Source organism: Amblyomma maculatum, chromosome 1 (genome assembly GCF_055883805.1).
Source record: "Amblyomma maculatum isolate TAMU_Amacu chromosome 1, ASM5588380v1, whole genome shotgun sequence".
Lineage (NCBI taxonomy): Eukaryota > Metazoa > Arthropoda > Arachnida > Ixodida > Ixodidae > Amblyomma > Amblyomma maculatum.
In genome coordinates this window covers 394,583,300-394,696,570 of record NC_139344.1, presented here as the reverse complement: position 1 = coordinate 394,696,570, position 113,271 = coordinate 394,583,300, and the positions used below count along the sequence as shown (strand labels likewise).

The following is a 113,271-nucleotide window of genomic DNA, read 5'->3' as shown; positions in this document are numbered from 1 at the left end:
TTTTTTCCTTTTTCCTACAGCCACAATAACAACGGCATTAAAGCCACTAAGTGATATTTGTTTTTCTGTTCATATTCTGGAGCCTGAACTATATAAAGCCTCGGAACGTAGACATGCTTGAAGACCGCGGCCTATTTCTGCATTTTTTATCTGGTTGCTTCTTCGTTTCGATTTAATGTCTGCCATACGGATACCTACGGAAGGTTAAATCGCTATAGACGCTTATTCCGAGCTGGTACAGCAATCAACTCTCTGTTTCCACCTAACTTGACTAAAATTAACCCTTGGACTTCGTGTCTGACGCATAATAGGACTCAAAACATAACGCTCAAATCTTATTTTGTAACTGCACTCCACGAATTATCAAGATCAGCCACTATAGTTCGTTTACCATTGCTGAAAATGTAATAGCGCAAACATATTTAACAAAGCGAGGAACGAACAACACTGGCGCATGTGCTGTGTTTGCCTGTGTTTGCCTGTTTTTGCGTTGTTCCCTTTTCAGCAATCAAGATAATCAGACTAGTGCTACTGATAAGCTTCACGAATGCGCGACGGGCATTAGGTATAGGAATCGCAGATCAGACCGGATCGCGCGATGGATAACATGTGAACACGGAAGGTGTAGCCAAACCGGAAGGCAGCCAGCCGCTTCAGGGATGGTGTGCGCGTCAGTATAATAGCCGCGGTGATTTGTACGGCAGTTCCGATCGGGCCATTTCCCGCAGGCGATTCATCTCGGCTCATCAGGAGAGGAGCTCGCTCCGCTTATGGTCGCTTGGCACGACAGCTCCGAAGTGGTTAAGATTCTGCGTTCGCATTGCGCGAACTTATGAGAACCGATGAGAATTCCGGACGCGTAATGACGTCTCGATTGTGTTACATTCCTAAATGCGCTCGGAGATGGCATAGGCCGACGTTATTTCCATATTGAGAGCGCTCAGGTTATAGCTTGAATAATAATTTGCTTTATGGTCTTCATTTTATTGATTCTTGATGCCATCGTATTTGAGCCCCGCCGGGGTGGCGCGGTGGTTACGGCGCTCGATTACCATTCCTAAGGTTGTGGGATCGAACCCCGCCTCGGCGGCCGCTTTTCGATGCAAGCGAAAAGCAAGGCGTCCGTGTACTGCGCGATGTCAGTGCACGTTAAAGAACCCCAGGTGGTCGAAATTCGGCGTCTCTCAAAGCCTGAGTTGCTTTGGGACGTTAAACCCCCCAAACCAACTAACCATCGTATTTGAGGCAAACTGAAGAAACTCAGGGTATGCATGGCTACGAGCATTGTAACGCGAATGGCCCAGCTTTGGAAAAGCTAGAGCATCGTGAGTTCGCTGTCGGGAACGAGCGTCTACGGCAGTGTGTGTGTTCTTGAAACCAAACCGCTCATATTCCGAGCAACTGTTTGCTGAGCAGGTTGTCCAGAAACGGTTTGGTGAATACCTCGATTTCAGCCTCTGTCAACATATTGCTGTTCTAGCTCGACAATTTCGTCGCCTCACCTCTGCCACAGTAGCACGAACTCCGGAGCCAAAATCTAAGCCAAATGCGGAGAGCCAAAATTCGAGAGGCAAGGTCGATTCATGGTCTTCTCGAATTGCATGGTCTTCTCGTTTACGTCGCTTTGTTATTGCTTCCATGGCACGTAAGGCAGGATTGTTTGGTGGGGCGGAAAGTGTTCGCTTCCGATATCGAGCTCGCCGTATCTGCTTGGAAATGGTTTGGTTTGGGTTATAGGGTTTAATGCCCCAAAAGGACTTATGAGACGCCGTAGTGGAGGGCTCCGGAAATTTAGACCGCTTAGGGTTCTTTAACGTGCATTGACGTCGCACAGTAGACGGGCACGTAGGTTTTCGCATCCATCGAAAAGTGGCCCCCGCGGCCGGGATTCGATCCCGCATCTTCGGGCCCAGTAGTAGAGAGCCCTAACTATACTGCATCACTACGCCGGGACCCAGCTTGGAATTGTAGAGTCCTGCTTCCTTTGTGACATTTCAGCATTGGAAATTAGAGGCGCTGCAGGATGGTGACTTGGGCAAATACCTTGTGTCGTCTTTTTGTTTTGTTGGCGTTGTTGCTGAAGTGTTAGCGTCGTCTTCTGTGCTTGCTGACACGCTAATTGGTGCATATGGAATGCTGTCACGCATGGCGCCATTTAATGTTGTTGTTGTTGTTGTGGCTGTAGGAAGAAGGAAAAGAAAATGCACGGGCCTGCTACTGGCTCTGTAGCTGAGCCACCTCCGCTGCCTCGTGCAGATAGAGGAGAATATAGAGAAGAAAAGGAAGAGGGAAAGAAAGACGCGCGCCGCAACAACAGCCGTCGTCCACCACCAGCGGTGGCGTGTGCAATGACGGCCTAGAACAGATAAAAAATTCGGCGCCAGGCTACCCCCGCCGCAAGCGGCGGTGACCCACCTGTACCAACCCCATCAGGGGAGAGCACTATCCCCGCAGTCTTCATCGAGCCGCACAGCAACCAGCATGCTATGCAGCGTATTGACACGGATGAATTGCGAGCAGCTGAAGTAAAAAACGTACTGTTGCCGTCGTGTGCGAGCATGAAATGTTTGCAATAAAGGCATTGCATATTGCATAGTGGGGCTCGTAGATTTTATAATCAATCGGGTACTGATCAGGTCCCTTGGCTTCTAAATGTACCTCCATCTTCACTCCCTCCTGTTTTCCAAGCTCTGCAGCCGGCCATGGTCTCCCTTCAAACTTTCGCGGCTTGAGCAGCATCCACCGTCAGCCTCTGAGCTGTACAGCATACTTGGCTTCCATTTTTGCGCTCTGATGCTCTATGTGAAGGCCGTAGCGTTTAACCGCCTTGACCACATTTTAACCTTCGAATGCGGCTGCATAACCACGCTTATTCATCTTTTGACCCAACTAGCTCAATTTCATGGCCGCCACGGTAACATTCCTGGCTCCAAACGTTTGTAGGTGCGGAACTAAAGGTAAGGAGGCGATGAACATTTACGAATTTAGAGCACGCGTTGCGCAAGAAGTTGCTAGGTTAGCACACGCAGCGCGAGAGTCTGACAAGATGGCCGAGTTGCCTAACTATCCAAAGACGAAGCTGGTCTTCTGGCGCCGGCGCTGGGCAGAATATTGTTTGGGTCTACTGTGTGGTATCTTTCTGCTGACTGCTACTCGGGTAGAAAAATGCGTTTGTTTCGGGAAAAGCTCCGCTTCATGCTCAGGCCAAGTTCACCGCGGTTTCTGGACGACTTTCTGTTGTATCGGATGGGAATGGGAACTAAAATCATGTCGCACTTCGCGTCACTGGCTGTGATGAGCAAAAGTGGCCACGCGTCAGTCTCAAGCATGACCCAGAGTTGCCGAAAATGGCATGCATTGTTCAACTTGTTTAATCTCGTCACAGTGAGACAGGGAACACCCACCAAAGGTCGGAGTTAAAGGGCGTTTCGGCTTATGGAAGATTTTTTGTGAAGCCGAAGAATAACACACAAACCTTTTATTGGCGTTCCGTCTTTGTTTTTTGTTTTTATCTTGAAACAGCAGCCCGAACAAGCAAGATATCGTCACACCTTCAATTTCATCTCTACAATTTTTCAATTTCTTGTCAGAAGTACCGGGACTCTCCTAGCTATTTAATCCCTATATACCGCGCGCTGCAGTTCTCTATCTTCCTTCTCAGAAATTAAGTCCGCTCGGCGGCAGCTTTTCGATGGAGGCGAAAAGCAAGGCGCCCGTGTGCTCTGCGATGTCAATGCACGTTAAAGAACTCCAGGTGGTCGAAATTTCCGGAGTCCTCCACTACGGCGTCTCTCATAGCCTGAGTCGCTTTGGGACGTTAAACCCCCCAAACCAAACCAACCAAAAGTCCGCTATTTCATCGTCAGTGTGCTGTGCGATGAAATTACACCGCAGCCCTCCACTACGGCTCCTCTTTATTTCCACTTTCACTCCCCCTTCCTTCCTACACTTACGGTGTGGTTCAGGTGTCCACAGCAACAAGTGTGGCAGCTACTGTGTCTTTCCTTTCCTGTGAACAAATTAATGTTTCACTTAGTGCGGAAAACCGTAACTTGGAAGCAATTATTACATCGCCTAGCCAACGATTCCGGGCCACGTCACAAAATCCATTATTGTCTTATATGGGCCCTAGGTGTTAAATAAAGATTATTATTATTTTTTTATTTGTGCTGCAGCACGAAGACCACATGGTTGTTCCTGCGCACATTAAATAAAGATTGATTATTATTATTATTATTATTATTATTATTATTATTATTATTATTATTATTATTATTATTATTATTATTATTATTATTATTATTATTATTATTATTATTATTATTATTATTATTATTATTATTATTATTATTATTATCATCGCAGTAGTGGTGGAGACGCGACTGTTCCCTTTGTAACGTCCGGGCACAATAAGTCTACAGTAGAAAAAGCAGGGCAATCCCAAAGTAAATGAGATATGCCGCCGCAGGTTAGAGTCGTACAGTGGGGGCACGTAATCATTTTCTCCGTATACTGACCCCAGAGGGCCATAATACGTGGCGTGTAAGCCGCATGGGCGATGAGCTTAATCAAAAATACTTCTTGACTTCGGGTGAGGTGGGTTCTTCTCGTAAAAGGTGGGTCTGGTGTGGCCACCTGCATGCGATGCTGACGGAGGCTACGAAGACTGGTCCGAGTATAGTGCATAAGGGCAAGAGAAGGGGTGAGTTGCCCGCCCAAGGTCGAATAAGGATGAAGCAAGGGGGGTGGGGAAGTAAATGTGAACCCTACCGCCTGAACTACTGTTCCCTTCTAGAAACTGATGCTAACACACATGCAAGGGTGGAAGAACGGGCTAGTTGGTAATTCATCTTGGAAATCAAACTAGCGCACTTCAAAACAAAGACACAGGAAGAGAACGACAACACAGCGCTGACTTCAACTGGTTTTTATTAGAGAGTGACACAATATATATGTACGAAAAGTGGGCGTGAAAGAATTGATAACTGCTGAGTTTGCACGTGGCGTAAAACACCGAACGCAAAGTTAAAAGGCGCACGATAACAATATAGGTCAAAGCAAGGCAGAACGCCAGGGCTATAAAAAATAAAGAAGCGAAAAACGGGGAGGCATGTAGGTAAAAACAGTTAAAGATGTTATCGCTCTTAATGCCCCTTTTGTGTTTTTTATCGCTCTTAATGCACCTATTGGCTTTTATCGCTCTTAATGCCCCTTTTGGCCTTTTTTCGATTTTAGTTTATGTATCTTCGGATCGTGCCATCTTTAACTGTTTTTACCTACATGCCTCCCCGTTTTTCGCTTCTTTATTTTTTATAGCCCTGCCGTTCTGCCTTGCTTTGACCTATATTGTTATCGTGCGCCTTTTAACTTTGCGTTCGGTGTTTTACGCCACGTGCAAACTCAGCAGTTATCAATTCTTTCACGCCCACTTTTCGTACATATATATTGTGTCACTCTCTAATAAAAACCAGTTGAAGTCAGCGCTGTGTTGTCGTTCTCTTCCTGTGTCTTTGTTTTGAAGTGCGCTAGTTTGATTTCCAAGCTAACACACAGATGATATTTGCCAAATATGGCTCGCTTAGTGGCCTGGTTAGAGCAATGTGATTTGAGTGACGACCTAAGCAATGAAGATTATGTCTACTCACCTTTATCCCCATCCATGGCCATGAGCCTTCCCATTCAATAAAGGACATTCAATCAATCAATCTACACCAGAACCACTACTACACCGTGGCCAAAACTGCAATTGATCTTTCTCTCTCTCTCTCTCCTTCTTTGTCTTTCTTCTCTATTTTCTCCTCTTTCCGTACGAGGCAGCGGTGGTGGCTCACCTACAGAGCCGTAGCAGGCCCGTGCATTTTCTTTTCCTTCTTCCTACAGTCGCAACAACTGCAGCTCAGTGGCGCCATCTAGCACTAAGCTTCACGAGCTGCTGCAACGCTCGCTCTAGGCTTGGTTTAAGAACGGTTTCGAATTGTGTTGCGAGGTGTACTGTAACGCACCGTGTCGAACTAAGACGTCTTGCAAGATAGCACGTTTCAGCGAGAACTTTCAAAATTTCATAAGACTAAGACGCTCGAAGAGAAAAAAAAAGTAAAGTATTTTAAAATAACATAAACTACTTATTTACAAAAAAAAAATCCTTCATTTCCCGGCTCGCTGTGCAACATTTTGTTAGTAAAAAATTTTAGAGCCCACAGTATAGAGGTTGATGCCAATGGCGAGTTCTTGGTAGCGGCAAAACGATGCCATATAAGAACTCCTGAACTGGAGAAGTTAAGAAATGGCTGTCCCCCCAACACTTTTCTAGAGAGGGAAAGGCCTTTCCTCCCAAAGCCTTTAGCAGCTTCCATTCCAATGCGCAGAGGTAGGGTCGTAGCCAATGAAGTCTATCTATTCCAATTTGCAGCTACACGTAAGACATTTCGTTTCAGTAACCTGCCCTGGTCATCTCCCCACAGAAATAATTGATTTCATTTCATGAGCATGTCTGGCAGAATGTGTAAACGTTTTCAATGAAGTCGATCACTCATAAGTGCGTCTTTATAAACATGATCATTGATATTTATGATTTGCACGCACCCATTAACAAGTGCGCTCCTGAAAACTTGAAACTAAGAAACTACTTTTATATTTCATAAAAACCTGAGTAAAGCAGTAGCCCCGCCGTGGTGGTGAATTGGTTGGATGTGGGATCGAATCCCGACCACGGCGGCCACTTTTCGACGGAGGCAAAATCAAGACGCCTGCGTGCTGTGCGATGTCTGTGCACATTAAAGAATCCCAGGTGGTCGAAATTTCCGGAGTCATCTACTACACTACGGAGTCTTTCATTGCCCCAGTAGCTTTGGGACGTTAAACCACGTAAAAAAAATCAACATAGGTAAACCAGTAAATATATAAAATAATCCTGTAGGTCCCCCCCCCCCTCTTCCTTCCCGACTCAGGAGTAGTTTCAGAGGTCCTGCTGCAATATCAATTTTAAAAACTAAGCAAAAAATCCAAAACGATCGATAGGATTCATGCGGCGTATTCCCGTGATCGTTAGTTAACTTTCTGTAGCAATTATACATGTTCACGTTATAGCCTGTGCATCGAAATGAAAAAAAAAAAAAAAAAAACGTTATTGTTCGTTTCGGAATCGGTTTAGTTTGGCCTGTGGGGTTGGTTTAAGGTCCCAAAGCGACTCAGGCTATGAGAGACGGCATAGCCTCTAGGACTCTGGAAATTCGACCGCCTGGTGTTCTTTAACGTGCACCGACATTGCACAGCATACGGGTGCCCTACTTCTCGCCTCCATCTAAAAGCGGCAGCTGCGGCCGGGATTCCATCTCGCACCCTCAGGCACAGCATTATAGAGCGCTCTAACTCGTGCACCGCCGCGGCAAGGCGTTTCGGAATCATTCAGTCTGCCGAGGCAATTTTCATTTAGGAAATACATCAACATAAAATCGAAACAAAAAAAAAATACAAGGGTTCAACGCTGCTGAACCAAATATTGAGCGAAAGCATTAGCTGCTGGTGACCGAGCGTTCTTCTTCTCTTTTTCTTCTCCCTCAGCCCACATATACCGTATGAACGTGCCTTAGTGGCCTATAAGGGTAACGTGAATGCCAGGGTCCTGGCAGGCTGATTCTGACATAACCGTCCCGTGTGAAACGAGAGCCCCAAGTTGGCAGCTCCTGCCAGCCCACATATTAAGCCCCGCTTTATATGTGGGCTGGCAGTACGGATAGTACGGATGATTGCCGCAATCGATAAACTGCTGTCAAGATCGTATCTGGTTACGAAGACGGTATGACAATCGACCTCACACAGCGTAAACACGGTGAATGCTTGAAAGTCGACCAGGTTTTTCATCGGGCCGATCATCTAGCGCCTCAACGATAGCGAGCGGCTGGTCGCGATTCCTTGCTTAACATCGCAGTGTGCAGAGCCATTGACACGTCAAGCTTGTAACGTACGACATGTGCCTTTGAGACGTGATTTATGTTATTTATATGCAGTTCCGAAAGCATTTCTGGGTGAGTAGGAACGTCTGCTACAATGTGATCGGCACGGCTATGAGAAGTCGTGCTTTTAAGCTTTTAAGCTTAAAAGAAGAAGAAGTGTCTTCCTGCTAAGGTGGCTTCATCGCTCCTCTGAAAATTCTTGCCGTCCTTGTAAGCACCTGTCCTGTCTCCAGAGAAGTGGATCTTCTATTTCCGAGGAAGCTCCAGACTTCCTCTCCGCGTCAGGTTGCGAGACCTCCGGTGCATGCTACTCATGCATGATTGCAGCTCAGGTCGGCACGGAGGCTAGGATAGTGCTGCCGCTGCCACGCTGGCAGAGTAGCTTCGCCGGAGTTGCTCGCTGCAACTCCTGCCTTGCCGTCGACACCTCAACCTGACCATCGGCCTCAGGTCCAGCTTGGTGCTCCCGGTTCTTCAGCACCAGCGCCCATTCAGCCTTCCCAAAATGGACAACAGGCCGTAAGTGAACTGTTCTCTGGGCGGAGCACGGCTATGGCCGCTCAGCTAACACGACGAGATGCACATCTAACAGTGCGACCTGAGGAGACAAGCTCTCCAATGGACCTATCGGCTCCACCATCCGTATCAACGAGCACCCGTGCCCCTCACAAGCATCCTTCGGAAGATAATCAACCGAATTCGTCCTCGGCAAGTGGTGGCTATCAAGGAAAGCGCTCCTGTTTAACTATCGAAAACCAGGTTGCACCTACACCGGGATCGTCATCTTATAAGGTGGCGATTAAATCTCTAGCCAACAAAAGCCTCACCGATATACCAAACAGGATCATCCAGGCCAACTTGGACGCGCGTGTCTCGTAACCAGAGGTTTTCGGGGCTTCACGGCAAGGAAGAAGTCAAACACTATAGCTGTGTGGCTCCCGACACTTACTGCGGTGGAACGTGTCCAAGCGCTTAGTTATATTTCAGTCACAAGTGAGATCTCAGTGCCTGTGCAAGTGTATCTAGTTGAAGGCTCCGACTTGCAGCGTTGCGTTGTTTACAACGTCGACATAAACGAAGATCAAACCACCCTTCAACGTGAGCTGTACTGCCCAACGCACCGAGTCATACAGGCCAGACACATAGGAAAGGGGCGTTCCTGCATGATCACCTTGCAAGGCCCTCCGACACTCCCAGCCTGTCTGTACTACAACGGCTGCATATTAAGGCCACGGCCGTATAAACCGAGTGTGGTTTACTGTTATAACTGTTTTCGGGCAGGGCACATGCGCAAATCTTTCCCCTTTGCTACTGCCGATGAAGGTGCGTCTGAAGGAAAAGTTACGTACCGATGCGGCCTCTGCAAATCGGACGACCACGAGATAACATCTCCAAGTTGTCCGATAAAGCAAAAGGCAACGCAGAAGGCTCGTCTTCGGAACACTAAGCGTTGGCCAATAGAGGACATGACACCGGTGCAGACATCCAATCGCTTTGCAGCTCTTCAGTATGATGATGACGAGTGGCCAGAGCTTCCTGAGCCCGCTTCGAATGCACCTCCAGCTAAGACAAAGTCTCATGATACGGTGCTCAAGAAACGCCGTCGACAACAGCCAATACAGCAGCGTACTGATCTACCAGACGACGATATGGCTGTAGTGGATGAGCAAATCAATCGCCTCTTAGCAGAAGTCTCTAAGCTCCGACAACACCGCGAAATGCTTGCTCGACGTCGGCGAGCTGCAGAAGTAACCGCCAAATCTAGTAATTGTTCAACGCAACCACCTTCATCCCGCGCAACAGGGCCATTTGCTGCCTCTTCCCAGAGTACCACAACGCCCAATGATAACTCTGCCACATCGCTTCTCCGCTATATGGTCAACCAGTTGTCCAACCTGACATCCGTGATACTACAGCGCTTGGACTAGCAAACAAAAATGGCGAAATCCGGTCGTCCTGGTGTACTACAGTGGAACTGTAGAGGCATTTCCACGAAGGTGGCCGAGCTCAAGACCCGACTGCGATTCAACAAGCTTCGGGTGTGGGCTATGTTACTTCAGGAAACGAACGCCTTGCCATCTATTCCTGGCTTCAGCGGCTACGTGTCTCCTTCAATGACCGACCGTCGCGTGCAGACTGCTTCTCCCCCGGGAAAGGCGGCGATATATGTTGAAACGCGTATTCCTCATGTACGCCTTTCTCTCGAAAACTGGTGCACATCATACCAAGAGGTAGTAGCAGTTGCTGCGAAATTTCTGAAAGGAACCGTTGTTCTTGTTTCTTATTACGTTCGACCAGCTGGAGGCGCCTCTTCCCGTATTAATCTTGGCTGGTTATTAAGTGTTCGTCGGCAATACCCCGGGTGTCCAATTTTAGTCGGAGGCGACTTTAACGCCCCTCACCCAGATTGGGGGTATCCGACTGTAAGCCCTCGTGGTAGGCGTGTGCGGGACGCCTTCACTGATGCCCTGTTTGTTCTCCTTAATCACCCTGGGACAGCAACACGGCCTGTGCGTCACATACGTAGTGCTGCCTATGCTCCAGACTTGACGTGGTGGTTGGGCGCAGGAACTCCCTCATGGCACATGGAGCCGGACTGCTGGGGAAGTGATCACCACCCTATCCTCATCGGTCTCCATCCCTCCCGTCTCCGCCCTTTACGCCGCAAATGTTCTGTGATAAACTGGGACAGCTTTCGCTCATGTCTCGACAGTATGTCTTCAGATTCGCCGTCACTCCTTGTTGACCGTATACAGAGAGCACTAAACAGCGCTACGACTACTACCTGGATTGATGTAGGTCGACCGGCACCAGATCTCGGCCTGCTTAACTTGTGGGCAGCCCGCCGTCAAGCTGAGCTGGCTGCTACGCGAGACCCTACTTCGGGGCAGGCACGTACACGACTGAATTACCTTACCGCGAAGGCTCGGAGATATGAACGCGATCTCTCGCGACGCCAGTGGCATGCATGGTGTGAACAATTTTCTGATAAATCATCGAAAGCCTCACTCTGGCGAACGTTTCGTGCAATGGAACACGGTCGTCGTTCTACTGACGCAGCAGCAACAGCATGCTTTGCGGCTAATCTGTCGCCGGGTGATTTCGCCAAAGAAGCTGCTCGAAAATTTTTCCCAAAATACGATATACTGCCTCCTTCAGCTGTAAACCTTAATTTGGCAGGTATCCCTGCAGACGCATGGAAACTACCATCTGCTGCCGACGCTGATGGAATTGCGAGCCCCTTTTCGATGTGCGAGCTGCTGGCTGCAATTGACGATGCGAAACGGAAAACAGCGCCCGGCCTGGACAAAATTCAGTATGAGGTGTACAAGAACCTCAGTACTGCTGCACTTCCTCAACTACTAGACACCATAAACAAAGTGTGCTTTGATGGTGTCGTACCCGAGAGCTGGAAAACCGCTGTCGTGATCCCTATTCCCAAACCTGGGAAGCCTCCAACGAACCTCGCCAACTTACGACCAATCTCCTTAACATCAACGCTTTGCAAGCTCGCAGAGAAAATGCTAGCCACACGACTTTCTTGGTGGCTTGAACAGCACGGTTTTTATCACCCTGCTCAAATTGGATTTCGTCCATACATAGGTACAGAGGACGGGTTGGCTGTCTTGGCATCAGCAGTTCTATCATCTACCCGCAGCCGCAATGTACGTACCATATTAGCAATGGATCTTGAAAAGGCATATGACAACATCAATCATGCTGCAATCCTGAATGCCATTGACATGCTTCATCTCCCTCCGAGAGTACGCACTTTTGTCGCATCATTTTGGACGGAAGAAAATTTGCAATACGCCTCAGTGGTGACACTGTTGGTTCATTCGTTTCACTACGTGGCGTGCCCCAGGGATCAGTATTGTCTCCGACGTTGTTCAATATTACTTTCATCCCATTGGCGTGGCGCTTACATGATATCCCTGAAATCAAGTTTTTGCAGTACGCAGATGATATCACGGTGTGGAGCACTCACCACGATCTTCTCACTCAAGAGGCCGCCCTTCAGTCAGCATTAGACGTAACCTCTGATTACGCATCCTCCATTGGCCTTCAACTTTCTGTGTGTAAAACTTCATACACGTCAGTCGCCAACCGCTGGGGACGCCGTAAACTTGCCTCAAATCCAATTCGTCTCTCTCTATCAGGCACCCCAATACAAGAAAGTTCGAGCCTGAAAATTCTGGGCTTAACAATTCACCAATCAGGATCAGCGACTGCTTGGCTCTCTCAGGCAAAAAAAGCAAGCACTTCAAACTATAAGTTTAATAAGAAGAATTGCACCTAAAACGGGTGGCGCTGGCTCGTCTGTTGCACGCCAGTTAGTGAGGGCGGTTCTGCAGCCCCGTATTGTTTATCAGGCCCAGTTCCAGCATCTTACAAGGGCACAATGGGATCGCCTTGAAACCGTAAATCGAGAAGCTATGAGGACCATAACATGCCTCCCACCAATCACACCGGTCGTAGCGTTAGAGGAGAATGCGCAGCTCAACACCATCGATGAACTGGTGCAGCAGCGTCGTGATGCTCGCAGACTCAAGGCCCTTTGTCACATTCCACGCAAGCACTGAGGGCGTATGCAACGTCACACATTATTCTTCAGCCACCTGCGCCAGTTCTCCCTCCCTGGAAATTTATACAGTTAGGAGACAACAAGCCAACTGACATCCGCAGACCGACGTCTGCCAACTCTGCATCGTTGCTACGCCAGAGATTTGAAGAGCAAGATACTAACCTGCCTCAAGATTCCAGAGTAGTGTACGTAGATGGAAGCCTGCAAGGCTGTGAAGCCAAAACGGCAATCTACTGTCCACGGAGACCTAGCCTGAATCAGACAATTACGTTTCAGCTTTCGGAACCACTTACATCTTTCTGCGCTGAGCTTGTGGCAGTTCAGGAGGCACTCTGCTCCGTGACTTCTATAACCATACTCCCTACAGCCTACGTTGTCATCCGCACTGACGCACTTCAAGCAGTACGTCTGCTCCGACGTGTCAGCCGCTGCCCTAAAATTTGCCAGGACATCCACCAGCTTGCGGCGCGCATCCCACAATCAATACGCATTGAGTGGGTCCCACGGGATCTGCTGCCTTCCCAAAGTCAAGCTGATTTTGCAACCCGCCTGGTGAACCAAGACGCATCAATCCCACGCCTTCTCGAAGTCGACGACGCTACCCTCCTTTTGTCAAGAAAGGAGCACCTCCGGCGCCGCACACGTGCACTTATCCCTCCGTGTGCGATATCCCTTCCCCGTGGTCTCACCCGTGCAGAGGAGGTTGCGCTTAGGAGGATCCGGGTCGGTGCTGCCCTTACACCAGCTGTAACTCGGACGTGGTCATACTTCCAACACTTATATCCTCGCCCAGGATGCCCGATCTGTAACAACGAAGATGTCGAGGCCGACATCCACCACTTGCTGTGGGACTACCCAGCACTCAAGCCAACACGAATCCGGCACCTGGGCATAGCTGGCCTTTCAGCAACCAATCTTGCCTCATACGTCACTTGGACGCAGGGACCTCATCATCGCTCACTTCTGGACTTCATAAAATCGGCCAACCTTTTTCCATTCATTTAATCATTTATTCATCCTTCATCTCATAACCTACTGATGCCTGAGGCAATAAATATCGACTAAAAAAAAAAAAGAGCAGCTTACCCACAGAAGACGGCTAAAGAACACGTCCTTTCATTTCTTGTTTTTGAGTAATCACGACTGCGTGCGTAATGACTGGATTTAACACACTTATGTTATGCGGGAAACAAAAGTAGTGAAGCCGTCACCGTAATATTTAGCATTTCAGAAAGTACACTCTAGGGCCTAATCGACCCTGTAGCCGCTTCCATATCATCATTCAGTTCTCTTACAAACATTACCGAACGATACCTCGTACCGTTTGTTGCTTTCTACAACGGTATGTGTGGAGCACGGAGTTTGGCGAGATTGCAGCCGACAATCAAATTCGCGTTCCAGAAGAAAGGTGTCGCTGCATGCATGCACCCGCGGGGTGCTTTTTGTCCTCGATGTCGATCCTTCTCAGGGTGACACCGCCGCGGTGCACAGGGCACCGCGCCGGTTTTGGGGCGCACCCGGTGCGCGGTGGTCGAGGATGCTATCAGTAGTCTAGGTGGTGTTGCTCTAGCGCGCCACGCCGACCGCTTTTGTGTCACGTGCGGTGTGACGCCACGCGCTGCGCCGTGGCTGCGACCGCGCTACGCCGACCGCTTGAGTTGGTAGCGCAGCTGTCACCCTAGTGTCACGTGGGGTGTGACGTCACAGTGTCACGTGGGTGTGGTCGCGCTACGCTGAAGGCTCGAAACCTAGAGTAGTATTGCTTTCGCAATAAAAATGTAACCTACCAGAGGCTGCGAGGTTTCAGACTGGTGCTGCAAGGGCAACTGCCTGATTTGGCAGGCTCATTCCAACTCGACCATGTCATGTGGTCATCGATCATAACTCGTATCAGTGCCCGGCCATGTCGGCTACCACCTTACAGAAGTCGTGCACGTGATTTTGTGAGCCTGCAAGTTTCGAACAGTCAACGCCGAAGACGCCAGACGATTCTTCCCGACATGGCAGCACTAATGATTCTGCGTTAAAAATCTTCAAGAGGCATGCTCATAATTTTTAAAGGCTGCAATTTTTCAAAAGTCGGCGCCGCCGGACGATTTATTTCAATATTAGGGTGCTAATTCTCTCAATTTAGCTCAGATTGGCTTTCGCCCTCATTTGGGCACTGAAGATGGGTTGGAACACCTTTCAAGTATGGTACTATATGGAGGACGATCCCGCAAAATCCGGACCATTTTAACAATGGACGTCCACAAGGCCTACGACAATGTCAGCCACTCAGCGATTCTAGCCATTCTACGCTGGCTACGTTTCCCACCCAGAGTATTTAACTTTGTAAGATCATTCTTAGAAGACCGTTCTATTTCCATAAGGATTGGTAAAGAACGTGTTAGACACTTCAGCGTAAAGAGGGGTGTGCCTCAAGGATCTGTGCTGGCACCAATACTATATTTAACATGGCGCTTCTACCTTTGGCCTGGCAACTAGCAACCATTCCGGACATATTTTATCTGATGTATGCAGACGACGTCACAGTATGGTCACTACACACGGATCTAAGCCGCCAAGAATTAGGCCTTCAGACTGCTCTTCACAAGACATCTGTGTGGTGCACGAAAATTGGCCTGGCCCTCTCAATAGAAAAGACAAACTTTATGTCTATCACAAACCGATGGGGTAGACGCAGGCTCTTACAAGCACCATTACAGCTGTCATTGAACGGGCATCTGCTCACTACCACTTTGTCGATGCGAGTCCTTGGTGTCGAACTGGACAGTTCTGGTTCAGCAGCGCCATGTGTCCTATCTGCACGACAGAAAGCCGCTAGTACACTACACCTATTTCGGCGCATAGCCCAGAAAACAGGCGGCGCTTGCAGCAACATGGCTCGGACGTTAGTGCGTTCTGAGTTACAGCCTCGTCTTGTCTATCAAGCCCAATTTCAACGTCTCACATCAAGATATTGGGACCGCTTGGAAGCAGTCAATAGAGAGGCAATGCGAGCTATCACTGGCCTCCCTCGCCTGACATCCATTCCCACTCTCCAAGCGGAGGCCCAGCTGAACACCATTGATGAGCTCGTCGAGCAGCGTCGTGCAGCGCGCTACCTGAAGCGCGAAGCTATTCCTGCAGCGTCTGCATTAGCGCATTATTTTGATTCGTCTTGTACGCTGCTTGAAGCAACGCCTTCGGAACCTCCATGGAATCGGCCACAGAACAACCGTCCGCTACGAGAAAAGCGCCGAGTTCAACATTCGGTGCAAGAAGCCGAGCTAGATCATTACACAGACACTACAGGGGCACTTCAAGCTTATGTAAACGCAAGCACTGACTATGAGATTTTAAATACTACCCTCTTTTGTCCATTGCTTCCTGTAATACGCCCCATATGTTCATATAGAACAGAAGCAACGCACCTTCCTTCTCTAATAGCAGAGCTCGTTGCCATTCGCGATGGTTTGTCGACATTAGCAGACAGCCTATATGCTGCACCCCGACCATTCTGATCTTGCATACAGAATCAAGCCAAGCAGTCCGAGCATTACGGAGTATAGCTAATACCTTCGACATCACCAATGATATCTGCAGAATTGTGCAAACATATCCTGGCCCTGTGCGTGTGGTGTGGGCTCCCCACACTGTGCTCCGTCTCACAGAAACTGATGATGCATCCTGTTCCCAGAAAGTGACATATCCTCTGCCTCTGTTAAAGTTCTCCGCAGGAGATGCCGTAGTGCCTGCAAAAGAATTTCTTCGCCGCTCCACGCGTGCTTTCATTCCACCGTGTGGATCAAACCTTCCCGGCGATTTATTTGCCGTGAGGAGGTGGCGCTGAGAAGAATCCGCGTGGGTGCTGCGTTAACGCCTGCTGTAAAATCTTCCTGGACCACCCAGACTGATCCCATGAACTGCCCTTTCTTCCCAGCCCCTGCTATGGAGGCCACACTAGACCACTTCTTAACAACTTGGCCTGGTCTTCGCGTGGCCCGCAAAACACACCTTAGAAGCCACTCTTACCACCTACCAGACCGCCCGACACAGGGGTATGGACACATGGCCCACACCACCGAGAGCTGTTGGCATTCATTGCTGCCACAGGCCTGTATCAATATATTTAAACCCTTATGCCGAAGGGGGAACTTGCGCAATTAAAAAAAAAATCTGTCAATTAAATTGTCATCTAAAGACCCGCGGCTCGTAGATATCAGGAACTCTCTCTTTTTTGCGCAAAACGACACTCAGCGTATGCGGCGTTCTACGGCATATATACTCTTCGGCCAGCAACGCTTTTAAAAATGTAGGGGTTTATATAGGGCTTATTATGTGATGTTAAGAAGATAGTGAGAGACCGGAAAGCGTGGCGTGACATGGTCCATAGGGTCACGAAGAGTCGGACACGACTGAACGCCTGAACTGAACTGATATAGGGCTTAATGTCCCCTGCAGCGACTCCGGCTATGAGGGACGCCACAGTGAAGAATTCTCGAAATTTGTACCACCTGACGTCCTTTACGCGAATTACGTCACACAGTACACCAACGCCTTGCTTTTTTCCTTCTATCGAAAAGTAGTCGCCGGAGCCAAGATAACACCCACGTCCTCGGGATTAGCAGTCGCGCGCATGTAACTATTACGCCATCGCGGTGGGCCGTTTCAGGAAAAAAATTGCCTCATTTATAAAAGGAAGTTTTGAGTGCTGGAAAGCACATTTTGAGCTAAAGTGCCGAAGCTCCAAAGCAAAACACCCTCGCAAACAAATTTACGCAGAACGAACTGTTGTAGCGTGTTTTCCAGCGAACACGTCATCGTATAGAGAAACAGCAGCAGGATTAAAAAAAAAAATGATGGATAGTTTCGGAATCAGCACAAAACGAGCACAAAATGGCAGACTGCCAGACAGGATTTGTGGAAGAAGAGGATTGAAATAAACCTCGAAAATTCGAGTTCATCATTCTTTAATTATTCATGGGAATAGAAGATTCTGGTAGTCGGTAGAGGAAATACGTATCGTAGTTCCAGAATCTTGCACTAGCATATCCCTCACGGGAAATCTAGCCGCCGTGATATATGCGCCGGTCGCGAGGAGTACAATGGCAGGGCCGCGAACAGATGCTCTCGCCAAGGTATCTGCAGCCTCATTTGAATGGAGTAAATTTTCGTTGCTTTTCTTCTTGACATAGGTTCTTTTTGGTGATTTGAAGACGTGGCAAATTGCACCACAGGTGCGCCCGATCAGAGACGACGAATTATGGATAACGACACTTGATGTGTTACAAAGAGATTAACTGAAGTTTATATATAGAAAGCTTGGCCATATTTACAGCAAGGTTAGGCAAAACAGACATGGATCTGGCTAGCTCGGCCTAGCCGAAGATGTACGCATCAAGCCATAGCTCAGAACCCCGGACTGGTCCGCGGGCTTGATTTTAAGCTCTCGGTGTCCAGCCGGCATTTCAATTACGTCCAATCGACACGAACTTCATCATGAATGGTTCGTGGCCGCGTGCAACGTACTACTCCCCCTTGACTTTAACAGAACTAAACCCTCTCTCCCCAAAACCTGCGCACCAAGAAGTTCATTAAAAAGATTACAAAATGGCGAAAGGTAGAGAGAGTTAAGCCAATGTGACTGGACCGCCGAATCGTGCAACTTCAGCAGTGTGAATGAAACCCCTTCCACACAACGAAAGAAAAAATCGCAAAACCCAAAAAGGTCACATGCTGCCCACATCCTACTGTACACCTTGCCGCGTTCTCGCGTTAAGATCATCAAAGCAAATGAGCATGCGTCGTTTCCCACGGCAGACTGCCGCCGTCTCGCAGCCCCGCTAGCTTGCAAAGCCCGTGACCTCTGGATTAGCAGCAGCGCGAAGAAAAGACGCTCGGTCAATCGGTCCTTCCGCGACGCCTTCCTTTTTGTTCAACGTTCCCCACCACTGTTCCACCAACGCCGAATGGCACCCATCTTTCTGGACGCGGCGTGTCTGTGAACGGACGTTTCAACTGCGACGGCGGTGTCGTGTCGCGGCTCGTATGGAAAGCATACGGTCGGTACGCACAAAGCAGCTTAACCTCCCCCTTTGGGGACTCATTGACTGTCAGCAGCCTGGTGGCACTCGTCACTCTAATGGCTTTCCTTGCTTCATCCGGTGATTCGCGGCGTCTTCTTGTCTGCACGCATCAATTCATGCTACAAGCAAAACTACCACGAGGCGCTGAGTGCATAGCCGCTAATCCGGCGGCGCCTAGCGATACCTTACAAATGAATTCCTGCATGTCCAGACACCCAGACAAATCGTAATAAATATTCACATGGTGATGCGAAGGAGTATTGCGGTGCCTGTGATTCCCGAATAGAGAGCTAACGAGCCCACCATAATTACGGGAGAAGAAACAGAGTCGTAAAGACTACGCAAGGCCAGGTCTCTGCTAATAAGTCGACCGACTGCACAAAACTGTATTCAAACCCGGCGTTCTGTCATTTAGGTGTCCAGGCTGACGAGGAAAGATCAACTAGAGGCACGAGGAATATATTAACCTTGGAAACGTTTGGACTGCTAAGCCCTGTAATTTGGATGACTATAGGTAGAATCGGTACATTTAATGCAAAGGAGAAATCGTAATATTGTGTTCAATGTATAGGCCGTAAGTCCGTATATTTGCAAAAAAAAAAAAGGAAACTTCAGCAAAAGCAACCACCGGTGTCGTGAGAATTCTGAGGCGTCCGATACACTGGCTGCATTGGCAGGCGCAAATATTGTGTACACCTGGCAAAGTTGCATCCTCCGCTCGTCTGTGTCTTGAGAGCCACAGAGGGTTCCGCTTACATGTGAAGCCGTGTCAGTTTCCCCGTTTCGATAGGTCGCGACACTTTATCGAAAACGCAGAAAATGATGCTGCGATGCAGCGCAGTCAGAACAACTGATAGTGCATTGCTTGTGGCGGGACGAGAGAGGTTGAATGACGAAAGGAATCTTACACAACACCAAAACACAGCCATAATGAGGCAGACGCCAACCCGGGCCGAATGGCCAGTTTAGTTGGTTCAAGTATAACAACTTCGGAGTCACAGCATCTAAGAAGAAAAAAAAAAACAACCTGCTGAACTCGCAGGCATATCGTAGTGGTGCGTACTCGCCGTGGTAGCAAAGTGAAAGGACGGATTCATCAAGCCACGGGGTAAAAAAAAAAAAAATGCCGAGGTTTATCTTGGTTAAACGTAGTTATACGAACGTAGCACGTATTTTCTTCTCGACTAGCTACATACGGTGAAACTAATTCACTTGAAGGAAATTCACAGGACCTCCAAAAAAGTTTGTGAAAGTTCGTTTAAATGAAATACGTGCGTGTAAGCTTTTTTCCATTAGCTGCAAGAAACATCGAGTGTTCAAATCATATCCCAACCCACTGATGTGTCATTGCGCTCATTTCCAAGTGAAGAATGCAATAACCTTTCGTGGTACTTTTGAACTTATGACTGCAGTGGTCTTGAGCACAGTCACTGTGTGCAGGCTCCCTTGAACCTTGCTGGCAAAACGGCTTGATGGGCAACAAAAGCTTTCATTTTCTCCAACCAGATCATTGCTTCAGTAGATCATGGTTAGCCAGCATGCATACGTACGACTTTCTCAGAGCTAAAAGGCCTAGTAGGGCCGAAGCGCTACTATCGATGGTTACGATAAAGCCAATTAATCGTCCAAAGCCAGCTATGGATTCGTCTGGCTACAAGCTTGTTTATATGGCAATTTCAGTTTAAAACTAAACGACGGGCCACTTTTCGTCAAGCGGTAATGAAACTTGGCTCTCAACATAAAAATGCGCAACAAAAAATGCTGCTTGTGCTTGTTTAAGTTCTCAGTATGACGTACGAGACAAAGGATGACGCCGCGGAAAATGTCCGTCGAACTGAAATGAGCAATAACCGAATTTCGTTAAAATGAAGGGCGTTTGCATAGCACTGAATGGAGCTTCGGTGGGGGGATTTAATAAAGTTCGTACAACTAAATACTTCTTGTAAATTACGTTCGTTGAAGCGGTATTCTACTCTGGTAAGCCGGCTTCACGCAGCTGGCCTGGCGCCTGCACTAAAGCTTTGTTGCGCTGTGCAAGACTGAGCAACGTGGTACCACGACGAGCAAGGTCGGCGAGCATGCGCAGCTGCGCCTGTCCACGGCGCGCCAAGTGACATGACGTCATACATACACCCACTCCGCCAGCTGCAAAAGTCGATTTTGCAGTTAGGTGACCTTCGGAGTTGTAATGCGAATAGTACAGCTATGCTCTAAATATATAAGGAAAGCTAACTATAGTCACCTTGGATGCATCGGTAACACGATGTACTGCAGACCGCGGGCGTGGCCCGTTCTTCAATGTTGCTGGAAGGGGGTGGCGAGAATTTCCAGAGTCGTAGGGGGCTTCAAACCACATGTCGCTCAAGAGAACACTCGCGCCCTGACTCTCAATGGCACGGCATCGGTGGCTTGGTCGCAACATCGTTCGGGACGGGATTTCGTTCCGCGTCGCAAACGGTAGTGGGTTTACATAATATTTAAACACCTTGCGGCAGTGAGGAAACCAAGACATTATATAGTACAACGTGTCCCAGCTAAAAATGATGAAGTTTAAAGAGAAATTAAATATAGGCGTTCTTGCGAATTGTAATTCAATAGATGTTAGGATTTATGTAAAATAGCGACCGCTATTTTCTGCAAACGTTATCAATTATATAAAGGCTTTCCTAACTGACCTGATGACCACATATTGTGCTAGGAGAAGTGAGATCTGATAAGCTAAAGACACGATTCGATCGTCTCCTCTCTACTCTTCAACATATTAATAATAGGGGTAGCTAAAACTTTATAAAATCCAGTATACATGGAATTTACACTATAAGCTGTTGACATATTCATCTAGGTCAGCAAGGATTCCCTTGCACAAAAAAAAAGGTTCTATTCTAAAGCCCCATAGCAGGATGTTAGCCTTAGATGCGCACCCGAAACAGTAGAAAAAAGATCCACGATGTTCGCTCCAGAAGTACAGCTAGGCAAACTACCGAAGCAGTCAAAAAGCTCTTCCCGGCGTTTTGGCAACCAACATTGGCCTACCATATTTGGTCTTCCCAACGAAGGCTGCAGAGGACAGCCCGAGCGTGAGCACTTAAACTTGCCTAAGACCGGCCGACGCACAGGCCACAGACGTATACAGCCGACTAACATGGCGATGGGAAGCATTTTCGGTCCACAGTCATGGGTGCATACCGATGTTGGCCTAGCAATGCAGCATTGTCAGCTATCCGCAATGCACATGCTATGCATTTGGATAAAGAGTAACCACAGAGCTCACCACACTATCAAGATAATCAAATCAAACTACCCAGCAAACCACGAAGCTGACTACACGCAATGACAGACACAAGAAAATAATGCGGGGTGAAGACACCCCGAGACTTGGACAAGTGCTGATACTTGGCAGGGTAGCAAGCGGCCTGCCTCTGCCATATAACCAAATAAAAAAGAAATTGCAAAAAAAAACACACACAATAATCCGAGGAGCGTACGAAATTTCCCTTGGACTCCCACAATGCGCCTGACCTAGGCTAGCAGCCACCAAAACGTTCGAAGAGATACGCGAAGTTTTATTTTGGCATTCAGAAACCCCAAGGCAGAAACTGCAGCCAAACTGCCCTGGTAAACAATATTAGATGCAAAATCACGGTAGCACGTACGAATACTTACGGATACATGCACAAAAAAGGCATGCGGCAGAAGATAGCCAAGAGTATGCCATGCGAGGAAAAAGCTTGATGACCCAAACGCTTTGTGCTTCTGCAACACACAGACGCTGTTGCAGTATTGAGCGACAAGGATTACAGCCAAATTAACACCACCCTCATCAAACACTGAAAATTGGCAACAGAAGCAAGCTTTCCATGGCTACACCGATGAAAAAAAAAAAAAAAAATCAATCGCCAGGGTGGTGGCAGCCTTGTTCAGAAGAGCTGGGAAGTTGTGGAAACGCAAATCGCGTAGACCCCAGGCTACGAGGGGCTCGAGGGAAACAAAGCGGCGGACGGACAACGAGACCAGCTTTAGGCATGATGACTATGCGCGTGTTTGTGTGCCTTTTCTGTGCATTGTCGTCTATTCAGCTGCGTATTTTATCATGTCTGAAGACCAACTAGCTCAACGTTATTGAAACCAGCTACACCATGTTACGGCGAACTCTTGTAAACTTTATTAACGTGATAGCGTTTAGGGCCCCGTGTCGCAGAAAAGCCGTTGTCAGCGTTGTGGTTGTAAAGCGGAAATCATAAGAAAGTAAAGGAACTATAACAGTTTTGCGGAAACGCGGAGTCGCACACGGTTATTTTGCAGCGCCAGGTGAGCACGCAACCACTCCGCCACAGAATTGTTTTTTTTTTTACTTCCATCCGAAAAATGGTGAACCTAATGTATGCATTTCCTTATGACTGTCATCTATTGTTTAGGTGCGTCATTAGAAAGAAACTAATTACGGAAGTAATGGCTAAGCGAGTAGGATAGGACATTTCGGCTTTGCTTGCCTGCGATGCGGCACTCACTAGGAATTTCCTTCGATCGCATAGCGCTGCCGCAACAGATGGCACAAACCGCCACCCGATTCAAAGCCTTATACATATATATCCATCGTCTTCAAAGCACTAAGGTTTAAGGACAGCGAACAGGGCCCGATAACGCTATTGCTTTGAAAGGCGAAGCTTAAGCGTCCTCCAGTCTTTTCTTACCAGCTCCAAATATCTATTACAAAAATCAAGAGAGCCCAAACGAGGGCATGACGCTATAGCGTTTCACACACACAGATGATATTGTAACGAGTAGAAGGCAGCAAACAATGAACAGATCAGTTCCACATGCTACACTAGCTTCGTCCTCTTTTTCCTCGGTTCAGAGAGGCACGCGGCATTATACCCCCCATCTTCGAAAGCGACGACTCGACGCTGGGAGTGTCCTCAAACTAGATGCACACAGGAGAAGCAGGGAACACAAAGCTGCACACGCGCAAAAGACCACTGTCTCTCATAATACGCTTTCATCCTCACTACGTGAACAATTTCAGCACTTGATGGTGGTGGTGGTGAAAACGTTTATTGTATATTTGGAGGTTTCTTTGACGCGGAGTCTTAAGGGCCTCGGCCTTACAATACTGGGTGGAGACCCTTGTCAGGGACCCCATTGGCGGTTGCCGCCGCCCGCGCACGCCGTGTTAAGGCCCATTGGCCCTGTAGGTCGCAGCATCCGAATAGGGTCGCCTCCCAGTCCTCCCGGAAATGGTTAGGGATGGGGGGAAGGGATGGGTTTCGTTGGCAGGCCCATACCATGTGGTAGGTGTCAGCCACCTCCCCTCAGTACTGGCACTGTCCAGTGAATTGGGAGTCAAAATGTTGAAGTACTGCCGGGCACAACAGCATCGTGTTAGTGAAGAGGCGCAGGAGCAGCCTCTCGTTCGCTTTTCCTAACCCTTTGCAGGGGTTAGGGTATTTGCGATGCGAGTTTTGATAAAAAATTACAATATCTTTGAATTCTAGATCAACGCTAGATCTCGCAATGGCTTGGCTCGGCTAAAACGTCACACGTGATTCTTGCAAATTAATTATCGCACCGTTAGCCTGTAAGAAGTCCAAGCCGAGTAAGACGTCACGCGAACAGTGGGGAAGAACAACAAAGTCGCCAACATAAACAAATCCGTCAATTTCAACTCTCGCAACGCATCTTCCAGCCGGGGTAATAAGATGCCCCCCAGCCGTGCGAATCTCATAAACTCATCCACTCGGTTAAAACTTTCCTCAGTTTCTTGGCTAGCCCACTGCTCATAACTGAATAGTCCGCTCCCGTGTCAACTAACGCAGTAATGAGAAAATTGTGACGAAAGTGAAAGCGCACAACAAGACGAGGACAGTGAAGAAGACGTGAGACACACGAGCGCTATCAACAAAATTGTATTTTGGGAGTCTTGTTGTGCGCTTTAACTTTCGTCATGTATCACAAACACGACCAAACAACCATTTTGTTGAGAAAATCGTCGATAGAAACCGGCATATCCGAAGCGGCGCACTCTGGTTCATTGTTACATGACCCCGTCTGATAGCCGTTATGTTGTAAGAAGCGTGATCGAGGATGTTCGGCGTTCGCTCGTCAGCAGCCTCACCTCCGCAGGTCGCTGTTCCGTTTTCCCGGCGGCTCAGGGAGCAGGGGCGCGGCAAGTGGCCAGTGCGGTATGTAGAGGGGCGTGGACTCGGGAAACGATAACGGGTGTGGGACATCTGGGGGATCCGTATGCGCCGATAGGTACTCCTTAATTTCGCGTGGTCGTTCACCACTCCGAGGACACCGTGCACGCGGATGAAAGCCACGAAGTCCAGCGCAGGCGGTACGGACAGAACCTCAGCATGTGACCGGCCTCATCACAGTGGTAACAAAGGGGCGGGCCGCCGGTCAGGGGCACGCCAGACGTCAGTCTTTCGAAACCGTGCCTCGGCTAGGACAGGAAGACGACGTGGGCTTGGATCAAGCGTAAGGGTGTCCACTCTGAGAGTCGTACCCACTATGGTGCTGGTTTGGATGAGGCACAGTGATGTTCGCCCTTTGAGAATCGCACAGGCCATGCTACTGAAGCACATATGCGTACGTAGGCACACTCGGTTGTGGTGGCTGCACAGCAGGCACAGACGGCTCCGGGACGACTTGCCTAACTTTTTCACGAACGTCCTCCGCGAGTGACAGAAGCCTCGGTGACGACGTTAGACCATGTAGCTGAATGTGTCTCAGCTCTTCTCTGACCGGGCCTTAAGGCATCATCAGAACCGTTGAAGCCGAAGCATAGACGGCCGGTGACATGGCGGACACGTCACGGTTATAGTACTGTGCAATGTGTTGAAGTGTTTGTTTCATCCTGGTGGCCTCAGCTAGAAACTCTGACGTAGTGCCAGATGGATTGCGCACGAGCCCAGCAAATAGTTCTTCTTTCACCCCGCGCATTAGGTGGCGTGCGTTCTTCTCCTCAGACATATTTGGATCAGCACGCCTAAAAAGGAGGATCATGTCCTCAGTACATTCCCACACTTTCATTCGGGGCTTGGCAGCGAGATCGCAGTGCCGACTCCGCACGCTCCCTTCGGTCGTTGGCGGTGCTGGCGACGAAAGAGGTCCCATGATGGCAGCATCATTCCCTGGTTCACAAACCACGTCCGCACCGAATCTTCGAGAGCAAAGAACACGTGCATTATGCAGCTTCATTTGCTCATCCCAGCCATTATAGTTGGCGACCCGTTCTAATCGGTCCAGGCAGTCCTCAGCGTCCTCATAAAGCTCGCCATGGAAGGACGGTGGCGTTCGAGACTGGAGGACGACGAACTGGGGTGAAGACTCTCCGTTAGCCACAAGGTTCGTGTTCGATCTCTGCATGATGGTCACAGGCGTCCAGGACAAAGGCCAAAACTCTGGCGACTGACCTCGGAGGCGGCGGCTAGAACTGCGGTGGACCGGTGTCAATTTGTGGTGACTATCGGTAGCCCTTGAGGGGTGGAACTCAGCAAAAGGGGAATCGAACCGCGCACCTTCACCAGAAAATGTAACGAGTAGAAGGCAGCAAACATTGAACGAATCAGTTCCACACACTACACCACCTTCGTCCTCTTTTTCCTCGGTTCAGGGAGGCACGCGGCAGTATTTTCAAGTTCTCTTTCTTTATTTTTTATTCTTAACTTTTTATTTTCTTTTATACACGAATACTTCGAATCAGCCAACATTGGCTTCCCATTCAGAGCAGTTTGACACCTTTGAAAGCATTTTCATTTTTTTCAATTTCAAGTAACTGAACAATTATACATTCTAAATTTTCTTAGCTAGCATCATCGCATTGGCTTTTCATTCTGAGCATTTTGACACCTTTGAGCCCCTTTTGAATTTTTTCATTTTTTTTTCAATTAATTGTTCATTTTCACACTAAATCTTTAGTTAGCATAATCAAACAATGGCTTTTCATTCTGAGCATTTTGACACCTTTGAAGGCCCTTTGTTCAATTTTTATTTGCTTCAATTCGGCAATTGATCATGCACACTGCATTTTATTAATTAGCATCGTCGAGCATTGGCTTTTCATTCTAAGCATTATAACACATTTGAACCACCCCTTTCCCAATTGTTTTCTTTTTTTTATTTCTTTAATTCATCATTTAATTACTCAGAGTTCACTAATTCGTCATCGCCTACCATATACCAATCAATCATCAATCAGCAGAACCACAAATTAACGTACGATATTTTTGACGCAGCCCCCGATTATTTCTACCGTGGTGCCAGCTACTGTACTACACCGACGGCTTTTCGATCGAACAAGCTGTATAAGCTATCGCTTATAATTAATAAGGGAACGGCTCGATCGAGGTGCTCGTAGAAAAGGAAAGGCTATTCCTCCTCACACAAACTAACACAACCGGAAGCTATCCATTGGCTACTATAGGGAACCAAAGCTGTAGTTTGCTCCGCGACGCCAGCGCTCGGTTTCCAGCGGAGCGGAGAGGAACTACAAAACCTACGCGCATCCGCACCCGCGCTGCGCGCGGCTGTCTGCGGAGTCTGCGCAGCCCGCTCGCTCGGGAGCGCGTGCTGCAGGCCGTCGCACGTGCACGCGGAGCGGGAGAAGGAGAACGTCTGTGCGCGCAAAGCCGGCGCTCTTTGCCAGTGGTGTTTCTTATTTTTGCTTTTTTCTGTGCCCCGGCTGACATAGAGGCTGGCTCGAGGCATGCTTTTTATCAGTGCTTTCGAAAGTGAGAAATTATGAATAATTGATCGCCGCGGACATTGTTTTCAAAGAGCGCTTGTTGGCAGGCTCAGACAAAAAAAAAACATGAACGCGAATTCGGTACTCGAAGGCAGAGGCAAGCGATAGATATTTTGAAGGACTTGAGGCGGCACCTCTTCATGTCTCTTCCATGTTGTTCAGAGACTGAAGGGTCCAGCCTTCTCGTTGAGAATTGATACGCGTGTATACAGCGACGAGCGCTCCGGGCGCTGGTTGGGAGCTTCCTTTCCATTTGTGACTGCTCACTTGAAAGGGGCCTATTCAACTCTTTGGGGACAGACGTTTTAGGCGATGCTGCCGGCGCCGTGGTGCCTGCTTTCGGCGCGTTTAGGACGCGTTCCCTACAAAGGCACAAAGCATGCCGCCTTACCCTTTGGTTCCTGCTGACAGCGGTCAGGGGGAGTTCGCTGCTGTGGCGCTGCCATTCGAAATCAATTATTTATCTACCTTTAACGATGAGAGGTTTCTTAACGACCTGGATCACTGACGAGAAGCCGAGGCATGCCATTTTTTCGGCAGTTTTCTCTCTCCGCCAGACGAAGAGCGAGGAAATGCCTGACGACTTTTTATGCAGGCGGGGACATCTCTCCAAGTAAACCTTTGTCTTAATTCCACAGCTACGCTGTGCAATCCCTAGTTCAGTTATCTTCTCTAGCGAATGCGCAGTTTTGAGCTCCCAAGCAGGATCGCGTATGAGGATAGAACGATTAACGTATGTGTTTTCCCTCTATAAGCGCCGAGTGATGCCATTAATGACATATCTGTTTCTTGAGGCCGACTTGGTTCCGCGATGGCTGCTGCGGCACCGCCAGTTACAGAGGTGCGAGATACGAGCGGTACGAGATACCTAAAAAAAGCCGACAACCATTCCGTTACTGCTTCCACACAAGTTTTGCGAAAAAGCGCGCCGTCACTTTTTCATTCGTTTTTTTTCCCCTTTGTTGGAGCGCGACGGCGGCCAGAACGCGTCCGGAGGAGGAGAGAAACAACGAGCGCACGCGTGCAAACATGTGCAGAAAAGCAGCGCGGAGCAGACGACAGCATGCTTTTCGATGCGGCGGGGAGCAGACGACGCGGCCGCGTTGCGCGGAGGTTTTGACGGGGTCACCATGGAGGGCGCTGACGCACAGAGCGGCGCAGCGCCCCCTGGCCCAGGTTTTCTCCCCTATACTCGAGCAGGCAATCACCGCCGACTAATTATAATTACTTTTCATATTTTTAAATGATCAGGTGCGAATAGGAAAGTTGTCAAGGGCCAAAAGATGATGCGAATCAGGTGCTTACGACAACGCAGCCATAGCGCAAGAAATATATGCACAAAGATAGCCCACGAAGATTAAAAACACCACGCGACAGCGTACTGCCTGTAAAGCTACGTGAGCGCGAGTGCGCCATGTTTACAACGCTCTCATAGATGACTTTTATGATAAAGCGTTGAAAGATTCGTGTCTTCTGCGGTACTCACAGCAGAGGTTCGCTAACGCCGGGGGCTGCCGCTGACACGCCTCAAAAGCGCGCTGTAAGCAGCCGCTGACGCACTTATCTCGAAACCGGCAGCAAAGCTAAGTCGAAGCGCTCTCGCGCGTCCTGAGCAGGGGCCCGCGCAAGGAGCGAATCTGAGAGCTCGATTTATCAAGCCGTGAATGGAAGCGCGGCGGCCGCAATACATACGGGCGCACGTAGCGCATTGTCACGTGCATCGCGGGTTTTCATTTGGTTACCTCGCCACAAGCACCTCAGTTGGACCAATAGACCTTTCCATAGAGGAGCCTTCTGGGTGGGTGGGTGGGTGGGTGGATGGATGGATGGATGGACGGACGGACGGACGGACGGACGGATGGACGGACGGATGGACGGACGGATGGACGGATGGACGGACGGATGGATGGATGGATGGATGGATGGATGGATGGATGGATGGATGGATGGATGGATGGATGGATGGATGGATGGATGGAATATAGGAGCGTCCCCTTTGAAACGGGGTGGTAGCAGTAGCTATCATGTTCATTTTTCTCCCTATATCTTAATTGTTGGTTTAGGTTGATTAACTATATCATCATTCTATTTATTAAATTTTTGTTTCTACATTACTAACATTATGTCACTGCTCTGCTTTTAAGCAGAGTGGAAGTCCTCCGCCTGCTGCTGCTGCTAAACGAGCTGCCAGAGCAGAGGCCCAGCGCCGTCGCCGCCAGTATCCAGAGCAGTAAGCGAGGCTGAAGCAGCTCATCGCCGCCGTCGAGAAGACCCTGCAGTTTTAGAGCGCAGCTCTTTGGCGTCCGTTCCTGGGTTTCGCGTCGGCGTCGGCCTCGTAACCAGCTCCGCCCCCTTTCATCCCCCCAGCGCTAGCAGCGACCGACTGATACCGCTGGATGCCGCTGACGCCGCTAGAGAGTCAAGATAACGTGACTGCATAGAACACCGTCGCCGCCATGCAGAAAGAGGAGGGGAGGGTCCCCCCCCCCCCCCCTGTTCCTGTGTGGCGGATAGGGTGCTCTTCAGTTGCCGACGCGCCAGTTATTTCACGTAGGCCCCGGCACGTTGACGAATACGTACCACCTTCCCACGGCTAGACCTGGTTCTTGGCACTGCGGAAGCGAGGGTATCATATTGTTTGCGTCGGCATCGGCGGCGTTGTCCCTGAAACCAACTCCGCAGCTGGGGTTGACTCACTATCGGAGTCAGCAGCATCAGTCAGTCGCTGTTATCTCTTCCCTCCTCCCTTTATCGCGTTGTCCGCTTGCTGCGCGCGCTTCTGCCCCCATCGTTTGCCGCTGGGTGTACACGCCGCCCCCCTTCCCAGCGCCGGCTCCAATGCAACCCCTGTGCGGTGGCAATCAGCCAGATCGGTGGCGGCGGATCTGTATATGTGCACCGCCCGAGCCGAAATTGCCGCTGCCGTTCGCCACTGAGAAATTATCTGCCAGTTCTTTCCGAGCCATGAGCGAGACGACCGGTGGAAGTCCTCCGCCTGCTGCTGCTAAACGAGCTGCCAGAGCAGAGGCCCAGCGCCGTCGCCGCCAGAATCCAGAGCAGTAAGCGAGGCTGAAGCAGCTCATCGCCGCCATCGAGAAGACCCTGCCGTTCGCACCGCCGAAGCGGAGGCTCATCGCCACCGTCGAGAGCAACCAGGTGTTAGCGAGGCTGAAGCAGAAGCTCATCGCCGCCGCCGAGAAGGGAGTCTTTGTTAAAGGAATACGTGTGGAAAATAAAAAAAAAATCTGTAATAGCGCATACATGTGTTGCTCGATTTCTTTGCCTCAATCTATCGAAAAGGTGAAACAGCTTATTTGCTGCGCTCAAATTTCGCATTAGGAAGTAACGTAATCGTCAGTATTTTTTTTTGCTAGCTTCCACCGCCGGTTTATTCACCCGGCCACTGGCATCACAGGAACAGTGACTGCGCCTGCATCAACTTCCTGATTGATACCATTACATTCGAGTATAATATGGTCAATTGTTTCACTGGAGTTACCACATACAGCACATGAGTCATCTTCATTGTTAAATTTCTTTTTGTAGCTGCGTGTTCTAAGGCACCCTGATCTAGCTTCAAAAAGTAGAGCACTGCCTCGTGAGTTTCCACAAATTGCAGCGCCGTGCCATCCCCTGGCGGATCCGCGTAAAGCATGATGGGAGAACGGAGCGATAGTATAGTGCCTAGTATATTCTAGGCACTATAGCGATAGCCTCCCACGTCTTCACTCTTCAGCGCTGAGCATAGGCTATGGCTACTATGGCTGAGCTACATCCCACCAGACCATCTTTATTGGAATGCTCCGTCGCTTCTGCGCATGCGCCAGCTGAAAGAAGTGAGGAGGAATAACTTGCCGGACGTGACGTAAAACTTGATTTATGTTTTGTTTGTAAAATGTCTGCCGCTTCTCGTCGCCGTTTCTAGCGATAGGCCGACAGATGGTCGCCATGTGTCGCCGGCTCCGAATCCGTGATCGCTCGCAAGCCGGACTTGACTGTGGCGATGGTGGCGGACGGGTTTCTTGGCATCGTAGTTTGAATATCGTAGCCGAGTGGCCGTGTGTGGCCGTGTTCCCAGGTGTTCCTTTCCACTTGTTATAATACTCCTTGAGCTTCAGCCTCGCGTACTGCTGTTCGTCAAGCGGCATGCTGTGATAGCACCGTCTCCGACCTGTGGACTCTGCGACGCTAGTTCTGCAATGCGTGTCAGCCCGCCCTTGTCGATGATACATGCCTGCGGTATGTTGCAAGTAACTGGTGTATTCAGCATTCCATATACTTACTTGCATTTCCCGAAATTTATACGAGTCACTGCCTTTGGATCATCCGAAAGTACGTATACAATCGGACTGAGGTGTACAGCGCAAGTTACGCAACACATGGGATGCGAAAAAACATGGAATCTCGCTGTCATTTTTATCGTTGTCCTCGACTTCGACACCACTATTTAGTAGCAGTGGTAAACTTTAATCACCTGGAAATACCAGTATAAAAAGGCCGGTTGGAGACAAAATTGCCTCTCTATCCTGGATTTCAAGAGGTCGGTTAGTGTATCCGCAGGGCAATTGTTTTGCCATTTTCGTTGCCTTTATCGGATGTACAAACACGGAATTCGGTGTCCAATTGATGCAGGCAGCTTGGCACAGCTAATCTATTATGAAGCTCCGGTGCGGTAGCCAGCCCGGGACTAACCGGGAAATAGAACCTCAACCGGGAAGGCCAGCTATTCATCACAGCTCTCAAGAGACTTGCTGCCGGCCTACTGGACTAGTCATGCAACCGTGGAATCCAGGCATATTTTCAAGTAAACTTCTGTACTTAGGTGTGCCAGGAGGTAGACCGCCCGCGTAAAGAAAAAATGCTCTCGACATCTCCCGACGCAGTCCTGCCTCTAGTTTTGCTCCTAAAGTTAAAGGCTCGAAGCGCAAGCTGTGAAAGTTCTGGTATTTTTGCACATTATTTATCTTCCAGCTGCTCTAGCTCTAGACAGTTCTTGTATCTAATTCCTGTATTTTTATTTTTTTGTCTCAGAAAACATCCCACGACGTCCTATTCGATCGATGTTATTTCTACCTGCCCTGTTGTGCTTATCATTGTAGACAAGCATGTAGACTAGTGTTAAAACAATAAATAAACAGTGCTGCGTTCGTGATTCCATCTTTGTCCAGTCATTGCCCTTGCGACTAGTTGCAGCATGCACCAAAAACAAAGTTTGCCAAGTAATTATTTCCTCTGCCTTAGGGAAAAAAGGCCAGCTGTGAAAGCTGCAAAGATATGGACTGATATCCCTTCATATTTTTTCACACAATCATGCTAATGATGTGTTGCATCTTCAAAGATCTAAGCAGTCTGCTTGCCAGCGCAAGACAGAACATTGCGGACTGCATATTAGTTGTGTAGTGTCAAAATGCACACATGCATCTCGATTTCAGGTCATACAATACCCTCGGGTGGTCACAAAATACTCCATATGTCATGATAGCCAACTGCAGCTATGGGATAAAAAAGGTATATGGACATAAATCATTGCAAGAGTAACAAAACTGTGTAAATTTGCACTGTTAAAAATATTAAACACTACACAGCGAAAGTAGTTTTGCTAGAACCATTGCTGTGACTGACATGGCAAACAGTGCTTGTTGCCTTTAGTGATGTGTTGAGCACAAGGCCTGCATGGAGATTTTAATCCTGTCCGTTAGGCGGAGTTATGTCCTGTTTTTGTTGTGTTGTCATGCATGCAGGCCAAGGTAATGCCATATGGTCCTTGGTTCCAACGCTGCAATTCTGAAAAAGTGACTGCCAACACAGGTCCGATGTACACCGTCCTACTGCTGACCGTGTATATTCCTAAGTGATGTCCAAGTCGGGCAGACACTAATCGACGCAGCTCACAAAGCAACATTCCTGCCAAGGTAGTTGCTTACCATAAAAACCACATGCCATAGCTGCCATTCATGGCAGCCCAGAAGTAATGAAGTGCTGACGAAACATATTTCAGATGTTCAGTGAGTTTACACAAGAGGGAGTTGTTAATATGGTTAATTAGTCACCAGTGAAATTTACACTGTATTTATTTTGTTAAACAAAGCTCCTCTTGTGGAGTAAAACAAGCTAAATTTAGCCACAGGCACAAAGTAGGCAAATGGCAATACATATTGAAATACTTATTGTGAATTGTGTTTTATTGTCGGATTCCTTTGAAGGGACACTAAGGAGTATGGAAAGCAGTTTTCCTGTATCGCTAAGATACAGTGTTCTAATCTTAAAGAGACCACACGAGTCGCTTTGGGATGTTAAACCCTACAAACCATTAAAGAGACCACTTAAAATGAAAGCAGAGGTTTTAAAAGGATGGAAAGACCAAGAAACAGAACAAAGATGCTGCCATTACCGGCCAATTTTGCAAGTAAAATGCATGCTTCCACACAGAAGTTTTGGTGCAGATTACTGCAAGATATATTGTGTCGTGAGCCACTCTAATGTGGCAGTGACACGTCCTTTTCAGCAAGGTCATCATGAATCGACTCATGGGAAGGCTTCCAATTTAAATTTTCTCACCAATAAATACTATATGCCACAATTGCTGCCGGACAACACAGCCATAATGAGAGAAATAATCAAACATTTACTGAGACCAATGACTCAATGGAGTTGTCCTCAGTGTCACTTTAAAAGGGTGAACTGAAGCATTCAAGCAAAGTATGCACTGATGCATGTGAGAAAATATTCTGAGGTAACACAATCTTTGCTCCAACAGAAGACTCGCAACTTCACCACAAAGAGGGAAAACAGCTGCCCAGGTACACTGGTACAGCACATACAGGAATCGCAATAATTAGCAGACATGCATTTCAATTCACAGAATGTCACGAAATGTGGTCGCTAGGTTAAATGTAATAGCATTAAATGTGCAAGCATATTTTGCAGATTGCCGAGATTTATTTGTTGCTTCAATTATTTATTTCATATATACGGCAACACCTTTGGTCAACAAAAAAAAGGGCGGGTAGGTGCCAGGAAAGGGGTCAGATTAGATGTGCTAGGTTTTTCTCCTGGAGGAGCAAGGAGAGAATCATTCTCCTGTAACCAGTTGACGGTGGATTCATCCAAATGTGAAGGTCCGATGTTCGACGACCCAAAAGTTACCTAAACGGGCATCTCTGCCAGCCGTCGACCAGAGCATATGCAACAGAGGTCGTCATGTGTAGCCTAAGCACGTACATCTGCACGAAAGAAGGAAAAAAAAAAAGAGCTCACGTTTTGGGTATCACATCAAAAATATGTGTAAGCCCACTCAGCAACAAAAAATGACATACACTGTGCATGCATACAACTCATGAATATGTCAGCGCAACTTAACAGTGTTGGCCGTTTATGTCATATCGTAATTATGGTGCAGTGAGGCTTGCTGATGAATTAAACAGGCTCTGCTCATCACAAACCTCTCAGCAGCACCTTCCCACAATCAGTGTCCTGACCTTTCAATAAGACAGCTTTCTCCTCCTCGCATTGCTAGAATGCATCAGAACGTTCTTGCTCACAGCATATAAATACGATCAATATGATAAAGCTTACCATGAATGTCATTACGGTTTCTTCCCCTCCCCCCTTATCATCTGCCTGGACTGTATGCACAGCTCTCTTGACCTATCCACATCCAAATGAGAACAACTTAAGGGAATAGTGAGGGCAAAATGAACTTGGTCTATACCAATAAATTACTGTGTTCTAATAATGAAACACAGGCTTTTTCTATGGTAGAAGTTTTATAGATTACAAAAGTATGGAAACTAAAATACAGCTAAGCCACCAATGGCCACTTTTGTAAGTAAACCGCGGTGACATTACTTAATGTTTACTCCGGCAGATCTCCAATGCACGACTACACAGCCGTTCACTACCCTTTGATGATAAGTGTGTTTTGCAGCATGAGCTGCATCTCGTAAGGATTAAGGGGGGTCTCCTGGAGAAATTTGTGATGCCTTCATGACATTTTCTGAATTGTGACCTTGTGGTCTGTGCATGTACAACAGTATGGTATATGCGCAGAAATAAAAATTGCCTGCAAGCAAATTTCTGGTCTGAAGCCCTGAGGCACTAAAGCCACTCTCTTGTCGTCGGAGTGTGACGCCACGCACCATGTGATGGGTGCATAATAAAAAGCATATAAATGGCACACGGCTACGATTGTGATTTGAACCCATGGCAAGCTACAGAGGTCAGATTCACTGGGCGCTGCATTAAACAACTAAGCTATAGCTTCTTTTTTCTTCTTTATTGCATGAATTGGTACAAATACATCAGTAAAAGATCGTGGTTGCCATGCCCCTTGGCTGACAACCGTGTCTAATGGACCTTCAGTGAACTAAGCTATAGCTTCACCTTGACATCGCACACATTATACAGCCACTTTCTCATGCTACGCATCACTGTCTTCATCAACTTCCACTTGTGCACAGTTTAGTCACAAAGCAAGACCATGCAGACACAAAACATTTCAACATGTGGTCACTGAAAAAAAAAAATCGTCTAATGCTCATTTCATATGCCTTAGAGAAACCCTCCAAGGTTAAGCAGACTTGCAATAAAAAGTGATTACTCATTGCCATCCAACCGATGGCAGCCCTATTGCTACAAGAAAAGATATGCAGCTTTTTCAACCAAAGAGGTTTTGATAAAGCTGCATAACTTTCCTTTGCAGCCTTATCGCTGTGCTTTGGTGGCTGCTTATGAGTAATTACTCCCATATTCCACTAGTTTTGTAGGTCAGAGGGGAAGGGGGTAGTTTGGTAACGCTGGGGGCTTCCATCGGCTGAGTCCGTAACTCTGTCTTCTTGGGCAGCCATGCTGTGCTACAGGCCACAATTTTTCAGACTGTTCTACGCCATTTCTGTGAGAGCAAAGCTTACTGCCTTCTTGTTGTTGTTTTATTCGTGCTGCGAATGGGTTTTACTCTACAAGTAGTTCTTTTGGTCATGATACCACAGGTGCAAATCAAATGTTGCATTTTGATTGTTTTCGGAGTAATAAATGCACCTCTTGCTGGCAAAAAAATATCAACCTACCTGGAAGAACCCACATAACAATTTTTTTTAGATGAGTAGGATGAAGCTGTCTGCAGTGTCCCTTTAGGGAAGCAGCAGTGCAAAACTTAAATAACTGGAAGTATGTAAAAGCTGAGAAGCTATTCTATATCTAATCGATAACTTAGACAAAAAAATTGAGTTGCTGCACATTAGTCCCATAGGCATCTGTACTTCAGTGAACCTCCGAAGTTTACTACTTTCCTTTTTTTTTTTTTTTCTTTTCTCTCTCTCTCTCTCTCTCTCTCTCTCTCTTTTTTTTTACATACTGCCCATCGAAATTTCTCAGCTGTGTACAGCCCAGCCAAGGAACTGAGTGAAGGCATTCCTTTCATTACAATTTCTCAGGAAATGCAACTGTGGGTGTGTTTTCTGTAATTCTGTCTGCTTTCTTACTAAACATATGAAATTTCTAATAGTACTTAGCTATACAACAAGGGGAAGTTTGCTGCTGGAGAAGAGTAAAAATACTGGCATATTTCTGTAGATCTTTCCCTGTGATGACAATAGTAACAGAATATCTGTTTTGCAGATATATTTATATTTTCTCTAAGCTGGGGACGGTGGCGGCATTGCTATGAACAAAATATTTTTCTTAGCTGTGATAGATATGACCAGCCTTATTTAACTAATACCTATTTTTAAATTAGTAACTGAATGCTTTAAACTATAGCTGTAATGAAACGTTATTCGTCTTACTTAAATCACCTTCAGGGGCTCCCCCACGCACTAACATTAGAGGAGAGGAGAGGTGTCAAAACTTGGGAATTCACGAAGTGCTTGCAAAAGTATGGACGGAGGTCTGGTTCCACCTGGAGCGGGCATGTCGCCTCTTTAGCGAGCAGTTCTCGGAGCTCTGGTGTCGGCCGCCTGTTTTTTTTTTTTTTTTTGTGATGGGTGGTAGACTTTGTTTTGTTGTGATTTCATTTAAATATCTAGGTTTGGGGGCATGACATTGATGGTATAAGTAGGATGCAACTTAAAGAAAACAGCAGTTGCTAACAATGACCAATGAATGTTTCCGGGCATGTGTGTTACTCCACTGAACGGTAAACAATCAGTTTTTGATGTGTAAGTACACCAAACAAGCAAGAAGCATTGATAGTATTCTTAAGCTGGTAATTTTGTCTGATGGTTAGCTTCTTATTTAGGTAACCAGAAAGACCTTAAACAGACTATTTTCTGTGACGAAGAAATTGTGCATGGCAGTTACTGCAGACTTAAGTTGTATCCGAGACTATAGAGGGGAAGCAGTTGTTATATTTATTTTTGTTGATGTGTCGCATAGGACAAGCAATATTTATGACTCCGACATTGATGAGAAATTGCAAATGAACACTTTACACAAGAGCAGAGGTCGTACTTATGAGAAAAAAAAAAAAAAAAAAACTAAAGAACAAGGACTACATAAAATGTGTTGAGAAACTATATGGCATTTCAGGTTACTAGCAAACCTAAGAATGCTGCAAAACATGTGCACCTTTGCACCATGATATAACAGATCAACATAAAGCTATGCACATGCAGCCTTTTATGCAATGCACACAGAAATTCCCAGTGCTCCTGCTGCTATTGGAATAAACGGTAGAATTTCACCCCTGGTGGGCACTTCACGCAGGTGCATTGAGCATCCAATGATGCAATATTGTATGCGTGACATTGCGAAATCCTTACAACTGCAAACATACTGCCTTATGCCACCGTGAAACAGCAAGGCATAGGCTTCCGCTGGGGATCACATAGCGTCGCTTCCATCTTGTGGCATTATTGTTATACTTGCACCGTGGCTCTGTCGCTTTGAAGTTAGGATTGTTATTGTATTTGCCGTACTTTTTTTCATGAGAAAGTCATAGTTTCATCCACCATAAGCCAGCTAAAGACAATGTGTCCCTTTGCATACATGCTCGTCTCCCAGCGCTATTAATAAAATTCTCAGTAGTGTGCAAAAAAAAAAAAAAAAAAAAAAAACATTCGTTAAGGAGCTGACTTAGAAAAACAAGGGGGCTGTACATAATACCCCTTAGGTTGAGTGTTGGGCATCACTGCATCACTGACCTTCATTTTAATGGTGGGCTCGTTACTGCCCGCTATCTAGGCAGCAGGCAGTTACATCATCTTTTACTGTCAAGTTTCAAAGATATCCAGAGCAACATTTCTATTTTGAAAATTTACATTTTAAAATGTCCTGCCGTGTTTCTTACCCCTAAAGCTAGGTATACTTTTTTTATCTGGACGCGGAGTGTTCGACTGCCACAAAGAAAATATAGTTGAAAAAAGTCTGCAGACTGTCCTTCAGATGTGAAGCATTTGCTACATTGTACAGAAAATGCTTTGGACTTCTGCACACTATGCCATTTGATACACAACATGCAATGCTGCCAAAGGCAGTATGCCTGTGTACCGACTGCATTAGTGCCTGAGAAATAGTTTGTCCTACATCCAAGTCCGAAGTGCAGACATGGATCGTCCAACTGAGCTATGGAGACATCTATCTTAACACTGAGCATATTCATCAGTGCAACCCTTGACTACAGCAACGGATGCAGAATTACCAGCATTACCGTACCTGTCATGTGGAATGTGATGAAACAGCAAAGCAGTGTGAGAACCTCCTTATAGTGCCAATGGCATCAAGACTACCAGAACAGAAGCTGTCATTAAGTTACTGGCCAGACAACAGAAAGGAAATCAGCAGCTCTTTATGTAGCCAACAGCCACTGTGACTAAACAATGTTGAGGAGAATGTTTTCTCTTCTTAGTTCGTAGTTCTGGTAAGTGGAGAATAAGGTGTGCATTTTTTTTTCTTTACCTGACAGACTATTTGAGAGAAAATAAAACAATGTCCTCATTTCCTACTCGGATTTGCATGGTTAATGACATTTACAGAAGAAAAAAAGACCGCCATAGGTATTTTTCCCTTATCCTACTCACCGAAAATGAGGTTCAGTCATTTATTCATCTTAATAAGCTTTGGCGGGTCGCGATGGTTAGGTACATACATCGCCACTAACTTTTCAGATGCTTTAAACTGAAGGAGGAGTCAAGAAAATGTGCAATAAGGAACTGTGAAATCAAAGTGACACAGGCCTACGCGAATGGTATATGATAATAACACGAGCCCTTTCAAAGCAGTTATTTTCATAGCTGCAGATAAATCAGGTCATAATGTACAGCACTGCAGTGTTCTAAAAGGTGAGAGAATTGTTATTCTGAATCTATGGAGCAATGACCTGTAGTAGATGATTTTGGTGCACGAAATGCTGTTTTAAATACAAGAAAGGTTATACACATATATTTCATGCAGAACTTTACAACGAACAAAACATTTTAGAAATGTTGCAAACAAGGTCACTGAGCATTATCGGCAGGTGGCCAGCTTCCTCAGTACGCGAGGCCGAAGCTCAAGGAGTAAGTGGAAAGGAACACGTACGGCCACACGGCTACGATATTCAAACTAGGATGCCAAGAAACCCGTCCGCCACCATCGCCACAGCCATGTCCGGCTTGCGAGCGATCACGGAGCCGGCGACACTGGCGACCAGCTATCGGCCTATCGCTAGAAACGACGACGAGAAGCGGCAGACATTTTACAAACAAAACATTAAACAAGGTTTACGTCACATCCGGCAAGTTATTCCTCCTCACTTCTTTCAGCTGGCGCATGCGCAGAAGCGACGGAGCATTCCAATAAAGAAGGTCTGGTCTACATCCCGCTGAGCGGCTGAGCCCAACGTTACTAGAACAAACTCTTCTAGTAACTTTGGCTGAGCCTACATGTTGCTCCGCGGCGAACATGTAGACGCGGCGAAACATATGTAGGCTCCCTATTCAGCGCGCTCACGTGCCGCCACCATCCGGTTGTTTATTCGACTGTTCCGGTCCGCGTGTTAACCTTTCTATCTCTCAGCGTCATCGCCGCGCTGCTTCACGCTGTTTTCTGGTGATCCTATTGTGCTCAGTGTTTATTCGCATCGCATGACGTACAGTTGGGTGTTCCGTCCTACTTCCATGGATCACCAACCGAGCACGGTGTAGACGCAAAGACCACTTCCATTTCGCGGCCGCGGTTGCTGCTGTTTTACAAGATGTCAGGTAGCACGCTCGCGTACTGATAGTACTGATCGTTCGCTGTATCCCCCGGTCACCGCCCGGTGGTCCCCGCGTGCGGCGTCTGGCAAAATTTGACAGGAACGTGGCGCCACCTGTCGCCATCGGGGTGATCTGCGCCTGCGTGCTGACGCTCGCGCGGTAGCGGTAGACGGTAGCGGTAAGCGGTAGCGCTAAACTAAAAGTTTTTGATTAAAATGCTAGCGTAAGCGAAGTAGTACGTCGTGGACTTTCAAACTGAGAATGAATGCAGAAATCAATTTTCAGTAGAAATCACTTCGTTGAAGTGACACTAACAAGGTTGAGGATAGGCCGCACTCATCAAACTCACTCATGTCTACTACGTCCAACCGTCGCCCTCTATGGGACAAATGTGGGCAGTATATGACTGTTGTGCATGTACTCATCGAGTGCACCTGCTGTGAGAGGGAACGAAGAGCTTGTTTTCCAGACGTGTACAGGTAGTACATTCCACTTCATCCGAAACTGTTCCTTGCACCTGATTCATTATTTTCTTTGTCAAGAACACCTTATTTTTTAAAGAAAATTAATTTTCTACAATCCATACCTTTAAACTGACAGAGCCCATAATTTTATGCTATCTACACAATGCTGTTCTTTAAGCTTTACACTGCAGGCACTTTACTATGAGCCTATTTCATAGCCTGTTGAAAGCCTTGTACATTAGGTTAAAGGGTCTCTTGGCATAGACACGGGCTCTAAAGCCATGCACGGTGAAAATTTCTCCGCGCTCTTGCTAATGGCAAACCTTGCAACTTCCATCAATTTAAACATGTTACCTCTTTCTTCACCGGGCAATCACATCTTCTTATGTTATAAGATTTCCGATTATATTTCCACCCATTTACAGTGGACTAGTTCCTTTTTTTTTTACATTCGCACATCACGACTTTTGCCATTTCACACAGCCACAATCCAATGCCAGTCTTTTTTTTATTATTTATTTACTGCCAGGCTTTAACAGACCTCAAAATACATACACGACTGACATTGGGTGGCGGTTTTTTTTTTTTTTCTGCGATCCAGTGTCAGTCTGGCGCTTTTTGGATTCAGGTAGCCTTTGTGCCAATAAACATTACTAATCATCCTCATTACGTCCAATAGGCCCTAGCTGGTTGTCCTCCAACTCTATCAGAACCAGCCGAAACTAAGAATTTTCAAATTGATTTCAATCGACTGCTATTGTCAAAGCCAATTGAAGTCAATTCTCGTTTTTACTAGGAAAAGAAAGTTTAAAGAGACGCGGTGGATGCACGGAGACAGCAGAATTATGAATCCTGCATTCTGACTGAGTTATTCTACCTCAATTGCACATGGATATAAATAAATACTGTACTCTGCAATTTTTGTTGCAGTTCAGTGATATCAGAAGCCAAAATAACTTGCTGTGTGTATAGAAGCAAGAGGCATGATGGCCAGTGTTAACATTGGATTAAAGAGTGCAATTACTGATTTCTCATCGAGGAACTAGATGATAACAATGACAACAAAGCTTTTAAAAAATATAACCTCAATTTGTATTAGTATCTGATCGTATATCATTTCCATTTCTTTCGACACAGCTCTACGTATGACCATATGTGCATAAATAACTCCTGCTGCCATCAAAAAAGAAAGAGATTAGAGGGCTTAGATAAAGGGACAGAACACTGGCCAGAATATGTCATGAGATTATGGGGGAGATGAAAAGATCTTGCCTCATATAGTATAGATCGAACACTACAATATCAAAGCAAAGAGGCTTTAAAATTTTAATTTGCCATTGAAAACCTCATAAAAACAACCGAGGCGCTATCTAGCGGAGAAACCCTGGTACTTTCAGTGTAGCCCCCCACGTGACTACATGTCAGCAAAATATCGCTGATTCTCGTAACTGTACATTGTTCTCTTTTCTTCCAGGAGTGCTTGCCAAAATTTATTATATTTTGCGCTCTCTCCAGTGCGCCCTTAAATAAAAACCACCTCTGCTTTCGCACCGCGAGAGGTATGCTTTCAGGTGTTGCAACTAGGTGGCGCCACAGTGTTTGCAATTTCGTGAATGAAGCAATGACAGTGCCCACCTTGGAGGAAGGAAAGCTTAGGAGAGGCCCTGGCGTCATTTTTTGAAGCCGGCGCGGCCGCGCCGCGATCGGACGCTGCAACGTCTCTCCTCCTCCTTTACCCTTTATCCGCGACGCTCACGTACCTAGGGCCCTTAGCAACGCTGTTGCTAGTGGCCCAAGTTTTCACAGCTACAGCGTCGCCGTTGCTAATGGCCCGACTTTGCTAACCCTAAATTTTGACGTCACTTCCGCCACGCTTTCCCCAATGCATTGGGAATGGCAAGGGCCTCTCCTAAGTTGTTTCCTTCCTCCATGGTGCCCACTAAAACTTTCGTCGACGAGGGCGTGCGTTATTGTGCCGTAACAGCATTGAGTGTGAAACTGAAAAGGACGTTACTCTACGTAAAAAAAAAAGTCTGATTACTGTCTGGAGAGTGAAAGATATATTTGTTTACGGTACGTCTTTTTTGTCAACCGCCAGTCATCGCTGTCGCTGCTCATGGTTTTGAGCATCGGACTACATAAAAAGGGGCGCACGCATTGATCGAAAAATTCCCGGTAAAAGCTTTCTACAGCGTTTCTAACAAAACCGTTATTAATTGTTCATTTTCACACTAAATCTTTAGTTTGCATAATCAAACAATGGCTTTTCATTCTGAGCATTTTGACACCTTTGAAGGCCCTTTGTTCAATTTTTATTTGCTTCAATTCAGCAATTGATCATGCACACTGCATTTTATTAATTATCATCGTCAAGTATTGGCTTTTCATTCTAAGCATTATAACACATTTGAACCACCCCTTTCCAAATTGTTTTCTTTTTATTATTTCTTTAATTCATCATTTAATTACTCAGAGTTCACTAATTCGTCATTGCCTACCATATACCAATCAATCATCAATCAACAGAATCACAAATTAACGTACGATATTTTTGACGCAGCCCCCGATTATTTCTACCGCGGTGCCAACTACTATACTACACCAACGGCTTTTCGGTCGAACAAGCTGTATAAGCTATCACTTATAATTAATAAGGGAACGGCTCGATCGAGGTGCTCGTAGAAAAGGAAAAAAAAAAAGTCTGATTACTGTCTGGAGAGTGAAAGTTATATTTGTTTTCGATACGTCTTTTTTGTCGACCACCAGTCATCGCTGTCGCTGCTCATGGTTTCGAGCATCGGACTATATAAAAACGGGCGCACGCATTCATCGAAAAATTCCCGGTAAAAATTTCCTACAGCGTTTCTAACAAAACCGTTATGGAATCGAACATTTTAGACATCAATCTTTCCACTCCGGTGAAAAAACATCGAGACCTAAATTCCAGTGTTCTGTCCCTTTAAGAGGCGAACGGCAAAAGCCTGCCCTTCCTCTCCTGCCCCCCCCCCCCCCCCATTTGCCTCTCTCTTCACCTCTGTTTCATTTCATTGCCGTTTGACATATTGGACGTTCTGTAATCATGCCGTCATTGCGGTTATTACCGCTTATAGCTAAGCCTATTTACTCCTTTTCAGTTAGCTGTGGCCATTACAAGTTGTCGTTTGACATAACGGTAGTTCCATAGTCATGCTGAGTAATGCCGCATCATGCCTAGTCATTGCAGCCACTACTACTCATAGCTAAGCATGATTACTCATTTCCAGTCAGTAGCGGTCATCACAAGTCGTCGTTTGACATATTGGTCGTCCCATAGTCATGCCTAGTCATTGTAGTCATTACCAATCATAGATAGCTATGCATATTTACCCATTTCCAGTCAGTTGCAGTCGTTACAAGTAGTCGTTTGACATACTTGTCATCGTGTAGTCATTTTATGATCACTTTATTAGTCATTAATGCTATTGATATCTATTGCATAACTTTTATTCATTAGCAATCACCATCAATCGCTTTTTCTAATTTCCCTCCTTATACATCCGTTATTACAAAGTGACACATCAGCGCATAGGTCCGATGCATAGATCCCATGCACAGGTCGACGCACAGATCCCGTGCACGAGATTTCGTTCCATGAGCCTAGAAAGGCTTTTGCCTTAATGTGGACAAAATATACCACAGGTGACTTTTCACTACACCGAAACATGAAATCATATTACTGAAAGAAAATTTAAAGATTCATCTCTACAAAATAATATGTGCCAAAAAAAAAAAACTGAAAGGTCCAGCCCCTTACTATATGGTTATTGCCTTGTTTAAAGAACACCAGGATACTGTGTGAGTGTTAATGGTGACTGGGCTTTTTAGCTTGTGGAAGATTATAGGTGTGCCCCCCCCCCCCTACCCCCAATCCTCTGATGGGGGCACCAAGTCTGTCCCATACCTTTACTCTCTTGGACCTGTGTCATCATTTTTAAAACTGCAGGGTTTTGTCCATGCTGGCTTTTGATATTGGCGGCTGAGGACATATTGCATTGCAAGAAATACTTACTTGCCATCTTTATCTCCGGAAAACCGAAGACCGAAACAATTGTGAAAAGCGCATCATTGCGTCATATTCAATTCTGCATTCATGGTGAGGCTTGATTTGTATTTAAGGGCACAATATTTTGTATATTCCACAAAAGTGACAAAAATATTTATTTGCTGCTTTCAAAAGTCACCGCCGTGCGGCCTTATCATTAATATTGTAGTGCAAGGTACAATCTTGTGCTCTTTGCTAGCATGTTCATGTTCAGGGTCACGAAAAGAGGCTTTATCACTCCTTCGTAGCGCGAAATGTGCTGAGATTAGTCTGGAATAATTTTAGGCAAGCACTAGAGTCCAGTATCCTTAAGCTGGTTTATCTAAGTGTTCCTGTGCCAACTTTAAATTAAGCACTGTCAGATGCAGTGGGCATTCTTATTTTGACGACAGGTGCGCATGTTTGCTACTATTTCTGCCGCTAAACTGCAGGTGCCAGCTAGCCTAACAAAGAGTTGATTTCAGTGCTACACCTGTCTGTTCGTTTGTGACCTACAGTATTGTCACCACAGCGTGACAACATGCAGCAAGTCCATCACATTGAAATGAAGGACACTTATAACCATTTCTCATCTTTGCGCTGCGTTTTGGTTGCAGGTGTGCCTTGGTGGGGAGGGGGGTGGGGCTGAGGTGAACCTTTGCCCCCCCCCCCAATGCAGAACTCTGTGCACACCTCTGTGGAAGAGCCACATAATGGATTATTATGCAGAAATGCCTCATTCAATATTATCTGTGTTCAGAGAACAGTCCTTGTGAATGGTTATCGGTCCTTGACGCATGTGTAAAAGACATAGACATGCATCTCTTAGAAGGGGGGGAAGGGGCAATGCCACACTGCTGACACTATACTGGCTGAACGGTCAAGCATCTTTTCCTTTCTTGAATGAGTACAGCTGTTCTGCAAGTTTCGCCTCAGTAAATGGCTGTGCTGTTCTGCTTCTTGTTTTTGTCTGTAACAATATGCCTCCCACTGTTTCAACTTGCTGGCTGGGTGAGATCTATGAATGCATTACAATATGTGTCAACATTGCAGAATTCGGCTCATGTATGCAAGGCATCTGGCAATCCAGCGAGACTGATTTCCAAGAAATTGGGGAACAGAAATGCAAAGATAGTGCAGTAGTAATGCAGCCTTCAGTGATTCAAAGCAGGTTCAATTTTCGCTCGCAGTCGTGAAGTACTATTTTGATTTATTATGTGCTAGTCACATGTAATGTGACATCATTCGTGCTCCACATCAGCCAACTGGAATATTTTTGAATGACACAGGAGAGCAGCCGGAGCGTTTCCACTCCTAAGAGGCTTTTTTATGCTCTTGCATAAACAGGTGGCCTGAAGCCTGCATTCATTCAAACTTTATTCCCATTTCTTTGAGCAGAGGTGCATCAGTAACAATTCCTTGCTGGACCAAGCTTGCAACAATGGCCTGATTCTCCAGGTTTCCTTCCAAGAGGTTCCTAATTGCCAAGATGGCATGCTGTATGATGACTGGCAGCAGCAATGTTAAGGATGGAAACAGTTTGTCAGCAAGGCTAATGAAGCCATATGGGCACTGGAGAACAAGCGTTTGGTGCCAGAGTGGAAAGACATGTTAGGAAATACTAAGAAAAAACAAGAACAAAACAATAAAACATGGGCAAAATGAACACTACCGTACAGTGTTTGCTGTGGCTATTTCTCATGCTTACATCTTTGTTTTTACTCAGTGCTAATTAGCATGTCTCCCAATTTAACGACAAGCCAACCACCACAGCCCTCAGCTTTAGGCACTCAGTAATGGAAAGACAAAATAAATTCCGCAAGTCTTTTTTTTATGACAATGCTAAAACAAGTACTGGAAATTCGTTATTTAACTACTTCAATGTGGCACACCTATAAAGATGCACAGAGGCAAAAACAGAGTTTAGACTGTTTTCTAGAAATGCCACCGCTGATAAAAGATGCTGTTTTGGTTTGAATAATGGAAGTTTCAACAATGCACATTCCTTTCTAATGTCTTGTGGCCACTGATGAAAGGGAAATGGTACTATCGCACTCAGTATGAGCTACACAGCACGAGCAGCCTGGGAACCTCAATCAAGGTGTCATTCATACTGAGCACGAGAGCACATATGAAAGCAGTTGGCATTTTTGTACTTTCTCTATGGCTTAAAACTATATGAACAAAAATTCTGCACTGGTGGGCACACAAGACTTTGTTGGACAATACTTCATTTATGCCACGGTATATATGTAATTATAAATTATTCCTTTCTATTTTACTCACTCATATACCTGCAGCATTCATCATTTAAGCATTATTAGAAGGGACGTGTATACAAGTCACACCCTGTACACCCTGATAGACCCACATAACAAATCGTTGGCTACAACAAACTGTTGCAAAAATGTTGGAACACATATGTGCAATTTTCGCTTTATGCGCTGAACACTGTCGCATGAAAAATGCATGAAAACTGCGCAAGAACTTTCAACATTAGCAGGCTTTCCTGCACTACAGAAGTGACGGTGGTATGATAAGCGTTCCCACGTAGAAGGATATAAATATACTACTGGAGTGGAGATGCTGCAGTGGAAGTGAAGCCACATGCCACCATTTCGTGGTGGGCAAAAAAAAAAAGTGCTGGGTTTCTGCAGGATAGGAGGCTGCACTGTATTTTGCACGCTGGGCCATGATTTTTTCCGTGCAAAACAACACCTTTGTGAACTCTAGCGCTTTCAAACGATGATGCAGCCGTCATGGTGTCTACCAAAGTGTTTTTTTTTAATTCCCTGGCTTTTCCAGGATTTCCCTGACTGTTGCAATTAATTTCCCTGATCGAAAACCTGAAAAATAGTTTCAACTACTGCCATCAAAATACAATGTATTGCATAAATAGACATTGTGAACCATGCAAAACACTTTATTCAAGTGTACAAAACAACTAATTCCCAGTCAAAAAGAGAAAAAAACATTGCTCAGCTGTTTAAGGCACCTTGTCTCAGGGAATTAATTTCTTCCTCAAGACCAGCAGCCTGCAACTGTGCATCATTGATGGCCTTTTGCCTCTTTTGTTGAAGCTCTTTTACAAGAGCAGATATTTTTTTTCTTCCTTTCAGCATCTGATGAATCCAACCTTTCCTGCTTCTTTCATTACAGGTCTTCCATCGGGCATTAGCACCACGAACCATATGCATCATTGTGTTTGTAACCTGTAACCCCAATAACCGAGACTGCATCATACACTACTCTTTACACAATTAGTGACTGTTTGAAGTTTTCAACAAGGCACTCTTCGTTGACCGTGAACCCTCGTTCCACAGCTGCATTTCCATCAGACAAGCTAAGAATTATCTTGATGAATGAAAACAGCTCTTTATGGTCGCGTGAACACAATTCAAACCACAGCGTGTCCAGCCCCTGCTCATTTCAGTCAAAGTTGGTCAATGCCACCTGTGCAGAACTCAATGAGCATACCTCAACATAGGAATGGTGGGCACGCTTAGCTTCCAAACCAATCAGCTACTGGTGCTCTGTTAGCTTCTCCAGGGCAATGTACAGTTGCTATGCACCAACCTCTGCAATAGTGGAATCCAAGCTGCTCGCTCCTCTTGTCAACTTGTATTGTAAAGGTGACCTTTCGATCACTTTCTGTGAGCACTTATTCACGAATGCAATACAGTCTTTTTTGAAGCTGAGCACAGCCAGCTACGATGGCATGGGGATCTTGCAAAGCTCATTTTTTGCAGCAAATCTAATGTTAAATGAAGTAGCAGCAATCATATTGTCAGGTTTCTCCAAGTCAATCCCAAGTAGCTTGGTGGACATGTTAGCACCTTGCAGGACTTCCTACCGGACAATTCTAGCGAGCACCGTAACAGGCGATCCAATGCAGGTGCCAGAAAAGGCACCATAGGCTTGTCAGTCTGAAACTCAGCCAAAAATGGTTCCTGGTCCTCAGCAAATGACAGCATAAAAGCTAATTTAACAGGCAGCAGATTGCCCCTACTGTATTTCCAACAATGCTGTAGCTAGCGCACTCTGGTGCCTTTTTTGCTTGCTTAGAGCATTCCACAAGCTTCACCAAGTTCGGAACAATAGCAAGCGCTCTTGAAATCTCCTTACTATTCTCAAGCCTCCTTACTGGGCAGAACTTCAATGAAAACAAAGCATTTCTCGTGAAGTGGATGTAGTCTGTGCAACGTGCTGGCACATACTTGAGCAGATTATAGCTCCCCCGAAGAAACACTACCAGATCTCAGTGCATCGCAGAGTGGCCTGCTTTGTTGAATGCGCCAATGACAACATGGAGTCCACAGCTTCCAATGTCAAGAATTTGGTGGGTTGTGTCGAATTCTCTAAGTATTTGTTTGAGGGACCCCAAACTTCAAGTTGAAATTTAGCCCATCCATTGCCACTTGTAGTATCTTTGTTTGCTTAATGCCTTCTGTGGCTTTCCTAAAAGCGACACCCAAATCTTCTGCACTGCTGCGCCCCAAGATACACGAATTTAGGTAGCGCATTTTCACAGTGGCATCAGTTTGATTCCAGTACCTGATCAGTGAATCTATTTGTTCTTTCTGAGTTACTTTGTTGAGCAAGTCATCAAATGCAACCACCAAATAAGGAATGCTAGAAAGGTTTGTCAGGAACTTCCCTCGAAAGTATGGACTATTACCATGACAAATTGTGTATCCAACTTTGTCTTTTCCAAGTTGCATTATAGTGGTGGCCTCACATGTAGGGAACATGGAAGTAAACAGCGAGGCAGAGACTGCCGCTGATCGGAAAGATCCATGATAGGTCATTACAGTGTTCAAGCACCACATGATCTCAACCATTGTAACTTCATTCTTCAATAAAAAGCTACTCACTGATGTTTTCACAGAGGGGATAAGTGCCTTTGTGGTGGTGGCTCAATGCATGTCCGGAGCACTACAAGCACTAGCACTACCTCCAAATGTAGCACTCGTTGCCGCTGCAGAAGGCGAGCTGCTATTTGTCGCAGCCTCGAAAAATGAGACGACCAGGGTCTGAGAAGCGCTTTGCTGAAGCTTCATAGTAGCTTGATGTTTCTTGCTCTCAGCATGACTAGTGATTGCCCCTTTCCCTATGTTGCTCAAAGAGAACTTGCAGCACATTGTCCAGCGAGTCCTATTTGGGTCATTTGGCACACGCCTAATCCAATTTGCATGTGCAGAGATTTCCGGGTTTCTCCAGTTAGGGTTGAAGCAGCATTTCTTTGACAGTGACATTAGAAATATCCCTAACAATTCCTCAACATTTCCCGGCATCTTAAAATTCCCTGACAATTCCTGGTTTTCCCTGTTTTCCCGATCAGTTGACACTCTAAACCATGCTTGCCACATCAGCGGCGAGTATGAGAGCTGCTCTTGAAGTTTCTTGTGGCGTCCGTTTTAAGCAATATCTTACACAGTTCATCGCTACTACTACTACTACTGCTAATACTACTACTGCTTCTACTAGTTGTGTAAACTATCGCTCAATATTTGTTTTCTTTGCAGTTTTATGTAACATGAACTAGAATTACTTGAAGAAGTACTGGAAGGTTGCATTGACTGCAGCACCGAGGTGCTGTGCTACCTAATTTTTGCCCACCACAATTTGGCCGACACCAGCTTCTCGCCGGGCCCTTGGTAAGTACAGGAGACTTGCAGCCCAGTAGCCTTTTTATATCCTCCTAGGTCCCCCCATAGTTCTCGCCTTGGTTTGTGCCTTTATTTCACACTAGAGACCCTATGTCTCCCAAACTCGAATGCGCCGACAGCGACATGAAAAACAACTGCATGGAGGGCTGGCAGAAAAGACAGGCAGTCAGTAAGTACAGAAAGCTGGGCAAGTTGTTTTCGCTCCATATTAAAAGAGAGCAAAAAAAAAAAAAAAAAAGAGGACACAACAAAGAAGAGACAACACGAGCACTGACTTTCAACTAAAATTTTACTAAAGAAAGGAGGGGTATAAATGTATGCAAGTGTGTAGTAAAATTTTAGTTGAAAGTCAGTGCTAGTGTTGTCTCTTCTTTGTTGCGTCCTCATTCTTTTTTTTTTTTTTTTTGCAGCAAAAGTTTTAATATGGAGTCAGTAAGTGTTCATACCTCTATGATTCACACCTCTTGCTCCTGTAGGCAGTGCCCCAGTAAGAGCAGCATGGCCAATTCTAGTCATGCAGTCATCCAACTCATCAGCAGGCAGGGGGGTGGTGAAAACAGCAGTAGCTTTTGTTTCAGGTGTAAATTTTTCACTAGACACTGCTGTAATACAGAGAAGCAACCTCAGCTGATGCCGTTCTGTGTTAGCGATGCTGTGAAGATAAGCCAACCGAACCGGAGTGTGGTGCTTATTATTTAACACTAAGTAAATTAAAAATGAAAATGTAGCATTAATTCCTTTTGATCACGCATTGGTTACTGCAGAATGTAAGTAAGCACAGGATGGAATGACAAGATAAGCACTGTCCTAGCAAGTGCAGGTCTGCTGCCGATGTAAGCAGATTTAAACACTTCCCACCTGTGAAGCAAAATTGAAAAAAAAAAAAAAAAAAAGCAATGCCTTAAAATATAAATATCAGTACGGACAAAGCCAGATCATGTTTACATTTTAATGTACAACCTTTCGTAATGCACCTTGCAAATGCACCTTGCACAAGTTTTCTTGTATTACCAAAGAGCCTTCACTTGGCTGGACAGCATCTTTTTATCTTAATGTTTTTCTTGTCCCTGCTGGTGCTGCATCGTCATGAACATGAACATCCTCTCTTCCTTACATGCTCCAGTCACCCTGAATACTATGCTAACCTGCAACAATGTTTCCTCCTACGCCACATTAAAATTTCACTGTTACTCAATGTTCCAGTGGTGACTAGTCTCGGAGCAAATAATAGCAACTGATGGACCAGTTGTCTTTCATGACACTCCTTGATGCTATACTCCGAAAATATCCTAAGTGTTTAATGTTGCCCCGCAATAAAGCTCTCTGTTCCCCTCTCATGAAGAAGCTCCAATTGGTCCAGTATAACAGTACATAACACAGTATAACTACATAATAGAACACTATTACGTACTACTTGATTCAAGAAATGCATCTTAGCATAGAAATCACATCAATAGTTGCTGATTATTTACCTTATTCCTAACTCTTCATTTTGTTTTCTAAAACTACCCTGCTGCCAAATATTCATACCCAAGAAGTGGCACATAGGAGGGCAAAAGCTTTGGCTTTTCTTGCCATTGGTGTACTACATGTAGAAACAGATATGACGGAGGGCAAAAGCTTTGGCTTTTCTTGCCATTGGTGTACTACATGTAGAAACAGATATGACTGGAAAATGTGAAGAATGGGGTCAAAAAATTATAGCAGACACTTAAGCTCCGCCTTTAAGGGTGTGACGTGATAATGTTAAAGGCTCCCATTGCAGCTCCCTTTGCAATTCCTCGTTCAAGTATACATGTCTGCTCGCCTTAATATCAATTTTTTAATTAATGCCTCTAATATCTCACACATTTTTATTACAATACAGTCCTAAGCTGGCGTCTTAACCAGCTACTATTCGTAAGCCACTACCCAACAAAGATATAAATTCCCACTTTAACCAAGCCACGCAAACATACCTTATGGCCTAGCATGTAGTAAGTAGCATGCCTGAATCAGTATCCAAGAGCCCCGGAATGTTGATTCCTATCCCCTCCTGCCCCCCAAATATAAAGAACAAAGTTGAGTTAGCAGCTCCTCGCAACTTTGTGATATCACATGGTCTCGTTAAGTTGCACAACCATTGAAGAATCAGTATTTGACCATGTCGCCTGCCAAGTGTCACCTGCCAGAGCTAAGCCTGTGAGTCTTTAACTCTTAATGCTGATAACACCAAACTTTCTGCAGGAGGAGGCTTATAAGGCTGTCGCATTAAATGTTCTAAACAAGTTGGTACATGCCAAATGTCCAAATAATATCTCTTCTGAAATCTCCAGGTACAAACGATCCATGCAAAAGGATACAAGGGTTCTTGGCATCCAAATTGCAGACATCCAGAATAACAGGCATCCCTTCCAAATTCCTAACCTAAAAAAGGTGTAATGTTGCAAGCTGTTAAAGAATGAAAACGTAAAATAAAAACTTGTAAGCATTCACTTCTAATTAAGGGTGCGCAAATATTCAAAATTTTGAATAAGAATAGAATATGTTTGTTATTCAATCAATATATTGTATTTAAAAGATTGATATTCAGAATTTTCAAATATCCGAAAATTTTGCACGGAATGTGCAGTGAAGCATCCACAAAATGCAATGGGGCGCCTTTTTGTGAAGAGAGACCCACCCTTTTCTGAAAAGGGCCTTTCCGGCAGTGTGCGCAAAACAAATAACATTAAAGAGCCTAGAAAAAACATTGTTCTCATTTTATTTTATTTCAGATGCAGACAAACGTAATGCAGGTGTTCAAGAGATAAAAGCACACTGATCAAAATGGTTTTTGGCAGCTGTTTTTAAGCCCATCCGATAATTTGAGCTATTGGTTAATCTAGACATTTTTTTTTAGTCATTTGAAGGCCAATTTAACAAGTGTTTGCTGTATTCAGCAGAAATATGGCAGCTCCTTCAGGTTTCATGCAGGTCCATCTTGTATAAGAAAAATGGTACACCGAATCCCATATAAAATGTATATTGGTTTGGTTTGATTTATGGGGTTCCCAGAGCGACTCAGGCTATGAGAGATGTCGTAATGGAGGGCTCCAGATGTTTTGGCCACCTTAGGCTCTTTAACATGCACGGACATCGCACACCACACGGGTGCCTTACTATTTGCCTCCATTGAAAAGCGGCCGCCGCGGCCAGAATACGATCCCGCATAGTTAGAAATAGCAGTCCAGCGCCTGAACCACTCCACCACTGCGACGGCCAGAAAATGTATATTGGGCTTTTGGCTACGGCACATGCTGCTGTGCAATTCAGGTTCTGGTTTGGTTTGGTTTGTTGGGTTTTACGTCCCAAAGCGACTCAGGCTACAAGAGACACCGTAATGAAGGACTCCGGAAATTTCGACCACCTGGGGTTCTTTAACGTGCACTGACATCGCACAGCACACGGGCGCCTTGCTTTTATTTCTATTTTATTTTATTCTATCTTCTTTGCAAATACTATGTGAATTTTGAAATAAACAAGATGAAAAATGTTTGCTTTTCTAATTTTCCTTTTTTTTTCACCACTAATCAGATACTCTATATGCCATTCAGTATTCGAGGACACTTTTTTCCTCCCATTCATACTAGATTCATATTTGAAAACGTAAATATTCACATATTCCTACAGTTAATTCACCATGGCTTGCACAATGGCACCAATTGCTGTCTTGCATATCTAAGAGAAAACCAAAGTGTATCTACAAGCAGCCAAGCAAGAAAAAAAAAAGAACATTTACATGAGATTAGCTCCTTCAGGCCGTATGCTGCACATAGTACTGGGACTTGAACATGTGTAGATGTGTAGCACTGAACACAGTTAATGCAAAATTCTATTTACTCCTGTCTTCAGATATTGACTCTTAAAACACTGCACCTATCATATTGCAAATTATATGCACTAAAGTGACAATAGCTACCTAAAAGTGTCAAGATCGTGATGTGTTGATTTTTAAAATAATGATTTTGCCCTCCTACCAAAATATATCTGATATTACCCTGTATGCTGATGACTCTTTTTCTTTTTTTCAGAAGAACATTTATCGACACTGCAAATATCTGAGAACACTTGGTTACGTGAGCTGTCATGCTGGCTCTGGCAAAACCAGCTCGAAATGAACGTGCAGAAAACACAGTATATATTGTTCAAGCCTCAAAATAGCCAGACAATTTTGATATCCAGATCAAGTACCAAGACTTGGCCTTCAACATGTTTCCGTTCTTAGGTATCCTTTTTGAGAAACATTTAGGTTGGACACCTCATGTAAATAAGGTTCACACAAATATCTCTATACTTATTGGCATTTTGTATAAAGTAAGTTATTTGGTAGTGTGCGTAGTGTCTTTGGTAGCGTCTGAGTGTGCAGTAGAAGTAGGCGGTAGGATAGTTAGAGAGGATACCGGTAAGCTGTTTAAAGAGACGAAAGATTTGATTAAGAAACGCCAGAGTATGAAAGCTTCCAATCGAACAGACCAGATCAAATTGGCCGAGATATCAAAACTAATCAATAAGCGTAAGGTGGCTGATATAAGGAAGTATAACATGGAGAAAATTGAACATGCTGTAAAGAACGGGGGAAGCCTTAAAGCGGTAAAGAAGAAATTGGGCATAGGCAAAAACCAGATGTATGCGATAAGGGACAAGGCGGGCAACGTCATCACGAATATGGACAAGATAGTCAAAGTAGCCGAGGACTTCTATACAGATCTCTACAGCAGCCAAAGTAGTCAGGATCGTAACGAGATTGGCGGCAGGGAAAAACAGTCAGACGTTCCACCAGTGACGAAGGACGAAGTCAAGAAAGCATTAGAAACTATGAAAAGGGGGAAATCAGCTGGAGAGGATCAGATAACTACAGATTTGCTAAAAGACGGGGGGGGGATATTGTGCTAGAGAAACTGGCCACCCTGTATACGCAGTGCCTGGTGTCATCGATGGTACCGGAACCATGGAAGAATGCAAACATTATCCTCATTCATAAGAAAGGGGACTCTAAGGACCTTAAAAATTACAGACCAATCAGCTTACTGTCTGTTACGTATAAGGTACTTACTAAGGTAATCGCTAATAGAATCAGGACAACCTTAGACTGCAATCAAGCAAAGGATCAAGCAGGTTTTCGGAAACGGTACTTTACTATCGATCATATCCATACCATCAATCAGGTGATAGAAAAATGCTCGGAATATAATCAGCCTTTATACATAGCATTCATTGATTACGAAAAAGCATTTGACTCAGTTCAAACATCGGCGGTGATGCAGGCATTGCGAAATCAGGGGATAGACGAGCCATACGTGAAAGTGCTGGAAGATATATATATGGTGGCTGCACAGCAATCATAGTTCTGCATAAAGAAAGTAACAAAATTCCCATAAAGAAAGGTGTTAGGCAAGGAGACACAATCTCCCTAGTACTATTCACAGCTTGCTTAGAGGAGGTATTCAGAGACTTGGAATGGGAGCAGTTAGGGATAAGGGTAGATGGAGAATACCTCAGTAATCTGCGATTTGCTGATGACATTGCCTTGCTAAGCAACTCGGGGGATGAACTGCAAATAATGATTGATGACCTAGACAGGAAAAGTAGAAAGGTGGGCTTGAAAATCAATATGCAGAAGACTAAGGTAATGTTCAACAGCCCCGGGAAGGAACAGCAGTTTACATTAGGTAGCGAAGTACTGGAAGTAGTAGGCGATTACGTCTACTTAGGACAGGTAGTAACCGCTGATCCGGACCATGAAAAGGAAATAACAAGAAGAATAAGATTGGGATGGAGCACATTTGGCAAGCACTCGCAGATTATGACTAGCAGCTTACCGGTATTGCTCAAGAGGAAATATACAACAGTTGCATCTTACCTGTACTCACCTATGGGGCTGAAACGTGGAGGCTAACCAAGAGAGTTCTACTTAAGTTGAGGACAACCCAGAGGGCTATGGAACGCAAAACGGTAGGGGTAACATTAAGAGATAGGAAGCGTGCAGAGTGGGTCAGAGAAATAACTCAAGTTACCGACATTCTAGTGGAAATTAAGAAGAAGAAATGGGCATGGGCAGGACATGTAGTGCGAAGAGAGGATAACCGATGGTCGCTTAGCGTAACAAACTGGATTCCAAGGGAAGGAAAGCGTAGAAGGGGGCAGCAGAAAGTTAGGTGGGCGGATGAGGTTAAGAAGTTCGCAGGGGTCAAGTGGATGCAGCTAGCAAAGGACCGGGTTAAGTGGAGAAATATGGGAGAGGCCTTCGCCCTGCAGTGGGTATAGTAAGGCTGATGATGATGATGAAAATAATTGGTTCCCAGCTGGCTTAAACATCACTTGTATTTAACTTTAGTTCGTTATCATTTACTTCATTGTCTTATAATTTGGGATACTACTACCAAGAAAAACTTGCACAGGCTTGAGTTATCGCAAAAAAGAGCACTGTGTTGCACAGAAAATTTAGATTCATTAAAACATACATGCACATTTTTATTAATGCAAAATTGACTCAAGAAAAACAGAGTATTTCAACTAAAGCTTGCAATTCATATCTACAAGGGAGTTACCCCTGACAAAATTTCCTTTTATGCTTTATACTTGACCAGCAACAAACCGTACGACTTAAGGTATAGTAATGTTCAAGTGCCTCTGATGAGAACAAACTGTGGTATGCAGAGCCTTGATTAATTATAATTGTTGAATTACTTAAAATTTCATCAGAACTTACGTGTGTAAACTTTCATAAAGTGGAAAGGGTGCAGATTAGGCTTATTTTCAATAAATATGGACCCCCGTGTTACTGAGTACGTTTCAAAAGCAGCACAAAAGTGTATTCATGACTGTAAAAAAGTTGGCCTTTTGTGCTTCGTGTTTAAAATAATCAAAGGTCATCTAAATTTCAAAGCTTGCAGTATATTAAACTTTTCATTTGGCTACTTGGCTATGCAGCAAGCTGCCACGCCCTCACTCTGCTTCCTTTTCATGCCAGAAACAATATACTCAAATAGTCTTCCCTTGCACAGTAATAGTTTGGAACAAGTGGACAACTCTACAATAAAAGAAAACAATATTGACAAATTCTTATGTTCTAATCAGGCATAAACATTTTCATTCTGGATTTTTCCTCATGAATATAAAATTCTGTGCAATTCTTGTTTCATTTTATTTGTAAATACCATGTGAATTCTGAAACAAACAAGGCAAAGAATGCTAGGTATTTTTTAATTTTCACCCTTTATTTACTGACCAAATATTTAAGATTCAATTTGGTATTCGAAGGCACCTTTTCCCGTATTCGTATTTGAAAATTTCAATATTTGCATTCCCCCTATTTATGAACTAAAATTAGCTAATCATCTACAGTCGTGCCCCGTTAATATGACCCCCGTTAATATGGACGACCCGAGTTATGGACGTTTTTCTGGAGACGAAACCTTTTCAATGTATTTATGCCTCGTTAATATGGAAATTCGCTGTCCGGACAATGGACAGGGGAAGAATGCACGCGCCCCACTTGGGCCCATGTATTTTTGTCTCGTTAATATGGACAGTGCTTGAAAAAAATCAGAGGAGTCCGAACGCAAGTTAAAGAAGGGCGCGCCGCCCGCGAACCTACGCAACAGCAACATGTGGTTGCAATAAATTCTGCTGAACGTGAACAGAGAGGCCGGTAAAAGCGTAAGAAAGAAATGACAGGAAGAAAGACAAGTGCCTACAGTGGCGGTGGGAACTGAAGTTTTCTTTCTTTCTTTCCGAAAGCGCAATGTGTGTTCCATGAAGCCGTTAAAGCTTTTCGGTGAGAGTTAAGACACACTCACAAAGTAGAGCGACAAAAGAAAGTCGACGTACGAGCACGCAACCAGGACCGGGCGTCCCGTCCTGGACGCGCTTCCCTCTCATGCTACTGGTTTTTGTCCCTGTTGCGCTGCCGAACTGTCAAACTTTGCACACTATGTCGGCTTCGCTTTGAGTCAACGATGCGGCCTTGACAAGGTCTGAGCTCTTCGTAGTCGGCTAGCCATCGTTCTAAATTATACTTCAGCTTGCAGCGTTTGTTTTATGGGAACACATAAAAACGGCGCCAAGAAGATGGAATGTTCGATAGCCTTCTGCATAGCAGCTTGCCAACTTGACTCCCTTGCTTCCTTACAGAAACAGAAACAGTACAAGGCAAAAAAAGAAAGAATCAGAAGAACAGAAAGGCAGAAAGGTTAACTAGGCAAAACAGTGCACAGCATCAGGAGCCTGTAACCCTCAACTTGAGTCTGGCTTTTGGCATGGCGGGAGTTAAACGCAAAAGAACAGAGCTGAACGTAGGCGCGAAGAAATCTGTGAATACAAGCGGCAAAAGCCATCTCAGTCATTCCAAGCTGCGAGGGACTAGTATCAACAGCTCAGTTGTTTCCTCGCCTCAGGAGAATCTCAAGCAGCCACTTAGCGGCTACTTTGCTCAGTGAAGAGGCCATTTTGGAAGTGGCGGTGAGTAGAGAATCAGACTCTGATTCATCGGCCAGTGAGGAGTTCGTGCTCAAAAGTTCGACCAACACAAAGCCCAACATCACGGGTGTCATGGTAAGCGAGTCGCTTCAGACTGCACTACAATTTTTCAGAGACAACAATGACTAGGATAATGCACTCAAAATTGCCTGTGTTCTGTGAAATTTTGAGTCCAGTGCACACCGTTATGTACAAAAGCAGTCGTTAATTACAATTCTCTTTTCTCAATAAAATCCTTTTTGTTTTTATTCATGACTCGTTATTATGGATGACTCGCTTTATGGACAGTTTTGGTCGGAAACCAAAGTGTCCATATTAACGAGGTACGACTGTACCTTTATTTCTGATTTTACAGGCTCATATTAATTTACAAAGCTGAAAATTGTCAACAACAATGGTGAGACCCATTTTAAGTTTTCTTAATCAGCAGTATGGTTCGAAATACATAATGTTGAAAATATGCATTTAAAAGCTCCTTGAGTTGACTTTCCAGCACTGTGCGCTCAAAAAATGGCAGCTATCACATTTCTTAAGCATTAATGCAGTAATCGTTTTGTGTAATTGATGACGTAAAACAAGTTATCTTGGTCTTAGAGTTACTACCCATCACAATGTTGTTATATGATTATGCAATGTGTGAAAACCAACTCCACAAACTTGAAAACAAAAAATGGCAGCTTAATGCAGTCATTTTGTGTAATTGATGATGTAAAACAAGTTATCATGGTCTTAGAGTTACTACCCGTCACAATGTTGATATATGATTATGCAATGTGTGAAAACCAACTCCACAAACTTGAAGACAAAAAATGGCAGCTATCACATTTCTTAAGTATTAATGCAGTCATCGTTTTGTGTAATCGATGACGTAAAACAAGTTATCATGGTTTTAGAGTTACTACCCATCACAATGTTGTTATATGATTATGCAATGTGTGAAAACCAACTCCACAAACTTGAAGACAAAAAATGGCAGCTATCACATTTCTTAAGCATTAATGCAGTCATCGTTTTGTGTAATTGATGATGTAAAACAAGTTGTCATGGTCATAGAGTTACTACCCATCACAATGTTGTTATATGACTATGCAATGTGTGAAAACCAACTCCACGAACTTGAAAGCATGCATTTTTGACAGCCCCGCCGCAGTGGTGCAGTGGTAAGATGGCCGACTACTGTGCCGGGAACTTTCGATCCCGACCACAAGATCCCCAGGTGGTATAAATTACTCCGTAGTCCTCCACTACCTATTCCCCTTTCTCTCTTTCCACTTTCACTCCCACCTTCCTTCCCTTACAGAGCTGTTCAGGTGTCCAGAGCGCAAGTGTGACAGATACTGCGCCTTTCCTTTCCTATGAACCAATTATTATTATCATTATTATTATATTATTTTTGACATTGTATGTTTCGAAACACCCTGCTGATTAAGAAAATTTAAAATGGGGCTCATCTTTGATGGTGATGGCCTTCAATCTTACAATTTTATATTTCTCCTTCAAATCAAAATTAAAATGTTATTTAGTTAATTAATAGTCGCCAAGCTCTATAACATGCATGACAGCTGCCTTGTTGTAAAACCCATAGACATAGATCTTGTAGTTCTAGAAATACAAATTTACAAATGGTGAAAAAAAAAAATTTAAAAAAAGACGCCCTGCATACACTTGCCTTGAAATATCCTTGAATATTTCGTGTAACTTCAATATTATAGTTCTTACAGCTTGGCTTGTAACTATACTATACTGTTGGTATGTTTTCCTTTTCCTATGGCTCCCTTCTGTGTTCTTTTTCTGCTTTTTTCCACCATCCTGAATGTTACCGCATGCTTTCCGCCCTGCAACAACCTCGCTACTGTTGTTAGCAGTGTTCCAAATCAAACCAAAAGCCATCAGTGACAAGCATTTCTTCCCGAGAGGAAAGCTCAAAGTGCAGCATGAATGAGTTCTAAAGAAATACAGCTGAAGATGCACTGAATGTCCCTGTGTCATGTGGCCAGCCAACTGTAAAAAGCAGCAATGCTCAAACTATTTCGGAAATGTCAGCTTAGAGCCTGCTAGTAATGCCAGGCAGAGAGGAAGCTTCTATAGCAAACAAATAAAAGTGCAGGGTTGATTAGGAGCCCTTTAACTAAGGCATTCGTAACTGATGAAGCAAAAAGCATTTGTAGTGGACTTTAATTAAAACTGTCTCCAAAATCGTTTTCAAACAAGTAACCACATTGTGAGAGAAAGCAAAAAACATTTACAGCTACATTACACAACAAGGAAAGTTTTGACACTCTGAAAACATAAATCAGGGGCTCTCAATTTCTTTAGCCTCAGAGAATTTTAAGAGTTTTCAGAAGATGCATTTTCAGAAGATGCAGAAAAACCGTTCATGCTTTGGTTTTTTTCCCTTATCGTCAAGCGTGCATGTAAAAAAGCACATGCATGCCGACAAATGGCCCCTGAGAAAAGGCCAGATTTCGATTAATGATGAATCACGACTGGTTGTACAATGAAACAGCCTGACAGGCAGTTACTGAAGTATGATTAGCCAGTGGATAAATAGAAAGTGGTGGTTCTACGCATGCACAAATGGCACACTTCACTTTCCAACGTGCGGCGCTAAATGCGCCACCACAAAGACAAGGAAACTGAGAGTATGATAGAAACTGGCTTGAAAGCAAATGGCATAAGCAATTACCAGGTCCTGATGCTTCCTGTTCTGGTGACACATGTTGCCAATCAGTTGAACAAGGTCCCGCTTGAATCCAAAGCTTGGATGAACAGTGAGATCAGAGGTGCCGCTGTCAACTTCAGTGAAATCGTCCAGGCGCTGTGTAGGAGTAAACGCATTTTTTCCTGACTTGCCTAAAAGATGAACCATCTTCAACACCTCTGGAAAAAAAAAAAAAAGACAAGCGAGTAGCAACGTTGCACACAGTCTTCATTGCATAAATACCATGCAGTAGGGGTCATTTTGTAAAGATAAGTGGGTGGTCTGGAGTCAATGTGTTTAGTTTAACAAACCCTGCCACTCCTCCTCCCTTATACTTTTTTTTTCCCATTTAAGCTCACTGGTTGCAGCTATGGTTAATTAAACTGATTCCAGCAGATTAATGCCTAATATATTGTGTTTAGAGTTTGCTCTCAAAAATTGAAATTTTTCGAAGCAAGAAAAGAAAAAAATGCTATTGCTGAGCCCTTGTACATAATTTCAAAGCAGAAAAAGGCATCTTAACCACAATTAACAATCTTGCTTAGCTTACATAAATCTAAATGTTTGCCTTTGTTGGAGGCCAGATGCATCTGAAGCTTAACGACAGTGCTCAAAGGAAACACAGCCCGGAATTAACAAAGAGAAACAACATTAACACAACCAAATCAACTACAAGTTGTTTTGAGTGCAGTAAAAATAAAAAGTAGGGTATAAGCACCCGTATAATTTATTAATAAGCAGAATACCATAGTAACAAATCTGATATTCGTAGAGACATACCCAGTGCAGTTGCCAAAAGCTCATCACCATCAGAAAAGAAGCTTTTGAGCCTCTCATTGGCAGAGGCCAGGCATAGCACCTTCAAAAGCTTACAAATCTCTGAAATTTCCTGCAGGATACAGAGAGTAGAAAGAAAAAATACAAAAGCACTCAAGAAAAGTTTTATTACTAGTAATTCTTTAGGAAAAACAATGTTTCTTGCATACCTTCACAAAGGTTACGCACGCAAATATAAGTAGAAACTGTTCACAGATAAACCAATCATTTTAACGTCACAGCAAAATTAAACAGCAGAAGTTGAGCGATGTAATCCCCAACACCATAACTGTGTACACGCTTGTTCATGATACAAGGGTCAACTAAAACGGTTTGCACTAAATTACTGGAGACTGCTAGACAGTATGAGGATCTTACAGGGTCACCAGTAGCCGTCATCTCCAAGCACATTGTAATCGCTTTCACCCTTCCCAGTAGCTCACTCTGGACATGCTGCAGCAAACGTAAGGAAATTGGAAGCGATGCACCTTCTACTAGCACCTTCGTGAGCCGGTCAGCAGCAATGTCCAGTAGTATGCACCTGCAATAAAGTTTTTATGTGGAGCATTGAAGATCAGAGTGGAGCAGTTCGCAGAGTTTGGTTTGGATTCATCATGAAATACTGTGGAACACTTGAGCGCGTATGTGTGTAAAGGTGGAGGGGGCACTATGTGCACTAGGCATTTCTTCAACTCCACTAGTTCATAATGGGGGTGGTGAGGGTCGCTTAGTGTAGTCCTCATTCAAGAATCCTCACTGGGGGATGAGAGTGGTCAGCCTTCCACCCTAAACCCCTCACACTCCTTAAATCTGCTAATGAGCAAGGTATACGGCATAGGTGCACATCGTATCACATGCAAGCTAGTTTTTGCAGACACCTATTACCAACTGCTTGACCCAGGGCATTATGTAGAGAGTCTTAGCTGTAAAAGAACTGTTGTGCAAAGATCTTGCTGCTTGCACAAAACGACGTCCTCACATGACCACCATCAGCGGCATCTCATCAGTATCATAATGCCCCATTTGTTACATTATTCGTTCGCACGACCAATTAATTGTCATATGACACGTTAATTGTCTAGGAGTCTCTTGACCCCCTAACCTCATAACACATAGAACCCTCCTGATGCTTTTACACAACACGGCCTCAGATTGTCTGCATACAGTATCGATTATCATCATACCTGCAGCGAGCAGACAACTTCGGGAATGTAGGTACGATGTCATCTTGCTGCAGCAGCCGTTCTAATATGAAGAGGCTGGAAAAGAGCACGAGACACGTTATGAGCAGATGCCCAGAACAACAGCAACACTCCCACCACTATTACTCCACGTGTGATTCTTCAGAGGTAAAGATGTGCCTTCTCTCCATCAAGTTGACCGGCTGCACAGTTGTGCAACAACCTCACAAGCTTAGACTAAGAAGGGCTAGATTACTACTTCTGTCCCCCCTGAGTACTCCCTTTCCCGATACATAGCTTGAATTCACAAAATGCAGGGGCTCTGCACAAGTTCATAACTTGTGCAGTCCGTCACATCAAAGCACTTCAATACCTTAAACGCCCCCAAGATTAGGAGCATTACATGTTTTGGGGAGTATTATGTTCAACATGTCTGAAACAGCAAAACTTAATAAAGCCGAAATAGATTTCTAAAGGCTGGCAATCATGATAAAGGATATTTTAAGTCGCTCAGCAGTACCAGTTTCCTAGAGTATATAAGAATGATGCATTGGGTGCTTGATTCATTGTGAAGCACACAAAGATGTTCTCACAAAAGCAGACTAGTGATGCTAGCGATAATTTCACCACTGTCTACAGTTTGTTTTGTGCCACTAAGAAAGCCGAGGTATCATCCAGAAAGTATACAATAACAAGAGAGTGAGAATCCAATAATAAAGCAGCATCTTCATTTTGTATAAAGTGGCAAAAGAAGTTTATTTTTGTGATGTTTATTGCCTTAGGGCATAAAAGCAGCTGATTCTAGCCTAAAAGGGACACTGAGGAGTCGGGAAAAATTGACGTTGACCTGTATTCATAGACTATCACGTTCTGACAACAATACTGCTACTATTTTATAAGTTAGTAGGTTAAACAATTAACATATAGGTGCCGCCACAGCAGCTAAATTAGCAAGAAACATGGTGGGTGTTAGGGCAGTTTAATGCCGGGATCCCAGAAGCTAGGCTACACCACCAATCACTTCCAAATAGTGATCATGAAGCCCTTTCTCGGTCTTGACATTATGGGTGTAAATAGAGTGACAGAAAAATTATTAGATTTTCTCAGCAATAAATTTATTTTTTGCTATCAGATAAACAGTGATGTGCCTAAAACTAATGAGAGAATGTCTCAGGAAGCCAGCTGAGATCATGAAGACTGCAAGAACAGGCTGGCCGCAGGTGGCACAGAACAGGACCATTTCGAGGTCCTTGGGGCAGGTCTCAGTACTGGAGTGAACGGTAAGACTCACCTCCATTCAGATTCGGTGCTGACCACCATGTCCGCAAGACTCTCGATTGCACCGACAGAGCCTGCCAGCTTCAGGAAATGCTCAGTGTGTTCCGGTGAAAGGCAGTTGTACAAAACCATACTGCTGTATTGTCGCACTTTGGCATCAGGACTTTTAAGAAGCTCCGTGCACCTGTACCGAGATTGCACACTTCAACACTCGAACAGATCAGCTCGAAAAAGTTCAAAAAGTCTAGCTAGTGTGGCCCAGCTCTCCATACTCTTGCCTACAGTCAGATATAGCCCAAGACAAAAAGCAGCTTTTACATCTCAAATGACCCCCCACAGCCAATGACATCAATTGATTTTTATGATATCATGAATAACCCCTTCAACTGCTAGCCTGATAATGCAATGTAGAGAAGTTGAAAGGGGGTGAATCACATTAATCACGAAGTCATGAAAATCGGTCCACACGACTGGCTGAAGGGCTTCCTTGGTGCGAAATCTCTCACATTTTTCTCAAGTTGTATCCAACTACAGAGAACTCAAAACGGTGCCCTCAGCTGCCACGTGTAAACGACACTGATGACATACTTTGCACCGCGCCTTTTGCATGCTCTCTAGACAGCATCACATATGAGAAGAATGTACAGTCTTGGCCAAAAGTCCTGAAACCAAGAGATTTTTAGGTCTCGGCCGCAAAATGGAGCTGTCACACCATCATTAAAGGCCAAATCGCATTTAAAATGCTGGGAAATCACAGCAAGAAACAATCTCATAGCATTTCATGGCAGGCTTTTCCTTACATTTGCAGTCAATTCACATGCACTATCACAACAATAGAATTAAAGGCCATTCACTCTACTGTGACCTCAGCAACCATGCAATTATTTACGCCAGGGGTAGCCAGGCAACAAAATGCAAGTTGAGCATCCTTACATTTTAGCTTCCTCTGCTGCCATTAGCTTCCACACAAAGCTTCCTGTCGATGGGTCGCAGCATACGAGGTTTCCAAGGCACTGCAAGCTGCACCGAAGACCAACTACACACTCTGTTAACAAAAAAAAAAAAAAAAAAATGTAGCAACTCAATTACCACACAGGTATCTGATAGTGAAGAAGACATCCTAAACAATAGTTAGTGACAAGTTCAGGCAGGTGCTTAACAAATGTGGACATTGCCAGAGTTAATGAAATCAGCAACTGCTGTTAAAGACCCCAAAAAGAATACTATGCATAGATACTAGACAAAAGCAAAGGTATAGATGCTAGCTAAAAGGAAAAACATGATGACACTGCAAGTGTTTGAAATATACCAAAGAGAGAGGCACAGCTTCCTTCAGTACGGCTCCGGAAATAGCATTTTGAACTCTTTCAACTTGATGTCATTGCAATGTGCATGTGTATACTTATTTGCAACCTCCAGGATTTAGTTGAGAAATAAACTGTGCTTACAATGTGGCTTTCTTTGGCTGCTTATAGTTTATATACGCCTGAAGGATCTGTGCCGTTATGCCTCCATAGGGCACCAAAGCTTTCTCGTGAGCTACCATATGTAGCTTCACAATTATTTTGGTTGTTGTTATGCTCAAGCATTTAATAAATACCAACACCTCTTGGTACCTACTCTCAATAAAATGTACATTCATCCTCCCAATCACTATTTTTTTTAGTTTACTTACACATCCATTTTTATTCAGATCACCCTCTTATTCAAAACCTGAAAGCCCTTTTATGTACAATGAATGACAGAATGCGCTTTTTTACGGGCACTTGTTCCAAGTAATTCAAAATGCAATGAAAGGGCACAAGCAGACATCAAAAGCAATGGTAATGGAATAAAATCTTTCACCCACATTCTATGTTGGTATGCTTTTCGGCTGCAACAGACATGGGCAGAGATCTGAGCTATAATGAGTTGTGAAAGACCTATACTATCATAGCTATGCCAATTTTCAGGTGAATGTATGCAACAATGCTACCTTAAGAGATATTCTGAAGAGGTATTCTCTTCCTTCCTATAAAACTTGAACCAAAATGCATAGTCACTTGATACCTTTGCACAAAGGACTGCTTTACAAAAAAACCTTCACTAATGTAGCTGCGCTCTATGCTTTTAACAAGACAACTCTTATACCCTATGTACCTTTCAGACAGTGCAAATGCTTGTGTACAGAACTCACCCCAACTGAAACTCACTTATTCAGGGTGCAGACTGTGAAATGTAGATCACGGTATTTTAATGTCGAAAAGCGATGGACTAAAAGAGATGCTGCAGTGGAGGGCTCCGAAAAACTTTAGGCCACCTGGAGTTCTTTAATGTGCAGTGACACTGCACAGCATATCAGTGATTTGTATTTCACTTCCATTAAAAGTATGGGTGCCATGTCTGGGATTGAACCCGTGACCTTGGGACCAGCAGCCAACATTCAACGAGCAAATATTAGCAAGCGTCACTTTCAGCGAAGATACAAAGTTATACCCGGTATTCTAACATGTCCACAACTGGTCAAAAACCAGTATTCTACAGCCATATTGATAGTATGACTGTGCAGTGATTAACCGAAACAGCTTGCATAGTATCCATACATGTTAGTGCTCAAAGAATATCAGCACTGTTGAAATGTACACTGAAACGAGAAGCTTAACGTTTTTACCAATGAAGCATTGTTATGTTAAAGCAAAGACAGCTGTAGCAAGAAAACTTCTACTTAATTTGCAACTCAAAATTTTTTCACTTGCTGCAGCAAACAGGTTGACCAGGTAAAACTCCTTGTTAAACACACCTTACTATAATATAACATTAATAATTAGCCAGTATTTGAAACCTTGAGCGGGTGCAAAATAAAATGCAGTGCTGAATTAGCAGCCCATGACAAGTTCGCTTAATTGTCCTCCAGTGCACTTTCATTTTAGCTGTATTTATCAAAAGCTCTCCTTTGGTTAGTGTTCTCATTTCAAACTGCTGTAGTAAACATATTACAGTTTTCACATTTATAACCAGGTACTGACAAGAGCAGTAATAATTCCACAACAAAGGTTACAAACCAGCATGAGACACATCCTTTGTGTGAAGTTCACAAAGACCTTTCACCAGGGCCTCCAAATTTTGCATGAGCACTTCATTGCTGAAACAAACAGTATAGTATTAGACATGCTGTGGTCCCACAAGCTGAAATGCAGCAAGCTAAACAACGGTATTTCATCGTCCGAAAGCCCTCAGGTTTTATAGTTGTGTACTTGAAGATCTAAATTTTGCCTTTGCACTGTTTAAGAACCAACTTTTCCAACTCTCCTGCTTGAACCTGACACAAGTAAATAGCTCATGTGAGACCATGTCAGAACTTTGAAATATAACACGAGTTAATTGCATTGCCTGGCTCTCCAACAACCTGTCAAGATTAACGTCAGTGTAGTATGGAGAGTACTTACACTAAGTGGGCTTAGAAAAAAATAATCATAGCATAATAAGCAGCAGCAACAGTAACCTGCTCTTCCATCTAACACAAAATCTCACATCACTGAACAAGACTGAAGCACCCCTACATGCAAAATTGCTAGTGAAAATGAGAATTTGCTTACAAATCATACAGTTGGGCTGTAAGCATGAACCTAAACTGAACTTGAGGTAACTTGACAGAATGTGAGTCGGCTTCTTTTTGAGGGAAAGGGTGATAACTTTGAGGAAGGAAGTAAACGGTGTTGCTAAGTTCCCTGTCAAAAGAGTCTGTTTCCGTCGAACAATCGACTTTACGCACATTCTGTTCTGCTCACTTTGCATGAAAGACCTGAATGATGGCATGTGAAGGGAGAGTTGAATAAATAAATTAATTAATTAATAACGGCATTGCACCAGCGTACCTGATGGCAGCAGCCGCATTTTCGGAAGAACCGGCAAAAGCGTTTCGCAAGAAGCGAAACAGCTCGGCAACGGCATCCCACTCTACAGCCTCCCATGAAGATGCCAGTGTCCTGGCAATGGCTGCCATGGCATTCCATGTTTCACCAGGCACAGGCTGTCCGCTGCATGTGGGGAAGGGTGACATGGGAGCTATACTCACCTGCATGGAAAATACCTCTGCGAGAGATACACACACTTGTCTTTTTGTTATTACATACTGTACGTACGTATTTGTTACGTATTTGTTAGTTATGTAATGCAAAATCATACATATGTGGGGCACTACAAAGGATGACCACTTCAAAATCTTGTGGCAGGATTTGGACCAAGGCCAACAGCCCACCAGGAAATAGAACTATTATTGTGCAACAATATAGAGGGTGTACCATCTGTCGCTAAGAATGCGAAACGTTTTACAAAATGGAAGCAGAGAAAACAAGGAAGGTAGTAAATATCTGGCCTCCTTCACGGCGGGCTACGCTGCATCTTTTAAAATGTAGACAACCTTACTTTTGAGTTCAGTAACACAGTATGTGATCTATTTAGTTTGCTCTGCAGTAAGACAGACAAGTGCAAGTATAACTGTAAAGCTGTCGCCACCAATCACATTTAAGCAAGAAATTTAGGAAGGAATCACTGTTGTCAATGATGTAGCAGCAGAGAGATTTACAGAGTGCCATTAAATCAGAACCACAGGATGTGCTACAGTAACAATCGATAAAGTTGAATGTCTTATCCTGAGCTCCGACATGCTGTATAGTGCTGCTCTGAAACTTCCGCAAACCTTCACATAAGAGTATATCCATTATACAGCTTATAAGAAATGGTTTTACCTGCCAACACTTTCCTAGCCTATCTAGAGGATAAAATTTCAGGAAAAGGTGCAAGAAAAAATTTTTTTTAAGAAGGTCAAAGGACATCGAGGACGACTGCAACCCATTCTCATTTAGTAAACACATTGTTTAGCTCTTTCCGGTTGTGTTGATGATTGTTCAAGCAGCAAAAGAAAGAATAATGCTGAGAATACTGGGTTTAAGAGCAGCAAAGTTCTTGTTTTTTTTATCTCAGCCACTCAAATTTGTGATATCACAAGAGAAAATAATTTTATGCCCACCATTTGAAAGCGAATGGTGTGCAGCTTTGCCCAAGGTCTGCATAGTGAAAAATTGAAATTATTGCACTGACATATTTACTCTCATTCCTCCATCTTTTCTAGTTTTCAAAGTTCCAGCTTTAGGTGAAAGCACCAGCAACTTTATAACCAGAATGCAATACAGCTACTTATTCTCAGTGTTGCTTTAACACCGTCTTATACATACAGGCAAACCTATATTTAGTATTAAACTCAAAGATAACGAAATAGTTTGATATCTAAAGATGGCAATAGATAAGCTTATTTGTTACCTAGAACCGAGAATACATTGCACCCAAGCAAATTATGCACTTATTGCAGTGATGTGCTGCTCTCTGGAGTGCTGACACAGCACTGCTTGCTACTTAATATTAGGTCTAACTTGCTTTACATCAAAGCTGCAGCTGACGGCACTTTGAAACAAGCCACTGTACAACATAAGACGTTTAATCTATATGTTAGCACACTACAAAGTGCAGAAATCGCTTATTCAAATTTATCAAAGAGCACTAAACAACGGTAGAAGGGGGGAGCCTCAGTTCACAAGTCAAGCCAACATTTTGACAAGTGGACTTGTCTTTGTCTGGACTTGACTTCGCCCAGACGAGACTTGACTTCGCCCAGACGAAGACAACTCCTCTTGTAACGCTAGCTCGACTTGCGAACTGAGACTATCTTTTTCCTCTCGTTCTACTTGGATCCTCATTCAAATTTAGGTACAGCTGGGTTTCGCAGCATCTTCTGAGGAAAGGCACATTATGGTGGCCTGCCAGGGCGGTGCAGTGGTTAGGGCGCTCGACTACTGTGCCCAAGAATGCGGGATCGAATCCCGGCCTCAAGCGGCCGCTTTTTGATGGAGGCGAAAAGCTAGGCACCTGTGTGCTGTGCGATGTCAGTGCACGTTAAAGAACCCCAGGTGGTCGGAATTTCCAAAGCCCTCCCCTATGACGTCTCTCATAGCCCGAGTTGCTTTGTGACGTTAAAACCCCTAAACCAAACCAATCCAAACACTATGGTGAGAGAAACTTAGGCTAGCTTTGCTGCACGACAGCAATATGATGCATGAAGGTCGCCCTCAGGCACACCCCGCGGTCACCTATAACTCCATACAACAGTGTCGGCGTGCCAGCAGGTGTTCAAGGCTATGTGGCTAACCAGTCTTTGGCATGAAAAGCATCTGACATCGTAAGAAGTGCCACTTACGGGTAGCCACCACGGTGCTAAATATATAGAATTGGTAAAATAGAAATTTTATTTACTTTTATACTTTCCTACATTTTTACACAGGCCCTTCAAGAATGCAATCTATGTTCAATACATCCAATAATCTGAAATATCTGCTAGTATCACTTTACTGCAATGACTTAACTGAGGAAATTATGTTGGTTCACTTAAGTTTCACTAAAATATACTTGTACTGCTACTGAATGACGTGACTGACTGGTAAAGAAAATTGCATATCTTAAACTTGCAATTTAAGGTCCAGTTCCCAAAAGGCACCCATGGAGAACAACTACATCAAGCTCCATAGTAGCAATGGTGTAGTTGAACCTCAGTAAAAACAGCTCTAAATTACAATGTTGAGTTTTCTTTATGATGCAATGGCTGATTTGGCCAGAAAACACAATATATCGTTCTTTACACAAGGTAGAGTTCAAAGATCCATTTTCAAAGTAATTGGGAGCCCTACGGCACTGGGAATAAAATCCTATACCTCCTTCCTGCAGAGGCAGATTCATAAACCACAAGGCCACCACTGCGGCATTCCTCTGCATTAGACAAATGCAATAAAAATACACTCAGAGTTTGTACAGAATATTTGGCTTAAATCTGAAGAACAGTTCCAGGATTTCAAAGCTACAAAGGGGCAATATTCAAGAAGGGCAAATAATCTTTGTTTTGATCAAACAGATTACGAACCCTCCTACTCTTCTTTAGCTCTGAGCACTCCAAGGGCAACATCCATTCGTTTTCTCTGGCTTCTGATGGAAATTTGATCTTGACGAGGAGCTTTTTGTAGTTTCTGAAGTTTGCTCTTCGAAAAGACTCTGAGAAATTTCAGCATTTTTTTTCTTTAGGAAAATTTCTCGCCTTCAAGCATCTTGCTTTCAGACGTGCCTGCCGACTTTCTAATGCATCCCCTTGATCATGTTCAAGCATTCTATGCCATTTTTTCACAAGTTTACTTGCATAAGAGGAGGGCAGTCTAGGGAAATAAAAACAAAGAGGAATGGGAAGGAGACCAAGAAGCACATCTTAAAAGGATTTATCCTAGCATGCGCAGTTTTGTTGCTATGGGCCTTGCCCATCTTTTCTCATTCTTCAATTGTACCCTTTCAGATGCACCCCTATGCTACCTTATAGCCTTGTTTTTTTAGACACACCAGTTCAACCTTTATTTTTTCGTAAGGAGTGCACAAAGCTTACGGTGCTTCAAGGGCAGTCGAAGCACTTGTGAATATCAAGGGCATTCAAGGATTTCAAAGACCTGTGCGAACCCTGGATACATTGCCAATAACAAGCCATAAACAGTCAAGTACCAAAAAGGTTGTTTCCGTTTATTCATGAACACAGCAAAGGATATATAAAAATAACATTTGGTTTCGTTTACAAAACAGCCAAACACATTTTATGAAAAGTCAGCACCACAAATGAAAATTGGCAGTGTCGAAGCACACACACTGTGGTGGCACGTCTCGTTCCTCTTGAAAGCCCAGCTCTCTCCCACCGCATACACAGCAGGCCACAGTTTACGTTTTTTACAAAATACATACGTGGGAGCCCTTGAAAAAATGTGCGCAAAAAATCGTACAGTCTCTTCTTGCAATGACTGACACGTCAGATACAGCCATGGGCTAAAACTTCAGCGTTTAGTGCCTGTCAGCGCAAAAGTGCACAAAAATGTTCTTATCTGCTCCTGTAAAACCTCCCAAATTTCTTATGGACATTCGCAAACCAAACCATTCGCTAAATCCACAAGCCAAGTATGGTGGAAACACCGCAGCTCGCTAGCAAAGAATTTATAAAAACAAATGCATACTGAAGAAGTTAAACAAGCCACATAACAAAGCTAAAATGGTCATCTATAATGCTGCTCACAAGGAGGTTGTCCTCTCCTCAAAAATGTGTATATATTCAGGAGCCCTGCTACCTAACAGAACTGCAGTGAATATATATATCTATATAACACAAAGAAGCTTTTGGAAGTCTAACTATTCTGAGAGCCTAGTCCCAGTTTAAAAACTGAGCTTACCGTGTGACCTAAATGGTTGCTCACCAAGAGTAGGGCATGCTTGCATCATACCTTGATCCAATGGTGCCCCTAAAAGCCCCAACTAAACAGGCAGTCTCAACACAAACTGTAAACAGCAAAACTTTAAACGTAAAAAGAAAAAAAAAAAGGCCTCCTTTTTCTTTTAACTTCAACAATACTGGATGATATAATATGCAACCTCTGCAAACAAAATGAAATCGCTCAAAGTTACATTTGCTAGGCAGGCCCTAAATTCATTATATCAACAGCGAGCAGTGCAATCCACTTCCGACTACTCCCGAGATATGCATCTTGCTGTATAGGAGCTTTAACGCAGTGGAAGCCCACAGGCTGCGGGAATGCGTTATCTCAGCTTGGAAGTCGCTGCCCCCCGAAATCTGACATGGTCCTCAACGTGGGCTCCACAAATGGCACATTATTGGCAAGACAACTGGTTAATCCCATGTGCGGCGAAATTCATCCAATGGGTGCGCAAAAGGAAAGTACAGATACAGCAGTGTAGACAATGCTGTCAGCGAGGCACAGTCAAGAGACAATATGGACGGCTGAAAAAGTGCAAAGAACGAGTTGAAAAGACAGGTGGTCAAAGAATGATAACATGACCGTCGCATGCTACTACCTAGAGTGCAAGCTCCTTGAAAAATTGGCAAGCGCTATATGTATACAAAATAATATACACACCAAGTTATCGACAGAAGTCAGTTAAATAAACGCTTGTAAAGCAAAGTCCTGGCAAAGAACGCCTTGGACAAAAAAATAGACATGGCCACGAATGTCAAAAACAAGAATTCAGACAAAGGACAACAACAAAGATGTACTCTTTGAATGGGTAGATACAGTAAGATTTTGCCAAAGAAGCACAGGTTAGCAATAATTAGTGTAGAAAAGCATTATATGAAGCAGACAGTTGTCTAAGTCTTCAATATGACCACAACATCGAAATGAGAAGCTGTAACGTAAAAAAAAAACGGGAAGGGGGGGGGGGGGGGGGGGTAAAGGGAAAAAAAAAGTAAAACGTGCACATATATGACTATAAATACACTGGTAAAATATGAAAACTTGCACAAACAAGCATGATCCATATATTACACTTGAGATTTGAGTCTATAAACAAGAACAAGCAATGGCATCACTATACTCGCAGACAGCTTTCCATTGTTGTGTAACATAGGCTAAGAAGGAAAGGGAAGGAGACTACACTATCTACACACCTTACATTAACAGCACCGGTACAATAGCCTATATCCTTCCCTTTCCAGCTTAAACTTTGCTGCAGAGCCAGAGAGAGCTATCCACGAGTATTAGTGAGCAATAAGATAGCTACAATGCAAAAGGAACTACACTCAAACCTCAAACAAAATTTCTAGCATAGTATGCATCTTTAGCTATCACCTGTAGTAAGCTGCATAAGAGATTTTACGACACTGCTAAAAAATTTTATCCTGCTTCTTTTTATCATTCAGGAATCAGTTCATAGAAAATATTAATTACTGCTGCAATTCAACAATTCATTATGGGTACCTGTAAATCTGCTAAAATGCCTCTTTGTCAAAAGCAAGCAATAACTGCCTGAAAGAAAAACTTAAGTTTAAGCAAAAAAGTAATAAAAAATTAACTCTAGCTAAGAGAAATAACTATTCAAATGCCATTCCATTCAAAATTTACGCCTTAAGTAGGTTCTCTACCCAATGAATTACAGGTGAGTCGTGAAGTAAACACAACAGACGGCAAGTGTTTGCAACCTCGGAATATGAATATATTTTATCCCCATCCAAAGTGCCATGCTGACTTTGATGCAAAAGCATGAAACCAGCCAGCATGTCAGTGTGAATGGGCCACACACCTAGATAAATAATGACTGCGCAACAATGCTCCTCACTGGGAGGACTGTCAGTGTGGCAGTGCATAAAAGTGAACAATGGAACACACAGAACATTCATCCATGAGCGGCTTCAAAATGTCCATGCAGATGGAAAATGTGGTGCCAACCCCAAGGGCAACAATCAACAACACCACACATCCTCCGCGATTCCAAAGGGCAACAATTGCTACATCTGCTCTGGACGAAAACAACAAAACTGACAAGGAAAACCTGTCACACAGTGAGCAATGCCAACAAGTGCAGGAGGGTGAGCAGTTGGCTCCACTCATCGTTCACCAGTTCTTCCAAATGTAAAACATTACACCCACACAGACAGCAAAGCCTGCTGCTGTGACGGCCAGCTTTGGCAAGTAGTTTGTGAGCACAGCCTCCCAGCCCCCATGCTGGAGGACCCAGAAGCAGACACGGTCACGTAGAAAAGCCCATACCCAGGCGACCACTTGAAACTGTAAGCCATTTGCTGAGCCCCGAACAGACTTCAGGATGAGATCACTGCAGAAGAAGAAAAAGGTGACGAGCCTCTCACGACTGAAGCCATCCGCAAAGAGTTCCATCATTAGTGCAGTCAAGTTGTCACGAGTAAGGCTGGAGAGGTCCAGCGAGTCTGCCTCTTGCCTCACTCGTATACGCTCTCTGCTCTGCGAGAAACGGTCAGCCAGGGAGCGCAGCTCGCGACCCATGTTGCGATAGACGGGGTGCAGCGCCTCGGCTTCGGTACGACTGTGCGGGGTGCCGATGTCCTCTTCATCGATTGTGTGGCTGTACACCATATCTCCGATGGACTCGCCACCAGCTCTCGGATCCATGGGGACAGGCATACTCTCCCGTGCCACTTGGTAGTCCACGAAACCGCTGAGCAAAACGCGGCCTTCTTCCTGGGTCTCCTCGCGAGTGGGTGTATTGCGCAGCAAGGGAAGAGGAATGCTCATCTGCGTCTGCAGAGGTAGCAGAAGTGGTCGTTGCGGTGCACCGGTGGGAGTCACTTGGCCTCCGCTGGCATCTGCAATCACCAAGTGGCTTCATTAATGCTCCACTTTCCACGCAACTCTTGAGCCCAGGCTCCATCCTAGGATATCGCCATGCACAAAACCTTGAAAAACCAAGAGCAAAGCACGCTACATGATTTTACAAGTTCATCTCCACGCCAGCTTGACCCTAGGAGAAAATGTAATCTTTGATTCCTCATCTATGTGTGTTCCTAAAAGAAGAAAATATTTGTTAGAGCTGTAAAGATGAAAAAAAATCTTGCTTTTGACACCCAAAAGAAGGCACATTTAGATCATTGCTTTGGCAGATCATGGTTAACCAACATGCATATATACACCTTTCTTGAACCTAAGCATAGCAGAGCTGAGGCTCCAGCTATGACTGTGAAGCCAATTAAACGTGCAAAGCCAGCAATGGATTCAGCTGGCTACAAGCTTGTTTAGATATCCTATTCAGTTTAAAGCTAAGTACAGAAACATTTTATCACACACTAATGAAAGATGATTCTCAACGTAAAAATATGCAACAAAAAGAGCAGGTTGTGCTTATTGAAGTGCTAAGTATGACGTGGGAGACACAGGATGACGTCACTGAAGATGTTCATAGGACTGAAATGCTTTAAAATGAAGAGCATTTGCATAGCATTAAATGGAGCTTCAGAGGGGGGGGGGGGGGGGGGGGGGGTATTTAATAAAGTTCGAACAACTCAATACTTTGTTTAAGTGATGTTGGTCCAAGTGGTATTCCACTGTGCATTAAGAACACAGGATCTACCAGCTAGAAAAAAAAATAAAAAATGGGGCATAATTGACACTGGTGCATTTTAAAATTAAAATGTGTGTGTCCACACCAACTTTGGTGCACGGATCACACCGGCTATGTAACACTGTCATTCATTTGATTCATTTCAAAATTAGAGCCGCCAATCCTTTTCAAGGATAGCCATCGTCTTTCACTAATTCCTCCGTGTCCCTTTACTTTGGTCATTAACTATAAAAAATGCCTAATCAAAAGAAAGAACAAAACCCTAAGCAAAGCGCACAAGCTGTAGCCACAAGGTACAATTGTTTTAGCACTGAAAATAGCAGGACAAATACAGGGAAGCTGGAGGAATCCATATCCTGTTCCTCTATGCTTGTCCAATATTTCTAATGCTAAGAAACTAACAATCTACATAATTTAGAGGAACCTACAAGCCCAGGCAAGCAGTCAAAATGAGTACAAAGTGCTACAGATTAGGTGCAAAGAGATGTAGCTCAAAAGCAAAACGTATGTGCCCACGGAGCCAGGCAAAAGAATGGGTACCTCTTTGACATGCATCCCTGTTGCAAAATACCACACAATACAAAGCAATGGATGCGACTGACGGGGAGCCGTCTTTCATAGAACTGGTAATGGAAAGCACATCACAGTGACTCTGAATCACTTCCACGAGCTGCCTTCCCTTTCCACCAAACCTCTGCTTTTGGGATGTGCTCGCTACACTTTCCGGCAAACAATGGTGAAACTGCACAAAATCCTTTCCACCAAACCTCTGATTTTGGGATGTGCTCGCTACACTTTCCGGCAAAGAATGGTGAAACTGCATAAAATGATTTTGCTCTGCCCAATTGCTCTTTAGCAAGAAAGCAAACAACTGAAACAAGTGAAACCTGATTTTTATGTAACAAATATGGCAAGTTAATTCCAAACATAAGAACTGAAAAAAAAAATTTCATTTAATATTATTTCAAAATTTTAGCTGCATAGGTCTTGAGTGTATAGGTGCACTCATTCAAGAGGGGACAGGGTATGGTAGAAGTTATTTGAGGTCACTTTTTTTTAATGTACAAAACTAGAGAACATAGTGCTTATGCCAGCAGCAGCTTTGTATATTGGGCTTACAGTCAATGTTAATGAGATATGAAAATGTCCCAGAGTAGACAAGCAAGATTTTACACAACCAAAGGCAGGAAATAAAATAGAAGAGTTACTGCAGCGACCCAACCCATAGGCACGGAAGCAGGCTCGCAGAAGCTTTCCTGGGACATAGGTCGAGACGGGTTGCAAGGAAAGGGAACTGTGATGCTGGTGGATTATAAGAATTGGGTAAGGGCTGGTGCAGTGTAGGATTTGGTAATTTAAATAAAGTCAACCTCCTTTTCGGGTTTTCATAGAGAGTGGGCATTCCCTCCTGTGCTATTTCATCCCAGAAGTAATTTTACACATAACAATGATACTGCGTTCCTTACACGCTAAAAGAACACACAGTGCCTAACTTTCAGCATGGCAGCAAGTACAGTGCCTTAGGACGCAGATAAGTATATATCACCAAGCACCTAACATTTTCAGCTAGTAATGATAAAAAATGTATGTGCTGGCATTGGCTCCTATGGACACACCACCACACAAGCATACACTGCTGACATTATCGAACTGCAACACACTTTACACAGATACTTGGATTACTATTCAATCCAGTGTAAATAACTTCCTGAACCCAAGAAAGCAAGAGGCATTTGGAACAATACATGCCTTTTCCTTTCCTCTAGCCTCTTTTGAAACAGTCTTTTACCAACTGTGCTCATTGATGAAATAAATTCCACGAGGTTGGAACCACATCACTTAATTGTGTAAAGTTCGCATGCACTATGAATGAAAACAATGGTAGTGAAATTACAAACTTGACTATTTAGAACTTATAATCATTCATCCCAGCATTGACTAAACCATGATGCAATAAGCTAGAGCATACCTCTAAACAATCCCTATCTTGGTGTACAGTGGCGGGCATATTTTGGAGTACGCATCGGCTACAAAAATTTGTCACATAGCGAAAAGTAGGGCACATGCCTCTAATGCAGTTACATATGCACCAAAGTAACAATCATCATCGCAACTTCTCTATGGAAGGAGCGATAAATTGTCAAACACCGAACGCGTGATCCATAATCACAACAGACAAGTTCATTAATTGAAAACTGACATCCCGGCCGTTTTTTGATGGAGCCGGAAAGCAAGGCTCACTTGTGCTGTACGATGTCGGTGCAAGTTAAGAACCTCAGCTGGCCGAAATTTCCGCAGCCCTCCACTACGGCGTCTCTCATAGTCGTTTTGGGACGTTAAACCCCATAAGCCATTGTAAACTAGCATAGAAAGAATGAATTCTGGGAAATATAAAAAACGATAATCGCACCGCAATGACGCATTTCACTTCTATGAAAAAAAAAAAGAAAAAAAAAAAAGAAGCATCTAAGTTGTGAACGTGTAGCTTTTATCTTGAGGGCACTAGAAAAAGGCACACCATAAATACGCAACTACTTTAAACCATACTCTAACACTTAAAACGAAAAACAAAGAATGTAATATTTACTCGAGCTTTGTGGACAACATGCACAGCATTTCAATCCTCACGCAGATGCTGCAAGCCATGGGGCGCAAAAATTAACAAAACTCAGTCACTGCTAAGTACAAGCGTATTGGTGAAAGCTGACGCGCCGTCTCCCACACAACCACCCGTTCACCGCGGCCTACCACCTTCATGACTCTTTCATCCCCCTACTCTGACAAATAGCCAGCAAATCGTCCGGAAAGAAAACCACCCCCGGCTCCACAAATCGGGACAAAGGAGCCACGCGCACCGCATCCGAAGAAAAGCACGTGCGGCAACGAACACCCTCTCCCTTACTCCGCCAAACAAAACACGGAAAACAGCAAAACAAAAGAACCCTAATATTGCCGCAGCCGACGTGACGGGGACGACAGCATTCGGCGGTGGTAACAGAATGCGCATCCACGCTTCCACGAATATGCTCAGACCGATTGTTCCTAAATACGCAATCGGAAGAAGATACGGAAGGGCATGTTGCATCATGTCTGTGAAAGCGGCGTCGCGGCTACCCTCTCGCCATGCCTCCTCGCACTCCCGGGAACTCGATCGACCGTGAAATAACGCGTCGCCAGGAGTAAAAGGTGTATGAACTGCGTGAACTCTGAAATGAACTGACTCACGTTGCAGTCGGCACCAGAAATATGCAGCGCGATCGCCAGCTACAACTACGGACAATACACGGTCGCAACAGGTCGCACGACAACGCACGCACGCGCAGCATGTGAAAACGCTGCGGGCGCGCAGCGATAACATAAGCGGCAACGATGCAGAATGCCCGGCCGTTTTCGTCCCTTTCAGACGTGCATGCACACGCACACTACACGAACATTGACGTGCAAAGTGTGACGATGCATAATGACAAAATAATGTTGTCATTGCAGCGAAGTTTGGTGCCAGGTGCAGAGAAAGCGAAGGCATGTTACGGGGTGCGGCTGGATGCTTAGCGCGTATAATCGAAAAGCAGGCATGCAGGCAAATTGATGACAGTAAGTACGTACCGCCAGAGTTGGCACCGCTTGAGGATGAAGAGGGCTCGCCAGAAACCTCGACGAGTTTTTTTGCCATGCTCCTTTTGCAATTGTCTCTCGGGGGAACAAAAACGCGCGCGCTAAGTTAGCAGTCGAGCAATAGATTGGACAGAGCTAGAAGGCGCACGCTGGCAAACACCGCAGTGGCTTCACAACAAGAACAGGGGGGAGCCGTCTCGTTTGCTGGTGGTCGTAGCCAAGGTGGTGTATGAGTCATGCCCAAACCCGCAGCGGCTCCCGCGAATTCCGAAAAAACGACGTCCAGTGCGCCCTAGCGCAGGCCAGAACAAAGCACCAACCTGGTCCGCAGGGCGGCTAGCTCTCCAAGGTGGCTCTGCAGCTGCGGTGCGAGCGAACAACTACGATCCCGGATAGTTTTCTGGTCGCCTGAAACCGTGTCCTCGCTCATGACACAGCTCGTCACTGAAAATGCACTGCAACTTGACCAGACTTGCTTACACTACAGCCCTCGCTTACCCCGGCTTCCCTTGCCATATTTTCCCTCTCCACTAACTCGTGCAGTGGTGGTGGTGTGGGGGGCAGGGGTAGCAAAGGGAGGGCGCAAGGTGACGCATGGCAACAAACAGCGGAAGTGTGTTTTGTAGATGGCAGCAGTCGGCCTACTGTTTCAAGTACATTAATCCGAATCCTCTTCTACATCAGTCTACACTCTACCACTGAAATTGATATCATTTGTCCACGCCCTACACGCAGACTCCTTTCAACATGGCAGCCCCCAGTGAGGACGGCACGGCAAGCACGGCTGGCACTGCAATGTGTAACGTCAAACCGTCGAGAACTGTTACCTTTAAAGACCTGAAGCTAAACAAGTGGATGATTGATCAGCTTGATACATTAGGTATGACTTCAGTTGGCATCTAGATATTGAGGTTAACAAAGCATCGTATTTGGTCAAGCGAAACAAGTGTCATGTCGAACTGAGACCGGCGCTCGGAGTGCGCCTGCTGTATTCATAAAAGCCACTTTAGTTTATTTTCTTTTGCATGTCACTGTTGGCTGAACTCATTCACTCTGCACAATTTTAAAGGCGTTGGTCTTTCTTGATCGGCTGTCTACTTCCCACGCAATACATGGCGTGGGGAGTAGACAGTACGGCGTCCTTCCACTTTCCATTTTAGCAGGGATGCGCTAAAAAACAAGGACGAACACAAAAGAGTAGAGAACGGCCGCTGCATTTCTGCCTGTTTTTATTCGCCCTTTTATTTTCACGCTGCCCTTCCCGTTGTGCAAGACCAGTAAGCACGAGCAGAAATTCTAGTTTCCATGTTAATGTCGCATTCATTACCTCATTTCAGGTATCAAAAATCCTTCACCCATCCAGGAGAACTGCATTCCTGCAATTCTGAATGGGAAAGACTGCATCGGGTGCGCCAAAACAGGCAGCGGGAAAACGCTTGCGTTTGCACTGCCTATTCTTCAGAAGCTATTTGAAGATCCTTATGGAATATTTGCTCTCATCTTGACACCAACTCGCGAACTGGCTTTCCAGATCTCTGAACAGTTCAAGGTTGTTGGCAAGGCAGCAGGGCTTAGGGTAAGAGAATAAGGAGTACATATAACATGCTGCTGCTTCCCTGAGACTCTGCAGCTTTGCTTCTTTAAGTTTTAAACATGGCTAACCTCAAACTGATTAATGTGTAATGCATGCTTTCCTTTCAAGGACTGTGTCATAGTTGGTGGTATGGACATGGTGACACAAGGACAAATCCTGGCTGAAAGTCCTCATGTTGTCGTGGCTACACCTGGACGGTTGGCCGACCACCTGGAGAGCTGCAACACGTTTACACTCAAGAGGATTCGTTTTCTGGTGTTAGATGAGGCAGACAGACTACTTGAAGGTCATTTCAATGAACAGGTATGCACGTTTGTCTGCATTTTTAATGCCTGCATTGCATGCATTTAGTCATAATGGCTCGGAAGCTATAAATGTACATCCATCCATTTCCCGAAAGGATGCCTTTAGCTTTATTGTAACTAAGAAAAGGAATCTAGCATTTCTATATTAAAATGTGGCCTTTCAAAGGTTACTTCTTGTTTGCTAACCTTCTATTAACATTTAATGATTACACAAATGTAAAACAGCTCCGCCATGGTAGTGCAGTGGTTAGGACGGTTGACTGTTGTGCCCAAGGATGTGGGCACAACAGTCAACAGTCAACTTTTCTATAGAGGCAAAAATCAAATCGCCTGTGTGCTGTTCAATGTCAGTGCACATTATATACTCCGATGTGGTCGGAATTTTTGGAGTCCTGCACTACAGCATCTTCGATAGCCTAAGCCACTCTGGGACGCTAAATCCTATAAAGCAAAACATAGTCAAAGCACAAGCTGCAGCTGTTCATTTGTGGCATTTCTATTATATTGAAAACTTTACCCGCTGTTGAGGCTGAGTGGCTTTCACATTTGGCTGCTGCGCCCAAGGCCATGGTATTGAACGTTGGCCATATTTTGAATGAATTAATTCTCATGTGCTGTACGATTCAGTGCATATTGAAGGATTGCAGATGACTGAATTTTAAACAGAGCCATTCGCAGCGTTATTTGTGAGGATACAAAGCTCGTCTCATCAGGCTCAGAACAATCACACAAAGTTGTACACTTGAACTAATTGACTACAAGAAATGATCATGCAGAAATCTTAATTCATTGTGCTTTGTGTTTTTTCTAAATTCGAATTCACAGTTTTTGTACCTCGGGGCTCGGTTTTAGGACCTTTGTTATTTTTACTGTACATCAATGACCTCCCATGCAACAGTACTGCAAAAATCCACATCTTTACTGATGATTTGTACTGTATGACATCATCAACACTTCAGGGGATCACTCTCACTTAGTAGAATCTTCCAAATTTTGCACGTGGTATGAAAGTTGACGGATAAATATTAAGTTTTCCAAACAGTCGTAATGCTATTTTCTAACAGCTCCTCCCCTTCCATTTTTCCTTACTGTTCTAACGATGTACGTCTTCAAAGGATATCTGAATATAAGTACCTAGGAGCTATTTTTGCAGAGAACTTATCATGGGGGGGGGGGGGGGGGGGGGATCCAAACATATTGATTTCATATGTAGTAAAGCACTCCGAAAATTAGGACATCTTAGATGAACATTAACTCAGGCTCCAAAAGAAACCAAGTTACTAGTGTGCAAATCATAAATCTGCCTATCCTTGACTACGCTTCGTCTGTATGGAATCATTATATATAAATAAGATTTAAGTCATCCAAAAGAAATCGATTTGTGTCATATGTCGTAAATATCACCGTGGCTTTTCACCCACTTCTCTCCTTAGGTCACTGCATCTAACCACACTTGCCACTCACAGGAATTTCGATTTAATCAAATTTATGCGTTCCATTGTGTCAAACCAATACTAACAAGAAGCTATCATGAATTTAATCTTGCACCAACACCTTTATATACAGGTTTTCTTTTTTTGTGTACCATTGAACATTAGAATTCATTGCCTGGCTTAGCTCATTTTTTACCAGTAGATAAAAATATACTTGTTATTTAGCTGTTTTTGCATTCTCTAACATGATTTCGGTTTATGTGCTTTAACACTTTGATATGTGCTGCTGTGCCTTGTATTTTTTGTATTTCGTTTTCTTATGTACCGCTCTTGCAATAGCCCCCTCGTAGGGCTGCAGTATGTATAAATTAAAAACAAAATGACTCAATTTTTGTCTCCTCTTCCCTTCCCTTCCTCATTTTTTTCTTTTCCGCAGTTAAAGACAATATTTGCCGCATTACCCAAGAAGAGGCAGACATTGCTGTTCAGTGCCACCATCACAGCCACCTTGGAGGAACTGCGCAACATTGCCATGACCGATCCTTTTTTCTACACTGCTCCATCAGATGTGGTGACAGTCGAAGAACTGGACCAGCGTTATGTTCTCACACCAGTTTCTGTGCGGGAAGCATACCTTGTGCACATTCTGCATAAGTTTCTTGACTCCATGCCTAAAGGATCAGTGATCATCTTCACTGGCACCTGCAAGTATGTGACTTTCTCTTCTTTTTGTACTTAAAATTTCTCCTGCCACAGGGTTTACTAAAGCCATTAAACTCTGTTGCAGCTTTAGGTCAAAGGGCGTTTATGAAAGAAAAAAATTTTGCTGCAACTAATTATGCGTATTTTGGCATAGGAAACCAGCTTTGTTCTATAAAGCGAAACTTTACAAGTGAGCAAAAACGTGTCGAAGCGTGGAAGATTCAAACCCTTCACTTCTGCTTCACTGCGTTTACAGCCCATTCAACATAGTTAACCAGGAAACCATCGGCTTGCACTGCGAGATTGCATTAACCGATGACTCGAAGCAGAGCATAGAAGACAGTATATTAGGCAATAAATTTCTGCAGAAGTTTGGTAATACTTTTATAAAAGGAAAATTTGCTCCCCGCTTAGCTGCAGCCACTTAAACACAGAGAAAACCGGTTCGGTCCTTCTACTGACCTCTGGGACATCTGGGTGTTATACATTGGTTTAGTCCCATGTTTGAACTGCACACGATTTCTTCAACTTTGAAGCTTGCTTTAATAGAACTAGATTTTATTTTTCTAGAGGTTTGTCATGAGGCATAGGTTCAGGAAAGGGTGTGGATATGTAAGAAAGAGTTAAGATAGTCTCCCTGTGACCAAATGGCTGAAGTTAGATGGAAGGTACATCTCGCTTTCATTAAAACTTCCTCTGCTTCGAATGCTTTGAGTTGTCCAGGTTACTCTCATGCTTCTAATTGCTGGCTCCCTAGTTAGCTGAAGTGATTGGCTGAATAGGTCTTGAACCATGCCGCTCAGTGAATATTTTTCAACCAAGAACTCTCCTTCAAGAAGCCAAGCTGTTCTTCTCTGTCAGCACATGGTCAAAACTTAGACCTTTAGTTGTGCTGTACAACCAGCATGAACATAACAGTTTATGCAGACTGCAATACACTCTTTTATGTTGTGAACTTCATTCATGTCATCATGCTTCATATTTCACAGCATTGAACGGCATGTCTTAAGCTTGCTAACCTACTGGCTGTGTGTCACTTTTGTATCATAGCCTCGATAATGGAGCACAAAGCACTTTTTCATTTTATTTCGCCTGTTCATGGTTCATTTCAGTCCGATAGTTGTGCAGACATTTTCTGATTTGATTTCGACATACTGTAGACCCTTCTAATAGAAGCCTATGCATATTTAGCAGAACCAAACAGCAGACAGGAAAAATTTATATAGTTTATTGTTGACAAACAGGAACAGGTAATAGGAAGACAGAGCACTAAATCAAAGCAGCAACATTTGTTTAAGCTGTCATACGATTTTATTGCAAAAAGTGCTTCAGAAGCTGTTAAATCTGATGCACTTGGTGCTATTGATTATCTGATGACTGCTGCAACATAGTATAGATGTTTGCAGAGAACAACCATTAGCATAGCTACATCATGTTGCAGTGCTTAAATGGCAGGATGGCAAAGCCGTTCTCTTTTCAGAATACTCGTGTAGAGTGCCTGCGCTTGTTATAAGGACAATCAAGTGCAAAGTTGTGCTTCCAAGCTCACAGGGTGAGCAATTTTGCAACAGCAAAAGTCTTGTTAGTACATACTTGCTCATTTGAGGTTCTGTAGCATAACCAGCTAAAGATGAGGGACAAAAAGAAATTCGCAGACAGAACAGGCACTTTGCTTGCAGCTCCTCCAACAGTTTATCTTATTTTTTGTAGCAACAAACTACTATGTATATGCTTCTCACTTTGCATTCTTTATTTCTTTCTTTGTGAAACATAATATCACAGGTGCCATTCTAAAATTTCTATTTCTTTGCCTAGCCTGCATAATTTACTGGCCAATTTATCATTTTTTCTCATCAGAAAATATTCTTGTTCTAGTAGCGAGGCTTATGATGCCCTCTTTCAGTGTTCTGATGCATTTTTGATCTATAAGCAATGCTCACTACGCCTGTAGTGGATGTAGTCTACTACTTGGTTTTATGTTGTGTAGAAGACATCTCGCACTTTTTTGTTGTCATCATGCAGATCTTGGATAGCTTGGCGAGGGTCGAGAACAAAATGTGGACGTCGTAAATCTGAGCTACTTTCTTCACAATATGCTATTCGCAGTGAATGGTTTTCTTGTGACTACCTGGTGGTCTCTTCTTTTTCTGTTGTTATTGTTGTGAAAGCTCTTAACATTCACTTGTGATAATGTGAGAGGGATACTGAGCTGAACAGAGGCAGTTAATTTGGTTCTGAGAACTGAATCTGTGTTTTTCAAAGTCCTACTTGCGGTCACTACAATACTTCTTTTTACTAGTCTGGACTGGCCACCATCGTGCAGTAGAAGACTTTTTTCTTTCTCATTCCTCAATGATACATCCACAGGTCAGAGAACATCAGTTTTACACTCAAAGGCTGGATATTCTTGCCAACAGGGGTTTCATTTGCAAGCTCGAGCCTTTGTGAATGCTTTGCAAAGATTTTGAAAACATTATATACCAGGTTTGCTCAATTATCTCTGCACATGCTAAGGTGGAATGGGCATCTGCATACTTCGAAGTGACCTTCTGGGTACTGATTGGTACTGGCAGGCACTCATTTTCTACCTTGCCCAAGCAAGAGAACATAAGTAAACATTCAACTTGCGTTTTTTTTTTTTCTTCTCTTTCCACATTTTAGGGGATGCCAAGTGCTGTCCATTGCCCTCAAATCGCTTGGCTTTCCGAATGCACCACTGCATTCTCAGATGCCACAGAGGGTGCGGCTTGCTTCACTGAGCATGTTCAAATCGAATACAACTCGTGTCCTGGTAGCCACTGACGTTGCCAGCAGAGGTAAGAAATTTACTTTTTTTTCTTCGCAGTGTACACTACCTATGTTCCATTTCTAATGATATACACTGGAATAAAATATTTTGATGTATAATGACTTCTTTTGACATTAAATCCCGATAGGTGCCCTCCTTGTGACAAAACTTGCACGTGATCATATGCATTTGGCCGTACTATACAGTGAAGACAAAGTGCATTTGAAGATAGACTTATTAGGTTACTAAATGAGTTTTTGGTGGCAATATTGCACATATCAGTCTGCAAAAGGTCACTGTTAGCTGACGTTCAAAAAAAAGACTTAAGTTTTGAACGCACTTTCCAATTGTTTGCCAGCCATGTGTGCCATTGTTCCAGAAACTATATCAAGATCTTCTATATTGTGAAACACATGAAGACTGCGCCTGCATTTTCTACTTTAAAAGATAAGCTGTTCGGCCATTACTGGGGACTGAAGTATTTCTGCGAAGTTGGCTTATCATTTGTGAGAGAGGTCCGTATGTAGCCCTTTATGCACATGCGTCCTTGTTCATTCTAATTTACCCAGTGGTCTTCCTAACAGTTCGCGAATATGCTGTGAATGTAACTGCGTGTAACCTCGAGTGTCTAGCTCTAGGATAGAAGGTAAACACAAGGCATGTAATTTATTACAACATAACTTTGACTCTGCATTGATTTTATGTGTTTCTTCCTTAACGCCTATGCTGCTGCAAAAACTTTTGAAATTGTATTTGCTATGGCTCATTGGACAAAACGTTTGTCAGTTTTATTGGCCATTTCTCATGACCTTTTTACTCTCAAAAAACTTCACACCTTGACTTGCAGGTTTGGACATTCCGTCAGTGGAACTGGTCCTCAACCACAATGTGCCTTCAGCCCCCAAGGACTATGTGCATCGTGTGGGCCGTACAGCACGGGCTGGCCGTGGTGGGAAGGCTATCACCCTCGTCACTCAGCACGACGTTCACTTGGTGACTGCTATTGAGGAGCTCATCAAGACCAAGCTGGTGCTCCAGCCCACCAAGGGTGAGGTTTATTAGAAGATTGGAAGTTGGTATACACACACAGATGTGGACGCACATACGTGCTATAATACATAGAAGCTCCAATAACATTACACAAAAAGCGATAACTTTCACACGTGTTGTACCCACCTTCACGTAACAAAGTCTTTTTTTTTTTTTGCTGACTAAGCTACAGAGTCTTGCTAATGCATACATTTGATTTTCTGATGATATGGAAAGCCTCAGCGACTTTCCTGGTAGTCTTGTCGTTGTGAAAAAACAACTCAGTATCATCAAAGAATGGTACACGTTCGCATACATTACCATTTTTTGCCGCCTTGCCGTGGTGGTACAGTGGTTACGATGCTCAACTACAGTGCCCAAAGACGCGGGATCGAATCCTGGCCGCGGCGGCTGCTTTTCGTGGAGGCAAAAAGCTAGGCGCCCATGTGCAGTGCGATGTCAGTGCACGTTAAAGAACCCCACGGGGTCTAAATTTCCGGAGCCCGCTACTACGGCGTCTCTCATAGCCTGAATTGCTTTGGGACGCTAAACCCTACAAACCAACCAACTAACCAATTTTTTGCCAGGTTTGTGTCTCTTTTTTTTCTTTTTTTTGCAAAAAATTAGCATTCTCAGGAAGCCTGACATTGATGCAACAGCCTGTCCGGCCAATGTATGTATGGTCGCAGGATAACGGAATCTGGTAAACAACACCTTTCTTGCAACAAATAAACTTATTCACATGGTTTACAATTCAAGTGTTTTTCCATCTGAAACCTTACTGCTTTCTCCAAACTGCTGCCTCTAATTTACCAAGCTTATTGGGAGCACAGAAGATTTCATGCCATACTTAGCTCCAGGGTTGCCACTGGTGGCTACTTTTCAGTGAGTTTCAGAGGGTCGTGGAAGCGTTCAATGTGATAGCATTCGCGGTATAAATTTACTGCACTGGAATGGCTTAGCCACTCCACCGACAACTCTTGTGTCTAGTCGAAGCTCTATTACGTATATACATCGAAACTGACAAGCATAGAGCCATGGTGTGGTCAGTGTAGTGCCTGACAAACCTGAACCATAAAATCATAACATTTCGCGGACATGCGCTGTCGTCCCTCGTTACCCACCATTTGTATGAAGGCAGGATAGCCTCCGAGATTTGCCGATTCTCCGAGGCCCCGAAGAAACCAAAGTGTTCCTCACATTCTGCTGACTCACATAGGAGCGTTCTAAAAGTGCTGCGTTTGATGTACGCTACTTCCATGCGCACAGACGCCGTACTATAGAGTGTTCACTTTCACATCTCGGCCGAATATGCCCACTATCAAACGCGCACTCCGCATTATATTTCATCTCTTGCTATTGCAAGACTGCTTATATTTTACCTGCAACAAAAAATGAAAAAATATAGCCTTGGATGAAAAGAATAATGATATAGATTGAAACAATTGCAAAGACGTATTACAACAAATCAATGCGCAAGAACGCTCTTGATGGCGGCGTTAAAGCGCCGCCACGGTTTTGAAGGTTCTTTTGATGAACGGCCTTGTACAAAATTTGGATTTTATTATGTTTTTACTAAAGTCGGATACAACTCAAGTCTGCAGCCAGTGACACACACAATTCCCCGTGGCAAAAAAATTTTGCTGTTAAAGTTTTTCAGGTTACCTAAATACAAAGCTAATCATCGGGGGGGGGGGGGGGGGGGGGGGGGGCAAAGAGGAGGCTCGCAATTTATTGTCAATATGTTCAGTGTTAGTGAAGCTAGCTTAATGGCTTTTGCGTTGCAGAGAGGCCTGATGGATTGTTCGTGCACGTCCCCTACCTTTAGTAAATAGCTTTTCATGGTCTTCGTAAGTGCTTCTGAAGTTATTTGTCATTTTCTATCTACAATATAATAACCTATGTCCTTTGTAATCGTGTGACAAGTTGTGGTGTGCAGCTCATACTGACTGGCTTTCTTTCTTTTCTTTTTTTTACTTTGATAGAGCCAGAGGTGCTGAAGATCTTGACGCAAGTTTCTGTGGCACTGCGAGAGGCAGAAATTCGCCTAGATGAGCAAGACTTTGAGGAACGCAAATTGATCAACTGGCGTAAGAAGCTGCTCCTTCAAGGTCTCGACCCTGATGAGGTAGAAGCCAAGAGACGCAAGAAGCAGCAACAGCGTCTTCTCCACAGAAAGCAGAAGGGAAAGAAGGTGGTAAAAGTGAAAAGAGCTCCCAAAGAAGAATCTGCACAGACATGAACACACCAGTTTGCAGCTATGTACATTTAATGTAAATAGAAGGTTATTAAAGAAAAACACCACTGGTGAGTGGTCATTCATGCTTGTTGTACATGCTATATATACACACACACGACACTTGTCAAAAAAATGTGGCAAAGTGTGACTTCCAGACTGGTCCCATTGTGCTTGTTGTTTACTGGGTTTTGCACCCTGTCTACCCTTTTTTGTTGATGCATCAAGGCAAGTGACGCCCATCTACGCAGCATTCATCATTATGTGCCTTGGAAATGTTAGGTGTCAGGCCTAGTGACAAAATGCGGTGAATTATCGTGAACCCAAATTCTGTCCGATTTGAACAAATTTTTGGTCCCCCTGCGGAACTCAATTTAGAAATGAAAGAAATTGCACCTTTTTTATGAATTGCGTATTTTAATATGTACAGCCTTGTATGTTAGAGCTCGAAGGGATTAGTTTAACACCAGCTGTTCTTACATAGTGCTTTCTTGCCAAGCTTCTCCAAGCAGTTTGACTCCGACCTGGAAACAAGACAACGACAAGAATATGTGATGGGATCTTTATAAAGAGCCAAATGCATGCCATTTCTAAACTATTTTAAAACTAAAAGTGATGTGCACTATGCATGGCTAACTGAACTTAGTCTGTGCCACAATGTGCCAGAATTACAACTTTTTACCAAGGTGCCAATTACCATATTTTGATGCCTGTCTGCATCAATCATCTAAAACGAATTTTTCATGTACATAGTTAACCAGGCTAGAATAGCAGAAAAATGTGTGTGCTAATTGAGATGCTATGCACAAGTAAAAGTGATGACAATGAACAGATATTGAAACGAACCACTAGGGTGGTATATATGAATATTCAATATCTTTCTAATATCCCAGCAAGTAATACATCGTGCGACATTTAATTTCTTCAAAATGTTAGGCTAATCCTTTCTCGAGAAAATATTTTTTTAATACTTGCTTGAAGATTGTTTGCCATGTTTAAAAAGCTTCGTTTACAAATTCTAAAATTGTGTTTGCAACCTTAAAAGGACTGAGGATAGATAGAAGTAAGCCTGCATCGATGGACAACCATGTTCAAATCCGAAGAGCCCATTCTCACCAGAAATTGAGCTGAGTTAGGAAACGCCAAAACACAAGATACTACAGCTGTAGCCATCGCTGGCCGATTTCGCAAGTAAAATGTGCCTACTGGCATCAATCTCTAGGTGCAGATCCTAGAAGCCATGCTTCCACGCTATCAGTCAATTGAAAATGGCAACTCGTGCTTTTCTGTGAAGACATCAAGAGTTGGAATCAATTGACGAGAATATGAGGGCAGTGTTACTGCCACAGCGATGGCAATTTGATATCTTTGAAATGAAGCTTCGAGCCCAGGTGAGAAGACTACACCCTCCACCTTCACTTTCCATAAGTACCACTCACCAGCCTATCACCGCTATAGGGCCCCCTCCCCCCAGATATAGGGGCCTGCCTGCCTGGCCACCACCACCTTGGATTCACCACCCCACCCCTTCCACTTTGCTCCAGGAGTCCACCATAACCTCACACCTACCTCTATTGTCCACAAGGCCTTCAGGCATTAGAAGCACACGCAGAAGTGGAACAAAAAAGCGATGGCGAAATCAACGAACGTAAACCTAACTGAGCAGCTTTCATGAGACAGCCCCTAACACACCCTCCTAGTGCCACCATCGACCCACCTTCAGTTTCCAGAAAAAGTCACTTGGAAGCCTATCAGCTGTAAGCTTTGTAACTGTTCTTTGAGGGTAAATGCAACTGATTTTGCAAAATTACCGCATAAAATGCCAAATTGACCCATCAAAAAATAAAATGACAAAATTTTCTCGCCACTAAATACATCTTTTGCAGCTAGATGAAAATTAACCAGTACGAGCCAGAGAACTAATTCTTAATACCAATTTGAATACCAAACGAAGCTGTCCACGACTGTTCCTTTAAACCGAGTGGTATATATATGCTTTAGCATCATGAAGCTGCATGTAGGTTGAGAAACATTGTATTAAAGGGTGCCACATTATATTGACCGCTGGGCATTTGTACAATGACCTGACAAAGACTACAGACAATACCAATTCAGAAAAAAGTTGGCTTTATTTAGCTTCTTTATGCAATATGGCATGCATGTTCAAACAGTTGTATAGTGTGCGTATCTATGTCGATCACATTACATTTTTATGACAGTCAAGAAGAGCATATGACGCTTGAAAGAAACTGCTCCTTGCAGTGGTACCAGTGCACACTGATCTCTTCTGCATTAGCAGATTAGCAAACAAGAAAGTTGTTTTCTCATTTCAGTTTCTTTTGGCTCACAATGCACTCCTCGACACAAAAAATCAGGTGCTATAAAAAAATTTTGTCACAATCTACAATGAGAACACTACAAGCGTTTCCTTCCCCCAAAAGAAAAAAGGTCAGCTTCTCTGGGTCGCTGTTATCCTGATTTCACAGCAATTCATTCGCTCTGTACAAAACATGATATTTACAGCATTACAACAGTAGTGCTAATTCAAGTAGTGTTGGCAAGCAGGCTGCCTGCTAAAATCGATTGTCAATGTTAGTCATGGTTAGTTCTGCATGGGTTGATTCCGGGTATTACGCAAAACTAATGCACACCAGTTTAGCTCAACCAAGGTACACTGAAATATTGGCACATATCAGACTGCAGGAGGACATGCCTCCAGTGAGGGAAAAGCAAATCTTGCTTTGTACACGCTTAAAGTAAAGCAAATAGTTTCTCAAGAAAGTCAGTTTGTACTACCTCGGTTTTTACTGTCTTTACAGCTGTAAGAGAAAAGAGGAAGAAACAAAAAAGGGGTGAAAAATGAAGTTAACATGAGGCAGCAATAAAATTCACAAAGGAGAATCTATAAGCATGAGAACATGGCATAGAATTGGTGAATGCTGTGTATGCATTCTCTTTGTCTCGTAGAACACTTGGAAATGACTAGGCAAGCATGCTCCGAATGCATATCTTGCTTGTTTCTTTTTCTCAAAATAATGATATAAAAGAAGCAAATTAAACACAGGCAGCAGAATATGATAAGAACTATTCACAATGCCCGAAGAAGCTTGCTACAACAGTGGAAGGTTTTACGTTTTTAGCATCCACTAGCCATAACCTACAACTTGCTAAGGCAAAAATATGGTAAGCCCTTTATTCACTGAAAATTAGTATGAGATGAAAGAAATGACCCAAGTAGCAAAGCATTTCTCTAAAATGAAACTTTAAATGCCTTTGCGCATGGATACGGTGGCCAACAACGCATAATTCACTTTTTATGTGTACAGTATTCATTTCCTCTTTAAACTGATGTGGGTTTATCAATGAGAGTAGCGTAGAATATCACTAATTTAACTCACAATAATTCTGGAAACTGGATAATCCATAAAACCGATCTGCCCCTATCAAATGTGTGCACTGTTATATAATGTGAAAGTCATTATTTCAGAGAAATTCAGCCATGTTTCAGTCAATTTGGACAGGAGGCAGAGCTCACATATGCACAGGATATTGGAGATAGTGTAATGATGATGGTGATCAATCGACATGAAAGTGTAGCCACTATGTCACAAGTGCCATTGGTGTCCGACAAGGACGTAAAGGTGTCACATTCACTGCTACGATCATTAATCAAAAATGCACGATGGGAGCGATGTACTTTTTGTTTCGAGTGGCTCTCTGCCATTTTTATTTGTTTTCGTTGCTTGTATGTCAAGGACTATTCTGTCAGAATTGATATGTTGTTTGTTCACGATTTTATTTATGGCATAAGCCCAAAGCAGGAGTGAAGTACAGAAACAGAATACATAAACTTTTACACCAAAATGTGAGAAAATTAAAGCATGAGAAGCTAAATATCACTGGTAGGGGTGCACAATAATTAAAATTTTTGAACACGAATCAATAAGAATGTGGGAAAAAAATGCCTTCAAATATCGAATTGAATATCTTCTTAACAAAAAAGAAAAAAAAAGGGAAATTAAAAAGTAACAAACATTGTTCATCTTGTTTATTTCAGAACTCGCATGGTATTGAAAATAAAATTCAGTGAGAATTGCACAGAAATGCATAACCTACTGAAATCCCCTTCACTGCACAGTCCACACAGTCAAGCATTGCAGTGAAGCGTGCAGTGCAGTGAAACTACAGCGAATTTTTACGTTTTCGGTGTATCCGGTAGTTTTGGAATAAATTCGAATATCAGTTTTTCGAATACGAATTGAATAGCAAACATATTAAATTTGTATTTGAAATTTCGAATATTCGAGCACCCCTAACGTGCTAGTGATTCGCTAGCAATGCAATGTGAATATTAAAGAATGGTCATTTATACAATTAAGGGATGGAAACATAGTAAGCTGAATGACTGTTCTAATCGGTGACTGTTTGCAGAAAGGACTGCTGAAATAAATTGGTCCTAGCAAAGCACGGAGCTACAGAAAAAGAATGAGAGTGTCAGGCTTGTTAGGTTTTTTTTAATAATGGTATATATGGCAAAGATTTTAACCCTAGTTTGCAGTTAAATAATGAATATAAGATTTCAATTTCACGAATTTCTGCCAGGCATGCAGGGTTGGGATTAAATTAACTTTCGTAAGTGGTGTGATGCAAACAGTTGGACTGTACTTTGAAACAATGAAGAAGGAAGCTTTTCCTTAGATTTTCTCAAGATCACAGAGCTTGCTATCATTCCACGTAATGTGCACATATGCAAGTGCACATTTTTTGTGTTTGTGTGTTGGGGAAGGGAAGGGGGGCAGGTGTGTGTATGTCCAGGATGGCTGCTGTTGCCCCCAAAGTTATACAAAACATATGTGCAGGTACCTCGGACAGCTTGTGCACAGAGCACCAGATGGCAGAATTGCAGTAAACAGATATTGTTCCACTCCAGAATTTTGCATAAAATATTCAATGATTACCAATTTTACCCAAAAACCAAATCTATGTTCGAGTGGAACACTTTGTTGTCTTTTATATTTTTTTATCCTCCTGGTAATTCAACATTTGGTAAATCCGGGCATTTTCACTGGTAGTGCAAAATTCAAATTTAGCTAGGCTGTACTGTATTCACATCAGGTATTTTCTTAATCCTAACCACACTGCAGGTGCCTAATCTTGAGAAATATGCATGTAAAACAACTTGAAAGCATAATGTCCTTTTACTGCGTAATCACTTATAAAAAACCAAGACCTCCGTTATGAAATGATAACAAAGCTGCGCTACCGCCTCAAAAGCATCTTCAGTGTTACTTTTAGCTCACTACGCATGCTCAGTATGGACCATGTTCATATATTTGACTAAAAACAGGAGCTCTGTTTCTGAGTTACTTGAGCCTTTACATTATTCACAAGCATGTCATTATTACAATACATTGTCACAAGCATGGTAATAAAGGTGACCAAGAACTTAAACGCACAAACCAAAATTAGCAACAAGCCGAGACAAAAAGAGGATGAGACAAAAATGGACACACAGTGCAAAAGCACAACTAGCAACGTACACGAGTGCACATAAAATATAGGCCCCTATAAGTAGCAATAGCGATACAAGTATACCTTTTAAAAAATCTCTCAGCTCGTGGGCCTCACAGCCAGTAAGCAAAGAGTATGCACCCCACTACAACAATAAAGGCGGAAAAAAAAAATATAATATAATATAATATATATGCACAACAATCGCAGTGTACAACAGCTAGATATCTAAATTTTAAGTAAGCATCAAATGTTCACTGACCACACAATCATATAAATCACAGAACGTCGTAAAAGTGGACAGGAGTTATTCAATACGCACCGACACAGGTCACTATAAATGAAAGACTTGGATTATGTTACGCTTGTCTTGTTAAACGAATAAAGTGAATCCCAGGACCTTCAAGGAAGGCCCTGAACGTTATACCCATTACAACACAATGTAATAAGTAACCATGCATGACTAACAAACTCCACTTTAATTCTGCTGCGTAGACCCGGTTCACGAATAATGAACAAAACCAAATTTTACGGTAATTGCAGGAACCTAAAGCTGCACTTTTAAATCAAGAACTTCACACAATCAAGAAAACATTTCCTTACTGTTGGCACATCAGATTGGTGAATAAAAAGGACATTTGCAAAAGTGGCTTTTATACTATTTAATAAGACTTTAGTCATACATGTTTTTGCAGCAAAGGACAAACCAGGATCAAGCACGAAGCCATACCATTTGTGATTCTCTAAAGACCACTAAGTGTGAAGCAAACAAGCCAGAGCTGATGTGATTCAAGCAGCTAGCCACTAACACCAGTCAAAGACAAAAGTAAAAGAGCTTCCTTACAATGGAGTGCTGGGTCTTCATACGGACAACTTGGGCTAGCTTGTGGAGAAAAATAGGACAGATTTAACAACTTTAAAAGGCATGCAAACAGTTTTTCTCAACTATAAGCAGAGCTGGCAAGTTTGCTGTACTATGATTGGCTTCCATCTGAAACTTGCTGCATGGAAGATGACACCTACAACAGTCTTATCACCATCTTATAAAAGATAAGATCACACAGCCTGACAATGTGCTGTCACTTGGACAAGCAGTTCCTTTTCTTTTTTTTTCAAGGTGAAGATAACCTTGCTTTGGCTCCTTTGTTACGAGAACACGAAAACTGTGGAGGATGCCCCACATGACTAACGGAGGGAAGCGTCAGTGTATGCTAGTGACGGCGAGAGGATCATCTTTGGAGGCGATGCGCTGGTACCCACTCGAGACGAGCGTCGCAGATCGCTGCGATGAGGAAGGCGGCGAATCTAGCAGAGCTGTGGTCAGGTCTGGCAAGGTGCTGTCGCCCGCACCACGCTGCTGCTGTTCGCGCGTACTCTGCAGTAGCCCTTGAAGGCTGGACAGTGACACATCCCAGTCCTTGAAGGCATTCAGCAAAAATATTGCGCACACCACTGTCATGAAGCCTGTGAGGCTGCCTGCACAAGGAGCAAAGAGCGCTTGCATTACACTTCTGGGCTTGGTCAAATAAGCATGTTGCGTCTGTACTACTGAGTGAAAATATGTAGGAATAGAATCCCTATCACTGACACAAATGATGACCAAATAGTAACAGAAAAAAAAAAAGGAAAGTAAATGAGGCGTCAAATTTAGGACAGTGCAGCAACCTATGCAAAAGAAAAATGATAGGGGCAACATCAATAGATAGAACAAATGTGAGTGAGAACAACTGGGCCAAGTAGGAGTTAGTTAAGTGTCAAAATAGCACTTTTTTGAAGCTGAATCGAATAACAAAAGAACTGAATCAAATGCGAATTGAATGTCTGTGTGATTATTTACTGAAGAAAAATATAGAAAACAAACATTAACGAAAAACACTGGAGCGTCAGAGGCAGCTCTACTATGCATGAACTCCTTCACTCAAACAAATGGCACGATATTGATCTGGCGTTCAAAGAGCAAGTGTGGGAGTCATTAGAGCTGAACAAATTTCAGCATTTTATATGACCTAAGTCCTATTTTTCTACTTTTATTTTCTATGTTTGCAACTTTCTACTCTGCACACTATGACTGTGCATTGTTATGATAGCAGCGGCACATTATTTATCCTTCTGTCGTGGTTGGTTTTCATTAACGCTTCAATGCGAGACGTGCAACCAAGCTCGATGCAAGCTACAATCTGAATATGAATGATGGGACAATGTGACCACCATGATTTATGCTCAGAATGGACAAAAATTCAAATTCACACTTTATTGTGTGCATCATGCATTTAAGGGGGCAAGATTGCGTCACTAAACTCCTTCCAACTAGCAGCCGACGCTGAAACATCCGGTTGCCCCACAGGGATAACATGGTTATCATCAATGCTGCTAAAACAGCGCAGTATATTTCACAACAGTCATTCAGCACCTGTGTTGCTGTTGTAATAGACAATACTGAAGCGGGTGCCCCACTAGTTAGGGGAGAGTTGTTACCAGGCAACCAAATCCTGCTGGAAAACAGTGCTAAATCATATCAGTGCACCTAGGAGGATATAAAAATTTGCTGGAGTAAAGACAGTGTGGTGGAAGTGAAGCCACATGGCGCCATCTTGTGGTGAGCAAGAAAAAAACTCCGGGCTGCCACGTGTTAGAAGGCCGCATGCAGTTAGAGCGCTTTCAAATGGTTTGTGGGCTTTAACGTCCCAAAGCGACTCAGGCTATGAGAGACACCGTAGTGGAGGACTCCGGAAATTTCGACCACCTAGGGTTCTTTAACGTGCACTGACATCGCACAGCACACAGGCGCCTTGCTTTTCGCCTCCATCGAAAAGTGGCCGCCGAGGCCGGGGTTCGATCCCGCGTCCTTGGGAACAGTAGTCGAGCGCCGTAACCACTGCTCCACCCCGGCGGGGTCCGCTTTCAAATGATGATTCAACAAGAATCAGTGTTGCGTCAGCTAGATATCACATTCCAGAGGCGGTTGTGAGAGAGCTGGGCCGGCTTGCACGATAAAGTCCGAGCTAAGTCCAGACTTAAATAGTGTCTTTAGAAAGACCAAGCTTATTTAAGACGGCTCGTGTTCCGAACGTCGAACGCTTCGGGTTCATGTTCACCAGAGTGTCTTCCCAGAACGGCCTCAGCAACCACTTGGGGCATTTTTCCTCGTAACACAATCTTAAGCCGCAAAAAGCAATGGCACGGATTTTACACAACGTAAAATTGACGGAATGTGTACATCTTACAGCAGGGACAGTGCCAGCGCATCCCTGTATTTCCCTAATTTCTCTACTTAGACACCTGGCGTCCTTGTGTCTTAACCAAGACAGCACTAGAGTCGTAATCATACAAGCGACTTATTCAAGTCAGGACTGAAGCCCAGTCTTGACTCCAGTCTTAAGCGTCCATGCTAGTGGCCTATTCTTTAGACTCCAGTTAAGTCTGGACTTAGCTAAGACAGTCTTAAGATTGTTTTGTGCAAGCGAACCCTGCTCTTGGAAGTTGGCGAGGTGGCCATTTTAAGAGATAGCTTATAGAGCTTATTTGGTCGAAAAGCTGTCAGCATAGTAGTATCAGTAATAGTAGTAATTTGCACCGCGTGCAGGAAATAATAGTGGCCTACATAAAAAAAGAAATGGTAATTCGTGGACTGATGAAAGATAGGTGTGCAATGAATGATGACACATTAATTAAACCATTGTATTTAATTGATGAATTAGAAAAATGAAATGAAAGATGTTAAAAGCGGGGTTCAAAGAAGTCAAAATGATCTGAATGAAAAGCCAATGCTTGATAAAGCTAATTAAGAAAATGTAGTATGTAAATGATCAATAATTGAAATAACTGAACAAAAAATGTAAAGTTGGGAAAAGGGGGCTCAAATGTGTCAAAATGCTAAAAATAAAAAAAGCAATTTTTCATGGTGTTAATTCAGAAAATAGAGTGTTAACTGATCAATGAATTAATTTAGATAATTGAGAAGATTGGAAAAAGGGCTGGTTATTTTCAAGGATCTGTAAAATGACAAGCTGGTGAATGCAACTATCGCGAAACATGAACGGCAAAACGACTATAATCAAATGCACCATTTTCCCTGGAAAACTTCAAATAATGTTGAAAACTAGGAGGACACCTAAGCTCCACAGCTAATGGTGTGATACAATAGCATGTCACGCACACGGACGTTTTTCACTTTTGAAATGTTGTTTTATATTTTTTGTTTCTTTCCCTTGAAAATTTTTATACATCGACACTAAGCTTCAGCAAACATTGACTTTTCATTTTGAGCAATTTTCATTTCAATCAAATATATTAATTAATTGATCAATTACATTAGCATTATCAAGCACTGGCGTATTCATTCTGAGCATTTTGACAATGTTGAACCCCTTTTCACAATGTTTTTCATTTTCTGTCATTTCTTTACTTCAACATTAATCAAATAACTACAATAATTTCATTAACTCCTCACTGCCTATCACAAACCAATCAATCATCAATCATTCGGACACCATGATGCAATTTTTTACGCAGCCCCCGATCATTTCCGACATGCAACGCCAACAACTATGACAACACTGCTAGTACTACTACTATACTATACTATGAGCTGTATAAGCTTTTGCTTTTGCAGTTTTGTCTAAAACTAGAATTACTCGAAAAAGTTCTGGAAGGCTGCATCGACCGAGGTACCAAGGTGCTGTACTACCTGTTTTTGGACGCCACAAGATTGCTGCCATCGGCTTCATGCCATCCCATTGGTAAGCATAGGAGGCTTCCTCTCCAGCAGCTTTTATATCCCCCTAACAGTGCAATACAAATCAATTGTAAGCCTGTTACAGGTTCTACTAACAGACCGCAAAGATGACCACAAGGTTAAAAGTATGAAAAGTAGGCCAAGGATACACTGCCAGGAGGCAACATGATCATCATTCTACTGTCACATGGGCACTGTCAAGTGACTGCACCATGATACATACTCAGGCCCAGTAAGTCATGAAGCTGAAGCGGTCGAAAGATGTGCAACACTGATTTTCACAAGAGGACGCACAACACAGTCAGTACATTGGCTCTATGACTGTCCTTTATTAAAATCACTTCCATTATTATTAAGTTTTGCAACTTATTATAATAAAGGCAAAATAATGCCTCATTTTTGCTGACAAGAAGGATGAAAATTGAGCCGCAGGGCATGAAGGTAGTTTACTAAACATAGCTGAAGCCTGCTACGCGATACACATGAATGTTATGAACGCCACAAAATGAATGGACCATGTCGCGGCTCAGTCCTTCCACACAGACCGATTGTGGTGGAATGCTGTGCAGTATCGTAATGGGCCAGTTTTGAAACAGCTGTAGGAAAAACTATGGCATTCCCTATTTCAACTTAGTTCAAGTTGTTCAAAAACTATTCAACAACTAGAGAAGGCATTTTATTTATTTTCAATGATATTGAACATGCATCGTTTAAAGGGAACTGTGATCTCATCAGGCCCAACCACCTTTTGTCACAGTTCGCTCTTTCATTTTTGAGGGAGAAAAATAACTAAACTCAATTCATCTGCCGCACCGCAACTGCACTTGGTTGTTAGGGCGTTTTACTACTCAGCCGTGGGACCAGAGTTCAATCCTAGCCAGTGCAGACACTTTTCAATGCAGGTGGAACCCAAGGTGCCCATTTATCATGCCATTTCAGTGCAAGTGGAGAACCCCGGGTATTCAAAATTATCCTGAACCCTCCACTATCGCACATTCAATACCACGAGTCGTCTAGCGACTTGTCTTCCCAAATCGAGCAAACCAACTATTTGATTCAGTTTGGTTTGGTTCATGGGGTTTAATGTCCCAAAGCGAATCAGGCTAGAAGCCGTAGTGGAGGGATCGCACAGCACACGGGCGCCTTGCTTTTCGCCGCCATCAAAACGTGGCCACCACGGCCGGGATTCGATCCCACATCCTTGGGCACAGCATTAGAGTGCCCTTACCATTGCACCACAGCGGCGCAGTCAACTATTTGATTCGTTTAGCAAATCAAACAGGAGAGGTTATCTAATTCAATGTTCAAAGATTTGGAACATTCACACACCTCTAGAGCTAATGATATCCTAGCAAGGTCCAGGAAAACGGAATGAGTATGAGCAGGGCAGCAGGAAACTGATAGCTGCTTATCATAACATAATGAATTCCAACAGAAGGCAAATGTAGCAGTGGGAAACAATGGGTCAAAAGTACATATGAAGTGGGAATTTAACTACAGCCTCATTTTTTGACAAGCCAGTTTCAGTGTACTGGCTGACAGACCAAGCAAGAGAATAGCTGACATTTGATTACTTGAACCAGAAGGGGGCCAAAATGTTTCCGAGTTGTGCAAAGTTCATATTAAGGAACACTATTTCAATACATTTGGTGTTCACAGGTTCAAGGCACCAGGTAAATTTAAAGCCAAAATATGGCCAAAATATGTTACGAGATTATGTTAGAAATGACAAGACCTTGCCTCATATAGCACAGATCGAGCACTGCAATATCAAAGAAGCAAGGCTTTATCATTTTAATTTGCCATTGACAATCGCATAAAAACAACTGAGGCGACATCTTGCGGAGAAACACTGTTACTATCACCATAGTACCCCACGTGACCACATCTCGGGAATATATCACAGATTTTCAAAAATGCACACTGTTCCTTTTTCTTCTAGGTGTGCAGGTCATATTTTTATTATAACTTGCGCTCTCTCTAGTGCGCCCTCAAAGGAGTATGGACACCAAATTTTGGCGGCATTTTGCTTCTTGTTAATGATGTGCAAGACATTCCTGTAGATAGATCACCATGCTGTTTTCGCCTGTGATCGCTAAGTGACTGTTTGTTGAATATTTTTTTCTCACCAGTTTTGGTTTCGGTTTCAGCAGTCGAAAGATCGCTGATGATGTCACAATCAAGCCTAGTTCACGCATGGCATGAAAAAACAGTGACAGAATTTCTGACTCCCCACTTGTTTTAATTCCTGTTCTTGAGTCGGGCTTGCTTTATGGTTGTAATGAATTAAAAACGGCACAAGATTGATTATATCGCTGTTTTGTTTCGTCCCTCTGTGACCTAGACTTGACTTTAACGTCACAGCTATCGCTCGGCGGTTGAAACCAAAACCAATACAAGTGAGAAAACAAATTCGATTATAAATTATTCAGCACTTGTAGGCAAATATCACATGGTGACCCGCGTACAGTAATGTCTTCCGCATCATTACAGAGAATAAAACACAAGCCTAAAAATTAGGTGTCTGTACCCATTTAAATAAAAACCACCGCTCCTTTCGCATCGTGAATGGCGCGCTTTCAGCTTTTGTCACTCGATGGCACCACAGTATTTTGAATTCCTGGTAACAGCCTTAAATGTGGAAACTCAAATTGATTGTACCCTACACTAAAAATGTATAATTACTGTCTGGTGGGTGAAATTTATATTTATTTTTGGTACGCCATTTTTGTCGACCATAAGACGTCTTCACGGTCGCTGTTCATCAGCCTACATAAAAGCAGGCGTATGCACTGATCGAAAAATTCTAAGTAAAAAGCTTAACTACATTTCTACCAAAACCACTATGGAACACACAGCAATCTTTCCATTGCTCTGAAACAAAAATTTGACGCCTAAATTTTAGTGTTCTGCCCTGTTAACGGAGAATCATGACATTTAGTTGCAAAGGCAAGGAGGTTGTTTACTGCTTAGCACAACAAATTTAATACGACTAACTTTCCTGCCACAAAACTGCAATCAATGATCCATAAAATAACTCAAATTAAATAGACATATTTCACCACTGTATACATTTTCAATGGTTAAGTTATGTACAATACAGTAAACTCTCTCATTAATTCAGCCTTCAAGAACAAGAGAAAATGCCCGAATTCACTGAAAGTTCGAATTATCGAATGGGCCTGGAAAACTACTAAAAATGCAAATGAGTTATTTTATCTGATGAACACTTGCATGATGGTTGTCCACATTCGTGATGAAGCCCAAGTGAAAATGACAGCTTCTTCCGGTTTCGTCAAGCGCTTCGCATAGCACGCATTGCCAGGAGCACCAAACACATGCTCCAAAATTGTAAAGGCCTCCACTGCCCTTTTCTCAGTGAGACACCGTAGAAGTGGTGGCTCTCCACGAAACGGCGCCATCACGTTTGGAGGATGCTTCACAGCACCGTTCACACAGTGATATATTGCGGTGAAGTGCACAATGTGGTCAAACTGCATGTGACAAGCACGCAGTCTCAGTGTACTCAAGTTCTGGAAAGTCTATTTCAGTGATCACTAAATGCGCACTTTGTGCCTCGACGCGATTCCCTATTCGAATTAGTGAACGTCCAACGCCATAGGCTTACGAGGGCATGAGCCAGGACCAGACTCTTATTTTCAAATTATCCGGATTTCTGAATTAACAGGGGTCGATGAACAAGGTTTCGTTATGTAAGAACTAAAGCTAACTACTTTAAAAACAAAACTTACTTACCTAGCACGTCTTCACCACTCAAGTTTCCCCATTCTTTGAACAGGATGGCCGATGCAATAAGCACAAAAGTGGTGAAGAACACGTAGTAGATGGGTGTGACTACAGACGTGTTGAAGACATCCAGTGCCTGAAAGAAACAGTGCCACCCCACTGTTTTCCCAAGAGCAGAAAACAATTTGGGGAACTGCAAATGCTGTCAAATGATTTCCTACCAAGTCCACAAGTGTCAGAGATTAAGTTCGAATGCTTTCGCAACGCTTGGCAAAGGTCAGAGGTCACATTGGTGTATGGCCTGCTCATTGAGGAAGGAGATGCCCCTACACACTCAGCGCAAGGTTTTTTTCTTTCTTTCTTTCTTTTTTTTTTCTTTTTCTTTTTTTTGTAGACAAAGTTAAAGAAATGCATAGTGCAAACAGTTCTACATCCATGGTCCCAACAGCACCCTCTATTAATAAATCTGCCCCTGGAGATGACAATACCATACCACTGCCATTGTGCAGCTCACCTTGTTGAGGTAGTTCATCTGGACAGAGATGCAGATGATCACACCAATGAGGCACACCCAGGTCACCCAAGATGTGAACTCATTGCGACCGGCAAATGTCTCACGCAGCGCCAGACCTAGGCCTTTGCAACCCATGACTGAGAGGGAGCCAATGACTGAGCAGATGGCCACGTAAATCACCACATTGGAGGTTCCATACTTGGGGGCATAGATCACCATCAGGATGCTGGCAGCCGTCACCACAAAGATCACATACACTATGAATGCTGTGGGTACAGAAGGAGGGGGCAGGAGCAAAGAGAAAAAAAAAATTATTTGTGGTTTAACTCTGGTTAACTTTAGTTTATTTGTGAAAGCAATGGCGGAAGCTTCTTTTGCCTGCTACATTATTCCCCTATCGCGCCCTATCAGTGTAAGGTGCTACATTATTGGGGACACTTAAGCTCACCCTTTAAGGGTATGACACGAGAGCGTAAGCTACCAGCCCACATATAGAGTCACGCTTCAACCAATCAGTATGGACGTGCCTGCGTGTAGTAGGAGTAACGAGAATGCAAACGATTCTGGCAGGCTGATTCTGATATCACCCTCCCATATGAAAGGAGCAAGCCGAGTTGTCAGCTCCTGTCCCTGCCATAGGGGTAACGTGAATTCAAATGTCATGACAGGCTTATTTTTTTAGGAGACCGTAGCTTCACCTCTTCATGGCGTAGTTGCGGCCACCCGAGGTCTCGCTTTGGCTATCGTAGTATTGCTTTCTCAATAAAAGAATTTAAGACACATTTGCAAGAAAATGAGACCTACTGTTATAGACATTCAATCATTCAAGGCTCACCAGGTTCGACGATCATGGTGCCAAGCATTTCCATGCTTTCAACATTGCCTTCCTTGGGACTGTGCAGAACAATAACAGTGGAACCAAGCACGCACAGTAAGCAGGCTACCTTTCCAATGAGGTTTAGCCGTTCATTGAGGAACTTGGACGACAAGATAGCGCTGCAATATAAGCAGAAATTGCCACAGAACAATCCTCAGACAAAATTGCACAACAGCCAATTGTACAGTGAAAGCTCGTTAATTCGAACCTCGGTAATTCGAATTTTCGGATAATTCGAACTACACTACTTGGTCCGGCCAAGCTCCATAGAGATCTGTGTATAAAAAAGCCCGTTAATTCGAACGCGGGTCGGTTCCGCTACGGATAATTCGAACTACGCGCCGCCGCGTCTGGGCGGCTTGGCGCACATCACGCGGCAAAAAAAAAAAAAAAAAAAGGGGGGGGGGGGGGGGGGTAAAGAAACACCTCTGTGATCCGCAGGCATAATTAGAGGCTGCGCACGTACAAAACGGGGACAGAATAAGGAACCAAGTAAAACCATGGAAGAGTGGGTAAAACTTAAATGGCGCCATGACCGGCGTGGCGGCCGGCGGCGTTGAAGGGAGGGGACGCGGCCGCGGCAAGGTCAGTGCATGGCCGCGTGATGCACTGCTCTCGCTTCTGCGCAACCTCCGTAGCTCGCAACTAAATACTCGTTAATTCCAACCCTGTTAATTTGGAAATAGGGATAAGTACTGTCGGCGCTGTCCCACCCAATGCCCATAAAAGGCTATGATCTCGGACGGGCACTATGGGTTAAACTTTTTTTTTTTTTTGCGATAGCCATCCATCCTTCCACCCATCAGTCGTCAACGGAAGCACGCGAGTCAGCCGCGATCATGACGCCAGCTTTTAGCACCGTTCGCTCCGATGATTAGAGTGGCAGTAGACGGGGCGCCCGCCCAAGTCGCTCATAGCATGATAAAGCGAACGTACTGAAAAGGAGGCTTGCACAACCGGATAAGCGCTGGCACTTTGCCAAGTTCGCTTCCCTCCCTGCGGGAGCTAAAGTCAAAAGATAAACACGCCGTTATCGCCGCGCAGCATCTTGGCGCACTGCCAAGAAATGCGTTGTGGACCGTGAAGGCGCGAAACAGAGGGACGCGCTAACGACTGGCGCCTTTATTATTATTTTTTTTTCTTTCAGATTCGTAGGCACAAATCGGGGCTGGGTGGGTTCATTATGCGAGCGAGTTCGTTACGCGACTAAATACGGTACATTTACCGTAGTACAGACGGTTTTGGCCAGTTTTTTCGAGGCCATTCGATAATTCGAACATCGGATAATTCGAACATTTTTCCCGGTCCCGTGAAGTTCGAATTAACGAGCTTTTACTGTAGTATGAAGGCAATAGCCACCACAAAAATTACGGCATACCTAAAAACACCAGAAACTTCATTACAAAAGCGCTAATCCAGAGGCTACTACCCAGAGTAAAATCTTGTCTTGCTTGCGGAGCAGCTGTGATTGATCAACCGATGCCCAGCAATGGCACATAGCAACAGAGGCACAGCAATGCTATGCAGAGACTATGCATAGCAATTATAATCCTAGCTGCACAGCATGCACTGCCGAGGCAACGGCAAGTCCCTGTAGTAAAGCACAACAGTTAAGTCGGCAATAAAAAATAAAATAAAAAAAGATTTAGTTGGTGCAATATGCGTTTCCCAGAGCAGAACCTATGCAGCACCATTTACGTCAGATATCAAAAATTAAGCCATAATTCTCCACATTCTTTTTTTTGTTGTTGTTGACTGTTATCTTTCATAATAGATGAGTGCAAAACGAAATGCATCAATAGACAACGGGTGCCAAAATAAAGCCAAGGGGAGGCAGTCGTTACCTCTAAAATTGGCAGGGTACACAAAGGTTACAGATGCACTACATGACTGTCCAAAATTGGCTTGCAGCCCCCTTTCCCCTCGCAAGCTCTCAGCACCTCCCTTCTACTAACTTCTTGGCGTCGTTCCTACCAATAAATAAATGCCAGAAACACAACGCACCGCTCACTAATGAGAAGCATGGAAGATAATTGCACTCAATATAGTACAGCAATAACACTTAATATAATAGTACTTAACAAACGTACAGATTATAGAAAGCAATATCTGGTCAGTAAACTATTTGTGTTTGTTATTACGTGCTCACTTTTAGTGCCTTCGTCTGGTATGAATCAAGTTTTCCCACTGGCCGACCTACGCACCACATAGTGCTGACTTCGCATAATATAAGCAGCAGCATAAGAAAAGCATCCAAGACATGTAAGAAGAAAATGTTTGATGATGCTCACATGCGGGTTTGTGGAATGTGGCAACAGCACCATCTGGTGCAACTCAACTGTCACACACCATTAGCACTTTGCACAGCAGGGGCTGCAAGCATGTATAATGACTGTCATACTACATTTCCCCATAAAACTACTCTTGTAGCTTGTTTCCCCATAGCTCAATAAATCATCAATCAATTTCTGCAGTGCAGTATATGGGCTTGGTACCACCACATAGAATCAGACATTTCTTTTCTTTCATTGCAACTGATGGCCTCACGAAGAGGAAATAGCTTCGGTTTCACAGCAAAGTTATGCAAGTTCATTAAACTTGCTTTTTTCTTTCTGGTGATGTCACACGTATATTTCTCTCACACTAGGTGCTAAAATAAAGGTTCCTACAAGATGCACAACAAGGAATGAGGTTTCCAGACAAATTCCCAAATTCTCACTTCTGCACCAAGTAAGAAATTCTATATCCAAGGAAAAGTGCTAGTATGTGAGTGTTTTAAAAGAGCATGCTTAAATGCCCCATATACTTCGAAGTCAACTAGGAGCCATGGCCTCACCTGACTAAGACACTGAGGGCTCCCAAAGGTGTGACAAGTGATGCCGGCGCAAAGGCATATGCTGCAAAGTTTGCAGCTTCTCCAACAGCCACTAAAAAGTGCAGACAAAAGAGTAAGAAAGAAGCTCAGATCTCACTGGTTCGTAAATAAAGCACACAAAAAGATTGAAGGAAGACACAGTTTTGCTATACTTACTGAGAATAAGCCCAGCCCACCAGACCCATTCCTTGAGGTAGCCATAGCCTCCAGCACCTAGGAGAAAATAGATGAGAAACTGGCACTGTGTATTTCTTAAATACGACAGCACGCTTGAAGCCCCGACATTAAGGACAAAGTGAAGAAAGGGAGGCAGAGGCATCACTGCCACAAACAATTTTCATGAGCGAACTACAGTGATCTTCATATATTTTCAGTGGATCTTTAAGGCTTCACCACACTGTCATCCACTTCAAATCAGTGCTTAAAATCCTTTATGCTCTTAATTTTAACATCAATGTCATTATCTTGGCTAGAGCAGATGAATAAAAACTACACTTTCAACTCCAAATTTTACAACATCACACAAAACCACAGAAGGCCAACCAACTGAATGTCATTAATAAAAAGAAGAAAAAAAACTTAATCAGAGTTGTCGCCAGAGTTCTTTAACTAAAAACATTCATACCTGCTCTCGTTTGACCCTTGCTGTTTATGCGCAGAAGGCCTTTCTTCTTCACAATAAAGCTGGCACCAATAAAGATGCTTGAGCTTATTGCCAGTATAAGGCCAGTGTAGAAGTGGCTCTTGGCGAGCGCATCATTCAGGTCAAAATCATTGGTTGGGGTCGACATTGCCGGATTCTCTTCCATTGGTCAAACCTTAAAGGCACCACCCATCTGCTGCAACAAATGCATAGTCTGAACAATTAACACCAAGGTAAACATCCAATTGAAGCAAACCTAAGGAAACTCCAAGGTTAAAAACATCATGGAGACCAAGATTCTTTGCATTTCATACCTTTCACAAGTGGCCATTCAAAATCTGTATACTCAAACATATTTTCATAGTTAAGTGAAATAAAAATGACGTCACATATATATACTCCACTTTCTTTTGTTCTTTTCTGGGTCGATTCGTAACACACTTTCACAGATGATAAGTGTACATAGAGTGACATCTGTAGCAAGATGAGAATGCCATTCTGTTGCATGCACATGAAAGCTGGAATAAGTGACTAGAGGCCTTTGCTTCACACACTGTCTTATTCTAGTCGCTCATGCCAACTTCCATGTGTACAGTTTTCAAATACGATATCTGTAGCAAGGTGAGTTTGAAACCACTCATGACGACCGATGCATCGGGATTCTGTTGTTCAGGCAACCAGCATTGCCTCTCCGTACTGCAAGTGAAAGCTACAGAAGTTGCCTACTGGGCTCAAGGGAATATTATGTGAGCCAGCTTGAGACGCAAGGGATCAGGCACACTGAGAAGTAGGTGGAGTCAAGGACATGCTACCTGCTGCCATGTGATCAAGCCGGCCTGTAAGTGGGCTCTCTTACAAGATCTTAATCTAGGGAGGCACTGATATGATCCTGGTGTTCTTATTAGTTCGTCATCCTGGGAAGGCAGAATGAGCCTTGCTATTCTGTCTGATAGAAGTCATCATTAGTTTTACTTATAAGTAACAGCCCCTACAAAACAGCTTTACAAATGCAGAAATGTGCATGACTTTAGGACAGAAATGCTACAATCATGCAATAAAGATCACAATGTTTGGATCTCCTAGAGGCCAAGTTTACTTATTTCCATGAGTAAACAAGCTTAAAGGGATACTCAGGATGACTCTATACAATTACTGTTTTGAGTAAAAGAGATTTCCTTGAATTTTCCTGGGTATGCTGATTTCTGTCTGGAAGCGAAACACCTATTTCTCGTGAGAAATTGGTATACCAAATATTCCCATCAATCGATTGCAACTGATTGAAAGGGACAGGTCGCTGCCATTTTGAAGTGAATGGTGGTGTACACTAGCCTTTGGAATCCGCGATCAGAAATCTGTGTCAACGCACGCACTTTACTTGAGAAATTGGCTGGGGATGGCAACACTAGTGTTCTGTTCTGGGGTTATAAAAGGTCCATTTTCAGTAAAATTGGACCCCTTATGATTAAAGTGTGGTACCCAATCGAAATGGGCCAGCTTCAATTTGTCCTCAGTTTCCTCTTAAGTATTTCTTAAATAAGAAGTAACCAAGCAAATGCAGTGTGAATAATGCATGTTGACACTTGACTTGGCAACGTACCCAATTTGAAAGGTCTTACAGTTGAATGCAGCTCAAGAATGGAGCGGCTCATGGCAGTAAAAACAGGCTCTCTAACTGAAGTTAATCTACTCCCATACATCGTGATCAACTGCATTGCACCAGCTATCATGGTGCCATAGGAGGCTGGCAAGAGCAATGCAATTGATTTTAATATAATAATGATGAAACAACACATGGTTGCAAGGCTACCTTTGACGGGCATGTGCCTCTGAAAATCACTGCATTCAATCAATATCAGCATATGAGAAGCATTAAAAAAAAGCAAGACCAAGAAATGCGAACTTCACCTCTTAATATTGACGTAACAGGAAATCCAGGATGAAACTACGTGATTATTTGTGCTCGCAGAGTTTACTGGAAAGTTAGCTGCTAACAGCTTTTTTAAGGATTATATTTTGTAACCTAGGCAAGGAAGATATATGATGTCGCCACAGTGTTCAGAAGGTGGGGTAACAGATCACTGGTATTGCACCACCACTAGTTATGATGACAAAGTCATCGATGGCACATTACAAAAGTGAGCAGTTATGAATTTACAAACGGCCCCACACCAACAAGCACGATCAGCGTACTGAAGACTAAACGTATGCAAAACATACACGCTAGAAACAATATTTTCTGCAATCATGAGATGTTTCTCAACACCAAATGGCATTTTCAGTTTGAACTCATAGATGTCAACTACAACGGCCTAGGAGTTTAACGACTGTCAGGCGAAAAGACATCATTTGCCCTACTAACGCATTACATGCGAAGAGGTTTCCCGGAATGTGTACACTGAACAGTCCATGCCAGCTGTTCAGGCGCAAGCATTGGCGCTGTTTATGCGCCACTATTTGGCTGCCCTTCGTTCTTCCTCAGCAGGTTAATATTTATTTAGGTAACCAGTTCAGATAAAGTACTGCCACACTGCCGGCGGATCCCGATTTTTTAAATAATCACTGCTACAGGTAGATTCTGACAATCAGCATCCGGCCAACCGCGCGTATTACGCAGATTCATGTGTTCGGCTTCGTTCTGCGCCGGCTCAAGACAGCCAGCCCGAACGTGCATTACCACCACAGAAATGTACACCTACAACAAGTATTATCAAGGGTCACTCACCGTTCAGAATTTCAAGGAACCCCGGAAAGATAATCGGTTACTACGCGAAGCAACGCGCACCTGATGATATGCAGTCCACATTTGGCACGTCAAGGACGAACAGCCTGTCTTTTACGTCAGGAATTTTGACAACCCGGTCGTTAAGCCGGGTTGTGTTTGGCAGCTGAGGCAGATGAATCTGCTACCTCATATAAGCTGGTGTTCTTTAACTGGCACAAAATCAGGCGCACGAACAGCCAGCTCCAAGTGACGAGCACTTCGGTTTCTGTTGCTGGCAGTTCTCGCGTTCGCGGCAACGCATTGTCATTGAGATCAGCCTACCAGCGTGGCCAGCGTGGCCAAATGATATAATTTTGCGCTTTATGAGAAAACGCGTGCAAGAGAATCGTATTTTTTTTTTTGTAAAGTTGGATTATATATCAGCCAAAAAACTTTAAAAGTAGTACTTTATTTGTAAATTGTAATGTAAGTTGTAACGTTGTTTCGGTTTTTGTAACGTCCGTAGTGTCAAAACAGTAGGTCGTAGTTAAAACACAACACTTTAATTCTTGCTTCATACCTTTTTTTTTGTTGCAACGTTTGAGGCAGGCTCGGTTAAGCGTTATACTTAATAAAAAAAAAAAAACAACTGATTGCTATCGTAGTTTTGTGCATGAAACAAGAACTGAAACCTTATATATTGTTTCGGTTTTTGTTTCAGTTTTTACAAATTTAGAAATTATTCAGCGGTAATGTCTTGCGTATCACTGAAAATCAAGCACAACAATGGTTTATGTACCGCCCCAATTTTAGAGTTCGGGTCCGTGTGGTTTTGGTTAAT

The 113,271-nt window shown here is 43.8% G+C and overlaps 4 protein-coding genes and 1 pseudogene across 13 annotated transcripts; 1 reads left to right on the top strand and 4 right to left on the bottom strand.

Moving 5' to 3' along the window:
• Positions 1–46,409: 46,409 nt before the first annotated feature.
• LOC146208614 (ataxin-10) lies at positions 46,410–81,307 on the bottom strand. Of its 2 annotated transcripts, none has more exons than XR_014705191.1 (11): positions 81,061–81,307; positions 69,049–69,210; positions 68,236–68,315; positions 66,128–66,239; positions 65,208–65,378; positions 63,920–63,994; positions 63,114–63,276; positions 62,700–62,808; positions 61,905–62,098; positions 53,062–53,149; positions 46,410–46,558 (listed from the first exon to the last, which is right to left on the bottom strand). XR_014705191.1 is itself a non-coding variant. In XM_084595372.1 (11 exons), exons 1-11 carry the CDS (start codon positions 81,168–81,170, stop codon positions 46,416–46,418), a joined length of 1,383 nt encoding a protein of 460 aa, XP_084451498.1. In that variant the 5' UTR covers positions 81,171–81,307; the 3' UTR covers positions 46,410–46,415. The 2 variants fall into 2 exon arrangements, 1 of the variants encoding a protein (XP_084451498.1); XM_084595372.1 differs by having other exon boundaries at positions 53,062–53,125.
• Positions 46,565–50,492, bottom strand: LOC146208616 (uncharacterized; annotated as a pseudogene).
• Positions 72,758–81,066, bottom strand: LOC146208615 (apoptosis regulator BAX-like). Of its 4 annotated transcripts, none has more exons than XM_084595423.1 (2): positions 80,732–81,066; positions 72,758–76,376 (listed from the first exon to the last, which is right to left on the bottom strand). In XM_084595423.1, the coding sequence occupies exons 1-2, from the start codon at positions 80,796–80,798 to the stop codon at positions 75,649–75,651; spliced, it is 795 nt and encodes a 264-aa protein (XP_084451549.1). In that variant the 5' UTR covers positions 80,799–81,066; the 3' UTR covers positions 72,758–75,648. The 4 variants fall into 4 exon arrangements, with proteins under 4 accessions (XP_084451549.1, XP_084451547.1, XP_084451565.1 ...); XM_084595421.1 differs by lacking the exon at positions 80,732–81,066 and adding an exon at positions 80,354–80,425; XM_084595439.1 differs by lacking the exon at positions 80,732–81,066 and adding an exon at positions 80,071–80,211.
• A 57-nt stretch (positions 81,308–81,364) lies between the features above and the next one.
• On the top strand, positions 81,365–90,909 carry LOC146208613 (putative ATP-dependent RNA helicase DDX49). The gene is made up of 7 exons (XM_084595360.1): positions 81,365–81,620; positions 82,078–82,316; positions 82,443–82,637; positions 84,509–84,780; positions 87,436–87,590; positions 88,410–88,610; positions 90,577–90,909. Exons 1-7 carry the CDS (start codon positions 81,488–81,490, stop codon positions 90,831–90,833), a joined length of 1,452 nt encoding a protein of 483 aa, XP_084451486.1. The 5' UTR covers positions 81,365–81,487; the 3' UTR covers positions 90,834–90,909.
• A 167-nt stretch (positions 90,910–91,076) lies between these two features.
• Positions 91,077–112,771, bottom strand: LOC146208612 (magnesium transporter NIPA2-like). Of its 6 annotated transcripts, XR_014705197.1 has the most exons (11): positions 112,452–112,770; positions 109,712–109,922; positions 109,243–109,299; positions 109,048–109,138; positions 106,170–106,330; positions 105,335–105,600; positions 104,830–104,956; positions 101,026–101,119; positions 97,183–97,814; positions 93,624–93,646; positions 91,077–91,351 (listed from the first exon to the last, which is right to left on the bottom strand). XR_014705197.1 is itself a non-coding variant. In XM_084595414.1 (9 exons), the coding sequence occupies exons 2-9, from the start codon at positions 109,893–109,895 to the stop codon at positions 97,568–97,570; spliced, it is 1,125 nt and encodes a 374-aa protein (XP_084451540.1). In that variant the 5' UTR covers positions 109,896–109,922; positions 112,452–112,771; the 3' UTR covers positions 92,920–97,567. The 6 variants fall into 6 exon arrangements, 4 of the variants coding, with proteins under 4 accessions (XP_084451540.1, XP_084451514.1, XP_084451506.1 ...); XR_014705196.1 differs by having other exon boundaries at positions 91,087–91,351; positions 93,624–97,814; XM_084595414.1 differs by lacking the exon at positions 91,077–91,351 and having other exon boundaries at positions 92,920–97,814; positions 106,170–106,228; positions 112,452–112,771.
• Between the last annotated feature and the right edge of the window lie 500 nt (positions 112,772–113,271).

What these genes read in the sequence shown, in the direction of transcription:
- LOC146208612 (XM_084595388.1), bottom strand. Translation starts at nt 109,895, where the DNA reads ATGGAAGAGAATCCGGCAATGTCGACCCCAACCAATGATTTTGACCTG. An exon ending in GTGGGCTGGGCTTATTCTCA is followed by an intron (nt 109,139 to 109,242) that starts GTAAGTATAGCA and finishes TGCACTTTTTAG; the next exon opens with TGGCTGTTGGAGAAGCTGCA. An exon ending in CACCATGATCGTCGAACCTG is followed by an intron (nt 105,601 to 106,169) that starts GTGAGCCTTGAA and finishes CTGTACCCACAG; the next exon opens with CATTCATAGTGTATGTGATC.
- LOC146208615 (XM_084595423.1), bottom strand. Translation starts at nt 80,798, where the DNA reads ATGGCAAAAAAACTCGTCGAGGTTTCTGGCGAGCCCTCTTCATCCTCA. An exon ending in AAGCGGTGCCAACTCTGGCG is followed by an intron (nt 76,377 to 80,731) that starts GTACGTACTTAC and finishes TGGTGATTGCAG; the next exon opens with ATGCCAGCGGAGGCCAAGTG.
- LOC146208613 (XM_084595360.1), top strand. Translation starts at nt 81,488, where the DNA reads ATGGCAGCCCCCAGTGAGGACGGCACGGCAAGCACGGCTGGCACTGCA. An exon ending in GCAAGGCAGCAGGGCTTAGG is followed by an intron (nt 82,317 to 82,442) that starts GTAAGAGAATAA and finishes TTTCCTTTCAAG; the next exon opens with GACTGTGTCATAGTTGGTGG. An exon ending in AAGGTCATTTCAATGAACAG is followed by an intron (nt 82,638 to 84,508) that starts GTATGCACGTTT and finishes TCTTTTCCGCAG; the next exon opens with TTAAAGACAATATTTGCCGC.
- LOC146208614 (XM_084595372.1), bottom strand. Translation starts at nt 81,170, where the DNA reads ATGAGCGAGGACACGGTTTCAGGCGACCAGAAAACTATCCGGGATCGT. An exon ending in AAGTTGTCTGCTCGCTGCAG is followed by an intron (nt 63,277 to 63,919) that starts GTATGATGATAA and finishes ACTTTATTGCAG; the next exon opens with GTGCATACTACTGGACATTG. An exon ending in GCTTTTGGCAACTGCACTGG is followed by an intron (nt 62,099 to 62,699) that starts GTATGTCTCTAC and finishes TTTTTTTTCCAG; the next exon opens with AGGTGTTGAAGATGGTTCAT.